Source organism: Antechinus flavipes, chromosome 1 (genome assembly GCF_016432865.1).
Source record: "Antechinus flavipes isolate AdamAnt ecotype Samford, QLD, Australia chromosome 1, AdamAnt_v2, whole genome shotgun sequence".
Classification (NCBI taxonomy): domain Eukaryota; kingdom Metazoa; phylum Chordata; class Mammalia; order Dasyuromorphia; family Dasyuridae; genus Antechinus; species Antechinus flavipes.
Genome location: NC_067398.1, coordinates 722,305,570 through 722,439,549, shown reverse-complemented (window position 1 = coordinate 722,439,549; position 133,980 = coordinate 722,305,570). Strand labels below are relative to the sequence as shown.

Genomic DNA, 133,980 nt, shown 5'->3' with positions numbered 1-133,980 from the left:
CCCCTCAGGAGGCCGCTGCTGCGGGGAGACGGGCGGAGGCCGGCGGCCCGCAGCCTTGCCCCGCCTCCCCCTCAGGAGGCCGCTGCTGCGGGGAGACGGGCGGAGGCCGGCGGCCCGCAGCCTTGCCCCGCCTCCCCCCTCAGGAGGCCGCTGCTGCGGGGAGGCGGAGACGGCGCGGAGGCCGGCCGGCCCGCAGCCTTGCCCCGCCTCCCCCCTAGGAAGGCCGCACTTGCTGCGGGGGGGAGACGGGCGGAGGCCGGCGGCCCGCAGCCTTGCCCCGCCTCCCCCTCAGGAGGCCGCTGCTGCGGGGAGACGGGCGGAGGCCGGCGGCCCGCAGCCTTGCCCCGCCTCCCCCTGCAGGAGGCGGCGGCCGCAGCTGCCCCGCTGCGCTGCGGGGGAGACGGGCGGAGGCCGGCGGCCCGCAGCCTTGCCCCGCCTCCCCCCTCAGGCCGGCCGCTGCTGCGGGGAGACGGGCGGAGGCCGGCGGCCCGCAGCCTTGCCCCGCCTCCCCCTCAGGAGGCCGCTGCTGCGGGGGAGACGGGCGGGGGCCGGCGGCCCGCAGCCTTGCCCCGCCCCCCTCAGGAGGCCGCTGCTGCGGGGAGACGGGCGGAGGCCGGCGGCCCGCAGCCTTGCCCCGCTTCAGACTCGTGGCTTTCAATCTTCCGAAATGACTTCTGGCTCTAGCTCAGCTCCCACTCATGGCTTCTTCTGAACTGACTCCTCCACTCTGAATCTTTCCAACTGACTCTGCTGATTGAGTTCAGCTGCTTTTATGTTCTCTCAAAGGTTGACTCTTCCTCTGAGAGTAGGATTATGGGAATCCTCCTCCGAGAGTGGGATTGTGGGTTTCTGACTTGTGAATGTCCCAAAAGTGTGAACTCCATTGAGTACATTAGTGAGCTAGAGAATTTGCTAAGTACCATGCTAAATTAGGCAACTGACTTATCACTTTGTAAGGATTCTAACAGACCAAGGCTTTCATAGTTGATCATCATGCATTCTGACTTACTGTGTACAATGTACTTCTAGTTCTGCTTGTTTGGCTCAGCCTCAGGTTATGTAACTCCAGGCCTTTGCAAAACCAGCTCGTTCATCATTTTTACAGAACAATAACATTCCATTGCCTTCATGTACCACAAGTTGTTCGGTCATTCCCCAACTGATAGACATCTACTTATTTTCCAGTTCTTTGTGACCACACAAAGAGCTTCCGCATTTTGTCCCATGTGGGTCTGGGATGATTTTTTTGCTAATCAAGGGGCAGGGCAATGCAGTTGGTTCCAAATCTTACATGTGACTGGGTAATAACCCTTCTTTTCCTCTTGAATATGTTTATGCTTTTTCCATATGTTATGAATATGTTTTGATCATGCAAAAACAATGTATGAGAAAGAACAAATCTTTACTTGTACAGAACTTCCTATGGATGATACTTCCAGGAATGGCATCGTCCTGGCTGGCAGCAATTGCAGATGTCCTAGAATTGAATCTGGGTAGTTAAAAGTGGAGAAGATAATCATTCCTTGACATGAAGGGATTTGTACCAGGTGCTTTCCTTGTGGATTATTGTATTTAATGAGAGCAGTGCACTTTTTGAGTTAGGATCAGAGTTTTTCTTCAATGGAAAGTGACTGAGAGTAAACCTGAACTTTTGCATTTAACTGAGAGGAACACTGACCTTCTTCTAGGATACCAGGGTAGTTTTTCTCTATGACTTTTTCAAGGATGATGTGCAAGCAGTTTTTTTGGATGATGGTTTTTTGTCACTCCACTGATTCGCAAATTATCTTGCTTGGATTCCTTTTCCATATTCCTTGTTTTTCCAAGGAGGGATGTGTGTGTGTGTTTGTGTGTTGATTCTTGCCGTCTCATTGAATTATAAGCTTCCACTAGTCTAATTCAAATTTTTAATGAATTATTTTTTCAGGTAGCTTTTTAACCTCCTTTTTCATTTGGCCAACTCTATTTATAAAGCTCTTTTCTTCAGTGAATTTCTTTTTCTATTTTAAATAGCTTTTTATTTTCAAAATGCATGCAAAGATAGTTGTCAACATTCACCCTTGCAAAATCTTTTGTTACAAATTTTTCTCCCTCACTTGCCCCACTCTCCTCCCCTAGACAGCAAATAATCCTTTATAAGTTAAAGTGTGCAATTCTTATATCCACATTAACACATTATCATGTTGCTCAAGAAAGATCAGATCAAAAATGAAAAAAAAAAAAACCTGAGAAAGGGAAAAAGCAAGTAAACAACAACAAAAGATGTCAGTGCTATGTTGTGATGTAAATTAGGTCCCCAGAGGCCTTTCTTTGGGTGTAGCTGCCTCTCTCCTTCACAAGTCTATTGAAACAGGCCTGAATCACCTCATTGTTGAAAAAAAAAGTCATGTCCATCACAGCTGATTGTCCCACAATCTTGTTTTTGCAGTCTGTACCTTTCTCTGGGTGTAGCTGCCTCTCTCCTTCACAAGTCTATTGAAACAGGCCTGAATCACCTCATTGTTGAAAAAAAAAGTCATGTCCATCACAGCTGATTGTCCCACAATCTTGTTTTTGCAGTCTGTACCTTTCTTTGGGTGTAGCTGCCTCTCTCCTTCACAAGTCTATTGAAACAGGCCTGAATCACCTCATTGTTGAAAAAAAAAGTCATGTCCATCACAGCTGATTGTCCCACAATCTTGTTTTTGCCGTCTGTACCTTTCTCTGGGTTCTACTCTTCACTTAGCATCAGTTCATGTAAGTTTCTCCAGGCCTCTCTGACAGTAGCCTTCTGACCATTTCTCATAGAACAATATTCCATTACTTTCATATACTACAACTTATTACCCATAGAGAGGTTTTATAAGTAAAAAGCTTTAATCAAATAAAAAAATAAAAACATAATCATAGTAATATTTCCTTATTTTCTCCTTCTGATCAAAAGGTTGGAATGACCCTGAAGATTGATGAGGAACCTTGATTTGAGACAGGATTTGGATTTTATGTAACATAAGTGAGTTGTAAAGTGAATGCCAAGGAAGATGGCAAGCCAAATAAAGAAGAGAAACATCAAACCAGGGAGGTCAGAATGGAGAATACGGCCAATGTTTTCAGGCAACTGGAAAGAAGGTAAGGGGGAGACATTGTGACAAAGAAACACCATGTCTCTCCAGTGATGATACATCATCTCCCTCTCTCACCTGTGAGGGTGTCCAGCACCCTCTGGTTTTGCACTACCATGAGATGGAGTGAATAAACCTGCATTTGGTGGTTTGTGACAAACTTCCCTGGCTGTTTCAGGCCCTGGCTAGTTCTATCAAGATGCTTCTGACAGAGGGGTACAGTGAGGTAAAAGTGGCTATGGTCTGGATCAGGGATCCAAGAGAAGCCAACAGGGTTGCAATAGTCAGAAAAGTCAGCCTCCATTGCTCATGGAGGAACAGCTTTAAACAGAGAGGAACTTCAGCTGAGGGATTTCCTGGGACAACTTGGGCATGGTGTAGACAAAATGAGAGAGATCCTCTCAAAAGGGAGGAAGGCAGTGATATAGGGTAGAAAAACATAAGAAGGACTGTCCTGGTCAAGGAGGCAATTCTACAGCCAAGATATGGAAAATAGAGGGTGAATCCCAGACAGAGTAAGTGCACCTCCCAGCTTGTAGCACCTCCAGGTATGGGTGTTTCTCTGTGCCACTGCTATGGAACAAGAAAGGCTTTGGGGGATTTCTACATCAACCCAGACATCGAATAGATGCCTTTGCCATTGCCGTTATTGTACACAGAGGTTAGACGTCGGATGATTGATTTTTTTGGGACAGGCAACTGCATTGATTATTTTTAAGGTGGCTTTTCCAGCACTATAGACTTGTATTCAGGCACATCTGTGTCTGAAGGAGCTGGTCAGAAGAACTGATTGAGACATTTAGGAAAACAAACCATATAGAATTGAAATAAAAGTGAAATTCTGTTCATAAGATTTGGTCATCCAAGGTAAGGGCACATATTGCTGGTTATGCTCTGGATACAGAGTGAAACTTGAATTTCTTGAGAGACACCCGAGTGTCATGGACCCTCCAAGAAAGGATCTGGAATGGTAGGGACTATAAAACCTGCTACTAAGACAATTAGTTCCGGTTTAACGTGCGCCTTTTTCACATGGATAATTTTTCTTCTAAAGATTACTTTGGGAGTGTGAGGAGAAGGGGGATGGAAATAATGATAGGGGACACTGGCTGCTTCTTTTACATAAGCTACTGCTCTATGAAACAGACCAGGACAGCTGACTTCTCAATGTGGAGAGGTTCAGGACTTTGTGATGCCCAGGTCTGTGTGAATCCTGGATGAGTTGGAACTGTTCAGCAAAACCCAGGATCTTCTGTGAGGCTGGGACACTCTTTGGCCAAAGCCTGGAGTTCTGCACACTGCTGGGGCTTGAAAACAAAGAGCACGAAAGCTGCTGATTGAGGCATTTTTCCTGGGCACCTTTTGTCTTGCACCTTGCAAGGGAACAGAAGAGCTGGGGAGCTGCTGGAGTCTGTTTAGGTAATTGGACAGGTTACATCATTAAGGTTTGTATTCATTATAAATTTTCTGAGCACAGGATGAGCTGATTCCTGGCAGAGAGTTTCTAACATTGAGTCAATGGGTGGCTTGTACCCAGAGTGACTATTCTGCTAAGACGCATTGTACTTCATTTCAATGCCTTTCCTCATCCAGAGGAATAAGATTCCTGTATCTGCCATGAATTATGTGCTGGTAAAGAAGGACTGTCTTGGTCCGGAAGGCGATGATTCCCTTCTTAAGGTTTCTCTCCAGTTTCAAATCAGTTTAATAAAACCAACCTTCCAGTAACAAACTTTCACACTGGTTGCATTTAAAAGGTTTCTCTCCAGTGTGGATTCTCTGATGTCGAGTAAGAGCTCCCATTCTCCAACTCTTTCAACACTGATTGCATGCATAAGGTTTCTGTCCTGTGTGCGTTCTCTGAGGTTGAACAAGAGCAATCTTCTGGGTCAAAGTCTTTCCACAATGATTACATTCATAAGTGTTCTCAGCAGGGTGCTTTTTTCTTAAGTTGGATAAAACCACTGGCCCTTTTACAAGTCTTTCCACATTTGTTACATTCATAAGGTTTCTCTCCCATGTGAATTTTGTTATGTTCTGCATGTTTTGCATTAGATCTGAAAGCTTTTTCACATTGAGAGCTTTTACAAGGTTTTTCTCCAGTATAAATTTTTTGATGTGTAGTAGGAGGAGCTCTCTCTGTAAAAGCCTTTCCCCATTATTTTCAGTCATAATGCTTATCCCAAGTTGGGATTTTCTTATGTGTAGGACAAATTTATCTCCAAGTGAAATCACTGGAACCATCATCACTCATGAATCATTGTTGGGTGAATTTCTGCTAGAGAAAGTCTTAGCTTTGCAGTGCTTTCTTTCTTTTCAAGTCTGATTTCTCCTTCTAGAAAACAAATAAACAAAGAATAACACAAATACTGACACTATAGACACACACACACACACACACACACACACACACACACACACACATTTATATACCCCTCGCTCAACAGTCGAACACAAACTCAGTTATTTTCTATTTTCCGAGGTGGAGAGAAAAATACTGGGCAGACCCAATCACTTTTAAATCCCATTGGCTCCCACATCTCAAAGATGATTTCATTTATAACGAGCTTCATGCATAATTATACTGGAGGTTCACAATAAACCTGCTCCAACACAGGAAATGCCTTCATTCTTGTTGAGTGCATGAGTAAGGCCATGAGTTCAGAATAGCTGAGTGACTTGCCCCAAATTCCAGCAGCTGAAACTAGAATTCATCCCCTGTGAATGGGCATGCTCTATCCACAGTACTTAACAAATTATCTCCACTTTCTATCTTTCCATTTCGTTGCCTGCAATTTCATCCCTTTCTTCATGGATACAAGGCATGTGCTGCACACAAACTAAATTCAATTTATTTCATTTTCTATCCCATCTGTAAGCATAACAAATTTCTCTGATGCTCACTTTCAATTTTCCTGTTATATTATCTAATATCTTATTAGGAATATCAACACTTTATTTAAAAATTTTTATCTTTATATGGTCTTGTTCTCTAAAGTAAAGGGAACATCCTTGTGACAAACATAATTTAAAAATGCATGAAATGATCCATGTTTGAAAATATGTCTCTCATACAGAGATTTGAGTTCAACATCTTGTGGCATGGACAGGAAAAGCATGTTTTACTATTGGTCTCCTTATATCTTTTTTCCCTAATTTGAGGTAGTGATCCAGGAATTTGATCCTGACCTTTGTCAGAGGCACCTTAAGTGGTGAACAATTGTCCAAAGTTATTTATCCTCTTGTAAGACAAATATGTGCATATTCCCACCTCATCTGTTGTAGTCCTTTGGTGATTCTAAACTGTCATGATCAGGAGCACCCTGCTTTTGGGGATTGTGCAGTGATTATATCAGAGTCTGACTGCTTCTAAGTTCAGACTAGTTTTTCAGAAACTTAATTTGACATCAAATTTTCCCCACAACTCCAGGAAGGTTGGACATTCAAATGCAAATGGCCACAGGTATGCATAGACCCGTTTTAAGATCCATTTATTCTTATATGCTCAAGTGTTTTTAATGGGAATACATGTTGGATTTTATCAAATACTTTTTTCTGCATCTATAGAGATGATCATGTTTTTTGTTGTTGTTGTTAATTTGGTTATTGATATAGTATATGCTAATAATTTTCCTAATATTGAACCAGTCCTGCATTCCTGGTATAAATCCTACTTGGTCGTGGTGTATTATCCTGGGGATGATTTTTTATAATCTTTTTGCTAATATTTTATTTAAGATTTTAGCATCAATATTCATTAGGGAGATGGGTCTATAATTTTCTTTCTCAGTTTTCAACCTATCTGGTTTAGTTATGAGTACCATGCCATAAAAGAAATTTGGTAGGAATCCTTCATTCCCTATTTTTTCAAATAGTTTATATAACATTGTAGTTCATTGTTCTTTAAATATTTGGTACAATTCACATGTAAATCCATCTGGTGTTGGGGATTTTTTCTTAGGAAGTTGATTATAGCTTGTTTTATTTCTTTTTCTGAAATGGGACTATTTAAGCAACTTACTTCCGCCTCTGTTAATCTGAGAAGCTTATATTTTTTAAGGTAGTCTTCTATTTCACTTAAGTTATCAAATTTATTGGCATAAAGTTGGGCAAAGTAACTCCTAATTATTGCTCTAATTTCCTCTTCATTGGTGGAATGTTCTCCCTTTTCATTTTTAAGACTAACAATTTGATTTTCCTCTTTCCTTTTTCTAATCAGATTTACCAAAGGTTTATCTATTTTGTTGTTTTTTTTTCCATAATACTTAGTTTTATTTATTAATTCAGTAGGGTTTTTTTACTTTCAATTTTATAAATTTCTCCTTTTAATTTTAGAATTTCAAGTTTAGCATGTTATTTGGCATTTTCAATTTCCTCTTTTTCTATCTTTTTAAGTTGCAAGGCCAATTTATTGACTTTCTCTTTCTCTATTTTATTCAAGTAAGCCTCTAAAAATAAAAAAAATTTTCCCTTCTTACAGCTTTGGCTGTATCCCACAGATCTGGGTATATTATCTAATATCTTATTAGGAATATCAACACTTTTATTTTAAAATTTTTATCTTTATATGGTCTCGTTCTCTAAAGTAAAGGGAACATCCTCGTGACAAACATAATTTAAAAATGCATGAAATGATCCATGTTTGAAAATATGTCTCTCATACAGAGATTTGAGTTCAACATCTTGTGGCATGGACAGGAAAAGCATGTTTTACTATTGGTCTCCTTATATCTTTTTTCCCTAATTTGAGGCAGTGATCCAGGAACTTGATCCTGACCTTTGTCAGAGGCACCTTAAGTGGTGAACAATTGTCCAAAGTTATTTATCCTCTTGTAAGACAAATATGTGCGTATTCCCACCTCATCTGTTGTGGTCCTTCAGTGTTTCTAAACTGTCTTGATCAGGAGCACCCTGCTTTTGGGGATTGTGCAGTGATTATATCAGAGTCTGACTGCTTCTAAGTGCAGACTAGTTTTTCAGAAACTTAATTTGACATCAAATTTTCCCCACAACTCCAGGAAGGTTGGACATTCAAATGCAAATGGCCACAGGTATGCATAGACCCGTTTTAAGATCCATTTATTCTTATATGCTCAAGTGTTTTTAATAGGAATGCATGTTGGATTTTATCAAATGCTTTTTCTGTATCTATAGAGATGATCATTTTTTTTTTGTTAATTTGGTTACTGATATAGTATATGCTAATAATTTTCCTAATATTGAACCAGTCCTGCATTCCTGGTATAAATCCTACTTGGTCGTGGTGTATTATCCTGGGGATGATTTTTTATAATCTTTTTGCTAATATTTTATTTAAGATTTTAGCATCAATATTCATTAGGGAGATGGGTCTATAATTTTCTTTCTCAGTTTTCAACCTATCTGGTTTAGTTATGAGTACCATGCCATAAAAGAAATTTGGTAGGAATCCTTCATTCCCTATTTTTTCAAATAGTTTATATAACATTGTAGTTCATTGTTCTTTAAATTTTATAAATTTCTCCTTTTAATTTTAGAATTTCAAGTTTAGCATGTTATTTGGCATTTTCAATTTCCTCTTTTTCTATCTTTTTAAGTTGCAAGACCAATTTATTGACCTTCTCTTTATTTTATTCAAGTAAGCCTCTAAAAATAAAAAAAAATTTCCCTTCTTACAGCTTTGGCTGTATCCCACAGATCTGGGTATGTTGTCTCATTGTTGTCATGCTTTTGGATGAAATTATTAATTGTGCAATGACTTATATTCTTATAAATTTGACAACAATCTTTATGTATTTTTGAAATGAGATCTTTAACAGAAACACTGACAGTACAGATTTTTACTCACCCTTGCATTTCCCTTTTAATTTTGTTTCTGTTAGATTTGTTTGTGCAACAACTTTTTAGTTGACTGTTATCAAAGGTGTCCATTTTAGCTTTCAGAATTTTCTCTAGTTCTTCTTTGATCATAAATTGCTGATTGAGGATTTGGCAAATAACTCAGGGATGTTGATCCCAAAGGAGAGAAGGCAAGTGTTTTGCATTCTGTTTGTGGGAGAGGAAAAATGAACTCCGACAACATTAATCAATTAAAATGGGCTGGGGACTTTAAGTGCTAAGAAGAAAAAGAAAAGCAAAAGAGTTCCTGAGCTCAACAAGTTTTCAATCTAAGATAAAAGACAATACTTAAATAAATATACAAGTTTTCTACAGAATTACTGGAGGCCTGAAGAGTTGCTCAGCTTGGTCCTGGACTATAGACCTTGGGAACAAGAAAATACATTTTAGAGGGACAGAGAAGAGAGATTCTTGAGTCTCATTAGTGGTATTACACAAAGGTTACAAAGACCAAGAATTTGCAGAGGAGCAATTAAGAAATGAGACATTGCTAGTAACTCAGCAAATATACTACACAAGATATATGAACTATAGATTATTTCTGAGCAACTCTATCATGCTGTAGGAGTTATTGATTGAAATACTAAGAAGTACAGAACTAGATACTTGATCTCTACTAAACTTGTGATCTAAATCTATTTCAATGGTAAAACCTAAGGCAAATGAAAGAAAAAAACAATAAAGTTTTAATGGCAAATAAACATAGAAAAGCAATCACCTTCAAGTAAATAGAAACAATTTATAACAAAGGATTTCTACCCAGATAGTTCAGACGGCTAAAGCAGAATGGGAATAGGCTCACGATTCAATCTTTTCATAAGCCAGACCACTGTCATTGACCACGGCCAGCATCCTTATAAAATGCAGGAATTTGGTCACCAGGAAGGCGCAGCACCAACTAATGGGTTGACCACTGCAGGTCTCTCCCCACTATTAGAACACACGTCAAATGGAATGTGGGATTGATGTGTCAGGATCATCTTCACATAGGAAGGAGAACAAGGTCAAGAGAATGCATTCTCAGTCCCATTCCCTTTTTAATAGTCCCCCTTGATTCCCTGCTGCAGGAACACATCTTGAAGATTCTATCTGCTTTTGTCCGTCTGTCTGTCTCAGAGAGTCCCTCAAATTAACAAAGCCTTGTATCTCATACAATCTCTTCTGACAAATCTCAATTTTTTTTAAAAAAGAGAACAAATAAAGCATTTCTCCTAGCTTTTTTTTTTTCCCTTTAATATATTTGTAGGGGAATTGTCCAGAACAGCAAAAATTAAATGAGTATCTCCCTCCAGTTTCTATAATATGTTACAACAGCTAAGTTAAATTGGAAAAATATACATTTTATTATTTCATGGAAAAATTAATTACAATTTCTCTCTCTTTCTCTCCTCATCCTCTCTTCTTCCCTCCATGCCACCCCTCTGACTCTCTCTGCATTTGTTTCTTTGTTGTTGTTGTTGTTGTTATTTTTTTAAAACTTTTTCTCGATCTCCTTTTCACCCTCTGCCTTGCTTTATTTTTCTCTTTTTTTTCCTCTTTCTCTGTCTTTCTGTCTCTTTCTGACTTTTTTCACTATTTCTCAGTCTTTTTTTTTTTTTACTCTCTAGCTCTTTCTGGCTTACTTTACTCTCTCTCTTTCTCTCTCTCTTTGTCTCTCTCCCTCTCTCCCTCTCTCCCTCTCTCCTTCCCTCCCTCCCTCCCCTCAAATTTTTCTCCCTCCCTTTTCCCTACTTCCCTTTCCTAGAGAGAACGTAATCCAATTAAAACATGTGAAATCCTTCTAAACTCTTTTCACATTTATCATGCTGCATAATAGACATCAGATAAAAAGAGAAGAGAGAAAGAAAAGCAAACAAGAGGAAGGGGAGAAATCCTGGCTTCTGATCTACATTCAGTCCCCATAATTTCTCTGGATGCAGATGGCTCTCTCTGTCACAAGCCTATTGGAGGTCTTTAATTTACTTTTCAGAGGGAGCCAGCCTATGTATCACAACTCCTACAGATGTGCAAAAGGGGACAGTCTGGGTTTAGTGTTCATCAATGATGGTATTTCCTTTTAAACAAATCATAGAGCCATTTCTAGGTTTCAGGCAGGGAAGAGAATAGAAGGGAAAAAAAAAAAACCAAAAAAACCTCTTTCTCCATTTTCAGCCTAAGAACCACTCCTTGCAGTGATTCTTCTTGGCTGCTGAGGAATAGAAAGTCTAGTTGGCTAATTAGCAAAAGCTTTCCAATTAACCAGGAGAGACCATGTTAGTCGGCAGTGCTCTGAATCATGGGCTCTTGTTAAGCAGGCAATATTTTTCATTAGAAACTATTAGAAGTTTGTAGAGAGAACTTTCTTGCCACACACTTCCCTCCCCCCTCCCGATTCTCCTGTCCTTCTCTGTGTGTCTGTCTGTCTCTTTCTTGCTGATTCAAGGTCTGTATCTCAAGGAAATCATGAAGGAGAGAAAAGGAGCCACATGTGGAAAGTGAGTGGATGCCCATCAGTTAGGGAATGGGTAAATTTAGGGTTTATGAAAGTAATGGAATATTATCAAATGACAATCAAATGCTGAACAAGCTGACTGTAGAAAGGTCTGGAAAGATTTACACCAACTGATGCTGACAGGAACAAGCAGGACCACGAATAAATTGTACAAAAGAATATTCATGGGAAAAAAAGCTGGGTTTTTCTCAGTAGTTCAGTGATCCAAGGCAATTCCAATAAATTTTGTATAAAAAAAGACACCTGCATCCAGAAAGAGAAACTATGAAGAGAGAATGAAAAGCACCACATGCAATGTTCACTTTTTTCTGTTTTTTTTTCTTTTTCCTCTGATTTGTCTCTTTCAATATGATTCATAAAGAATTGTGTTAATATTAACTTAATATACATGAATATACAGAAAAACTTGATACACGCAGTTTCACAAGGACGAATGTGGAAAATTAACTTTGCATATATTCAGAAAAATAAAAAAAAGATTATTAAAAAAATTAAAATAGCATATGGGATGTTCACCTTTTTTGCCACCCCTTGGAGTTGGTTTGCTACCCTTTTTATTATTAAGCTTGCTTGTTGTTCTGACTTTGGACAGCAGATGTCAGACAAAGACCATGCTATATTTTAAAATGGCAATTCAAGAAAGGATCGATTTGGTTGGTGCCTGTGATTTGCCAGGCTCTTCATTGACCTCTAGAAACACAGGGACAAAAATAAAACCATCGCTGTTTTCCGGGATTTGATATATAAATGCATATTATCTGTAGTTATTTCTGTGTTTGTCCTTCTGTCCGTGTGTGACTCTTGTTTCTCTGTCTCTCTCTCTCTTTTTCTCTCTGTATGTCTCTCCCCCCCCCATCTTTCTGTCTCTCTGTCTCTGTCTTTCACTCTCTCTGTCTCTCTCTCTTCCTTGGTTTCTCCCTGACTATCTCTGTCTCTTTGTGTCTATCTCTGTCTCCTGTCTCTCTCTTTCTTTGTCTCTCCCTATTGCCTTCTTTGTATATCTATATGTCTGTGTCTCTCTCTGTCTCTGTCTCCATCTCCATCTGTCTATGTCTGTGTCTCTCTCTGTTTGTCTGCTTTCTCTGTGTTTGAGTTTCTCTGTCTCCAGTCTCTGTGGTTTTGTGTCTTTGTCTCCTCTCTCTCTCTTCCTCCCTTCCTCCCTCCCTCCCTCCGCCTCCTCTCTGTCCATCCCTATCTCTCCTTTGTTTCATTCTCTGTCTCCCTCATTCACTCACTCTCTGTCTCTCTCTCCCCTTTCTTTTCTGCCTCTATTTCTCTCTGTCTCCTCTCCTCCCCCTCCCTCGCTCTCCCTTTCCCTCTCTTTCTCCCTCCCTTCTTCTCTCTCCTTTTCTGTAGAGGGAGGAGGAAATTTTGAGGACAACCAGGTTTTTTAGGACATTGTATAATCACAGATTTTAAGATGAGAGGGACGCTGGAAGTGATCTGATAGCACCTCCTATTTTTTTTTCAAAATAATAAATGAAGAAATTGAGGTCTAGAAAAAATAAAAGGTCGGCTCAAGTCATTTGGAAGTAGATAGTAGAGCCAGGATTCAAATGCATGTGTTCTAATTCCTCATCCAAATCCCATTAGGAGTGGAAGTCACACTGTGTGAAGATTGGTTTCTTACATTTATCTATTTCATTAGTTTCTGATTAGTTACCAATTAATCATACTAATTTATCAATCAATTATCAATCTATCAGTTAAATTCACCATCAAGCCAAAATATCTTTCACTTATTTATGAATTAATTAATTTTCTTAATCCATTAATTTTATTAGCTAATACTTGATTGAATTGATCTCTCAATTTATTATTAATTTTATCAGTAACTAATTAATTTTATGATTGATTTTTATTAATGTTTGGCTAATTTATTTTGTATTTTTTGTTTATTTAACACACATTGCTTTATGAATTATATTGAGAGAAAAAAATCAGTACAAAAAGGAAAAAAACATGGGAGAGATTCATTAATGTATTAATGATATTAATTAATAATAAATTCTGTTTGATTTCATTAGTTTTGGATAATTAATCTCAAATTAATTTTATCCATTACCATTTATTTTACTAATCTATCTCTCAATTTATCAATCAATGAATCACTCAATTACATTCCCCATCAATCCAAAATAAATTTCATCTATTTATTAATTAAATTCATTAATCAGTTAACTTTATTAACTAGCAAGTAATTTAATATATTTATCAGTTTCTCAATGGTTACTTTTATCGGTATTGAATTAATATTATGATTAGTTTTTATTTATTTTTGTTTATTCATTTTTATTTTTTATTTTTTATTTTTTATTTTTTGGTTTATTTTAAGAAACATTCTTTTTATGACTGATATTGGGAGAGAAAAAGCAGAGCAAAAGGGAAAAACCATGGGAGAGATAAAATCACAGAAAAAGGAAGTAAACAGAGAATATGGTGATTTCCATTCAGTCTCCTTAGTTCTTATTTTGGATGCAGATGGCATTTTCTGTCCAAAGTCTTTTGGGATTGCTTTGGATCACTGAACCCGTGAGAGGAACCGAGTCTTTCATAGTTGATCATCGCACATTCTTACTGTTACTGGATACAATGTATGCCTGGTTTTGCTTGTTGTGCTCAGCATCAGTTCCTATCATCCTTTCCAGGCCTAAGATCGGCTTGTTCATCACTTTTAATAGAACAATCATAACTTACATATACCACAATGGGACACTGATGCATTGTTGATGGAGTTGTGAACAAATCCAACCATTCTGGAGAGCAATCTGGAATTATGCACACCCATACACAAAGCTCGTTGACTGAATGGGTCCAATGCTCCGGTCACTCTTCCCCGGCTACCATAGGGGTTTAATCAATGTTTTCTGAGTGATTCCTTGATTACCCAGCTTCCCCTTCAAGATCCCTAGTGAGAGGCAGCCTATCATCTCATGAAAGCCCACTGAACTTTGATGTTGTCTGTCTCACTGAAAGGAAGTTTTCCCCTGCCACTGAACCTCAGTTTGCATCTTTATCACTTCCCCCCATTGCCACTCAGGACAAGTCTACATTTGACCCTTTAGCAGCTTTTGGCAGCTACCACACCTTGCTCCTTTACCCTCTGACCCCCTCCATAAGACTTCATATATTTGAAGAACCTAGCTGCTGAGGGGTCAAATGAAATGAGAACTGAAGAAAAATCACCACCTTCAGCAGTGAAGAAAGAACTCGGGGACAGCAGATTTAGTCAAGTGCCAGAGGACGAAGCCAGAATGCAAGGGGTTGAGGAGGAAACAAGAGGTAAGGAAATAAAGGCGTATATAGTCACCCTTTCCTTTTAAAAAAAATTCTTTTTTTCCTGGTTATAACTGTACATTCGTTTTAAACACGTTTTATAGTCACCCTTTTCAAGGAGATTGGCTATGAAAGGGAAAAGACAGTCAGAAGGGGCAGCAAAGGCAAACAGTGTTTGCCGTTGTTTTGTTTTTGTAAGAACGGAAGAGATCAGCGAAGGTCAGTACAGCAGACAATAAAAGCAGTAGTAACAATAACACCTGACATTGACCATTTTTCATGTCTACTACTTGAAAGATTTGGAAAGATTGTGTTTTGCCTTATGTGTCTCCAGTGCTTAGCCGAGTTCATGGAGCATTCAGTTATTCCTTCCATATCGTGACTTTCCCCATCATGGGTTTGACCCACTGAAGGTCAACAGAAGAAATTAAATGGGAATTTGGGAGGAGTTTTGCAGGCGCTGCAGATGGCAGGCAAAGGCTAGAAATAGCATGAGGATCTACATATTGCCTATGACCAAAAGTTAACTCAAATTTTATAATAAGGTACTGTAAATGCCCCCTAAAAGAAAAAGAAAAGAAATTCAGATTTCTCCTGTTAAAGAGAAGGCCAATAAATGTTACATGGATTTTCCAGATCACAGGAGTGCTGGGTCCCTAAGCCCTGAAATGTGGAAGGGATAACTACAGAATCCATTTAATAAATGCTTGTTGTGCAAACAGCTAGAGGGCGCTATAATGGATTGAACACTAGCTCTGGAGTCAGGAGCACAGAATTCAAGTGTGACCTCAGACATTTGAACACTATCTGTATGACTTTACCTCAATTACTTCTCAAAATAAATACACTGATTGAAAACCACACTCCAAACATTCTCTTCAATGAAGAAAGAGTGTTGAAGAAACAAGGAGAGAAGATTAAAGAAGAGAGAGGGAAGGTAGTGGGACTAAGGGACTCAGGTGAAGGACTAGTCTGGGTAAGAAGGTCATTAGAAGACATCCCCAAGGATCAGGGCCCGGCTGTGTAGTTATCCTCCAGTCATTCTTCAGTCGTGTCTGATTCTTCATGACCCCATTTGGGGTTTTCTTGGCAAAACTACTGGAGTGGTTTCTCGTTCCCTTCTCTAGCTCATTTTACAGAGGAGAAAAATGAGGCAAATAGGATTTCGTGATTTACCCAAGATCACACAGTAAGTGTCCAGATCCAAGTTCCTAATTCCAGCCTGGTACTCTATCCACTGTGTCACCTATCTGCCCATAATTTAATAGTTTTTTTTAATGACTAATAAATAAATGTATTTATTCTTTTAAGAAAGGCTTGTTGGGGAAGCTATGGTGGTGCAGTGGATTGAGCAGCAGCCCTGAAGTCAGGAGGACCCAAGATCAAATCTGGTCTCAGACACTTAACACTTTCTAGCTGTGTGACCCTGGGCTATATCCTATAACTTTACCCTAATTGCCTAAGGAAATGAAAGGAAAAAGGAAAGGGAAGATGGAAGGGAAGAAGGAAAGGAAGGAAGAAAGGAAGGAGGGAAGAAAAAGAAATTTTATAGAGGAGATGGAACCTGAGATGAGTCTCACATGAAAAGAGCTCTGGGAGATAGATGTGAGAAGTGAAACATTCTAATTGGAAGTGGAAGAGGAAAGTTCTGTCCAAATGCATGAGGCAAGATATGGAACAGCAAATTTAGTAAAGTTATCCAGTATGGCTGGAACATAATGCAGAAGAAGGGGAAGTTTGGGAAGTAGATCTAGAATGGACTTGAAGGCCTTTGAGGAGGGACCTGTGCCTTCGGAAGATAAGTTATTTGACAGATATGTTAGAGTGAAAAGGAAAGGGACTAGAAATAGGGAGTCCCATTAGTAAATCATTTCAGCAGTCATCACTTCTATATGGTAAGTGATAGAGATGGCCTCCAAGGTTGTGACTAGAAAACTTGTGATACGGGAGCCACCCGGCACTGGATGCTGGAGATCTAACTCAGACCTCTAGAATGGATCTCTTCCTGTGAGAGGATGATGATTGTAGAGGGCTGAAGCTCTGAAAAAGGTGTGCTTGAATCAAACAAGAGAGCACTGAAGACTAATTAGGTAATTCAATGAGAGAAAATGGCTCTATAAGCATATGTTTGGATAAATGACTCTCCTCATGCTTGGGGCTTGCTGAATGCTTGGTGGTGAGGTAATGGTAAGCAAGGATTGGAGGGCTGAGGGAGAGAAGTCAGGGACAAGGAGGAGAGAGGCTGGAGACTCCGGACTCCAGAATCCAGGAGACATCTTTGGCAAGCCATGTGGCAGCTTGCCTGCCTCCTTCACTTCTACCTCTAAAGACCAAGGACTTTGATTTATCCTGACTCTGGCTGATCCTGAAGCCCTCCAGGAGGAGCTAGACCATACTTTACAGATGATGATACAAGGAGACTGAGAGGCAGTTACTGTTCTCTAACCTCCCTCCTCTTGATTATTATTATTATTAGATTATTATTTATTATTTTATTTATTATAAAATAAAATAAAATGTAAAAAAAATAAAAGAAAAAGAAAAAAAAGAAAAGGGGAGTAAGAGAGGCAGGCCTAAGTGGCATCTTGCTCATTCCCCAAGGTCAGAGACAAACAACAGCGACTCTTTTGACTGGGCCACACATATAGTCTCATCCCCATCAATGAATGCATGTCAGCTGAAGTGGTGGAAATGGACGTGCACTTGGGGGGCAGAGAGAAAGAGGCTGAAAACCATGATAGTTAAAAGGAAGTCACATCCCACAGAACTCTACCTCCCTCTCCGGCAGGAGCAGTATGAATCTCTGCTAACATCTGTCATTAACAGTTAATAAAAGCCACAAGAAGGAACAACTTTCAAAGTAGGGCAAGATTATCCATCACGGATACAATTTTGAGCCCAGGCCTCCTCTGCTGGTTCAGTCAGGATCTCAGGAAGATCGACAGCCCCTTGTGTCCTGAATGGTTTTGCACAAAGGTTCCATCAAGTTCCATCAATAGCCAAGGCCTTAGTCCTGGAGAGAACTAAACCTTGAAGGTAGCGCCAATAACTTCTAAGCAAAAACTGGCTTAAGCTGCCTGCGATAATCTTAGTATATTGTGCTCCCCACAAGCCCACATCATTCTCATAGACATTGGCACCCATCTGATTCCTTCTCGATTTGTGGAGATACAAGCAAACCCTCTCCCGCAAGCAGTTAACATATCTGGTCCCTTCCATTCACATTTTTTAATTGCTCTATGGTTTGTTCTTTCACCCGTTTGTTACTTATTAAGCCTCCGTTTAAGTCTACATTTTTTGCTCATATTTTAAATTAGGTACAATTTTTAATTGTGTAATGATCTAATATGTTCTGAGACAAATAAGGATAGAGAGACAACCTTAAAATTAAGATCTGTATTCAAGTCCTACATCCAACACACACTAGATGAATGACTCTGAGCCAATGTTAAACTCTGCTGCCTCAAGGCAACTAAGATGCCCAATTACATTAGGGGAGGGAATTTATACTCTAAGGAATTCTCGGCATTGAGGAAATCATGAGTCCAAGTAAAAAGGATCTAGGAATTTATTTCCATTTTTTACTGAATTCTTTATGTTCTAGAACATGAACATTCTTTGTCATAACAGAAATGATGATTGAGACTCCTCTTCTTTACAATTCATTTGAGACAAAATAGATTTCCCTTAAACATTATGTGTATGTATAAATCCCTATTTTAGTTGTTGCTTTTAGGCAATATAGTGTAGTTTTCTTATATATTCTACAATTTGCTTCATTTTTCAGATCGAATTCAGACCATTACCATTCAATTTCAATGGGTTGTTTTTCATCCATAAAATCCTATTGCATTACTATTGGGTAAATCAACACAACACTAACAGTCTACACTGCCAGCAATAATTCAATTTTAATCTCTGTGAACGAACCCAAGGACATATGAGGATTCAACTTTTAACTGATAACTTAAAAAAAATATTCTTTTTGGTGCAGGGGACAGAGAACTAGCCTTGGAAGACATGGATTCAACTCTTGCCTCTCGCATTTTGGTTGGTAAATATGGGCAAGACAGTTATACATTCAGCACCCCAGGCAATTCTCTAAGATCATATCTTACAGAAGCACAGCCAATGCATCAACAAGAGTTTCACTAGGAATTTCCAACACCTCCGAAGTAAAAAACTGGAAAGTGATAGGTGAACCTCTGAGATTTGTTCCTCCGTTATCATGGAGGTTAAGGAACAATGTAGATGAATAAGTACATGAATGGTCCACTTAGTTCCATCTAGCAGCAATGAGGAATAAGCTTGCAATCTAAGAAAAGCATAAAATTTCTTCCTTTAGAATATAGAGTATTCACAGGGAGGACTGGCAAGACTTACATGAACTGATGCTAAGTGAAACGAGCAGAACCAGGAGATCATTATATATTCTGAGGATGTATTCTGATGGAAGTGGAACTCTTCGATAAACAGAGCTTTAATTGATCAAAGATGGACAGAAGCAGCTACACCCAAAGAAAGAACACTGGGAAATGAATATAAACTGCTTGCATTTTTGTTTTCCTTCCTGAGTTATTTCTACCTTCTGAATTCAATTCTCCCTGTGCAACAAGAAAACTGTTCGGTTCTGCACACATATATTGTATCTAGGATATACTGTAACCTATTCAACATGTAAAGGACTGCTTGCCATCTAGGGGAGGGGGTGGATGGAGGGAGGGGAAAAAGCGGAACAGAAGTGAATGCAAGGGATAATGCTGTAAAAAATTACCCTGGCATGCGTTCTATCAATAAAAAGTTATTTAAAAAAATAGAATATAGAGTATTCAGTAGAGTATTCCCTACCATTGTGTCCACAAATGTGGCTCCCCCCTCACACCTTCCTAATGTAGCTCAATGGTCCAGGATGTCCTGCATCCACCGTTTCTCATCACTAGACTATCCCTGGTTTATGTTTGCATAATCTGGGATTTGCCCGTTCTACTTTCTGGTCACTAGCACTATACTTGTGTATACTTTCCTCTGTTCAGGCAAAGATCATCCTAACTGCTCCCTACTTTTGTAGCCAGTTGGACTTCTGGGAGATAGAACACTTCCTGTAAATAATGACTTAGTCTGATCTGAAGCTTCACTTCAAAGCCTAACAATGTCATCTGTATTTCCTGAGAAAACATACTTTTGATAGATTTTAAAATGGCAAAACTTGGAGAAAACAACAAAACACACCCACTTTCTTCCCCTTAGATGACAGGTGGAGAGAGCTTGCAGGTGAAGGACGTTGAATATACTGTCAGAAGCATTCATTTTTAGCACAGCATTTTTGCTAAGAGGGTTCACTGTGTAGCATTTTGAGAAATATCTAGTGCAAAAAAAGGGCATCAATAGTAAGTGTGCACACACATGTGCACGTGTCTGAAGTTGGAAAGGTTTGGGATACAACTAAGACATCATCCAGCTGTTCCCGGAGTCCTTTTTCTTGATTTCTTCCTCAATTCTGGCTCCTTGTGCAGGTTTTGCATTAATATCTAAAGTTACCTTCATGGGGGGAAGTCTCAACAGAAAGTATGGAATAGTTGAGAGCCAGATGTCAGACCTTGGGGAATTTTTACCTGGAGGAAATAAGGGAAATGAATGAATGAAAAAGCATTTATTAAACATCAAATGTATGCCAAAACCTTTACTAAACACTGGGGATAGATATATATAGAAAACAAAAGAAACCCTTCCCTTAATAGGTTTACATTCCAATGGGAATATTGAAATAAAACATAGTGGAGGAGGAGCCACAGTGGTGCACTTTGGTTACAGAGGAGTAAATGGGGGCAGAATGGAGCAGACTGACCTCTACACCAGAGCAATGGCAGAGTTGATTTAACTGATCATGGTTCCAGGAGTGACAGAGGATTCATAATGGGAGCAGGAGGGAGGAGGAATCTGGGCAGGTGTGAAGCAGAGGAAAAGAAAATAAGGAAAATGAGAAACATCTCTACTCAACTCAGAGGAGAGGAGCAATAGCTACGTGTGCTCATTGACCTTGCAAGTAAACAAGGAAAAAGGGAAGTTATCAGGTTCTTGCTTCCTGGAGAAGGGAGAAGAAATGAAGACCAACTGGTAAACTAGAGCAGCCCCACCTCCTGCTTTTGGTCAAACTGTCACATGCTTCTAATCACCTAAGACCCAAAGCGGTAACCCAATCCCATGCCTTCCCCCACCTCGCCTCCCCTCCCCCCCCCCCCCCAGTCTCCTGTTACCTCCCGTCACCAGCTTGCCAGTAGGAATTCCAGATAAAACCTCGAGACTGACAAGAGAAGTCAAACTCTGTTGCTCCTGCCACACACATCCCAAATATTCCTCTGCTGCCAGGAGATACATGGGGGAGCAATGAGTTTTTCTACTGCTTCCTCCCATTCAAAAAGCTAGAAATAATCATTTGTTAGCCAAGGAAGGCAGAGCTAGGTCATCCTGTAACAAGACAAAAACATGTCTATATGCAGCTGGTAAGGAGCCAGTGGAGAAAGACTGAAAACGCATGAGACAGGGAATAGGGCTAGAATAAGGGCTATAGCACAAGGGAGAAATTTAATAAAGGCACAGGCAGAGAATGAAGACTTACCAAAGAGAAGGGACTGGATGGCACCGTGGAAAGGCCAGACTGTCAGAGGACCTGGGGTTGAACTCTGACTCATCACTTATTGTGTAACCTTGGAAAAGTCGCTGTAAAAACCATCTACCTCAAAGATTCATCAAACTATTCTTTAACTGGCATAACTATCAAGGGATGGGCCTCAAATCTCCTTTGCCCTCAGGTTCCATTCTCAGATTTCTGCCATACTAGAGGGAAAGGGGACCAGCCATGTCTGCTCACTGGGATGCTGGCTTAGGGCTACTTGGATACTTTCAGTCATGGGACAATGACACCGCTTGTCGAGAGACTTTTTAGAAAGTTGTGATAATGGCTTCCAAGACTCTGTGAAGCTTTTGACTATTGGTTTTAAAATGTTCTTTTGAATAAATGACACTTATACTGCCTTAAAAAAATTGGGGCAGTTATGTGGTATAGTAGATAGATCACCAACCATGGAGTCAGGAGGACATGAGTTCAAATTCACCTTCAGACACTTGACACTTCCTAGTTGTGTGACCGACCATAGGCAAGACACTTAACCCTGATTGCCTTGCAACACACACAAACACACACAAGAATTTCAACCATCATTCTATAATGCCATGAATTTTTTTTGTTGTTCTTGAAAATAGTAGACATAAGCTTTTGGCCCTATGTCCTCAATCTTAAAAAGATAGTGACTCCTGAGATCCCTTCCTACCTTGATTTACTGTTAAAACATCTTCCTATATGATAAAAAGGGGAAAGAGAACAGATGGTGATTCTGAACTTATAGAGAAATTGAGGAAGCTCTTTCAGGATTCACCAAAATTTTTGAAGCACTTGGGGATTTCTCAAGATTGTTAAGAGAATAACTTGCCACCTGAAATAAGCATGCAAAGTAGGGAAGAGAGGTGCTTGAGGACTTGAGTAAACAAAAGCACTATAGAGTAACCACTATAGAAAATTTGGGATTTGCTTCTGATTTTTCATTTTACTGTGAGTTTTACTAATTTTAGCTAAGTGTATGCAATGCTTAAAACCCTCCTGAAATTCATGATCTTCAGAAGATTTTATTAGTATTAGAAGATGTCAAATGCCGACATTCATTACACATTCAAAAGATTTCTCTCCAATATGAACATTTTAGTATAAACATAAAAACTATACTCCTAAGGGAAAGCTTTCCTCACCCTATTATTTGTAAAACTATTGCATGAACTTTCTGGTGTTTGGTAAAATGTGGGCTCCTGTGAAGTGACTTTTCACATTTATAAATAAAGCTCTTCTCCATTGTGAACTCTCTGTATTAAGATGGGTCCTTCTAATGGAGGATTTCCCCAATTCATGTTTTTCTCTCATGTGAACTCTTTGATGTACAATTTGAGAGCTGTGTTCAAGCAGAAAGCCTTTCCACATTCACTAAACTGAGGTTTCTCTCCAGTATGATGTTTGATGTACAAGAAGATGCATTTTTCAGAGGAAGGACGTTCTACATTCTACCTATATATAAGGATTTTCTCCACTATGCATCCATTAGTGTTGCATAAGTTTTCTGTTTGTTTGTTTTCTCAAATAAGGCCTTCCCACAATCTGTGTGCATGCATAAGGTTTCTCTCAGTGTAAATTCTCTGGGATCAAACAAGTTCCTTCATTTGAAAGGTTTTCCTATACTGTGTTCATTGTTCAGGTTTATTGTAATAACCGTGTTAGCACCCTTAGAATCAGCCAGAGTCAGGATAAGCAAAAGTCCTTAGTCTTTATTCTTGCTCTTTAGGGGTAGAAGTGAAGGGGTTGGAAGCAGGATCTCTGCAACCTTCCTTTTTCCTTGTCTACAGCCAAAGTGACTCTTGCTCGTCTTACTCCATCCCCAGTCCCTCCTACAATTCTCTGTATACACCAATCATCGAGCCAGCACAGAAGAGTGCTAAGGACCATTTTCCAACCATATACCCATAGAGTATTGTCCAATTGGTACTTAGCCTCAAGTGCTTGGGTGTCCTGACCTCAGTGCATTGACTCAAGAGTTTCAGCCCTCTACATCTCCTGCTTTCTTTTGTTTTAGAACACAGGTAGTCTTGCCATCCCTGACTTCTCAGGGAGGTGAGAACCCCAAAATGAGGTGATCACACCCTCCCTGACTTCTCAGGAAAGGAAGTAAAAACACCAAAAAAGAGGTGATCACTCATCCCGACTTCTCAGGAAGGGAGGTGAAAGTACTGAAAAGGAGATGATCATGCCCTCCCTGACATCTCAGGGAGATGAAAAACACCAAAGGAAAGTGGGGATTGCGAACAGGTTTCTGGGCTGAAGGGTTTTATTAGAAACAGGTATGCACAAACCCATCAGCATGGGAGGTATTACACAAGCACATATCAATATTGCACAGGCTAGTAGTGATGACTCTCCGCACAACCACTGCAGGCTCAAGGTGGTACAACAAACATCAATTGTACATGCAAGTAGTGATATAACAAACAATATGAATCACCATAGTGTTGTAAAAGAGTTCCACAAGTTCTAAAAGAAGGGTATGTAAACAACAGTCACACATACGCCTTCTTCAGCAGCCAAGAGATAGTCCAAAATCAATCTATTGTGCATTGCTTCACATGTCATGGGATCCAATGATTCCCACAAGTTTTTGAAGTCCTGCAACAGTCTTTTCATATCTCAGAGAATCCAGTGATTCCTGAGAGTTTTGCAGTTCTACAATTGTTGATGTCCACAAGTCAAACGCCATAACTGCCGTGCTCATTCAGTGGTGAGCACAGACAGCAATGGAACCACCATTGTTTCTTGGGTCTTCTTCCTTTCAAGGTGTGCTCCACCTCTCTCTGATGGACAAGGTGAATACGGCTCATTGGCACCCATCTGATTCCTTCTCCATTTGTGGAGATAACAACAAACCCTCTCCCCCAAGCAGTTAACATATTGGGTCCCTTCCATTCACCACTTTCTGAGCCTCTCCACATCACCTGGCGATTAAAGATAATGGAGAGGCTCGCACTGGACACTGCCCTTCCGGTGGGTTATAAAACCTGCCTGCCAGAGCCAATGCACCTTGTCAAACATCAAGAAATAGTATAAAGAGCTAGATTTACAAGTTCTCTAGGGTTTTCTGTGGCTCCCCCTTACTTTTGTTTTCAGAGGAGCATCTTAATGTCTCTGTTTCTCTTCTCTACTATTGCCTGTACTTGAGGATTAAAAGGTATGCTAGTGGTGTGTAAAATCTTACACTGTGCACAAAAGTGTGCAAAATGTTTAGAAGTATATGCAGGTCCATTGTCTGTTTTCCTTGCTTGTGGCGCACCCATAATTGCAAATGCTTGTATAAGGAATTCAGTGACCACTCAGGCTGTCTCTTTTGCTGCTGGTATTGTAAAAGTGAATCCTGAAAAGGTGTCTACCACAACATGGAAAAAAGACATACGACCAAAAGATTTATAATGGGTCAAATCCATTTGCCACATTTCAATGGGTCTCAAACCACAAGGGTTCTTCTCTGGAGGCAGTGTAGGAGCGTGGAAAGCAGGCAAGCTGTACAGGTTTTTACTATGCTCCTAGCTTCCTCTCTTGTTATTCCAAATTGTAAGCGTAAACCTCGAGCAGCCTGATGATATTTAGAATGAGATTCTTGGTCTGCCTTTCAAGGTGTGCTCCATCTCTTTCTGATGGACAAGGTGAATACAGCTCATTGGCACCCATCTGATTCCTTCTCCATTTGTGGAGATAAGAGCAAACCCTCTCCCCCAAGCACTTTATCTATCCGGTCCCTTCCATTCACCACTTTCTGAGCCTCTCCACATCACCTGGCGATTAAAGATAATGGAGAGGCTCGCACTGGACACTGCCCTTCCGGTGGGTTATAAAACCTGCCTGCCACAGCCAATGCACCTTGTCAAACATCAAGAAATAGTATAAAGAGCTAGATTTACAAGTTCTCTAGGGTTGTCTGTGGCTCCCCCTTTCTTTTGTTTTCAGAGGAGCATCTTAATGTCTCTCTTTCTCTTCTCTACTATTGCCTGTACTTGAGGATTAAAAGGTATGCTAGTGGTGTGTAAAATCTTACACTGTGCACAAAAGTGTGCAAAATGTTCAGAAGTATATGCAGGTCCATTGTCTGTTTTCCTTGCTTGTGGCGCACCCATAATTGCAAATGCTTGTATAAGGAATTCAGTGATCACTCAGGCTGTCTCTTTTGCTGCTGGTATTGTAAAAGTGAATCCTGAAAAGGTGTCTACCACAACATGGAAAAAAGACAGAGGACCAAAAGATTTATAATGGGTCAAATCCATTTGCCACATTTCAATGGGTCTCAAACCACAAGGGTTCTTCTCTGGAGGCAGTGTAGGAGCGTGGAAGGGCAGGCAAGGTGTACAGGTTTTTACTATGTTCCTACCTTCCTCTCTTGTTATTCCAAATTGTAAGCATAAAGCTCGAGCAGCCTGATATTTAGAATGAGATTCTTGGGCTGCCTTTCAAAGTGTGCTCCATCTCTTTCTGATGGACAAGGTGAATATGGCTTGTTGGCACTCATCTGATTCCTTCTCCATTTGTGGAGATAAGAGCAAACCCTCTCTCCAAAGCAGTTTATCTATCCGGTCCCTTCCATTCACCACTTTCTGAGCCTCTCCACATCACCTGGCGATTAAAGATAATGGAGAGGCTCGCACTGGACACTGCCCTTCCGGTGGGTTATAAAACCTGCCTGCCAGAGCCAATGCACCTTGTCAAGCATCAAGAAATAGTATAAAGAGCTAGATTTACAAGTTCTCTAGGGTTGTCTGTGGCTCCCCCTTACTTTTGTTTTCAGAGGAGCATCTTAATGTCTCTCTTTCTCTTCTCTACTATTGCCTGTACTTGAGGATTAAAAGGTATGCTAGTGGTGTGTAAAATCTTACACTGTGCACAAAAGTGTGCCAAATGTTCAGAAGTATATGCAGGTCCATTGTCTGTTTTCCTTGCTTGTGGCGCACCCATAATTGCAAATGCTTGTATAAGGAATTCAGTGATCACTCAGGCTGTCTCTTTTGCTGCTGATATTGTAAAAGTGAATCCTGAAAAGGTGTCTACCACAACATGGAAAAAAGACATACGACCAAAAGATTTATAATGGGTCAAATCCATTTGCCACATTTCAATGGGTCTCAAACCACAAGGGTTCTTCTCTGGAGGCAGTGTAGGAGCGTGGAAGGGCAGGCAAGGTGTACAGGTTTTTACTATGCTCCTACCCTCCTCTCTTGTTATTCCAAATTATAAGAGTAAAGCTCGAGCAGCCTGATGATATTTAGAATGAGATTCTTGGGCTGCCTTTCAAAGTGTGCTCCATCTCTTTCTGGTGGACAAGGTGAATATGGCTCATTGGCACCCATCTGATTCCTTCTCCATTTGTGGAGATACAAACAAACCCTCTCCCCCAAGCAGTTAACATATCGGGTCCCTTCCATTCACCACTTTCTGGGCCTCTCCACATCACCTGGCGATTAAAGATAATGGAGAGGCTTGCACTGGACACTGCCCTTCCGGTGGGTTATAAAACCTGCCTGCCACAGCCAATGCACCTTGTCAAACATCGAGAAATAGTATAAAGAGCTAGATTTACAAGTTCTCTAGGGTTGTCTATGGCTCCCCCTTTCTTTTGTTTTCAGAGGAGCATCTTAATGTCTCTCTTTCTCTTCTCTACTATTGCCTGTACTTGAGGATTAAAAGGTATGCTAGTGGTGTGTAAAATCTTACACTGCGCACAAAAGTGTGCAAAATGTTCAGAAGTATATGCAGGTCCATTGTCTGTTTTCCTTGCTTGTGGCGCACCCATAATTGCAAATGCTTGTATAAGGAATTCAGTGATCACTCAGGCTGTCTCTTTTGCTGCTGGTATTGTAAAAGTGAATCCTGAAAAGGTGTCTACCACAACATGGAAAAAAGACAGAGGACCAAAAGATTTATAATGGATCAAATCCATTTGCCACATTTCAATGGGTCTCAAACCACAAGGGTTCTTCTCTGGAGGCAGTGTAGGAGCGTGGAAGGGAAGGCAAGGTGTACAGGTTTTTACTATGCTCCTACCTTCCTGTCTTGTTATTCCAAATTATAAGCGTAAAGCTCGAGCAGCCTGATGATATTTAGAATGAGATTCTTGGGCTGCCTTTCAAAGTGTGCTCCATCTCTTTCTGGTGGACAAGGTGAATATGGCTCATTGGCACCCATCTGATTCCTTCTCCATTTGTGGAGATACAAACAAACCCTCTCCCCCAAGCAGTTAACATATCGGGTCCCTTCCATTCACCACTTTCTGGGCCTCTCCACATCACCTGGCGATTAAAGATAATGGAGAGGCTCGCACTGGACACTGCCCTTCTGGTGGGTTATAAAACCTGCCTGCCACAGCCAATGCACATTGTCAAACATCAAGAAGTAGTATAAAGAGCTAGATTTACAAGTTCTCTAGGGTTGCCTGTCCACTGTGTGAGTGGACCTGCAAGATATCAATCTTACCTGGATGCTTTCTCACTTGCTCTTGAAGTTCCTAAAAGGGCTGATATATATTAGAGGTTACAAATTTTATTTGGGCTATGGCAATTTTTTGTACCACACCTACTGAACAAGCTAAATCAGATACTCTATTTATCCCTCCTGGATAATAAATAAGAGTTAGAATGATCGCATACAATTCATTCTGCTGAGTGGACTGAAAAGGAATTCTGAGTACTCTCTTTACAGTTAAGTCACAAGAGTATACAGCACAAATATTCCGTTTGGATGCATCTGTAAAGAGAGTTGGTCCTTTAAGAGGACCTTTAAAAACCTTTTCTTCAAGAATCCACTGTCAATTATGTAATAGTCTGGTTCTCTTTAATGGAGTCCCGTGTGTAAAATTTGGAGCCATAGCTAATAAAATTTGCCACTCTGGGACGGTTTCACAGCATACATTAATTTGTGCATTAGTATAAAAGGTGTATATCTTATCCCAGTTAACTGTACTGCTCGCTCAATGGCTTTTAATAAAATTCTAGCCATAGGCACTGGGTAAAGATTAAGAGTTTGTTCTGGTTGTGTTGGGAGGTTCACCCACTCTATCACACACTGTCTGCTTGATGAAGGACTGCTGTGGGTGCCTCTTGTGTAGCAAAAACGGATATTTCCAAGGGTTTTTGAATGACATTCAACCACATTGGATAAAGTCAGTTCAAGTTCTCTGAAAGACTTGTGAGCTTTTTTTGTAAGCTGGCGTGGTGAGTTTAAAACAGTGTCTCTCCTTAAAGTGTCATTTAATGGTTGTAATTGATAGGTAGTCAATCCTAACCCTCGACACATCCCTTAGATAAGAGCTGTAGTCAGGCAGAAAGTCTTCCCATAGTCATTACGTTCTTAAGATCTTTCACAGTATGGATAATCTGATGTCAAATGAGGTCTATCTTCCAACTGTCTGGAATTGTCTGTTTGATTTCAGACCTCCTGTCCCAACCTGAAAGAGATAAAAATGTAAATATTCCATTTCCTGCTGCATTACACTTAATCATATCTCCTATCGCCTCAATCAATAAAGATGATCAAATAATAAAATATACAACATAGGACACATTAGCTTTGTGTACTATAATGAGCTTTTACACTTTAAAATAAGCTTCTATACCAACACTACAAGAAAGTCTAAGATAGAAAAGAAACTCTCACATTCATCAAATCATTCATATCAGCACTTATCTGATTAAAAAAATCAACAGGTTCTATTGGGGAATGTCTAAGATACATTCCTCTAACACAATATTACCTCACTTTAAAAAATGACAAATATGAAGAGTTCAGCGAAGCAAGGAAAGACTTAGGTGAACTATCACAGGGAAATAAGAAGAGTAAACAAAATATACAATGACAACAAAAATACAACATAATATGTAATTATAAGGACAAAGGATGGTCCCAGAGTAGAGCTGAGAACATGTACCTCCCTCCCTTCATGGCAGAAGTGGAAGATTCCCAGTATGGAACAATGTATACGTATATTAAATAAAGAGGTGACAATTTGTTAGTTTTCAATTCGTTTCTTTTTTTTTTTTTTTATTTTTTAACCTTATAAGGAAAAGCTTGTTTAATAGGGGAGTAGGAAGAGGTATATTTAGAAATAATTGTGAAGTAAAAATAAAATAGATTGATAATAATAACGGTTTAAATGGTGCAAGATTCCTTGAAGGATATAATGCAAGTCTTTTTTTAATTAGAAAACTAGTAAATATGTATTTATTCAGAAAATATTATTAGAGAAATGGCTACTTGTCAGGCATGTTAAGGTGAGGTCTCCTCTCTCGTATGCATTAGCATAGATGTTTGCCGAGGTCCCTTCCAATTCTGAAATTAAGTATCAGGGCAGGGCAGGCAGAAGAGGTAAACTAATGCTTATTAAATGGGTTTGTTACTCTTGTGGCAGCAAAGAACAAGTTGGGAGGTTCCATAAACAGTGAAATGCTCCAGACATTCATTTTTCCACATATGTTCATGTCTTCAAGTCCTAGAACACTGGAGGAACTCTTGGATGAGAATCTGAATCACTTAAAAGAGTCTGGCCTAGATCCACGCAGGGAAGAACGTGTAGATAAAAAATGCCTATTATCCACACCCTAACATGCAGCTAGATGGGCAACATTCAGAATTCATCCCACAGTGCAATTTTAAAGCTTAGAACTACAGTTTTTGTTTAACTATGTATACATATCTTGGATTTAACATATACTTTAACATATTTGACATGTATGGGACTACCTGCCATATAGGGGAGGGAGTGGGAGGAAGGAGAGGAAAAGGTGGAACAGAAGGTTTTGCAAGGGTCAAAGTTGAACAATTACCCATTCATATGTTTTGTAAATAAAAAGCTAAAATAAAAAAAAATAAATTTTAAACTAGTTTTTGGGACCTTTTATATTTATTCATATCTTAGAAGGATGGACACTGCAAAAGGGTAATAAGTTGTTCTAATAACTGAAAAGGAGAAAAGGCTGAAATGCCTTTGGGAAATCAAACGTCCCCTTAATGTCCCCAGACTTCTCCCTGACACAAAGATTCATATCTTACATACAAATATTCTCACACGGGTGTTGATGACACATATAAGAAGAATTTCAAGTATTACATATGTAAAGTAACTCTATCAAAGGCCTTTGATTTCATTAAGTGTGAAAACTACTTTCCTCCACCAATACTGGCTGCAACTCATCTAGAATTTTAGAGTTTTACTTACCGAAGGTTGAGAAAGAATCACTGATAAGGCTCATACTCACATAGTTACCATCAGAGGTAAGGCATAGAGCATTACTAAATTCACAAGGAAAGATTAAAAATTTGTCAGAGAAACTGTCTGCCTATAACGGATAAATGGTCCAAGAATATAAAGAGAAAAATCCAAATGGGAAAAGAAAGACAAATTTAAAAGTCAAATGAAAAATCACTGAAACCTTAATAATCAATCAACTGACCATGAATTGGAACAATTGCCCCCAAATGCGGTTTAACAACATGACGTGATTCCAGCGCAGGAAGAAAAGCGGCCTTTGTCACTCGGGCCGCCAGGGTCCTCCCGGATCCAGCCGCTTTTCTGACCCCGAGGCCCTGCGGGATTATACAAAGAGGGGTCAGTCCGCCAGGGCCGGGCTCGGTGCTAAGCGTGAACTACACGCACACACGCGCACACACAGGCCCGCATAGATGGGAGACAGAGGGAAGGGGGAGGAATAATTAGCAGCGGGAAGGTCCGGAATAAGGGGGATGGGAAAGGAGTCCCGCAGAAGATGGAGTCCCGCGGAAGCTTTTCTGCGGTGGCTGCCCCGAAAAAGGAGTCCCGCGGAAGCTTTTCTGCGGTAGCTGCCCCGAAAAAGGAGTCCCGCGGAAGCTTTTCTGCAGTAGCTGCCCCGAAAAAGGAGTCCCGCGGGAGGAGACGGACTGGCGGGGGTGGGGGGGGGAACAAGGGAGAAAATGGCAGGAACAGAGATGGGAGTTTAAATGAATGTTCCGCCCCCGAGGAAAGCCAGACCCCTGCACCTTTCCGTGACTCCCCACAGGGACCCCTCCCCTTTGGGCCCCGCATGCAGGGCGGGCAGGGTGTTGGCTGACGCGCCGCTGACTGGCGGGACTGGGCGCCAGATCCCAAGGTCGTTGGTCCCAAAAGAGCCCCGGCCCCAGGACCTCTGAAGGGGGAGCCCCCACTTACCGAGGAAGAGTCAGGGGGGACGGAGCCTGGCGGCCATTTCTCCTCCTCGGAGCCTCACCTGGAGAGGGAGCGATAAAGGGGCAGGAAGGAGGTTCTCATCCCTGTGACTGCCCCGACACCGAGCCCGGAGGGGCCTGGGAGGAGAGGGGTCACTCGGGCTCCGGAGGGAGCGGCTCCTCTGTGGCGACTCTCTGGGGCGATGGCAGGATTACAGGCAGGAGGAGAGCGCTAGAGCCCCAACTTCCGTTTCCGGGAAAGCACGTGAAGAGAACCACGTGGGATGCCAAGTTCTGCCCCCTGCGGCAACGCGGCCTTTTGGGAAGTGAAGTTTGGACTCCAGGAGTGACTTGTGCGCATGCTCCGCAGCGACCTGCAGGTCCCATAGGTTAGAAAAAGAAGTCACCTGTATCCTGGTGGTTTCAGCATCAAAAATAATAATTGTTAATTAATTGAAATAAATTTACATTCCTTTGGGCAAAGCAGGGAAGGGCATGGAAAGGAAGGGCAGGGCGGGGAGGGGCGGGGAGCCGTGGGGCGCCGCCAGTTCCGCCTGGGTCCCCCTAGTGGCCGCTCCCGCTCACACTCGCAGCTGTTGCTGTTCCGGTTTGTCCCTCCAAGGGGACCCTGACTTTAGGGAGCCGGGGTCATGACCCGCAGCTGCGCAGAGCCCCCAGCCTCCCTCCCCTCGCCTCCCTCTGGATCCAGGGGCCGCGGGGGGATCAAGTCCAAAAATAAATAAACAATCCGGGAGGGGAAGAGCCTCGGTTTGGGCACAAAGAAACCTTGGCTGTTGTTCGGGGCCTGGTTGGCTTGGAGCCAGACGGTTGTTTCTGTTTGGGCCCGAGGTTCCGGCCTCCCCGGGGGGTTTTTTAACCAGGTAAAGCCGGCTCTTCTCGGCCCCTGTGCTTGCGGAGCCGGGATTCCCGAATGGGCGTTGGCTCGGGCAAACTCAGGCCGGGAAAGAGCTTGGCTCAAAAGGGCAAAGTCTCCCCCACCCGCATCTCGCCCCTGGGACCCAGACGGCCGGGAGGAGGGACTGAGGCCGTGACCTTGCCTGAGGCTGTGACCTTGCCTGAGGCCGTGACCTTGCCTGAGGCCGTGACCTTGCCTGAGCCCGTGACCTTGCCTGAGCCCGTGACCTTGTCTGAGACCGTGACCTTGCCTGAGGCCGTGACCTTGCCTGAGGCCGTGACCTTGCCTGAGGCTGTGACCTTGCCTGAGGCCGTGACCTTGCCTGAGGCTGTGACCTTGCCTGAGGCTGTGACCTTGCCTGAGGCCGGGGTCCTCTACAAGAAGGGGAGAAGAAGGACTCGGAGAGAAGAGGACAGATTGACCCCAGGGGCTCTGTGGGGTCCTAGGCCAGGCTGGGCAGGCCCCCCACAACCCACCTCGGACTTCTGAAGTTTCCCGGCTCCTGGGCCCATTGGCCAGAGGGTGGGGGCCGGGCTAGGTCTGGGGCCCAATCAGAGGCTGCCGTCCCGCCTCCTCTCCCCGCTTTCTGTTCCAGTCTCCTCTTCCCCTCCGGGGCTCACAGTGACCTCTGGCAGGGGCGCGGTCTGATCCCGGGGCTTCTGCCCCCAGGCCCCCTCCCCATTCCGTTCATTTCCAGCAGCTGGAGCTGGGGACGGGAGGAATAGGAAGATCCTGCCCAGAGGGGGCTCCCCTTCTCCTGGGAGGGAAAGGGTGGGGCCGGGTCGGTGTGAGGCAGACCCCGCTCCCTGGGAGCGCCAGGACCCGAGCCCGCGAGTCGCCCTCATGAGGTCAGGGAACCAAATGCTGAGGTCTCGTGGCAGGTTCGGGTTCAGGGAAGCAGACGGAGAGGTGGGGCTCCCCTGCACCCCCTGGGGACCTGGCGCATGGGGAGGGAGTGTGGGGAGCCCCCTTCTGGCGGCGCATCATCCATCATGAACCTGGACCGGTAACAAGAAGCTTATTCTGGGCCTCGGGGAGTCAGCCTTTGTTCCGCAGGAATAGAATTCCTCTGGGGCAAAGTCCCGGCAGGGAAGGGAAGGTTCTGGGAGAGATCCCGGCAGAGCCATCAAGGCTTCTTGGGGAAATCGGGGAGGATGGAGGAGAACATCCCCCCCGCCAGAGGCTCGCGGTGCCGGGAAGACACATCCCTCCGCATCTTAGGTCCTCTGCAAGGGGAGGGTGTCAAACTGGCCCTTTTCTGAGCCTTTGGCTCCAAGCCGGCCCTGCTGGGAGGGGGGAGGGGGGAAGGTTGTCAGCTTGAGCTGGAATTGAATAGAAAATCTTCCGTTGAATGGGGGTTTCTCCCGCGCCCCGAGATTGGCGTCTCCAGCTCAGCCGCCCCCCCTGCTCACAGAACGAAGCTGTTTGTCCTGGGCAGGGCCTTTGCGGGGCGGGATCCCGGGAGAATTTGTCCTTCTAGGAGCTGTAGAGTTTCGGGTCCCTTCCAGCCCAGCTGAGGCCCCAGGGTAACAAAGGAGGAAGTAGAGGCCATCGGGCAGGCCCTCAGTTGGACCCGAAGCAGCCCCTGCAGGCCTGTTTCCAGGCCCTCTTCACCCTGGGGGGGGGGGGGTCCTGGGGCCATTTCCTGGACAGCCAGACCTTAGGATCATCCGCCCTAACTAAGTGTAAACTGCCCTCCTGCCCAGGCCCAGTGTAGTCAGTCGGAGCCTTCCTTGTAGCCGGGGAGATACTGAAGGAGGCGAGTCAGGAGCCTGAGGTCCGGCAGAGGCTGGCGAGGTTCTGGGAGCGATCAGCGGCCCCGCGGGAGTGGGACTCCATGCTTCCGTGTGGCAGACATGCCAGCTGCGGGGCCGGGGCGAGAGGGGCCGCCGGAGGATGGAGGGGAGCCCGCGGGGCTAGCCGTGGTCCACCGCCGGAGACGGGGCGTCTTTAGACCAGGCTGCTGGGTGGGTCCCACTCTGTGACCATGTCGGGCTATGTCGGCTCGGAGAAATGCCGGGAGCCGGAGGCTGCAGGGGCCCTCGAGGATGGTCTGGCTCTGGCATCCGCCAGCTGCCCCGGCCGGCCCGGCTAGGAAGCCCATGGTTTGTGGCGCGCTGGAGCCTTCGGCTCTGTGGCCCGCTCTGACTGCCTGGCGGTGCTTTGGGCCCATTCGGCCGATGAGGGGCCCTGGGCACGTGTGCCTGAGAACGGCCCGAATTTCAGAATGCCAGTCCCTCAGCCAGCTTCCCCAGAGCTGATGGATTCCCCTGACTTTGTAAATGTACTGCAGGCGGGCTCCGGGCCCTTCGACCTTCACCTGCTCCTCCTGCTCCTATTGCCAGCCCAAAGCCAGTCCTACCAGTGCCCCCTAGTGGCTGAAAGTTCCTAGTTCCTCCCAGCCTTGTAAGCAAAGCTCAGGGGTCTCTTCTGTTGCTCACCAATCCCACAAGGGGGCATCTGTGCCCAGGAGAAAATGGTGGATTGGTGCAGGGAAGGGCCGCCTGGGGGCGTCACAGTGAGTTTGTAACAGTCATTGTAAAGCTTGGGTCATTTTCAGTTTGCTTCGATGACTTCTGCTCCATTACTCTCCAGTCACATGTCCTCCCGTGAGGACATCTAGTGGTCTGGAAGAAGCACAATCACTTTTGACACATTGTGTTCCCAGGTTGGAGAACAGACCTGAGACCTCAAAGGGACTTTGGATGTGGCCGCGTCCAGGCCCTTCTGCCTCCCCGGGCCTGTATCCCCCTCACTGGGACGTGTGAGCCCCCCATCACTTGCATTTTATTTTCTTTCTATTTTTTTTCTTTTTGATCTGATTTTTCTTGTGCAGCAAGATAATTGCATAAATATGTATACCTATATTGGATTTTAAAAATATATATTTTAACATGTTTAATATACATTAAATTACTTGCCATCTAAGGGAGGGAGGCAAGGAAATTTGTAACACAAGGTTTTGTAAGCATCCATGTTGAAAATTATCCTTGCACATATTTTGAAAATAAAAAGCGTTAATAAAAAAAGGAAAACCCCAGGGACATTTGTACATGGGATCACATAGAGTCACACGTGACTGAACAGCAAGAACAGAAAAAAAAAAGTCTGCATCTCTTTAAATTTCACTTGTACTTTACTCTTGAAGGAGTTAAATAATGCCTTCTAAGAGAGGGATGAACTATCCTTCTAATAAACTCCATAGATTTTCCATTTCTTCCTTAGTTGCTTCTGAATTTCTCCATCATTTTTTGGTCAAACCATCCTTGATACTTTTGAATGTTTTGGTTCAGATGTGAAAATGCAGTGTTGTACACAGTTTCTGAAAACTGGCCACTCCTTTTCTGCTGCATTGTTGCCAACTCTGTTGGCTCAGCTTTGTCTCCAAGTTAGCAATATACTGTTCAATGGAGAAGTGCTCTAATATGTTGACATTAAGTCTTTGCTTGTTGTCTTGCCTTCAGGTTATAGTTTTGCTGATTGTAAATGTTCAGTTTGGAAATCCTAAGTCTGTGATCAGTCCAGCAATCTGAGACACACATGGCTTTCTGTCAGTCTCACATCCTGTCCATCTCTTCTTACAATCTCAGAGTCTATTAAATGTGAATGTTTGTCGAAAGGGGCATCCATGATGATTTGTTGTCTTAAGATAAAAGGAAGAGAGTGTTGGTGAGGAGCAGGTCATAAGATGCACAGGTAGGTATTCAGTAATAAGTGACCATTGCAGTTGCAGTTTGTATCTCCCTTAATCCCAAAGGATTCCTGCAATGTCTAATAGTCTGTGCCTATTCTCCTGTTAAACTCAATTACTGAAGTAGAAACTTTCAGCTTGTTGATGATGGATGATGAAGATCCCCAAGTCTTATAACACTTTTGATACATACTTAGTGATGATCATGGCATGGTAATTCTCTGCAAGTTGCGATCACATCATGAACCAGTCATTCTCTCCTTTTGGGAAACATCGAAGCTTGTTATAGATTGGTTTTGATTGCAAAACATATGCCATATGTCATAGTACACACACACACACACATACACGCACACACACGCATATACACACCATCACTGAAATGAATAAGAAAACTCAGCCTTTCGAATGGGATAACTTCAACACATTGTGACTGCAAGAGAGGGAATCTAGAACTGAATTAGGCTGAATGCAACAATGGACTAAATCATTTGAAAAATTACTCCTCAGTGGCTCCAAACCTGTCCAGTCAACTACACAATACCCACCTGTAAAAAAGAGTCTGCCAGCTCCCCAGTGTCTGTGTTCCCTTTAAGATGTGAGCCAAAATCCTCCTGGGAGATATTCCTGAATAGAGTGATTTGATTACAACCTATGACTTGAAGCCCTGATAGCATAAAGTACTCCATATTACTGCCAAGGAATAATCCAACCACAGGGAAGATCCCAAAAACTTTGCCTTGTATTCATATACACAGAAGTTGCTTTGGTCAGGAAAGGAGACACTAAGGACTAGTGTCTAAAAGCTGCCTGGAAGAAGCAGGAGGAAATTTTAAAATACATTGAACGTAAAAAAGAGCATATTAAGGAGGCAGAGATCTAAGAATCATAGAGATAATGATAATCTAATCCATTGGAGCCAATGAGATCTTTGCACAACTCTACCATGTAAAATCAAGAGCCTGCACCAAGCTGCCTAATGGATGCAGAAGGCAGAGTTGTGTAATGGGCTGAGGCTTGAGTTGATGCACTGAGGTCCCAAGCACATGACCATAGTAATTGGACCATACTCTCCTTGGCTCTGAGAGCTTGAGCTCCAGCCTCCAGTCCTCTGTCTTCTCTGAGTCTGTTCCAGTCTCCCTCTAGGTCTGACTCTAGCCTCTTAAATACTCTATTACAATTAAATCCATTTATCATCCTGAGTATAAGTCAATCATTACATCACTAGGGAACCATTTTTTTGTTGTAAGATTAATTCAATCATACTGAACTAGAGAACTATTAATCACCATGCTAAACTAGATAACCATTGTATTATTGATTCCATTGAGTTAACACCTTGTAAGAATCCTTATTTCAGAGTTCTGGCCCATTACAGTGTACAATGATCTCCTGGTTCTGCCCATTTCATTTAGCATCAGTTCATGTAAGTCACTCCAGGCCTCTCTGAAATCATCCTGCTGATCATTTCTTACAGAAAAATAATATTCCATAAGATTCATATATCATAATTTATTCAGCCATTCTGCAACTGATGGGTATCTACTCAGTTTCCAGTTTCTTGCCACTATGATAAGGGCTGCCACAAACATTTTTGGACATATGAGTCACTTTCCTTCCTTTAAGATCTCTTTGGGATATAGGGATAATAGAAACTGATAACTTTTTGAGCATAGTTCCAAATTGCTCTCCAAAATGGCTGTATCAGTTCACAACTCCACCACTTCTCTGATCAATAGTGATTTAGAGCTTTTTCTCATATGATTAGAAATCGTTTTAATTTCCTCATCTGAAAATTGGTCCTATCTTTTGACCATTTATTAATTGGAGAATGGCTTGAATTCTTATAAATTTGAGTCAATTCCCTATCTATTTTAGAAATAAGGCCTTTTCAGAACCCTTAAATCTAAAAATGATTTCCCAATTTATTGCTTCTCTTCTGATCTCTTCTGCATTAGTTTTTTGTTTTTTTTTTTAACAAAAACTTTTTAACTTAATATAATCAAAATTATCTATATGGTGTTCAATTGTGAGTTCCCATTCTTCTTTAGACACAAATTCCTTCCTTCTTCACAGATCTGAGAGGTAAACGATCCTACCTTTCTCTAATTTGTTTATAATATCACTCCTTATGTCTAAATCATGAACCCATTTAGATCTTATCTTGGTATGCTGTGTAAGGTGTGGGTTAAGCCCTAATTTCTTCCATACTAGATTCCAAATTTCCCAGCAGTTTTTGACAAAAAGTGAGTTCTTAACCCAAAAGCTGGGGTCTTTGCATTTGTCAGACACTAGATTGCAATAGTTATTATTTTATCCTGTGATCCTAACTTATTTCACTGATCAATTCCTCTAATTTCTTAGCCGGTACCAAATGCTTTGATTATGGTTGCTTCATAATATAATTTTAAATCTGGCACAGATAGGCCACCTTCATTAGCATTATTTTTCATTAATTCCCTTGAAATTCTTGACCTTTTGTTCTTCCAGATGAATTTTGTTATTTTTTTCTAGGTCAGTAAAATGATTTCTTGAGAGTTTGATTGGCATGGCACTAAATAAGTAGATTAATTTAGGTAGTATTGTCATTTTTATTCTATTCACTTGGCCTACCTATGAACATGTGATATGTTTCCAACTGATTAGATCTGACTTTATTTGTGTGGAATTGGGTTTGTAGCTATGTTCGTACAATTCCTGACTTTTCCTTTGGCAGATAGATTCCAAAATATATTATTTTATTATCAACAATTATTTTGAATGGAATTTCTTTTTGTATCTTTTGTTGGGGGACTTTGTTGGTAATATATAAAAATGATGAATGCTTTATGTGGATTTCTTTTGTATTCTGCAACTTTGCTAAAGTTGTGAATTGTTTCTAGTAATTTTTTACTTGATTCTCTAGATTCTCTAAATATACCGTCACATCATCTGCAAAGAGTGATAATTTGGTTTCCTTATGACCTACTCTAATTCCTTTCATCTCTTTTTCTTCTCTTATTGCCAAAACCAATATTTCTAATACAATATTGAATAATAATGGGTGATAGTGGGCAGCCTTGTTTCACTCTTGATCTTATTGGGAATTAGTTTAGTCTTATTATATATGATCTTGCTGATGGTTTTAAATAGATGCTACTGATCATTTTAAAGAAAAGTCTATTTATTCCCATACTGTCTAGTATTTTTAATAAGAATGGGTGTTGGATTTTATCAAATACTTTTTCTTCATTTATTGAAATAATCATATGTATTTGTTAGTTTGCTTATTGATATAGTTGATTATGCTAATAGTTTTCCTAATATTGAATCAGCCCTTCATTCCTGGTATAAATCCTATTTGGTCATCGTGATTTTCTGTAATCTTGTTGCTGTTATTTCATTTAAGATTTTTTCATTAATACTCATTAGGGAAATTAGTCTATAATTTTTGTTTTCTGTTTTCATTCTACTTGGTTTAGTTATTAGCACCATATCTGTGTCATATCTGTGCCATATCTGGCTTGGAATTTTCAAAATCGTGGGTAAGACAATTTGACCAAGCTTCCCAGCTCCAACAAACTGGAAGTTACCTACGTGATGGGAAAACCAATTAATGAATCTGTCTACAGACATAGTGTTCATTGTATCCAAACGCATGTACAACATTTCAATTGCCTGTGCAAGGACTTGGGGTAAAGAGCCAGGTTGAAGCTTGCACAGTTCAATGAGAAGAGTTGTGTACATAACATCAATGTGAGGGGATACAGGAAGCTGACATAGCTCTGCAAAGATCACCTCAACAATATGATAATTCAAGGCGATCTGGTTCTTTCCTGGATAGCTCTCACTAGCTGCGAGGGACAAGTACTCCTTTCTTTCCAGTAGGATTTAATGAGGAAGTGAAGATGCTCTTCTATGACAAATCTCTCCACCGAATGTCTGTCTGCCTGGTATAACAGGCGCCTCAGGGGTCTCCGTGCAATCAAACATCCTAAAGATGACCCTGGGCATTGGGTAGACCGAGTCTCCCGTGTGAAGCGGTGGCGTAAAAGGAGCAGGTTGTGCTGTAAGGCTTCACGGAGGATGCTGTCGAAGGCAAGGTAGGGTCTCGGGATGGGCCATTCCTGCCAGCCAGCTTTTTACATTTCTGAATCTGGGCCCAAAGGCAGTCTAAATACTCTTCCCATGGGTGCCGTTTGTCAGCGGTCCACACTTGTAACAATGGAACGTGTGAATTTTGAGACGTCTTTTAAGATAGCTTTCAACAGTGGGAAAAATGCGATCTATCTCTGTTTCTTCTTTTTCATATAGCTCCTTTCCAAGCCAGGGCCAATATGACAGAAATGCAAACACGTACCAATCCCGCGTGCCTGAGATACACCTTCTTCCCGAGTTACACGTACAAAATTTTCAAACAGAGCTGCCATTGGTGGAGCAGCCATTGCATGACAATTCACAAGATCACATTAAAAACGGACCAAAATCACAGCTTCCTCATAGTTGTTTGCGAGCAAAGATTCTTGAAGCTGCCGGAACACGGCTTCCATGGCTCCCACAGCTTCCCCGCCGAAGTTGCGATTTCAGGCATTAAGCAGTGCGAGGTTGTATACAGCGTCAATTTCAAAGGCAGCAGACGAGCAACGGTACAAAGGATTCTTAGAATCTCGCTCTCGGGGTCGGGAAGATCAGCTTCCAAAGCACCAGCTGAGCCCTCCAGTTGCTCTGCAAGGAGAAAGTACCCTTTTCTCCTACTCTGAATGTTAGAGATTCTACCCGATCTTGGATTTCTGGAGATAACAAGGTCCTCTTCCTTTTTGGGGGATTATTCGTTGTTCTCATCACTACGCGCTGCCACCGTGACAAGCTGTCTGCTGCCGGTGACCCGCATCCTCGGCTCCCGGCCCCAGTCTCTGTGGCTGCCGCCGATGCCGGAAAATCCGCACTATTCACTTCACAACGTCTGGAAAAATCGGAACACGAGGTTCTGCAAAGGTGACTGTAGAGAAATGCAGGATGACAGGCCACCACCACAGGGAAGGGAGATGGGGTGAATGTCTCCCCCAAACTGGGGCTTCTCCCGTCCTCTGTCTTCTGCGAGTCTAAACCAGTCTCTCCCAAAGTGTAGGAAGGAGGAGAAACAGCAGGAGCCTGATCAAAGATGGAACGCCTATCTCCCAGCCCTTGCTGGCTATTACATGCTCTATTCATTACATCATCGTAGGTAGGTAGAATAGGTGTCAATCTTGTAGAACTAAGCACATGTACTGAACTAGAGAACCCACATGCTAAACCAGACAGCCACTGTCTCATCAATTCCGCTGACCGAGTTAACACCTTGTTTAAATCAATCATCCTGCCCCTTACAGGTATATACATGGTAACTGGAACAGGGACCACTTAATGCTAAGGACCACGGACACAAGGAAAGGCTTCCCCTTTGGGGCAGCACATAGGCTAATAAACACTGATTAAGTGCCTACGATGTCCCAGAGACTGTGCTCAGTGCAAGGAAACAGAAAGAAGCAAGACAGTTCTGGTCCTCAAGGAGCTGCAGTCTAATAGTCTGAGACTCAGGGTTTGTCCTGTTCCGAGACCTCGAGGCAGTGAGGTCTTAATGTATTCCCAATCCTGGCTGTATTTAAAGAGCTGTAACCTTCCGGGGCCTCCCATTATCTCCAAAGAGCTGCAGGCAGAGGTGAGCAACAGGGAACCAGAGGCGAGCTCCCTCAGACCTGAGACGCTCCCAAACTCCAGGCAATCAAGTCAATGAACCTTTATTAATCACCTGTAATGTACCAGCGTAATGCTGAAGAAACTGAGCAAGACAAGGGATTAGAGACCAATAGTTTATTAAGTGGAGAGAAATACTGGGACCAATGGATCCATGGTTGATCCCAGGGCTAGACCAGACTATCATCTCAAAGAGTCCAGCCCCGAGTATTGGGACAGCAAGCTTTTTATAGGATAACAAGAACAATGACATGGTGGGGGAGGCACCTAGATGGGGATAACCTAATGGGGGGGGAGGTTACTGATGTTCTAATGACATCTAGAATGGATAAACCTTTATCTTGTCAACCATTAAGAAGGAATGTCTATAAAACCTTTATCTCAAACATTAAGAGGGGAAGGTTATAACCTGAGGCAGAAAAACCACATCGGACAATTGGAGAAACTGGGTCAGGACATTAAAAGGGGACTTTGGCACAAGAGCAGGTGAAGGTGAAAGAGAATACGCGAGGTGGCTTCAAGCTCACCATTAAAGAAACCCAACAGCCGGGACCTTGGCAAGCGGAGGGAGGAGAAACGGAAGCCGCGTCGGCTTTTATTTCCTCGGTTCCCGGATCACTGCGGGCAGAGACGGCGGCCGCGACATTTAAGGAGGAAAGCCGGGGGGATCGGGGCAGCGTCCTAGAAAGCAGAGACGGGGTCTTTCCCACAAGCGTATGATCGAAGCGAAGGTTCCCCAGTAGTGAGAGCGAGCGCGGACGTTGGAGGACAATGGCGGAGAGCTGAGGGCTGGATGTGGGGCTGAAGAAAACCTTCAAAATCCCCGGGACTGAGCCACCCTTGCGGTTTGCGTCACTGCGCACGCGTGGCCTCGGCTCCCGCTGTCAGCCTCGCTCAGAAGGAGGGGCCCCCGGCTTCAGTCGTGACAGTGCGCAGGCGCAACTCCGGCTCCGGCTGTAGCAGCGGTAGCAGAGTGAGGGCAGGTCTCAGAGCTGACAGTGCGCACGCGCGTGGGCACTGCTGAGCCCTGGCCCTTGACCCTGTGTGTGGCCACGATTTCTCTCCCGCGCGTGTGCGCACAGTGCATGTGGATAAGCTCCTGAGTCTGTGCCAGTAACAAGCGTTTGTTAGGTGCCCGTGCGTGTGTGTTGCCCCCCCCCCCATGTCCCGCAGCCTCCCCTCCCCCCTCGGGTCTGGCCAGCGCCCCTTTCAGCAGCCCCTCCCCCATTGCGGCGGGACCCACGCTGCCTCCTCTCCCTGCCCTCTCTCCCCTCCCCCACGGGGCGTCCTGTTGTTGCTGCGGCTTTCCTCTCCTGCCCGGGGTCCCCGCCCCCAATCCTTCCCTGGTCACTTCTGCCCCCTCTGTACAGCCCGGAAGCCCTCTCCTGGCCGCGCCCAGCCCGTCTCTCCTCCCTCCAAGAAGCCTCTTCTAGGGTCATTGCTGGGCTTGGTGAAAAGGGGGAGACCGCGCGCCTCGGGGTCCCGGCAGAAGGAAGGGCCGGAGGCCAGGGTGACGTCAGCCCCTTAGGGGAAGGAGCTGAGCCCCGCTGTGGGACTCCCGGCTGTCCTGCGGCTGCCCCCTCCCCCCAGGCCGCTCCCTGCCCCGCCGGGGGAGGTTTGGGCTGCAAGGAGCCCGGGGCCCTGGGGATGCGGCTCCTCCTGGGCTCCGAGGCCCCGGTGGGAGGTCAGGTGGTTGGCAGTTGCTGCAGCCCTGGCCGTGCTTTGAGACCCCCCTCCCCAAGGGACACTGGGGGGATGACTTGTGGCCGGGCTCAGGCAGGGGTTTGACTTGCCGGCCCCCTGGGAGCTGGTTGTTAGTGATCATTGGGAAAGAGAAGGATCTGTTCCCTCAGAACACTTGGGGTCTTCCAACTTGACTTAGCCCAGGTGGATGTTCCAAGCGCGAGAGCCAGCCCGAAGCTGGAGGCCACCAGACATTTCTCCTACTTGTGTCTGTGGCCATTGGTAGGGGGCCTCAGGGAGCGGGGGACTCTGGGGAAGCCAGAGGGAAGCTGCTGACAAGGTCTGCTTTGGCTCCCCACCTCCCTCTGGTGTTGTCACCTTTCCTGAGAAGGCAAGGAGGGCGGGACCACCTGTGTTCTATTTGCACATCAACAGCAGGGGCTTATACTTCCCCTAGGGGCTAACTCAGGGGGCTGTGGGATGCTCCATAGTTAGCATTTGCCCAGTGTGCTGGGGTGATATAATCATGCTGAGGTATTTAAGGGCTGGGAAGACTGGAAAGAGTCACTTCATCTTGGACCATCCTGGTGGCTTTCCTGCCTCCTTCTCTCCTCCACTAATACCAAGGCTGGGCCCGAGATCCTCCAGAGAGCTAGTCCGGACACCACCTTTTGGAACCCGACGTGGGCCTCTACATAGTATATTTTGTCTCCCCAATTTGGGGCTCAAGGAAGCACACTGTGTTTGGCGCCCAAGTGAGGCCTTAGACGTGGGGTTCTGGACATTAAGCCCTATTCTCAGCAGCTCAACTGACAGGAGTGTCAAGTTCAGTGGAGAAGTCCCCAAGACCTGTGAAGACTCTGATCATCCCCAGGCAGCAGATGGAGCCCATGGAGGGTGTGACGTCTGGCTTTCCCATGGCCCCCATTCAGGAACCAGTGACCTTCCAGGATGTGGCCGTGGACTTCAGCTGGGAGGAGTGGAGGATCCTGGAGCCTACCCAGAGGGCCCTGCACAGGAACGTGATGCTGGAGAACTACCAGAACCTGGTCTCTGTGGGGATTCCTGTTTCCAGACTGGATCTGATCTCTGTGTTGGAGAAGCAAGAAGGAGCCTCGAGTCCCAAGAGCAGAAACACCAGTGGGTCTCATCAAGATGTACTTACTGATCATCAGAGAACTCACCCTGGAGAGAAACCCTTTGTGTGTAAGGAATGTGGGAAAGGTTTTAGGCACAGGAACTATCTTACTATTCATCAGAGAATTCATACGGGAGAAAAACCCTTTGAATGTGAGGAATGTGGAAAAACCTTCAGCCAGAAACAATACCTTACTGATCATCAGAGAACTCACACTGGAGAGAGACCATATGGTTGTAAGAAATGTGGAAAAGCCTTCACCCAGAGAGGATACCTTACTGTACATCAGAGAACTCACACTGGAGAGAAACCATTTGTATGTAAGCAATGTGGAAAAACCTTCAGCCATCCAGAATGCCTTCCTGTACATCAGAGAACTCACACTGGAGAGAAACCATTTGTATGTAAGGAATGTGGAAAAGCCTTCAGCCAGGGACAAAACCTAATTCGTCATCAAAGAATTCACACTAGAGAGAAACCATTTGTTTGTAAGGAATGTGGAAAAGAGTTTAGTCAGAGGAACAATCTCACTGTTCATCAGAGAGTTCATACTGAAGACAAACCCTTTGTATGTGAGCAATGTGGGAAAAGTTATACGCAGAGGAACAATCTCACTATTCATCAGAGAGTTCATACTGGAGAGAAACCCTTTGTATGTAATGAGTGTGGGAAAGGCTTTAGTAGGAACTCTAGCCTTATTACTCATCAGAAAATTCATACTGGAGAGAAACAGAATTTGTTGAAATAGAGAGATTTCAGAGAGGAACTACCCTTCACTGTCACCAGAGAATTTATATGATTCTGGCAACTCAGTAGGAGAAAATTCTATTCTTCCTAAAATAATTCATTGTGGCTCTTTTTGCTTAACATGCACTTCTCAACTTGGGCCTTTTTCATACCTCCAAATCCAACACATGAAAAAACTGACATTGTCTGAGTTGTTTCACATTGGGTTAAACATACTTGTAAAGAAGAGTGGATGGAGTACCAATTTGATTTTGTTTTTATAACTTCATTAGTCTGATTTCTAACATATTGTATTTCACAAATGTAATTGATGTATTGAATGTATTGATGTATCGAATGTATTAATGTATTTAATAAATGATATTCTATTCTTTTTTACATGTTATTAGTATATGACTTTTGAGCAATAATTTATCCTTTTGGTGCCTGCTTTAGCTGTATGCCAGAAATTTTGGAATATTGACTCACTTTTACTATTGTCTTTGAAGCTGTTCCTGTTTCTACAGTCTGTCCCTTGACTGACATATTTAACATTTCACTATTTCAGTTTCCATTTAAAACTAATTTTTGCAGTGCTGTCTGAATTGATTACTATTTAACTTATATTGTCATCTGTGAAGGAAGGATTTAGCATTTATCATATATATATAATTTCCTTTAAAAAAAAAAAAGTAAATTCCTTGGACAGCAAGGAGATCAGTCAATTCAGATTTAACCAAATGGAAAAAGATTAAATGCTCTTGGATACGGCAAACAAATATAATAAAGATGACAATACTACCTAAAGTAATCTATTTATTTAGCCCTATACCAATCAGACTCCCAAAAACCTATTTTAATCACCTAGAAAAAATAACAACAAAGTTCATATGGAAAAACAAAAGGGCAAGAATTTCAAGGGAATTAATGAAAAAAAAATGAAATGAAATGCAGGTGTCCTAGCTGTACCAGATCTAAAATTATATTATAAAGCAGTGGTTACCAAAACCATTTGGTATTGCTTAAGACTTAGACTAGTTGATCAGTGGAATAGGTTAGGTTCAAAGGCCATCACCTTTCATTACAAAAGTTAGTCGCTGGCCACAAGGACCATACATACTTCTGGGAGAAGATAGCCTTCACCCTTGAATATTCCTTGATATCCTTGGGGGTTTCAGTTTTCTAATTTGTTTCATTTCTTCTATTTAATTCTCATCATTGTGGAAAACAAATGTTCATTGATTTTTCACAATCCCCCCCCCCTTTTTTTTTTCTTTTCAATAATTTGGTTTCCACATCTTTTTCAAACCTCTCAGATTTGGCTAATTTTTACATCCCACCTCATAAAAGTCTTTTAATCTCTGCACAGATTTCTTTACACAGGATGGATAATCCATGATTTCTCTGCTATTTCTTCTAATGGAGCTATACAAGGAGTGAAATTACTTCCAATTATAACATGTGTTCCTCCTCTTCTTGCCGACAACCGATCCAAAGTCAGGCTGTTTTCCCAAGCCATTTTGCTTAGTGGCATCTGACTATTCTGTTATTCACTTCACTGCCTCTCTGCTGTAGATTCACCCAATAATATTTACTCACCAAAGTAGGAATGACCTAAATCCAGAGCTAGGTTTCTAGCCTTGAAGTCCCCAGTTACTGTACTGCACTTAGTTCTTCCTGATTCATCTACCTCAGCTACATGCTCCTTACCTCCCTTATCTTCTGTTTCCTCTGATTCTTGCTCTCCTTGATTATTATTTAACTTGTATTATCATCTGTGAAGTAAGGGATTAGCATTTCTTCTGACATATATATGTGTGTGTGTGTATCTCTCTCTCTCTCTCTCTCTCTCTCTCTCTCTCTCTCTCTCTCTCTCTCTCTTTCTATATATATATATATATATATATATGTAAATTTCCTTAAAAAAAAAAAAAAGGAAATTCCTTGGACAGCATGGAGATCAAATTAGTCAATTCTTGAATAAATACATCAAATAACCTGTTGGAAGGACAAAAACTGAAATTGAATCTCATATATTTTACCTAATGAAAATTTATTTCCCCAATAAACCTTCTGTTCTTCAGGCTACTGGACACATTTCAACATATCCATGTTGTAGGTATTGACCCACCCTTAAAACCATGTACCAAGATAAAGTCAAAATGAGTTTGTGATCTAGGCATAAAGAATAATATTCTAAATAAATTAGAAGAACATAGGATAGTTTACCTCTCAGACTTGTGGAGGAGGAAGGAATTGGTAACCAAAGAACTACAGATCATTCTTGATCACAAAATAGATAATTCTGATTATATTAAGCTTTTGTAGAAACAAAACTAATGCAGTCAAGATTTTACAAAGGAAGCAATAAATTGGGAGAACATTTTTACATTCCAAGTTCTGATAAGACCTCATTTGCAAAATATATATAGAATTAACTCAAATTTATAAGAAATCAAGCCATTCTGCAACTGATAAATGGTCAAGGATATGAACAGACAATTTTCAGATTAAGAAATTGAAACTATTTCTTGTATTATGAAAAGGTGCTCCAAATCACTATTGATCAGAGAAATACCAACTAAGACAATTCTGAGAGACCACTAGACATTTGTCAGATTGGCTAAGATGACAGGAAAAGAAAATGACAAATGTTGGAGGGGATGTGGGAAAACTGGGACTCTGATACATTGTTGGTAGAACTGTGAACAGATCCAACCATTCTGGAGAGCAATTTGGAACTGTGCTCAAAAAGTTATCAAATTGTGCATACCTTTTGACCCAGCAGTATTAGTACTGAGTTTATATCCCAAAGAGATCTTGAAGGAAAGGGACTACATTTGCAAAAAAATATTTGTGGAGCTCTTTTCATAGTGGCAAGAAACTGGAAACCGAATGGATGCCCATCTATTGGAGAATGGATGAACAAATTTTGGTATCTGAATGTTATGGAATATTATTGTTCTGTAATATTGGTTAAGGCCTGGAGAGAGTTACATGAACTGATGCTGAGTGAAATGAACAGAACCAGGAGATCATTATACACTTCAACAACAATACTATATGAGGATGCTTTCTGATGGAAATAGATATCTTCAACAAAGAGAAGATCTAATTCAGTTCCAATTGATCAATGATGAAAAGAATCAGCTACACCCAGAGAAGGAACACTGGGAAATGAGTGTAAACTGTTTGCATTTTTGTTTTTCTTCACAGGTTATTTCAACTTCTGAATCCAATTCTGTCTGTGCAACAAGAGAACTGTTTGGTTCTGCACACATATATTGTATCTAGGATATACTGTAACATATTTTACATGTATAAGACTGCTTGCCATCTAAGGGAAGGGGTGGAGGGAGGGGAGGGAAAAGCCAGAACAGAAATGAGTGCAAGGGATAATGTTGTAAAAAATTACCCATGAATATGTATCATCAACAAAAAGCTATTTTAAAAAAGAGAGAAGGATCTGTTCCCTCAAAACACTTGGGGTCTTCAAAGTTGATTTGCCCCAGGTGGATGGTTCCAAGTGCTGGCGTCTGCCCTAAGCTAGATGCCAACAGACATTTCATCTACTTATATTTGTGTTGATTTGTAGAGGGCCTCAGATAGTGGGGGAACTCTGGGTAAGGTATGAGACCCTTCAACCCAAAGAAACCTGTTGACTATGTCTGATTTGGCTCCTCGCCTCTCTTTAGTGTTGTCACCTTTCCAGAGAAGTCAAGGAGGGTGTGACCACCTGTGTTCTATTTACATATCAACAACAGGATGCTTATACTTACCATAGGTGTTAACACAGTGTGCTGTGGGATGTACTGCTACCATAGTTAACACTTGCCCAGTGTAGTAATCATACTGAGGTATTTAAAGGCTGAGAAGACTAGAAAGAGACACTTCATCTTTGACCATCCTGGTGGCTCTCCTGCCTCCTACACTCCTTCACTAAGACCAAGGCTGGTCCAAAGATCTTTCAGAGAGCTAATCCCGATATTACATTTTGGCACCCAACATAGGCCTCTACATAGTATATTTTGTCTCCCCAATTTGGGGCACAAGGAAGCACACTGTGTTTGCTGCCCAAGTGAGGCCCTAGAAGTGAGGCTCTGAACATTAAGACCTATTCTCAGTAGCTCAACTGACAGAATTGTTGAGCTCAGTGGAGACGTCCCCGAGACCTGTGAAGACTCTGATCATCCCCAGGCAGCAGATGGAGCCCAAGGAGGGTGTGACTTCTGGCTTTCCCATGGCCCCCATTCAGGAACCAGTGACCTTCCAGGATGTGACCGTGGACTTCACCTGGGAGGAGTGGAGGATCCTGGAGCCTGCCCAGAGGGCCCTGCACAGGAGCGTGATGCTGGAGAACTACCAGAACCTGGTCTCTGTGGGGATTCCTGTTTCCAGACTGGATCTGATCTCTGTGTTGGAGAAGCAAGAAGCAGCCTCGAGTCTCAGGAGCAGAGACTCCAGTGGGTCTCTTCAAGATTTATTTACTGTACATCAGAGAACTCACCCTGGAGAGAAACCATTTGTGTGTAAGGAATGTGGGAAACGTTTTAGTAGGAGGAACAATCTCACTAGTCATCAGAGAATTCATACGGGAGAAAAACCCTTTGAATGTGAGGAATGTGGAAAAGCCTTCAGCCAGAAACGATACCTTACTGATCATCAGAGAACTCACCCTGGAGAGAAACCATTTGTGTGTAAGGAATGTGGGAAACGTTTTAGTCGGAGGAACAATCTCACTATTCATCAGAGAATTCATACGGGAGAAAAACCCTTTGAATGTGAGGAATGTGGAAAAGCCTTCAGCCAGAAACGATATCTTACTGATCATCAGAGAACTCACACTGGAGAGAAACCATTTGGTTGTAAGAAATGTGGAAAAGCCTTCAGCCAGAGAGGATTCCTTACTGTACATCAGAGAACTCACACTGGAGAGAAACCATTTGTATGTAAGCAATGTGGGAAAGGTTTTAGTCATAGGAACAGTCTCACTATTCATCAGAGAGTTCATACAGGAGACAAACCCTTTGTATGTAATGAATGTGGAAAAGCCTTCAGCCAGAGACAACACCTTATTCGTCATCAAAAAATTCATACTGGAGAGAAACCATTTGTATGTAAGCAATGTGGAAAAGCCTTCAGCCATCGAGACTGCCTTATTTTACATCAGAGGACTCACAATGGAGAGAAACCCTTTGTATGTAAGGAATGTGGAAAAGCCTTCAGCCAGAGACAACAACTCATTCGTCATCAAAGAATTCACACTGGAGAGAAACCATTTGTATGTAAGGAATGTGGGAAAGATTTTAGTCAGAGGAACAACCTCACTATTCATCAGAGAGTTCATACTGAAGACAAACCCTTTGTATGTAAGCAATGTGGGAAAAGTTATAGGCAGAGGAACAATCTCACTATTCATCAAAGAGTTCATACTGGAGAGAAACCCTTTGTATGTAATGAGTGTCAGAAAGCCTTCAGCCATCAAGAATTCCTTACTATACATCAGAGAACTCACACTGGAGAGAAACTCTTTGTATGTAATGAGTGTGGGAAAGGCTTTAGTAGGAGGTCTAGCCTTATTACTCATCAGAAAATTCATACTAAAGAGAAACAGAATTTGTTGAAATAGAAAGATTTCAGAGAGGAACCACCCCTTCACTGTCACCAGAAAATTCATATAATGCTGGCAACTCAGTAGGAGAAACATCTATTCTTCCTAAAATAATTCATTGCGGCTCTTTTTGGTTAACATGCCACCTGTACTTCTCAACCTGGGCCTATTTCATCCCCTCCCAATCCAACACATGAAAAAACTGACATTGTGTTGTTTCACATTGAGTTCAACATACTTGTAAAGAAGCGTGGATGGAGTGCCAATTTGATTTGGCTTTTATAACTTCTTTAATCTGATTTCTAATGTATTTTTGTATTTCACAAATGTAATTGATGAATCGAATGTATTGATGTATTTAATAAATGATATTCTATTCTTTTTTACATGTTATTAGTATATAGTTTTTGAGCAATAATTTATTCTTTTGGTGCCTGCTTTAGCTGTATGCCAGAAATTTTGGAATATTGACTCACTTTTACAATTGTCTTTGAAGCTGTTCCTGTTTCTACAATCCCTTGACTGACATATTTAACATTTCACTATTTCAGTTTCCATTTAAAAATAATTTTGGGCTGTAAACAGCTGCTTCCTAATGTGCTTCTCCCATGGGGTTTGGAGGCTTATTATTGCCACCCCAGGAAAAGGTCTTCTCTGGGTTGTTCTACTGTCTCCAAGTTCCCTACATTTTGGAGGTAGAGGGGACACACCAGGACCCTGTGGGTGTTTTGGATCCATTGGATCAAAGAGGAAAAGACCTTGAGTGAATTTTCAATGGGATTTCCTTGGAGACAGTTGACAAAAACAGAAAGAGCCCTTGGAAGTCTCCCAAAACACTGCTAGGCTAAGGAGCTCTCCAGAGTACTGAAATCTTCCCTAGTCACTGATCTCCCCTGCTATCAGGGGAAAGTGACTCTTCCCCTCCCAAGCCTCTCTACCTTGTGAATCTTTTGTTAAGGTGAGGGAAGGAAGCACAGCCTCTTCTTACGTGTTGATCAGTAAGGTGAAGAAAACTCCTTAACACTTTGAGATATCCCCAAATTGTACAGCTGCTGAGAAAGGTGGCAAACTCCTTGTTCCATAAGATCTCACAGCTAAATCAATATGGCTACTTACCAGGGGTATCATAGAAGCTTTTGATGTTGTTCAGGGTTTGACGTAATATACGAGGTTCAATTTATTTCTCAGACTCAATAAATCAGTATAATGTATCAAGGGACCTGCATCTCAAGAGACCAGAAAAGACCCTATTGGACAATCCCATATTCCTCAAAGGCTGACCTGGGTAATAATGACAATATTTGGCTTAGTGATCTACAAAGTACTTTCTTACCATCTCATTTGATCCTCACATAGTCACCCCATGGAGTATGAGCTATTTTTGGTTCCACTTAGCTCAAAAGAAATGCAAGATGCTCAAAGTTAGAGAATCCACCCCAAATATTCCTGTGGATTATTTGTGCCCAATCTGTAGTGCAGCATTCAGAATTCATAAAGGTCTGATCACTGTGTCATAGTAGGACACAGTGTAAGATTTCATTTATTTCCAATTTAAAGTGTGAGTTGGAAACAGACCAGTATTAGAAAGTGAAATACTGCTGTTTTACATCTGATACTATTAGGCCACCACCTTTTGTATTTTTTTATTAAAACCCTTTATATTCTTTTTTAAGACCAGGCTAACTCCTTGGAGGCCTCAGGATCAGCCAGAATCAGGATTACTAAAAGTCCTTGGTCTTTAGGGGGAGAAGCAGGCAAAGTACCAGGATTTTTGCCAAAAATCTCTCCTCAATTCTATAGTCCAGAATCTCCATCTCTCTCCTCCTCCTCCTGCCACCAAGTGAGTTCTGCCCTGTCTCATCCTACTCTCAAACCCTTGCCTTTGATTATCTGTATACACCAAACATTGAGTCAGCACCAAAAGTGAGAAGAGCCATTTTTCAAACATATGCTAATAGAGTCGTTGTCTTATACTGAATAGGTAATGAGCCTTAAGTGCTTAGTTGTCTGACTCAAGCACAGCTTTTCATAGTTCCAGCCCTTTGCAATTATTGACATTTTTTTCTTCCAAACAAATTCTATTATTATTCTGTGTAAAATTATTTTTTACCAGTTTGATTGATATAGCATTTGCCAAATGGATGAATTTAGATAGATATGCCATTTTTATTACATTAGCTCGGCCAATGCATGAGCAATTGACATTCTTCCAGTTTTTACATCTGACTTTGTTGGTGGGAGAAGAATTTCATAATTGTGTTCATGTATTTCCTGGATAGTCCTGCTACGTACATTTCTTAATATCTCATACATCTACAGTTGCTTTATTTTTTTTATAACTTTATAGAAAGAACATATACCTGGGTAATTTTTTACAACATTATCCCTTGCACTCATTACTGTTCCGACTTTTCCCTTCCCTCCCTCCACCCCCTCCCTTAGATGTCAATCAGTCTTATACATGTAAAATATGTTACAGTATATTCTAGATACAATATATGTGTGCAGAACCAAACAGTTCTCTTGTTGCACAGACAGAATTGGATTCAGAAGGTAAAAATAACCTGGGAAGAAAAACAAAAATGCAAATAGTTCACACTCATTTCCCAGTGTTCCTTCTCTGGGTGTAGCTGCTTCTGTCTATCATTGATCAATTGCAACTGAGTTAGATCTCTCTTTCGAAGATATCCACTTCCATCAGAATATATCCTCATACAGTATCGTTGTTGAAGTGTATAATGATCTCCTGGTTCTGCTCATTTCACTTAGCTTCAGTTCGTGTAAGTCTCTCCAAACCTTTCTATATTCATTCTGCTGTCTACAGTTACTTTAAATGAGATTTCTCTATCTCTTGTTGATGGACTTTACAGTAATATATAAAATGTTGATGATTTCTGTAAGTTTATTTTATATCCTGCACTTTTCTAAAGCTGTTAATTGTTTAAAGTAGGTTTTGGGATGATTTTCTAAGATTTCCTAAGTATGTCATCATATTATCTACAAAGAGCGATAATTTTATCTCCTCATTAGCTATTTTAATTCTGTTAAGGGGCAGGTCAATTCTCTGAGAGCTTCCACAGCTGTGGATCATAGCATCTGAAGGAGTTGCAAGGTAGCCTTTGCATACACAGTTGTTGCAGACTGGGAATGAGATAAATTGGAGGCAGAGGGAAGAGGAAAGAGGTCAGAAAACACAGGCCTCTTAGTCAGAGAGGTCAGAGGACAAAAACTGCCTTTCAGTCTCCTTGTATCATCCTCTAACATGAGGAGATCCATTCTGTGGGTCTGGGTTGGCTCTCCAGCAGCCGCTGTCAAGTGGTTCCTATGTATTCCAATATAATTCCTTTCATTCCATCAAGCTTCTATGATATCTCTGGTAAATAGCCATATTAATTTATCTTGGAGATCTTATGGAACAAGGAGCTTGCCACCTTTCTTGGCAGCTGTACAATTTGGGGATGTCTCAAAGTGTTGAGGAGTCTTTTCTTCACCTTACTGCTCAACATGTAAGAAGAGGCTGTGCTTCCTTCCCCCTTAACAAAAGATTCACAAGGTAAAGAGGCTTGGGAGGAGAAGAGTCACTTTCTCCTGATATCAATGGAGATCAGTGACTAGGGAAGATTTCAGTACTCTGGAGAGCTCCTTAGCCTAGCAGTGTTTGGGGAGACTTCCAAGGACTCTTTCTGTTTTTGTCAACTGTCTCCAAGGAAATCCCATTGAAAATTCACTCAAGGTCTTTTCCTCTTTGATCCAATGGATCCAAAACACCCACAGGGTCCTGGTGTGTCCCCTCTACCTCCAAAATGTAGGGAACTTGGAGACAGTAGAACAACCCAGAGAAGACCTTTTCCTGGGGTGGCAATAATGTCGGCAACAACAAGCCTCCAAACCCCATGGGAGAAGCACATTAGGAAGCAGGTGCTTACAGCCCAAAGTGCAGAAGACTTCTTAACTTCTTATCTGCCTTTAGAAAGGCAATCTGGGCCATATGAAGAGTATCCAGAGAGAACAAGCAGGTCAACATTTTTAGAGAGCCAGTGGGAGATAGCACGTGGATCTTACTTGAACTGAAGGCATCTCTAGAATCTGAGTGTGGATGCCCCATCCCAGTACCCAAACATGGGCTCCTGCTAGGCCAGTCTTAATATTGGCCCCAGTATCCTGCTACTCCTCTTTGCTCTGACCCCATCTGTCTTCTTCTGTCTGTCCCTTGAGAAGGAAAGACAGGGTCTCCTGGGGAAGGAGCGCTCAGGGCTAAAAGCCTCCCAGGCTGAGGAGCTCTGGGACCCCAAAACAGGAGGGAATCAGTAAAAGGCCAGTCCTGAACTTGGAAGCAAGGGACTTGAGTAAGGGATTGCCAGGAATGTATGAAAGCCTATGACTTTGATCATCTATGGACAACAGGGAAGAAACATGTGATATTTCTGGGAAGAAACAGAATATAATGGATAAAAACCAAGGGCTGGCATAAGATACAAAGAAAGAACAGTGTTTATGTAACTGTCAAGAGAAATCAGGGAGCACAAGAGAGGAAGATATGGTTCAGGAGAATAGATGGGGGAGATAGAGAGAGCTAGTATTCTGTCCCATGGAAAGACAGTGAATATGGGTTTTGGTGAAAACATCTGGGTTGGGGTAAAGAGGAGACAGAAAATTCAGCAAGAAGAGAATGAGACATAGAGAGACAAGATTGGGGAGAGAAGATGAAGAGGAAAGAGAGATAGTAGGGAAGAAAGCAATAAAAACAAAAAATCAGGCATGGATCAGGCTGAACTGGAAAAGGAGAGTAAAGAAAGAGAGGGGAGACTAGAAGATGCAGGGGGGAAATGAGAAGAGAGGGAGAGAGAATAAGGAACAGAACAAAAATGAGAAAGGGGTTGCTTTGGGAGAGATTTGGTAGCCAGGAAAAAGGAAGGAAAAACCAGTTTCTTCTCTACCTTTTTCAAATCCCATGTGGAGTATGGTGATCAGTTCTGAGCTCTATAATGTGTAATAGTCTCTTCTCTATAATATAAAGTTCTCTGTGAGCAGGTTTCTTGGGGGGGGGGAGGAGGAGAGAGGGGTCAGTTCAGTGTAATAATCACCTCAAATGCAGCCAGGAGTTAAAGTCCAGTCCTTTATTGTCTCCTTAAAAATAGCTTTCTTAGAGGCCTATCTCTCTCCTTGGTTTCAAGAGCTCTTGTTAGTCCTTTAGTTCTTCGAGCTTCTGCCTCTAGCTCAACTCTGAATTCAAAGGTTCCAGGCAGCAGAAAGATAGAATATGGAATGAATCTGACTCCTCCTCCAAAAGAGGGATTGTGGGAGCTGTAACTTATGAATCTTCTCCACTGAATCCTGACTTGTGAATCTCCAAAAAGTCTCTAGTGCTTGTTCTTTTATATGCTCTTTTAGAGGTGTGAACTCTTAAAGGTGGGAAAGGTGTGAACTCTGAACTAGAGATCTGTTAAGTACCATGCTAAAATGAGACAACTGACTTAACATCTTGTGAGAATCCGAACATTTCCCACTTTCTTTTGATTTTAGAACATAGGTGGTCATGACCTCCCTGACTTCTCAAGGAGGTGAGAACCCCCCAAAATGTGATCACATCTTCCCTGATTGCTCAAAAAAGGAGCGAAAACACCATAAAAAGAAGGTGGTCACACCCTCCCTGACTTCTCAGGAAGGGAGATGAAAACACCAAAGGAAATGGGAAATCAAATCAGATTAGTGGGTTCCTGAAGGGGCTCACTTGAAACAGGTATATATAAATACATCAATATGTGAGGTATTATACATAATTACATAAATTACATAAGCACATAGCAATATAACACAGGCTAGAAGTGATGTAACATATAACAGGAATCAACATGAGGAATTATACATGTCCATAAGTCCTAGAAATAGTCCAAAAGGAATCTATTGTCCATTAGTTCATGTGCCAGGAATCCAATAATTCCTGCAAGCTTTGAAGTCCTGCAATAATCTCATCTTGAGTTAGGGAATTCAATGATTCCTGCTGGTTTTCAAGTCCTGCAACAGTCTATATCAATAATTTTTCATCTCAAGGAATCCAATGATTCCTGCTGATTTTCAAGTCTTGAAACAGTTTCATCTTGTATTAGGGAATCCAATGATTCCTGCAGATTTTGTTCTTAGGTCTTCTCCTTTGTTTCCAGATTTTTTTCTTTTTCTGTCTCTCTCCAGGTGCTTTTTGCCATCCATCTGTCTGTAGGAATACAAGCAAACCCTCTCTCCCAGGCAGTTAACCTATTTAATTCCCTTCTATTTCCACTTTCTAAATCTCTCCTCATCATGCAGCAATTACATTGGAGCTGTTTGCACTGGACACTGTCCTGTTGGTTTAAAAAGCGTGTATTCTCCCCAATTATAATCCCTTTCTGCTATCTGATTGCTTTTTGGCTGACTGATCATGTAATCCCTTTCTGCCATGTGATTTTAGGCTGATTGATCACATCAGAGTCCTGACCTTCTAAAGATTCTCTGGATATAAACTCAGCTGCCATCATGCCCCACCTGGCTTTTATATGATATCTTGGGGCTGGACCTTGCTTCTCATTTCCCTGGCTCAATCTACATTCTGAGGCCCAGTGGAAGCCTCGGTTGCATTTTGGACATGGGATTTTAGATCTTCTCTCACCCTGTCTCTCACTCCACCTCCATATCTACACTGAGCTCTAAGATGTCCTACTTTTCCACACTGAAAACATCAATGATTTTCTCTAGAAGTCCCCTGCCAAGAGGGACCTTTTCTTCCCATATTCATCATAGTCTGGGTATAATAAGCATTTGTGCCCACTGTGGCACAGCGTCTTGTGATCTGGGTTTCTCTCCAGGGTGAGTTCTCTGATGTACAGTAAGTAAATCTTGATGAGACCCACTGGAGTCTCTGCTCCTGAGACTCGAGGCTGCTTCTTGCTTCTCCAACACAGAGATCAAATCCAGTCTGGAAACGGGAATCCCTACAGAGACCAGGTTCTGGTAGTTCTCCAGCATCATGCTCCTGTGCAGGGCCCTCTGAGCAGGCTCCAGGACCCTCCACTCCTCCTAGGTGAAGTCCACAGCCACATCCTGGAAGAACACTGGTTCCTGAATGGGGGCCATGGGAAAGCCAGAAATCACACTCTCCTTAGGCTCCATCTGCTGCCTGGGGATGATCAGAGTTTTCACAGATCTCGAGGACTTCTCCACTGAACTTGACACTCCTGTCAGTTGAGCTGCTGAGAATAGGTCTTAATGTCCAGAGCCTCACTTCTAGGGCCTCACTTGGGCACCAAATATAGTATGCTTTCTAGAGCCCCCAAATTGGGTTGATAAAATATACTATGCCTTATAGAGGCCCACGTTGGGTGCCAAAAAGTAGTAGTGGGATTAGCTCTCTGAAGGATCTCAGGTCCAGCCTTGGTCTTAGTGGAGGAGTGAAGGAGGCAGGAGAGCTGCCCAGGATGGTCCAAGATAAAGTGGCTCTTTCTAGTCTTCCCAGCCCTTAAATACCTCAGCATGAGTACATCACCACAGCACACTGGACAAGTGTTAACTATGGTAGCAGTACATCCCACAGCCCACTGTGTTAACACATATGTTAAGTATAAGGACCCAGCTATTGATATGTAAATAGAACACAGATGGTCACTCCCTCCTTCCCTTCTCAGGAAAAGTGAGAACACCAAAGGAAGTGGTCACGCCCTCTTTGACTTCTCAGGAAAGGTGCCTACACCAAAAAGAGATGAGGAGCCAAATCAGACATAGCAGGTTTCCTCTGGGTTGAAGGGTCTCATACCTTACCCAGAGTTCCCCCATTACCTGAGACCCTCTACAAATCCACACAAATATAAGTAGATGAAATGTCTATTGGCATCTAGCTTAGGGCTGACTCCACCACTTGGAATCATCCACCTGGGGTAAATCAAGTTTGAAGACCCCAAATGTTTTAAGGGAACAGACACTTCTCTCCTTTTTAAAATAACTTTTTGTTCACAATACATATTCATGGGTAATTTTTTACAACATTATCCCTTGCACTCACTTCTGTTCTGGCTTTTCCCTTCCCTCCCTCCACCCCCTCCCCTAGATGGAAATCTCATACATATGAAATATGTTATAATATATCCTAGATACAATATATGTGCTCAGAACCAAACAGTTCTGGTGTTGCACAGGAAGAATTGGATTCAGAAGGTAAAAATAACCTGGGAAGAAAAAAAAAATGCAAACAGTTTACACTCATTTTCCAGTGTTCAAATTTATAAGAAATCAAGCCATTCTCCAATTGATAAATGGTCAAAGGATATGAACAGACAATTTTCAGATTAAGAAATTGAAACTATTTCTGGTCTTATGAAAAGGTGCTCCAAATCACTATTGATCAGAGAAATGCAAACTAAGACAATTCTGAGAGAGCACTAGACACCTGTCAGATTGGCTAAGATGACAGGAAAAGAAAATGACAAATGTTGGAGGGGATGCGGGAAAACTGGGACACTGATACATTGTTGGTGGAACTGTGAACAGATCCAACCATTCTGGAGAGCAATTTGGAACTGTACGCCAAAAGTTATCAAATTGTGCACACCTTTTCACCCACAGTGTTACTACTGGGCTTATATCCCAAAGAGCTCTTAAAAGAAGGAAAGGGACTACATTTGCAAAAATATTTGTGGAGCTCTTTTCATAGTGGCAAGAAACTGGAAACTGAATGGATGCCCATTTATTGGAGGATGGATGAACAAATTTTGGTATCTGAATGTTATGGAATATTATTGTTCTGTAATATGTGTTAAGGCCTGGAGAGACTTAAATGAACTGATGCTAAATGAAATGAAAAGAACCAGGAGATCATATACATATAACAACAGTGTATGAGGATATACTCTGATAGAAGTGGATTTCTTCGACAAAGAGATCTAATTCAGTTCCAGTTGATCAATGATGGACAGAATCAGCTACACCCAGAGAAGGAACACTGGGAAATGAGTGTAAATTGTTTGATTTTTGTTTTTCTTCCCAGGTTATTTTTACCTTCTGTATCCAATTCTTCCTGTACAACAAGAGAACTGTTCGGTCCTGCACAAATATATTGTATCTAGGATATATTATAATATATTTAACATGTATAAGACTGCCATCTAGGAGAGAGGGTGGAGGAAGGGAAGGGAAAACTCAGAACAGAAGTGAGTGCAAGGGATACTGTTGTAAAAAATTACCCATGCATATGTTGTCAATAAAAAGTTATTTTAAAAAAAGAGAGAAGGATCTGTTCCCTCAAAACACTTGGGGTCTTCAAACTTGATTTACCCCAGGTGGATGGTTCCAAGTGCTGGCGTCCACCCTAAGCTAGATGCCAACAGACATTTCATCTACTTATATTTGTGTTGATTTGTAGAGGCCCTCTACAGATAGTGGGAGAACTCTGGGTGAGGTATGAGACCCTTCAACCCAGAAGGAACCTGCTATGTTTGATTTGGCTCCTCACCTCTCTTTGGTATTGTCACCTTTCTTGAGAAGTCAAGGAAGGAGTGACCACCTGTTTTCTATTTACACATCTATAGCTGGGTGCTTATACTTAACATATGTGTTAACACAGTGTGCTGTAGGATGTACTGTTACCATAGTTAACACTTGCCCAGTGTGCTGGGTGATGTAATCATGCTGAGGTATTTAAGGACTGGGAAGACTGGAAAGAGTCACTTTGTCTTTGACCATCCTGGTGGCTCTCCTGCCTCATTCACTCCTCCACTAAGACCAAGGCTGGTCCAAAGATCTTTCAGATAGGTAATCTCGATATTACATTTTGGCACCCAACATAGGCCTCTACAGAGTATATTTTGTCACCCCAATTTGGGGGCTCTAGAAAGCACACTCTATTTGGTGCCCAAGTGAGGCCCTAGAAGTGAGGCTGTGGACATTAAGCCCTATTCTCAGCAGCTCAACTGACAGGAGTGTCAAATTCAGTGGAGAAGTCCCCAAGACCTGTGAAGACTCTGATCATCCCCAGGCAGCGGATGGAGCCCATGGAGGGTGTGACTTCTGGCTTTCCCATGGCCCCCATTCAGGAACCAGTGACCTTCCAGGACGTGGCCGTGAACTTCACTTGTGAGGAGTGGAGGGTCCTGGAGCCTGCTCAGAGGGCTCTGCACAGGAGCGTGATGCTGGAGAACTACCAGAACCTGGTCTCTGTGGGGATTCCTGTTTCCAGACTGGATCTGATCTCTGTGTTGGAGAAGCAAGAAGCAGCTTCGAGTCCCAAGAGCAGAGACTCCAGTAGGTCTCTTCAAGATTTATTTACTGGAAAGCCTGGAGAGAAACCATTTGTGTGTAAGGAATGTGGGAAACATTTTAGTCGGAGGAACAGTCTCACTAGTCATCAGAGAATTCATACGGGAGAAAAACCCTTTGAATGTGAGGAATGTGGAAAAGCCTTCAGCCAAAAACGATACCTTACTGATCATCAGAGAACTCACACTGGAGAGAAACCATTTGGTTGTAAGAAATGTGGAAAAGCCTTCAGCCAGAGAGGATTCCTTGCTATACATCAGAGAACTCACACTGGAGAGAAACCATTTGTGTGTAAGGAATGTGGGAAAGGTTTTATTCATAGGAACAATCTCACTATTCATCAGAGAGTTCATACTGGAGACAAACCCTTTGTATGTAATGAATGCAGAAAAGCCTTCAGCCAGAGACAACACCTCATCCGTCATCAAAAAATTCATACTGGAGAGAAACCCTTTGTATGTAAGGAATGTGGAAAAGCTTTCAGCCATCGAGACTGCCTTATTGTACATCAGAGAACTCACACTGGAGAGAAACCATTTGTGTGTAAGGAATGTGGAAGAGCCTTCAGCCATCGAGACTGCCTTATTGTACATCAGAGAACTCACACTGGAGAGAAACCATTTGTGTGTAAGGAATGTGGAAGAGCCTTCAGCCAGAAAAAACACCTCATTTGTCATCAAAGAATTCACACTGGAGAGAAACCCTTTGTATGTAATGAGTGTGGGAAAGGCTTTAGTACTAGGTCTAGCCTTATTACTCATCAGAAAATTCATACTGGAGAGAAACAGAATTTGTTGAAATAGAGAGATTTCAGAGATTTCACCCTTCACTATCACCAGAGAATTCATATGATTCTGGCAACTCAGTAGGAGAAAAATCTATTCTTCCTAAAATAATTCATTGTGACTCTTTTTGGTTAACATGCCACCTGCACTTCTCAAGCTGGGTCTTTTTCATCCCTCCAAATCTAACACATGAAAAAAACTGACATTATCAATTTCACATTGAGTCCAACATACTTGTAAGGAAGCGTGGATGGAGTACCAATTTGATTTGGTTTTTATAACTTCTTTAGTCTGATTTCTAATGTATTGTTGTATTTCAAAAATGTAATTGATATATCAAATGTATTGATGTATTTAATAAATGATATCCTATTCTTTTTTACATGTTATTAGTATATGGTTTTTGAGCAATAATTTATCCTTTTGGTGCCTGCTTTAGCTGTATTTGGGAAATTTTGGAATATTGACTCACTTTTACCATTGTCTTTGAAGCTGTTCCTGTACAGTCTGTCCCTTGACTGACATATTTAACATTTCACTATTTCAGTTTCCATTGAAAACTAACTTTTGCAGTGCTGTCTGAATTGATTATTATTTAACTTATATTATCATCTATGAAGGAAGGGATTAGCATTCATCACATATATAATTTCCTTTAAAAAAAAAAAAAGGAAATTCCTTGGATTGCAAGGAGATCAAATCAGTCAATTCAGATCTAACCAATTGGAAAAATATTAAATGCTCTTGGATACGGCAAGCAAATATAATAAAGATGACAATAATACCCAAACTAATCTATTTATTTAGCGCTATACCAATCAGACCCCCCAAAAAACTGTTTTAATCACCTACAAAAAATAACAAAAAAGTTCATATGGAAAAACAAAAGGCAAGAATTTCAAGGCAATTAATTTTTTAAAAAAATCAAATGAAGGTGGCCTAGCTGTACCAGATCTAAAATTATATTATAAAGCAGCAGTTACCAAAACCATTTGGTATTGGCTAAGACATAGACTAGTTGATCAGTGGAATAGGTTAGGTTCAAAGGCCATCACCTTTCATAACAAAAGTTAGTCCCTGGCCACAAGGACCATCCATACTTCTGGGAGAAGATAGCCTCCACCCTTGAATATTCCTTGATATCCTTGGAGGTTTCAGTTTTCTAATTTGTTTTCATTTCTTCTATTTAATTCTCATCATTGTGGAAAACAAATGTTCATTGATTTTTCAAATTCCTCCCCCCCCCTTTTTTCTTTTCAATAATTTGGTTTCCACATCTTTTTCAAACCTCTCAGATTTGGCTAATTTTTACATCCCACCACATAAAAGTCTTTTAATCTCTGCACAGATTTCTTTACACAGGATGATTAATCCATGACTTCTCTGCTATTTCTTCTAATAGGGCTATACGAGGAGTGAAACTTCCAATTATAACATATGTTCCTCCTCTTCTTGCCGACAACCATTCTAAACTCAGGCTGTTTTCCCAAGCCATTCTGCTTAGTGACATCTGACTATTCTATCACTCCCTTCACTGCCTCTCTGCTGTAATTCACCCAATAATATTTGCTCATTAGAGTAGGAATGACCCAGATCCAGAGCTAAGTTTCTAGCCTTGAATTCCTCAGTTACTGTACTGCACTTAGTTCTCCTGATTCAGTCTTACTTTCTTCAATCTTTCATGCTACCATGAGAAGTAAGCTGACTGATTTCCAGAGATAAAGGACTCCTATAAAGCATTGCAAGTCTCCCCAGGAAGGTTCCTTTGGTAATAGGAATAATTCACTCTCATATTCTTCAATAAACAGAGGTAATGAATTGTCAAATTATGGGGCAACCCCATATGAATGGGATTGATTGGATGGAGTTTTCTCAGTTTGAGACCAAGTCACATGATCCCTATTCCCAGCACCAAAAGATCAGGTCTTGAAGCCTGAGATGCAGGAAGTCATATGAAGTTAGTGAAGTTACAGGAAGTGATATGACCCACAGGAACCAGACACTATCCAGTGAAAAGGCTTAGGTCTTTTCCTGTTTAACTGGCTGTTCTACTTCCTGCTTGTCGGGTTGAGCACATGGAGGGGGCTGGGATGTCTCCTAGGTGTGCTGGGTGTGTCCTTACAAGGACTCAATGAATTCTTTCTCTTTGTACCTGAAGATGTCTCTAGATTACTTAATTTGAGGAAGGGGAGTCTACCACTCATCCCCCACACATAGACACAGAAATTGCTCTTTGTTCAAACTCTTTAAAGCATACTTTACCAGTTCTACTCAGGCAGTGGTGTCTATCACTTGTCTTAAGTCCTTAACTTCTTTCCAAACCATCCTAAGCTATCTAAACCTATTTCATGTAAAGCCAAACTTACTCTTTGTTCTGTATTTTATAAATGGCTAGCCCTTGTCCCAAACCAAACATTATTCCAAAATGGACAGCAGTTCCTAAAGATTATTTTTCATTGCCTAGTGGGATAGAATTTGCCATGTCTGAGGACTTATTTCTGAATATTCCTCTGGTCTTCATCACTATCATACAATCTAATATTGAGATTGTGGTTTTTCTGGGTTTTTACATAATGGTACAAGAACAACCTTTTTGTGATTTTCTCTATCAGTGGTCATGAGAAGAGAGTTCCCTGCAGAAATTCATCCATCTGACTGGAAATCTCCCCTTCTGGGCATGGGGAACAGTTGAAGCAACAGGGAGCCTTCCCCTCCAAAGGGAACTTCCTGAATCCAGCCTGACAACTGTCACTGCAGACTGCAGAGGGAACCAAAGATAGTGACAAGAGAGTAAAATACAGGAGTTTTAAATGAAAACTCCTAACATTTATAGAAGAAAAAGGAAGCTTATTGCCTATGCAAGCCTTGCTTCTACAGTTACTCTCACAGACAAATAAGTAGGAGTCTAGATAGAATTCTGAGCTTGAGTCAGGAAGACCTGAATTAAAAACTAGCAATTCATAATAGCTATGTGGCCCTACATAACTCACTTTTTTTCTGTATGCCTCAGTTTACTAAATTTTAAAATGGGAATGATTATAATGGTTTCCAGAAAAAAAGTACTTACCAATTTGGAGGGTCCAATCTGGAGAATAATATATTTATAAACCACCTTTGGTGTTTAATAAATACCTCCTATATACTGTACACAAGTAATAGCAATGTTCTGTGATGACCCGCTGTAAATGATTTTTCTGTTTTCAACAGTACAATGATCCATCACTACCTTCAAGAACTTATGATGAAAAATCCTATTCACACCTACAAAAAGAAGTGATTATGTCTGAATACAGATTGAATCCTACTCTGCCTTTTTTCTTCCTTCCCTCCTTACTTTCTCCTTCCTTCTCTCCCCCTCTTATCATTAAGGCAATTAGAAGAAGTATATGTAGATGTGTGTTGAATAAGAAGTTTCAACATTTACAAAACAAAATTAAGATGAGAGATGAAAATACTGGGAGAAAGGAAAAGGCAGAAATAACAGAAATTGTCTGCTATAAAATAAGCAAAGAAAAAGATATTTCATTGGAGTAAATGAGGAGGAGACCAGAGGGAATGAGTGAACCTTTCTCCCATCAGAACTGCCTCAATGAGGAAATAACATACATATTCAATTGGGTGTCAAATCTATAATACCATGTAGGAAAGTAGGAGGGGATGGTGATAGGAGAAGAGGGGAGAATAAGAGAAAGAAGAGCTGAGTCGGAAAGTAGGTAATCAGAAGCAAGGACAGGGTAAAAGGAAAGAGAGAATAAAATAATTAGGAAGAAATACAGCTAGTAATTGTATAAAGAGAAGCAAGCTTCTCAGATTCAGGCCTCCTTTCTCAATTGTATAGAGAACTGAGTCAAATTTATTTAAAAAAATAGAGCCATGGCCCAATTGATAAATCATCACACGATATGAAATTTTCATAAGAAGTAATGAGGCCATTTATAGCCATATGGAAAACCCACACAAACACACACATTCTGACTCATTATTGATTGAGGAAATGCAAATTAAGACAATCATGAGGTACAACCCTATTAAATTGGCTAATGTTCCAAAAAGGAAATAGGATAGATGTTGGAGGAAAGATGGAAAAATGAGACATTAATGCATTGTTGATCCAATTATAAACAGGTTCAACCATTCTGTAAAACAATCAGGAATTATGTTCAAAGCTCTATATAGTCACCATACTTTTAACTTTACAATAATAGTACTCCACAATATCCCCATTTTTTTTAAAGGAAAATGAATCTAAATAATTTCAAATTAAAGAAATGTCCATAAATTGGGAAGTGGCTGAATGAATTGTGTCATGTCATTATGACAGAATATTATTTGTCTATGAGAATGATGAGACGATGTTTTCAGAAACTTGGAAAGATATTCATTAGATCATATAAAATGAAATGTACTTTGTATCAAATAACAGCAATATTTGGTGAATCAGATGTCATTGACTGTTCTCAGCAGAATATTCTGAAGTACTTATGTGGGGAAAAAAAATACCTTCCATATCTAGAGAAAAAAACTGTGTCTAAATCAAAATTGAAATATTAGATTACAAGATAGTCTACACTGGTTGACTTTTATTTTTCAATTTTTCGATTTTTTTGTGGGGGTGGAGAAGGAATATCCTTGTTTTCTTTTGCAAAATGACAGCTGCTGGTGTTTTTCTTCTTTATAATATAATATAATGGTTCTCTCTGGGAGCAGGTTTCTCGGGGAGGTTTTCTGGAGGCTGCCTTAGTTTCAGTTGAAAGTAATAATCACCTAAAATGCAGCCAGCTGGTAAAAAATGCAAACGTTTATTTTCTCCTTCCAAAATAGCATGGTTAGTTCAGGCCTATCTCTTGCTTGGTTCTAAGAGCTCTTGCAGTTTGTCCTTTGTCTCTGCTTTTTTCTGCCTCTAGCCAACATAAAGATAGAATGAATCTCTTGTCTCCTTCATTTGGGGCTGGGCAGCTTTCTGGCGAGTCTTTCAGACCAGCTTGGTCTCAGTGTGGGAAGTGAAGGAGCCCAGCCACCACAGTGGTGTGAGATGAAGATGAATCTGGTTACACTTCTGAGAGAGGGCTTCTCCTCAATTGAACTGATGCTCCCTTCTCAATCTTCAACTGAACTCTCCTCTCAATCTAAATTCAGCTGAACTTCTAACTGAGTCTGCTTTTTATATATCATCTCCCAAAGGTTTACCCCTCCCCTCCAAGGGAGGGATTAAGGGAGGTGTGAATTCAGATATCTCATACTAAACCTTGAAATCTCTCCTTGACTACAGGTGTGAACACAAGCATTGCATCAATTGGTTCTACTAAGTACCTTGTTTCAGGTTCTGGCCCAAAACATCTCCTTGTAAGATCACATCAGTGATACTGAACCATGCTAAATTAGATAATTATTGCCTCTATCAACTCTAATGACTTAACACTTTATAAAGATTCTAACAGTTAGCAATAGTAATTGTAAAAAGAATTTTGAAGCAAGCTTTTCAGATGTAGGCCTCATTTCTCAAATGTATAGGGAACTGAGTCAATTTTATTTTAAAAAAATGTAGAGCCTTGCCCCAATTGATAAATGATCATAAGATATGAAGTTTTCATATGAAGTAGAGGCCATTTATACCATAGGAAAAAAAATACACATACACTCTCTGACTCACTATTGATTGAGGGAATGCAAATTAAAACAATTATGAGGTACAACCCCATGCCTATTAAATTGGCTAATGTTGCAGAAAAGAAATAGGATAGCTAAGGGAGGAAAGGTTGGAAAAATGAGACTTTAATGCATTGATCCTTGAATTGTAAACAGATTCAACCCTTCTGCAAAACAATTAGGATTTATCCCCAAAGGTCTATATACTCACTCAAACCTTTAACCTTACAATAACATTACTCCACACATCCCAAAATTGTTGGGGTTTTTTTATTTAAGAAAATGAATCTAAATGATTACAAATTAAAGAGATGCCCATAAATTGGGGAATGGCTGAATGAATTGTGTTGTGTCATTATGACAGAATATTATTTTGCTATAAGAATGATGAGCATGATGTTTCCAGAAACTTGGAAAGGTATTCATTAGCTCATGTAAAGTGAAATGTACTTTGCATAGAATAATAGCGATAATTGGTAAATCAGATGTCAGTGACTGTTCTCAGCAGAGTAACCTGGAGCACTTATGTGGGAAAAATACCATCCATACGTAGAGAAATAAACTGTGTCTAACTACAGGTTGAAGCATTAGATAATAAGATAGTCTACACTGGTTGACTTTTTAATTTTTGGATTTTTAAAAATTTTGTTGTTTTTTTTGGGGGTGGAGAACAAACAAAATTTTTTTTAAAGATAAAGGGATTTGTGTTTAAGGTAGGAATATATCTAACATAGGGTTGGTCAAAGTAAATTTGTCTTGCTATGTAGAGACTAAAAAAAACAATGACAACCAACAACTGTGAGCTGAAATAAAAGAGATACATTAGAGATAAAATTGTCAGTATATAGTTAATATGACAGAAAGCTTAAAATAAAAAATAATTATATTGAAAAATATTTTTATCCTAAGAGAAAGGCATAGTTATGGTCTTTCATTGTCTAAATGGAGGCCATACAGAAGAATATTTACATTGTATCTACCTGACCCAGAAAGCAAAACTAAGAGCAAAGCTCAAAAGTTGACAAAAAGATATTGCTGGGTATCAGAGTACAAGTCTATGGTCATTGTTGTTTGGGAGACATTTAGGTCATTGAGTTCAGAGCTTCTGAGCTGAAGCAGAGTTAAATTGGACTGGGGATGTGAGTTAATTCTACCAACTATACGATGAATTTTTTTTTTGAAAGTTAGTTTCAAGAACTTTATTTTTTTTATAATTATAACTTTTTATTGACAGAACCCATGCCAGTGTAATTTTTTTACAACATTATCCCTTGCACTCACTTCTGTTCTGATTTTTCCCCTCCCTCCCGCCAACCCCTCCCCCAGATGGCAAGTAATCCTGTACATGTTAATATATGTTAAATATGTCACAGTATATTCTAGATACAATATATGTGTGTCGAACTGAACAGTTCTCTTGTTGCACAGGAAGAATTGGATTCAGAAGGTAAAAATAACCAGGGAAGAAAAAAACAAACATGCAAACAGTTTACATTCATTTCCCAGTGTTCTTTCTTTGGGTATAGTTGCTTCTGTCCATCATTGATCAATTGAAACTGAATTAGATCTTCTCTTTGTCAAAGAAATCCACTTCCATCAGAATACATCCGCATACAGTATATGTTGAAATATATTATGATCTCTTGGTTCTGCTCATTTCACTTATCATCAGTTCATGTAATTCTCTCCAAGCCTGTCTGTATTCATCCTGCTGGTCATTTCTTACAGAACAATAATATTCCATAACATTCATATACCACAATTTATCCAACCATTCTCCAATTGATGGGCATCCATTTATTTTCCACTTTCTAGCCACTACAAACAAGGCTGCCACAAACATTTTGGCACATACAGGTCCCTTTCCCTTCTTTATTATCTCTTTGGGGTATAAGCCCAGTAGTAATACTGCTGGATCAAAGGGTATGCACAGTTTGACAACTTTTTGGGCATAATTCCAGATTGCTCTCTAGAATGGTTGTATTCGTTCTCAACTCCACCAACAATGCATCAGTGTCCCAGTTTTCCCGCATCCCCTCCAACATTTATCATTTTTTTTTCCTGTCATCTTAGCCAATCTGACAGGTGTGTAGTGGTACCTCAGAGTTGTCTTAATTTACATTTCTCTGATCAATAGTGATTTGGAACACTCTTTCATAAGTGGAAATGGTTTCAATTTCATCATCTGAAAATTGTCTGTTCGTATCCTTTGACTATCAATTAGAGAATGGCTTGATTTCTTACAAATTAGAGTCAATTCTCTACATATTTGGGAAATGAGGCCTTTATCAGATATATGATGAATTCATAAGAGCAGAAGATCACTAGGCTACCTAAGGCCATGCAGCCCAGATCAGAGAAAGAGAGTGGCTTACACCTTCCTGTTTAGATAAAATATTGGGATCAAACCTATGAGGGACCATTTCATGTTTAACCCCTGGTTCTACAAAGAAATATTTTTCAGGAATAAAATAAAAAACAAAAAGAGAATCTAGTTTTTCTGTCTACAAAGATAAAGCCCTATCTTCTATAACCATTTTCCTAATATAAGGAAACTGTTACTGTCTTTTAAAGGGGAATAGAATTAGGAAGGAATATGTTTAGGTGGGAGAAATTCTGTGAGGCACAAAAAGGATTGAGAGATGTTTCCTGAGAGACCAAGCAACTTCCCTCTTCCCCTTTTAAATAAAATTCAAAAGAGTATTTAGAAAGAACTGAATTTGCATCAGCCAGTGAAGTTATCCTGAGGGGAATTTGTGAGAGACTGATATATGGAGAGAACAGACTCATGGGAATATTTGTTTCTGTACCTGGGGGGAAAAAATCAACAGCTCCCATCAATGACTAAAGGTGATTTAATCTAGAATCTTTATCCTTAAAGATAAATTACACAAATATTTCTTTGTATAATTTCTTACTTTTTTTTTTTTTTTTTTTTTTTTTTTTTGCTAAGGGAATTGGAATTAAGTGACTTGCCCAGGCGCACAGAGCTAGAGAATGTTATATGTCTGAGGCCAGATATAAACTCAGGTCCTACTGAATTCAGGGCTGGTGCTCTGTCCACTGCACCAAATTTGCTACATTCTTAATAATATGTATGGTCAATAGAATTCATGTTTCTCTAAGCTGATGATTTCAGGAACCAGTGAAAGAATCCATTAAAAACTTATAGGAAATGTATTGTTTCTCATTATTAGCTTATTAGCAGGGATGAGGGATCAGAATTAATTGAGAAACTGTGCATGACTAACAATTTATGAGGAAATTGCCTAAAATACCATTAAGTGAGTCTATATAATATACTTCTGATTTCTTAGGAACACTGCATAAGAATTACTGAGAAAATTACTCATTACTATGTAGAGAGTCTGTGAGAACTGGACATTGGACTGGTTGTCAACCAAAGTAGACTACCTTGTAATCTAATCAGCCCTACCTAAACCAATGCAGAGGATATTTTCCCATAATTATAACTGCAACAAAATGGAATAAGGTTATTTTGGAGGAGACAAGCAATTTCATGGCTGCAGGTAGGTTAATAAAGTTGGTTCTTGTCCAGATATCTCAATAGCATCTGAGATCCTTTACAACACTAAGAATCTGTGAAAGCAACAGCACTCAGAAGGGTGATAAAAGACTGAGCTTGCTCAGGACGGAGAAACCTGCATATCATCTGTTTGATGGGGGGTGGGAAGGGAAAAGGAGAGGAGAGAGGCTTTCTTTCTTCAACTCTGAAAATTTATCAGATATGGAGGAAACTGAGAAGAATATAAAATTATAAAGAGACAAGAAAAGGGGAGAGCATTATCATCTCATACTGTATGGTCCTGCCCTTTTGCTAAACTATGAGCCCAGGCAGACAGATAGACACTTACTAAAAATCTTCATAGGCTTCATGAGGAGGACTTTGAAACTGCTCTGCTCCTGTTATTCTGTTCATTTCAGATGAGTACATAGGCAAAACACACCAAAGTTTAGGTCCTTTTTGAAGGTAATTAGGGGATTGAAATCCTTAAAGCAGATGTGCCCAGTACCTGGAAGTTGCACCAGCAGAGATATAATAAGGGAAGGAAGGAGTTGAGACATGCTTTTCATAATATAGGGCTACATCTCCCTCAACATTAACCAAAGTTCTAATTCTGAGGAAAGCAATTTCTCTCTCTCTCTCTCTCTCTCTCTCTCTCTCTCTCTCTCTCTCTCTCTCTTTCTCTCTCTCTCTCTCTCTCTCTCTCTCTCTCTCTCTCTTTCTCTCTCTCTCTCTCTCTCTCTCTCTCTCTCTCTTTTTCTTTCTCTCTTTCTCTCATGCTATAGGAAAATCATGTGCTTGAATCAGGGACTGAGTAGGACATTTCCAGCATCAGACTCGACCTGCCCTTTTGTTGAAACCCACACTCTGATCTAGAAGTCACACCTGAGGAAACACCAGGAGACTATAATCAGGCCATGTCTAAGACAAGGACAATGTTGCAAGATGAATGGATATTTTATAGTTTCACTAGTTTTCAGACTGCAATCTAATCCCAGAACATTTATTTTTAGATACTCATGGGAAACACTTCTCCTACCCCATATTCTACAGAGAAGTCTTAATCTAAGAAGAACTCTGGGGACCAGAATGCCTGGGGCATCTCTAGCTGAGACTCTGCTTTCAAGGGAGAAACAACAGTGCAAGATTATTTTTTGACCTCACTTTTCTTTGTTCCTAAAATACAGAAGTGCCTTTTTAGAAAATTAGTTTCTGTGTTGTGGCTTCCTGTGATGACTTAGTCTCATGAAAATTTCCTTTGTAGGTCACCAGACTTAACACTTCAGAGCTAGAACTTTGCCTGAAAACCTGTAAAGTTGCTGGTCTTGATATTCATCCACTTTCTTATACCAGAGCATAGGTAAGCCAGTATCCTGCTCAGGATTCAAGGTAATGCATTCTGAAGAACGATTTTAGTATGGACAATGTTTACAGATGTCATTTCCTTTCCTATTTTTCCCTCACTCCTTACACAATATTATAACATCCTAGTCTTAGAGATGAAAGGGACCTCATGGGTGACTTAGTTCAGTAAGTTTATGACAGTTTTCTTACTCTCCAATGACTCGATTAAAGACACATGCAGAATCACACTCCCTAAAGGCTAAAATGGCAAGATCTGCAGATAAACATTCATCCCTTGGATGTTGAAAGTAAAGAATTCTGAGCTCCCAGAGACATGGGAGGTAATCTCTTATTAAATCATTACTTTACAGATGAGGAAATGAAGCCCAGGAAATCATAATGACTTGCCTACGTTTACACAATAAGAAGCAGTTAAATTCTGGGTTTTTGACTCCAAAACAGATTTACTTCCTACTATACATTACTGTCCCCTAGGGAAGTGCACAAGTATAATCCACATATTCGAACATTGTTTGTTTTTTTTTTTTTTTTTTCATCATTTATTTATTTATTTATTGCTGAAGCAATTGGGGTTAAGTTGTCCAACATTGATATGGGCCAGAACTTGAAACAAGGTGCTAAGTAAGTGGAACTGAGGAGACAGTGGTTAAATCTAGTTTAGCATTGATTTAATCCTACAACAAATAATAGTGATATAATGATTGGTGTATACTCAGTGTGGGACATATAAGGAGAAGCTGTCAGGGCCAGAGAGGACAAGCCCACTAGAAGCTCTCAGAGCCTCAGCCAGGATTCAGTAGAGTAGATTCAGAAGCTAGAGAAGGCAGGCGGAAGCTCAAGCCCACCAAACCAAGGACAGAGATAATCCTCCAGAAAAACTAGCTGAGCCCCAAGTGAAGGAGACAAGACTTTGAAGGAGACAATAAAGAATTTGGACTTCAATTCCTGGCTGCATTTGGGGTGATTACACAGAATTGAGAGGAAGGCTGTCCTCAGAAGCCTCCCAGGAAACCTGCTCCCAGAAAATATTACATTTTTAGAGAACATTACACAGGACCACACAGCTAGAAAATGTTAAGTGTCAGAGATCAGATTTTAACTCAAGACCTCCTGACTTCAGGGCTAGTGCTCTATTTACTGAGCCACCTAGCTGTCCTTCCCTCTGAAATTATTAAGCAGAAGATTTCAGAGATGTAACTGGGCATTGTAGCATGTGGATTAAATTTAACAGGGGAAGAAAATGTATACAAATTTAGGGATAGACTCAAATCATTGGTTGGTAAACCATCCTATCTCAATATAGCTATTGATCTTGGGCATTCCATGTGGCCTCAGTGAATAATAGCAGACATAGTTGTATGAATGAATGAAATGATTGAATAGCTGAATGAATGTGTCAAAATCATTACTGTACTCATTCAGTTACATATTAATGACATGAATTCCAAAAAAATAATAGTTTTTGCTCCTAAGAGGTTTGCTTCTCAGAGGAATAGAAAACAGGTATAGAGCAGTGGTTCTCATGGAAATATAATTTTTAAAAATAACAGCTTTTTATTTCCAAAATACAAGCAAAGATAATGTCAACATTCACCCTTGCAAAACATTGTTTTCCAAATTTGTTTCTCCCTTCCTCCCAACCCTCTCTTTTAACCAGGATAAATCCAATATATATTAAACATGAGCATTTCTTCTATATGTATTTCCACAATTATAATACTACACAAGAAAAATCAGATCAAAAAGGGAAAAAATGAAAAAGAAAACAAAAAGCAAGCAAACAACAACAACAACTACAACAACAAAGAATTGAAAATATTATATTGATCTACACTCAATCCCCACAGGCCTCTCTCTAGGTATAGATGGCTTTCTCCATCCCAAGTCCAATGGAACTGGCCTGAATCACCTTGCTGTTGAAAAATACCATGTCCATTGGACATCACATAAACTTGTTGTTGTTGTGTACAGTGTTATCTTAGTTCTACTTGGTTTAAATCAGGAGTGAAACAAGGATGCCCCTTTTCACCATTATTATTCAGTATTGTGCTAGAAATCATGGATTTAGAAAAAAGAAAAGAAAAAGAAATAAAAGGAATTATGTTGGAATACATAGGAACCACTTGACAGTGGCTGCTGGAGATCCAACCCAGACCTACAGAATAGATCTCCTCATGTGAGAGGATGATACAAGGAAACTGAAAGGCAGTTTCTGTCCTCTGACCTCTCTGACTAAGAGGCCTGTGTTTTCTGACCTCTCTCCTCTTCCCTCTGCCTCCAATTTATCTCATTCCCAGTCTGCAACAACTGTGTATGCAAAGGCTGCCCTGCAACTCCTTCAGATGCTATGATCCACAGCTGTGGAGGCTCTTGGAGAATTGACCTACTCCTTAACAAAATTAGAATACGTAATGAGGAGACAAAATTATCGCTCTTTGTAGATAATATGATGACATACTTAGGAAATCCTAGAAAACCTACTTTAAACAATTAATAGCTTTAGAAAAGTGCAGGATATAAAAAGAACTCACAGAAATCATCAACATTTTATATATTACTGCAAAGCCCATCAACAAGAGATAGAGAAATCTCATTGAAAGTAACTGTAGACAGCAGGATGAAATCAGAGAGGTTTGGAGAGACTTTTGTCAAATGGTAAATTCTTATCCCAAAAGGTGGGGCCTTTGGGTTTGTCAAGTACTAGATTGTTATAGTCATTGGTTATATTGTTCTGTTAACCTAACCTATTCCGCTGATTAACTAGTCTATTTCTCAGCTAATACCAAATGGTTTTTGATGACTGTTGCTTTATAATATAGTTTTAGATCTGGTACAGCTAGGCCACCTTCATTTGCTTTTCTCTTCATTAATTCCTTTGAAATTCTTGACCTTTTGTTCTTCCAGATGAATTTTGTTGTTATTTTTTCTAGTTCAGTAAGATAGTTTCTTAGCAGTCTGATTGGTATAGCACTAAATAAATAGATTAGTTTAGGTAGCATTGTCATCTTTATTATATTTGCTCCACCTCTCCATGAGTACTTGATATTTTGACACTTGCTTAGATCTGACTTTGTGTGGAAAGTGTTTTGTAGTTTTGCTTATCTAGTTCCTGACTTTCCCATGGCAGATACATTCCCAAATACTTTATACTATTGGCAGTTATTTTAAATGGAATTTCTCTTTATATCTCTTGCTGTTGGATTTTGTTAGTGATGTATAAAAATGCTGATGATTTAAGTGGATTTATTTTGTATCCTGCAACTTTGCTGAGATTCAGGATTAGCTTTTTAGTTGATTCTCTGGGGTTCTCTAAGTATACCATTATATTATCTGCAAAGAGTGATTTTTGGTTTCTTCATTATCTACTCTAATTCCTTTAATCTCTTTTTCTTCTCTTATTTCCAAAGCTAGCATTTCTAATACAATATTGAATAGTAAGGTGATATCGGGCAACCTATTTCACCCTGATCTTATAGAGAATGATTCTAGTTTATCCCATTATATCTGATTACATACTAAATAGATGCTACTGATTATTTTAAGGAAAAGTCCATTTATTCTTATACTCTCTAGTGTTTTTAATAGGATTGGGTGTTGGATTTTATCAAAGGCTTTTTCCTCATCTATTGAGATAATCATATGGTTTTTGTTAATTTGATTATTGGTATAGTCAATTATACTAATAGTTTTCCTAATATTGAACCAGTCCTGCATTCCTGGTATAAATCCTACTTGGTTGTGGTGTATTATCCTGGATGATTATCTGTAATCTGTTTGCTAATATTTCATTTAAGATTTTTGCATCAATATTCATTAGGGAAATGGGTACATAATTTTCTTTGATTTTTTTTTCTGTTTTTTAAGTTTCAGTTCCATGTCTGCATCATAAAAAGAATTTGGTAGGAGTTCTCCATTCCCTATTTTTTCAAATAGTTTATATAGTATTGGAGTTAATTGTTATGTAAATATTTGGTAGTCACATGTAAATCCATCTGGTTCTAGGGATTTTTTTCTTAGGGGGGTTGATTAATAGCTTGTTGCTAAGATTCTTATAAGGTACTAAGACAGTGGAATTGATAGAGACAATAATTATCTAACTTAGTATGGTTCAGTATGATTGATCTGATCCTACAAGGAGATGTTATAGGCCAGAACCTGAAACAAGATACTAAGTGGAATTGAGGAGACAATGTTTAAATCTAGTTTAGAATTGATTTAATCCTACAACAAATAATGGTTTCCCAGTGATATAATGATTGGTGTGTACTCAGTGTACAGCATATAAGCAAGAAGCTCAGGGCCAGACACACAAGCCCACACTTGGAGGCAGAGACAGATTCATTCCATTTTTCACCCCTGTGCTGGCTGGAGATATTCAGAGGGAGCTAGAGGAAGAAGCTGGAAGAGAAGAACTAGCAGCAAGACCTCTCAGAACCAAGGAGAGAGATAGGCCTTTAAGAAAGCTAACTGGGCAATTTTGCAGGAGACAATAAAGGATTTGGACTTTAACTCCTAGCTATATTTGGGGTGATTACACTGAATTGAAATGTAAGTTGCCTTCAGAAGCCCCCCAAGAAACCTGCTCCCAGAGAACATTATATTTTAGAGGAGAACATTACAGCTGTTCTATTTCTTTTTCTAAAATGGGACTATTTAAGTAATTTATTTCATTTTTTGTTAATCTGGGCAATCTATATTTTTGTAGGTATTCCTCCATTTCCCTTATGTTATCAAATTTATTGGCATAAAGTTGGACAAAGTAACTCCTGGTAATTGCTCTAGTTTCCTCTTTATTGGTGGATAGTTGTCCCTTTTCATTTTTGAGACTAACAATTTGATTTTTCTTTTCTTTTTCTAATCAAATTAACTAATGGGTTATCTATTTTGTTGTTTTTTCATAAAACCAACTCTTAATTTTATTTACTAATTCAATAATTTTTTAGTTTCAATTTTATTGATCTCTCCTTTTATTTTTAGAATTTCAAGTTTGGTATTTGATTGGGGGTTTTTAATTTGTTCATTTATTAGCTTTTAGTTGCAAGCCCAATTTATTGATCTTCACGCTCTCTATTTTGTGCAAGTAAGCTTCTAGAGATATGAAATTTCCCCTTATTACTGCTTTGGCTGTATCCCACAAATTTTGGTATGTTGTCTCATTGTTATTTTCTTGGATGAAATTATTGATTGTGTGTATGATTTGCTGATTCACCCATTCATTCTTTAGGATAAGATTATTTAGTTTTTAATTTCTTTTTGGTCTATTTTCCCCTGGCCCTTTATTGAATGTAATTTTTAATGCATCATGATCTGAGAAAAATGCATTTACTATTTCTGCCTTTCTGCATTTGATGTTGAGGTCTTTATGTTCTAATATATGGTCAATTTTTGTATAGCTTTCATGAATTGCAGAGAAGAAAGTGTAGTCCTTTCTGTTTCCATTCAATTTTCTCCGATGATCTATCATATCATATCTAATATTCTATTTACCTCTTTAACTTCTTTCTTATTTATTTTTGCCTTTTGATTTGTCAAGTGCTGAGAGTGCAAGGTTGAGATCTCCCACTATTATAGTTTTGCTGTCTATTTCTTCTCACAACTCTCTTAACTTCTCCTTTAGGAATTTAGATGCTACACCACTTGGTGCATATATGATAAATATTGATATTTGTTCATTATCTATGGTACCCTTTATCAAGATATAGTTTCTTTCCTTATCTCTTTTAATTGGATCAACTTTTGCTTTTGCTTGATCTGAGATCAGGATGACTACTCCTGCTTTTTTAATTTCACCTGAAGCATAATATTTTCTGCTTCAATCCTTGACCTTTACTCTGTATGTATTGCTCTGGCTCTAAATGTGTTTCTTGTAAACAACATATTGTAGGATTCTGACTTTTAATCCAGTATGCTATCTGCTTACATTTTATGGGAGAATTCACCATATTCACATTTACATTTAAAAGTATTAATTCTGTATTTTCTGCTTATTAACCCCAACTTATATTTTTCTCTTTTCTTTTCCCTTTTCCTTCCTGCCCAGGATTTTACTTATGTGCACTACTTGCCTCAAGCAGTCCTTCCCCTTTAGAGTACCTTCCCCTTTCTTATACCTTTCCCCTACTATTTCTCTTTTTCCTTCTATCTAGCCTACCCCTTACCTTTTCCTCTTTCTCCTCCCATTTTTCTATAGGATGAGAGAAATTTCTTGGTGAAACCAAATATATCTAATAGTTTTTCTTTGGACCAAATCGGAGTAGAGTAAGATTCACACAATATTTATCACACCCCCTTCTTTCCCTCACTTGTGTTTTCTTTGCCATTTACTGAGATGTAATTTCCCTGGTTTTACCTCCACATCCCCCTTTTTTTCTATTACAATCCCCTTTCCATCTCTAGTTTCTTTTTTATATGGCTATATAAAAATACATTAGACCTGACTTCGGGCATTAAGCAGTGCGAGGTTGTATACAGCGTCAATTTCAAAGGAAGCAGACGAGCAACAGTACGAAGAATTCTTAGAATCTCACTCTCGGGGTCGGGAAGATCAGCTTCCAAAGCACCAGCTGAGCCCTCCAGTTGCTCTGCAAGGAGAAAGTACCCTTTTCTCCTACTCTGAATGTTAGAGATTCTACCCGATCTTGGATTTCAGTCGATAACAAGGTCCGCTTCCTTTTGAGGGTTGTTCGTTGTTCTCATCACTACGCCGCCGCCGCCGCGAGGGCAGGGGCTGTCTGCTGCCGGCGCCCCCGCATCCTCGGCTCCCCGCTCCAGTCTCTGCAGCTGCCGCCGATGCTGGAAAATCCGCACTATTCACTTCACAACGTCTGGAAAAATCGGAACACGAGGTTCTGCAAAAGTGACTGTAGAGAAATGCAGGCTGACAGGCCAACCACCACAGGGAAGGGAGATGGGGTGAATGTCTCCCCCAAACTGGGGCTTCTCCCGTCCTCTGTCTTCTCCGAGTCTAAACCAGTCTCTCTCAAAGTGTAGGAAGGAGGAGAAACACCAGGATTCTGAGCAAAGATGGAACGCCTCTCTCCCAGCCCTTGCTGGCTATTACATGCTCTATTCATTACAACATCGTAGGTAGGAAACCTGTAGAATAGCTGTCAATCTTGTAGAACTAAGCACATGTATTGAACTAGAGAACCCACAGGCTAAACCAGACAGCCACTGTCTCATCAATTCCGCCGAGTTAACACCTTGTTTAAATCAATCATCCCGCTCCTTACAGGTATACACATGGTAACTGGAACAGGGACCACTTAATGCTAGGACCATGGACATAAGGAAAGGCTTCCCCTTTGGGGCAGCACATAGGCTAATAAACACTGATTAAGTGCCTACGATGTCCCAGAGACTGTACTCAGTGCAAGGAAACAGAAAGAAGCAAGACAGTTCTGGTCCTCAAGGAGCTCCAGTCTAATAGTCGGAGACTCAGAGCTTGTCCTGTTCCGAGACCGCAAGGCAGTGAGGTTTTTAATGTATTCCCAATCCTGGCCGGATTTAAAGAGCAGCACAAGCTATAATGAGCACCTTCCAGGGCCTCCCATTATCTCCAAAGAACTGCAGGCAGAGGTGAGCAACAGGGAGCCAGAGGCGAGCTCTGTCAGACCTGAGACGCTCCCAAGCTCCAGGCAATCAAGTCAATGAACCTTTATTAAAACACCTATTATGTACCAGTGTAATGCTGAAGAAACTGAGCAAGACAAGAGATTAGAGACCAATAGTTTATTAAATGGAGAGAAATACTGGGACCAATGGATCCATGGTTGATCCCAGGGCTAGACCAGACTATCATCTCAAAGAGTCCAGCCCCGAGTATTGGGACAGCAAGCTTTTTATAGGATAACAAGAACAATGACATGGTGGGGGAGGCACCTAGATGGGGATAACCTAATGGTGGGGGAGGTTACTGATGTTCTAATGACATCTAAAACGGCTAAACCTTTATCTTGTCAACCATTAAGAAGGAATGTCTATAAAACCTTTATCTCAAACATTAAGAGGGGAAGGTTATAACCTGAGGCAGAAAAACCACATCGGACAATTGGAGAAACTGGGTCACGACATTAAAAGGGGACTTTGGCACAAGAGCAGGTGAAGGTGAAAGAGAATGTACGCGGTGGCTTCAAGCTCACCATTAAAGAAACCCAACAGCCGGGACCTTGGCAAGCGGAGGGAGGAGAAACGGAAGCCGCGTCGGCTTTTATTTCCTCGGTTCCGGATCACTGCGGGCAGAGACGGCGGCCGCGACATTTAAGGAGGAAAGCCGGGGGGATCGGGGCAGCGTCCTAGAAAGCAGAGACGGGGTCTTTCCCACCAGCGTATGATCGAAGCGAAGGTTCCCCAGTAGTGAGAGCGAGCGCGGACGTTGGAGGACAATGGCGGAGAGCTGAGGGCTGGATGTGGGGCTGAAGAAAACCTTCAAAATCCCCGGGACTGAGCCACCCTTGCGGTTTGTGTCACTGCGCACGCGTGGCCTCGGCTCCCGCTGTCAGACTCGGTCAGAAGGAGGGACCCCCTCTCCCCCCCCCCCCCTGCCTCCTCCTCTCTCCCCCCCACCCCCTCCCCCGCTTCAGTCGTGACAGTGCGCAGGCGCAACTCCGGCTCCGGCTGTAGCAGCGGTAGCAAAGGGCAGGTAAGTCTCAGAGCTGACAGTGCGCACGCGCGTGGGCACTGCTGAGCCCTGGCCCTTGACTCTGTCTGTGGCCACGGTTTCTCTAGTGCGGGAGCCAGCCCGAAGCTGGAGGCCACCAGACATTTCTCCTACTTGTGTCTGTGGCCATTGGTAGGGGGCCTCAGGGAGCGGGGGACTCTGGGAAGCCAGAGGGAAGCTGCTGACAAGGTCTGCTTTGGCTCCCCACCTCCCTCTGGTGTTGTCACCTTTCCTGAGAAGGCAAGGAGGGCGGGACCACCTGTGTTCTATTTGCACATCAACAGCAGGGGCTTATACTTCCCCTAGGGGCTAACACAGGGGGCTGTGGGATGGACCATAGTTAGCACTTGCCCAGTGTGCTGGGGGGATGTAGTCATGCTGAGGTATTTAAGGGCTGGGAAGACTTCATCTTTGACCGTCCTGGTGGCTCTCCTGCCTCCTTCTCTCCTCCACTAAGACCGAGGCTGGTCCTGAGATCCTCCAGAGAGCTAGTCCAGACACCACCTTTTGGCACCCGACGTGGGCCTCTGGAAAGCGTAGAATATTTTGTCTCCCCAGTTTGGGGGCTCTAGAAAGCACACTCTATTTAGCGCCCAAGTGAGGCCTTAGACGTGGGGTTCTGGAAAGCGTAGAATATTTTGTCTCCCCAGTTTGGGGCTCAAGGAAGCACACTGTGTTTAGCGCCCAAGTGAGGCCTTAGACGTGGGGTTCTGGACGTTAAGCCCTATTCTCAGCAGCTCAACTGACAGGAGTGTCAATTTCAGTGGAGAAGTCCCCAAGATCTGTGAAGACTCTGATCATCCCCAGGCAGCAGATGGAGCCCATGGAGGGTGTGACTTCTGGCTTTCCCATGGCCCCCAGTCAGGAACCAGTGACCTTCCAGGATGTGGCCGTGGACTTCACCTGTGAGGAGTGGATGGTCCTGGAGCCTGCCCAGAGGGTCCTGCACAGGAATGTGATGCTGGAGAACTACCAGAACCTGGTCTCTGTGGGGATTCCTGTTTCCAGCCTGGATCTGATTTCTGTGTTGGAGAAGCAAGAAGCAGCCTCGAGTCCCAAGAGCAGAGACTCCAGTGGGTCTCATCAAGATTTATTTACTGATCATCAGAGAACTCAGCCCGGAGAGGAGCCATTTATGTGTAAGGCATGTGGGAAAGGTTTTAGTCGGAGGAACAATCTCACTAGTCATCAGAGAATTCATACGGGAGAAAAACCCTTTGAATGTGAGGAATGTGGAAAAGCCTTCAGCCAAAAACGATACCTTACTGATCATCAGAGAACTCACACTGGAGAGAAACCATTTGGTTGTAAGAAATGTGGGAAATCCTTCAGTGATCGAGGATACCTTACTGTACATCAGCGAACTCACACTGGAGAGAAACCATTTGTATGTAAGCAATGTGGGAAAGGTTTTATTCATAGGAACAGTCTCACTATTCATCAGAGAGTTCATACAGGAGACAAACCCTTTGTATGTAATGAATGTGGAAAAGCCTATAGCCAGAGAAAACAACTCATTCATCATCAAAAAATTCATACTGGAGAGAAACCCTTTGTATGTACGGAATGTGGAAAAGCTTTCAGCCATCGAGGATGCCTTACTGTACATCAGAGAACTCACACTGGAGAGAAACCATTTGTATGTAGAGAATGTGGAAAAGCCTTCAGCCAAAAACGATACCTTACTGATCATCAGAGAACTCACACTGGAGAGAAACCCTTTGAATGTAAGGAATGTGGAAATGCCTTCAGCCAAAGACAGCACCTCCTTCGGCATCAAAAAATTCATACCGGAGAAAAATCTTTTGTATGTAATGAGTGTGGGAAAGGCTTTAGTAGGAGGTCTAGCCTTATTAGGCATCAGAAAATTCATACTAAAGAGAAATAGAATTTGTTGAAATAGAGAGATTTCAGACAGGAACTACCCCTTTACTGTTACCAGAGAATTTATATAATTCTAACAACTCAGTAGAAGAAAAATCTATTCTTCCTAAAATAATTAATGTGGCTCTTTTTGGTTAACATGTCACCTGCACTTCTTAAGCTGGGCCTTTTTCATCCCTCCAAATCCAACATATGAAAAAACTGACATTGTATGTATTGTTTCACACTGAGTCCACCATACTTGTAAAGAAGAGGGGATGGCGTAACATTGTCTTCCCTCAGAATTTGATTTGGTTTTTATAACTTCTTTAGTCTGATTTCTAATATATTGATGTATTTAATAAATGATATTCTATTCATTTTGTATTTTACTAGTATATGGCTTTTGAGCAATAATTTATCTTCTTGGTGCCTGCTTTATCTGTATGCCAGAAATTTTGGAATATTGACTCACTTTTACTACTGTCTTTGAAGTTGTTCCTGTTTCTACAGTCTGTCCCTTGACTGACATATTTAAGATTTCACTGTTTCAGTTTTCCTTTAAAACTAACTTTTGCAGTGCTGTCTGAATTGATTATTATTTAACTTATGTTATCATCTGTGAAGGAAAGGATTAGTGTTTGTGATATATATATATATATATATTTCCTTAAAAAAAAAAAAAAGGAAATTCCTTAGATGCGAAGGAGATCAAATCAGTCAATTCTTGAATAAATAGAATCCTCCTTGGAAGGACAAAAACTGAAATTGAATCATATATTTTGGCCAATGAAAAGAAGAATTCATGGAAAAAGAACTGATACTGGGAGAAATTGAAGGGAAAAGGAGATTAGGAAAGGCAGAAGAGAAGATGGACATTTAGTGTCACAGAAGCAACAAATATGAGTTTCTATAGTCTTCGAAAAGTGATCAAGGCTAGAAGGACCTGGTGTGTTACAATCCGTGCACTCATCAAGAATGGTACATGATTGAACAAACAAGCATTTCAGGTATTGTACTAAGCACCAGGGATACAAGTGGAGTGGAGTCAAAACAAGGGAAAAGACAACATCTGCCCTCAAGGAACTTACAATCTAATTAGGAAAGACAACATGCAAACAAATATAGACAAAGCAAGCTAACTCCAGGATAAATAAGAAAAAAAAATTATCAGAAAAAAGATATTAGAATTAAAAGAGTTGGAGAAGGCTTTCTATAGATTTTAGTAAAAACCTAAAGGATTCCAAGGTAGCCAGTAGACAGAGATGAGGAGGCAGAGCATTTCAGGTATGGGGGGTCATGAGAAAGAATATTTGGATTTGAGAGATGAAGTGTTTTGTTCATGAAAGAGGAGGCTAGTACCACTGGACTGAAGAGTAAATTTTGGGGAGTGAAATATAAAAAGACTGGAAGGGCTTTGAAGGGCTTTGAAAAACTAACAGGATTTTGCATTTGATCCTCAAAGCAATAGGGAGTCATTGGGATATGTTGAGTGAGAGATGAGAAGTTGTTTGACATGATTGGATTGGACATGAGGATGGATTGGAGGAGGGAAAGACCCATCAGCAAGCTATTGCAGTAATCTAGATATGAAGTGAGCATGATGGTCAGAGGAGAGAAGAGGATTTATTGGGGAAATGTTACAAAGACAAAATCAAGAGATTATAACAGATTTGTTGTGGGGGAACAGGTGCTTCTAGAATAATAGATGATGTTAGTTCAGTTTTGGACATGATGAATTTAAAATGTCTATTGCACATCCAGTTCCAACCCCTATATATTCCTTAAAGAGCCTTTCTTCCCCACATGAAGACCCATGTCTGCTTCCTAGATCAACCACCTGTGAATAAAGGAATAAAACTTCCTTTTGACACCAAAAAGAAGGAATAAATTAATAAAACTTACTTTTGTCACAAACAGATTTTGGATCCATGAATTCTTTCATGTTGGATCTGTGCCAAGACCAGAGGGGATTCTCACATCAATTCTCACACCTCAATTCTCTCCCACCAGAACTGCATCAGTATCTTCTAAATGGGGCAACAGAGGAATGTGCATATTTCTTTGTCATATATGGAATTTCTACACAAATTAACTACTGAGACACAGAAATATGGCCCAGAAATATAAGAAAGTAGAAATAATTCATACATCCTTTCATTCACTAATGAAATAAGGATGGAAATTGGCCCTCGTTCAGGAATCACCAACAAAAAATATAAATCTAAATGGAGATTTATCAGTAACATTTTTTTTGTTTGTTTTTTTTTGTTTTTTTTTGAGTAATATGTTAAATAATGACTGAGTCACAGAACAAATTTCAAAAGTGCTACATTTTTAAAAGAAAATGGGTATGATTAAACAACATCCTTAATTTTCTGGGATTCAGCTAAAGTGGGGAGTGGACATAGACTTAAAGTCTCACATTGAGCATTTAAAAAGAGAAGATTAAATCTGCATTCTTAAAAGGTAGAAAAATAAATTAATAAAGCAAAAATCAGTATACATATCAAAATATTTAAATTAGAAGGGAACTACATAAATTGTAAATAAAAAAATTATAATGGAAAATGGCTTCTTTGAAATGATTAATAATAATCAATCTGATCAAAAAGAGCAGAAAAAAGTCAACAAAATAATGATGTTAGTTTTGTGTTTTTTTTTTTTCACTTTAAAAGTGACAAAGCTGTCCCAAAATCAAATTTATATAATGAGAAAGGCTCCATGTGTTTCCCTGCAAGCCATATTATGAGGGTCTCTGGACAAATGAGTGGGGTTGCCTGGCAATCTAAAGGCCCAAAAGGCTACTCCTATCAGGGTCCATCAGATATGAGATTTCCCAAGATGGTACATTGCCACACCCAGCTCTACTGAGCAGATGAACTTCCATGTGAAACCAAGGTCAGTCTTGTCTACTTAAGCTTAAGAACACTAACATCTTTACTAAATGCCCTGTTAATGCTATAATTAAATAAATCTCCTTTTACTTATGGAAATCCCTAGGAATATCTAATTTTTACTTGACATTTAAACTGAATATTGGCTTGAGTCATTTCCATCCATTAGATTCTTCTAAGTAAAGCTAAAAACAGGCTATCACCCCTGTTTTTCAATTTTCTTCCCTCTCTTTAGTTTGCTTCTTTAAATCTTCCTTGGAGCTCCTTCCAGTAACTCTTCCTGAGCCACAGACTCATCCACATTTAATATGGGTTTTTCATGTAGCCAACTTTGACAAAAAGATAAAGTGGAAGAAGATTTTATTTAACCATTCTCCAAGTAATGGGCATCCACTCAATTTCCAGTTTCTTGCCATAAATAGTTTTGTACATGTGGGTCCCTTTCTTTCCTTTAAGCTCTCTTTTAAATCCCAGTAGAAACACTGCTGAGTCAAGGGGCGTGCACAATTTGATAACCTTTTGAGCACAGTTCCAAATAGCTCTCCAGAATGGTTGTATATATAGGACTGAAACGCTTGAGTCAAGCACTTGAGACTAACTACTGATTGGACAATACTCTATGGGCATGTGCTTGGAAAATGGCCCTTCCCACTATCCTGTGCTGGCTCAATAATTGGTGTATATAGAGGAGTGTAGGAGAGACTAGAGGGTGGAGTAAGACTAGCCAGAGTCACTTTGATGAAGGCAGTTGCAGAGATTCTACTTCTATCCCCTTCGCTTCTATCCTTAAAGACCAAGAATAAAGACTAAGGACTTTTGCTTATCCTGACTCCGGCTGATTCTAAGATATCCTGGGTGTTAGCGTGGTGGTTATAGTTGTATCCATTCACAATTCCACCAACAATGTATTAGTTCCAGTTTTCCCATATTCTAGAGGAGCAAGGATGATAGCCAATAAAATATCTATTTTTCAACATGACTGAAGTGAGAATTTCTTTTGGTTGAATTTGCATATTTGTTTTTCTTTTTCCAATGAGTGAGAAGTGTAAGGGAGAGACTACAAATGCTTGTCAATTGAAAAAAAATGATAAAAATTATATATATATATATATATATATATATATATATATATATATATATATATATATATATATATATATAAAAGGATAATTTACATTTGTAAAGCTTCACACAAGCTTACAAAAAAACAACTCCACAAATGTATTCCTAGGTAGGAAATTGTTCTGAAAGAAAAATTTGGAGGTTTCAATGGATTGACCACAAGCTTAGCATGAATAATCACTGGCATACAGTAGTCAAACAGTTTATTGCCATCTTGGACTGCATGAAGAAAGGCAGGGACAGGCAGGGGATGATCTCACTGTGTTCTTGTCAGATATCATCTGAATTGCTGAATTCAATTCTTGGTGCCAGGGTTTAAGAAGGCCTCCCTAAGTTTTAAGGTATACAGAGATGCATTTCCAGAAGTGTGAAGAACCTTGAACTCAAGATACATGAGAACTTTTCTCCCGCTCAGCCTCAGAAGGTAGAGCTGGCAGCCATGAGTGGAAGGTACAAAGAGGGTAATCTAGGCCTGATGTCAGGAAAGGTTATAACAATAAAAGTGGACCCAAAGTGAAATGGGCTATCCTGAGACATAGTGGGTCCCCCTCTGTTTGAGGCTTTCAAGTACTATCAATGAGAAGCAAAGAAAAGAGAGATGAAGCTCATGGGTCATCACAATGGTGAGACCATTAATTGCATTTGTGATGGCAAAATGGGTAATAAACTGGATAATAATAATAATAGTATTTGCTATTTTGCTAATGAGAAAGAGTTAGTGAACTACCTGGTATATTTCTGAAATTGAATTTGAACTCAGTTCTTTGTAACTCCAAGGTCAGAACTGTATCTTCTGTGTTTCCTCGATGAACTTGAGTAGTTCATTTTCCAATTGTTGACTTCATGTTCCTGGCAGAACACTGAAGTAGGAATGTCTAACAGATTGTTGGATTGAGGGAAGGGAGCTCAGTGAAAAGGGGCGGGGGGGGGGGGAGGGTTTAGAAATCTAGGTTTTAGAATGAGCCTTCAAAGCTGAGAATGAGTTAATTCTGTTAGGGAGAGGAGACATTAAGAGAAGCACACTTAGAATCGACCCAATGGATATTGAAATAAAGTAGAGAAGGCATCAATGAGCTGTCAAGAGATATAGGCAAGGGAGAGCAATTGTAAGTGGAGCTGAGAATCCCAGCCAGCATCAGAGGATGCTGAAAGGGCCTTCAGGAAGCCACCTCAAATGGAGGAAGCCTAGTTGGGCACATTTCTTCAACCAGCTCTTATTAGCTAACACCAAGCCTTTAGATAGGAGGATATTGGTCTCCTTAGCCAAGAAAGAGAGGAAGATATAAGACTTTCCCAGCCATGGGCTTATTTCTTGAGCTGTTATAGTTTTACTAGAGAGAAAGAAACTATGAAGTGCTGAAATGGAGCCACCCTGTGTCTAAGCAATGAAGGGAATATTTGGTGTTCTTCTTCTTTAATATAATGGTTCTCTGGGAGCAGGTTTCTCAGGGAGGTTTTCTGGAGGCAGCCTTAGTGTCAGTTCAGAGTAATAATCACTCCAAATGAAGCCAGGTGTTAAAAGTTCAGACCTTTTATTGCTTCCTCCAAAGTAGCCCGGTTAATTTTCTCAGTGGCCCGTCTCTCTGCTTGGTTCCAAGAGCTCCCTCTGAATGTCTCCAAATCCAAAGGTTTGTCCTTCAGCCTCCAGCCAGCACAAAAATGGAAAATGGAATGAATCTCTTGTCTCCTTACCTGGGGCTGGGCAGCTTTCTGGAGAGCCTTTCAAACCAGCCTTGGTCTCAGTGGGGGAAGTGCAGGAGGCCAGCCATCATGGTGGTGTAGGATGAAGTGAATGAATCTGACTCCACCTCCAAGAGTGGGCTTGTGGGCTTCCTCCCAGAGTCCTCCTGTGTCTGTCCCAGAGTGCTTCTGTGTCTGTCCCAGAGTGCCTCTGTGTCTGTTCCAGTGTGCTCTATGTCTGTCCCAGAGTGCCTCTGTATCTGTCCCAACTCTGACTCATGGCTTTCAATCTTCCAAAGTGACTTCTTCCGACTGAGCCTCTGTCAGCTTCTTATATATGATGTCCCAAAGGTTGACTCCTCCTCTGAGAGAGTGGGATTATGGGATCTGACAGTGGGATTATGGGTTTCTGACTTATGAATCTCATACTGAATACTAATTTGTAAATCTCCCAAAAGTGTGAACTCCAATGAGTACTTAAATACATTAGTGTGCTAGAGGATTTGCTAAGCCATGCTAAATTAGGCAACTGACTTATCACTTTATAAAGATTCCAACAGGAATAACATTTATCTTTGATGAGTCATCCTCTGACAACCCTAAACACTTCAATAGCTTTCAAAAATGGAGTGCTCCTGATAGGTAAGAATCAACTCAGATTAGTGAATAATTAATGAGGGAGTGGATATGTAAGTATTAGGATAATTGTGAAATTTGACCTTGTAGAGGTAGGATAAAGTTGAAGACAAAATATGCTTAATTTCAGAAGGATGATCTATTTAGAAATGTTAGAATAAGAAATAAAAATCTCTGCTACACTGGTCGCTGAATCAATCAGTCTAGTGCAGTAATTGACAGTGATTTTTTTATGGACAGTGATTTTTTATGTCACATGATTTGGTTGTAATCTTAGCTTTTTAGCTCTACAGAACATCATATTCCAAACTTTCTGACCTTTTGATGCCAAAGCTGCTAAATCTTATAACATCCTGGCTCTTGCTCCATGACACTTGATCTATTTCTTTCTGGCTGCTTGGATATTTTCTCCTTGACCTGGCAGCTCTGGAACTGGGCCATAATATTCCTGGGAGTATCAATTTTGGAATTTCTTTTAAAAAGTGATTATTGGATTCTTTCAATTTTTATTTTATCCTCTGGTTCAGAGTAGTTTTCTTGAAAAATGCTAGAAGATGGTGACAAGGCTCTTTTTTTGGACCCTAACTTTCATGTAGTACCATAATTTTAAAATGCTTTCTCTGGGATTTATTTTCCACATCATTCATTTTCCCAGTGAGATACATCATATTGTTTTCTATTTTTTCATTGTTCTGGTTTTATTTGATTATCTCAACTTCTCATAAAGTCTTTAGCTTCCATTTGCTCAATTCTAATTTTAAATAAATTATTTTGTTCAATGAGCCTTGATACTTCATTTTCCATGTGTCCAATTCTACTTTTCACGCACTTGGATTCAACAGATTTTGTTGTTATTGTTTCCATTTAGCCATATCTATTTTTCCATGCATTTTTCTCTTCACTGGCTTTTTATACTTCCTTTACCATTTGGTCTAGTATGTTTTTTAAAGGTGCCTCTTTTTGGGGGGGGGAGGGGCAGGGGAGAGGGGAGTGGTTCCTTTATCCCATCTCCAGCACTTGTGGTGGGAAGTCATTTACAGGAAGCAGCTTCATTACTCAGGCAATGGAGGTGGCTATAGTAGTAGTAGTAGTAGTAGTAGTAGCAGCAGCAGCAGCAATAGAAGTAGTTATGCCAGCCACAGTACACTTTTCAGTAACCTTGGAGACTAGAACTGCAGCAGGAATAATGGTTATAGAATTAGTGCAGAAGGATTCTCTGATGGAAAAAGATTGACTTTGGTCTAAAAGCTTTACCATATTGATCACATGTTGTATCTGATAGCCTTTCCATATTGATTACAATGATAAGGTTTCCTTCCAGTGTGGATTCTCTGATATGCAATAAAACTAACCTTCCATGTAAAAACCTTTCCACATTGATAACATTCATAATGTTTCTCCAAAGTGTGGATTCTCTGATATAGAGTAAGACTCTTTTTATATTTTAAAGTCTTTCCAAATCCAAATTTTTTATCAGGTTTCTGTATAATGTGTATAGGTAGCACAGAATTCTCTACAAGTAATGTCAGAATCTATCACACCATGAATCTTTATGAGTTTCTGCCACAGAAAGGTATAACTCTGAAGTCATTTTCTTCATTTCAAATCTGATCTCTTTCTGAAAAAACAAACAATAAACAAATACAGATATTTACACTTGCCCTACCTATTTTTATATCCTTCTATCCATCAGTAGAACAGAAACTCTTTTACTTTTTATTTCTCCAGGAAAAGAGAAAATTCTTAAGGGATCAAAACCAATCTTTTAAAATTCCCATTAGCTCACACCTCAAAAATAATTTAATTTATAATGTGGGCATTTGCCTTGGATCCTTCCAACACACCTGAAATATGAAGGGTTGGGGAGAGGGAAGACATAATTCTCATCATATATAATATTCAAGCATTGAGCTCAAAAATATATGACTTGACCCAAATCCTCCTAGTTGAGATTACGTTAAATAAAGAAACTTCATAGCCCTGGGTGAGAGGGATAAACATCCTCAGCTGCCACATCTGGCCCACGGGCCGTAGTTTGAGGACCCCTGACCTGTGAACGGGCACACTATGTCTACAGTATTATCTCCAATATCAATTTTTCTATTTCCTTTTCATTGTCTATACTTTTAATCCTTTCCTCACAAATAAAAGACCATTTGGTGGATAGTATTCAAATTATTTCACGATCTGTCCTACTTCTAAATGTAAAATCAGCCAGAGTCAGGAATTTAGGTTAAGGAAAAATCTTTGATCTTTATTCTTTGTGGAGGTGAAGGGGGATGGAGATAGGAATGTGAGCAGCCACAACATGAACCTAGCCAACAGTCTCTCTCTGCCTCTCTGTCCACCCACCAAAATCGTCCCTACGTCATTTCCTACATAATACATCAGGACTTGCACAAAGAGTGGGCGGGGCCATTCTTTCTCCAAGCATATATATTAATAGAGTATGGTCCAATTACTATTTAGCCTCACGTGCTTGGGACCTCAGTGCATCAACTCGAGCTTCAGCCCATTACATCTAAACATATCAAATTTCTCTGGTCATCAGTTTCAAATTACAGGCTATATAAAAGCTAGTTATCACTTATATTTTATCTTCACTATTTCCCTCCAATTTTACTCTTCTTAAACCATTACTATCTTCATTAATTAGTGATTTAGTGAGGCACTAAATTTACTTTTAATTCATCCAGTCCATAGTGGGTTTCTATATATGTGTTGGTTCTCCAGTCTGTGACCTCCATGAGAGCAGGGGAGGTCCCTCCCATCGCTTTCTGTTCCTGGAGCCTAGCCCAAGGCCTGGCATGTAGCAGGCACTTGAATGTTTCTTGATTTGAAGAAGTTCTAAGTCTTGGCATTAGATTGACCACTCATCTGCTAAATGCCAAAATTAGTACCCTCCCTACTGAGTTTATCAGCTTTGGTGAAAGAGCCACCATCCCTTGGAGTTCTGTCCTTCTCCTGACACATGGTTAGGTCAGTTTTGTTTTCTTCCCTGGAAGATGACAAAGTTGGCTACAGAACCAGACTTACACAGTGGCTAAAGGATCCACGTGCCCCTCTCTGAAGAGTATTCTGAGGGGCTCTGGACAAGCTAGCATGTCTGCCTGGCAAGCTAAAAGGCTAAGAAGTCTACCCCTGTGAAAGCAGATTCCTTCAGGTGGAACAGAATTCCCAAGATGGCCCATACCTTTGATGTACTGAGCAGAAGAGCTCTCCTATGAGAGGAAGAGAAGTCTGGTGTACTCAACCTAAGGAACTCTAGTGACCTTACAAAAGGTCCTTTTTAGGCTATACTTAAGGAAACCTCCTTTTATGTGTGAAATAACCCAGGGGTGTCATTATTGCTTAATATCTAACCTGAATATTGACTTGAGGAGTTTCCATCATCATATGTTTGCCTAGGCTCTGCTGCAGCCTATAGCAGTCACAATTTCTAGGAAACTATCTGAAGCATGATGGCACACTAAGGTGATGGTCAATCCTCCCTTTATTCCCTGTTGGTCTCAAGTTCCTTGCCAGATAATGGCACTCTGCACAGACCAAAGGAAATGAATATGGGAGAATGTTCAGGCTACTTAGTGTACCTTCCAAGGTTACAGGTAGGAGTCCTTTCCAACTTTCCAGCTTGACATTAAAATTAAACAGTACCTAGGAGTAACAATCTGCTTGTCTAACAAACTTGTGTAGCACACTGTTGTAACAAACTGCTTATGGTAACAGTCACAAAGCGGGGCAGTTAGCAGTAACAATCACTTTCTCTAAAAGAGTTGTAACAAACTGCTTATAGTAAAAAAAAGTCACAAATTGGGGCAGTTAGCAGGAACAATCTGCTTCTCTAACAGAGTTGTAACAAACTACTTGTGGTAACAGTTACAAATGGGGGCAATTAGCAGTAACAATGGGCTTCTGGAGTCATAAATAGCATATTTCATTATGCATTGTCCACTAAGATACCTTAAATTTATCTCAAGCTTGTCTCTCATCCCTGTCAGGGAAGGTGCTCAGTTAATTCTTTGAACTTTGAGCTTTTACAGAAAGCAGATCTCAAATAAGACCTGGACCGGACTCTTTCTTTCCATTGACTTACTTAGTACTGGCCCTCTACAGTTTACTGATGGGCCCAGTTTTCTTGACAACAGGAGAAGATAGGCAGGTAATTCTGGTGAGTCTCAATGGCACCCAGAAACTAAGCCATGGGTCCCATTCCACCCCACCCACCCCCCATGGACCTTTGCCCAGAGACCTGAACTCATTGCACTCACCAGGGCTTTAAAATTATTGAAAGGAATTAGAGTGAACACTTAATTGATTGACTTCAAATATGCCTTTAATGTTTTGCATGCTCATGGAGCTATATGGAAAGAAAAGGATCTTTTGACAGCCAAACATCTCCCATTAAGTATACAGGGGGAATTCTACAATTACTCTGGGGGCGGGGAGGGGGGGGAGAATGAAAGAGAGAGAGACAGAGAGACAGAGAGGGAGACAGAGAGAGAGACACAGAGAGAAGAGGGCCAAGAGGTAAGATTTCATTTTAGGTTTTGATACTTAAAGCATCTTGGCTCACCAACTTCCCTTTTCTGTGTACAATAACAGAATCATACTTATTATTATATTGACAAGAAACTCAGCTATATAATGGATCAAACTCTTACCTTTGATCTTACGACAGGAAAAAACAGCCCACAATGAAGACTAAAGGCATTTGGGAGAAAGGTACATGAAGATATTGGTATGATAATTTTACTCTGTCATGTATCTCAACTGTTTACATCTCTGTCCAAGTGGACAAGATCTGGGCTTAATCATTTGTATCTCAGTAGATTGTGCTTGTTAGACAAGATATAGGAATATCAAAGAGTGTATTTTGTATCAAGCCTATAAGCATTGGAAGTATATATATTTGTCTCTTTAATCTTATATCAAATTCTCTATGCTTGGCCCCTGCAATAACACACCCTTATTTCACTACTGGAGGTGGACTTCAACAAGCGAGTTGGGGGGGAAGGGGGAAGCAGAGAAAGGAAGGGAGAGGGAAAGAGAAAGAGTTCTCTTTTCTCTTTCTTATGGCCAAGCTCTCCCTTATAGCAACTGAAGAGGCAGGAAAATCCTTCATATTCTAGGTTTGTCTTGACAGGTCTGAGGGCAGACCTCTGAAGACTTCCCCAGCTCTTTTTTTTTTTTTTCCCCAGTGCTTTCACCCAAGCAGAAATTGTCCTGGTGCTGTTCAGGTCACACGAATCTTCCCAGATCTTTCTGAAACTCTCCCCTTTACCATTTCTGGGTCAAGTCAACAACCGTGTAAACAGGGCCTAGTAGCCAGCCAAGGAGTTCTAAGACTTAAGAGGTCTGGGCCATCCTGCTGCTATGGTGCTTCCAAGACCTGCCTAGTACAGAGATTGATCTCTACTATGTAAAGGAGGCTATTGGGATTCTATCACATGCCATGTTGTAATGTTCTGGTTAGCTTTCTGGAGGTTTGGACCAGCCTTCGTTTCAACTGAGTAATCATCACGAGAATAGCCAGATATAAAGTCCAAAAGTCTTTATTGTCTCCTTCACAGTCTGTCTCCTTGCCTAGGACTTGGCTAGCTTTCTGGAGATCCTTCAGACAGGTCTTGGTCTCAGTGGGGAAAGCAGGAGGACAGGCTAGCCACCACCAGGCTAATAAAGAGGGAATTGTCTCTCTGAGTTCGAGAGCTTCCAGCCTTCTGTCTTTTCTGAGTCTGTCTCTGGCTGAGTTTGTCCCAGTTTATATGAGGTATTACAATTACATCATCATTTTATCATTAGGGAACATTATTTCTTGTAAGATTAAATCAATCATACTGAACTAGAGAGCTTACATGCTAAACTAGATAACCATTGTAATGAATCCTACTGAGTTAACAACTTGTTGTAAGAATCCTTGTTTCAAGTACATTTCTCCAGAATTCTGGCCCATTGCACCATGTTACTATACAAACTGGCTTCCTGGTGGTATAATTTGGACCATGCAGAATGCCATGTACTAGTAGAGGTCATGGGAGCAACAGGGAGAAAAGGAAGCCTTGACAGGACCAGGTTAGTGTGCCATGGGACTTCAGAATAAACCATCTACTTAGATATGAAAGATAAGCTGTGAACTCTCTGGGACAAATCTCTTACTGTTATCAATATAAGGTCATGGTAAATACCTGTTTAGGATTCATTTGAAGCTTTGGTTAATGAGATTTGTTATTGGAGGTAAAATTTCTTAGGCTTGTAGCTAATAATATGTGGGAATTTTAAAACTCCAGCACCTGAAAGTTACTGGAACAATTACCTGAAGTAAAACTGAGTTAAGGCTATTTTATCCTGTGACATGTATGTGCTGAAGAATCAGTTTTTATGGATCATATTATGTTATAGTCATGTCCCTGCTTTTTCCTCCTATGGCTGATTTCTATGATCAGAGCAAACAGTCAATAGAAACCATTAATATGGGCAGGTAGGTGGCAAACTGAATAGAGCACCAGTCCTGAACTCAGAAGGACCTGAGTTCAAATCTGACCTCAGATACTTAACACTTCCTAGCTATGTGTCTCTGGACAAGTCACTTAAGCCCAATTGCCTCAGGGGAAAAAAAGAAACCATTATTACAATTCAATTATGTCATACCTTGCTCTTTCCAATCTGACCATATATAATCACTATATCCTAAATACTTAGACAAATGAACATTTAGCCTAGTCATCTATCAGTTACTAAATATTTGTGTCTGTAGGTATTTAGGTCTTTAAAAGTTTCTTTAAAAAATTTGAGAGGACAATTGACACAGTTGTCTGTGAGACCTACCTGCTGTTTTGTTTATTGGGACAATAATGTTTGACTGTCCTGTGAGACAAACCTGTGTCCTTACATCGGAAGCTGCTGGCCAAACTCTATTGGTCTCTCCATATTTTGTAGCAATCCTTGTAAACCAGTCTTTCTATCTCAGACTGTTTTAACCTTTATTTGTTAGATTTGTTTTCTCTTCTAGATTTTGGTCAAGTTACAGCTGTACTGACCTGCTTCTGGGACCTGCGTCATCCCATTGGAGGCTTTCAGCACACCACACCACACACCTCTCCCTGCAATAGGATTCAGCTCTTCACTCATTCTCAGCAGGAAACAGTTTTTTTTTTTTTTTAATAGCTTTTTATTGACTGAACATATGCATGGGTAATATGCAAGGGTAATTGATCCTTGCAAATACTTCTGTTCCAACTTTTCCCTTCCCTCCATCCCCTCCCCTAGATGGCATGCAGTCTCATACATGTTAAATATGTTAAAGTATATCTTAAATACAATATATGTGTTCATATTTATGCGTTCTCTTGTTGCACAAGAAAAATCAGATTTAGAAAGGTAAAAATAACCTGGGAAGAAAAACAAAAATGCTGGAAGTCCACACTCATTTCCCAGTGTTCTTTCACTGGGTGTAGCTGGTTCTGTTCATCACTGATCAATTGGAACTGAATTGGATCCTCTCATTGCGGAAGATATCCACTTCTATCAGAATATAGTATTGTTGTCAAAGTACACAATGATCTCCTGATTCTGCTCATTTCACTTAGCATCAGTAAATGTAAGTCTCTCCAAGACTCTTTGTATTCATCCTGCTGTCATTTCTTATAGAATGATAATATTCCATAAGATTCATTTATCACAATTTACTCAACCAATCTCCGGGCATCCACTCAATTTCCAGTTTCTAGCCACTATAAAAAGGGCTGCCACAAACATCTTTGCACATGTGGGTACTTTTTCTTTTTTTTAGTATCTCTTTGGGATATAAGCCCAGTAGCAACACTGCTGGATCAAAGGGTATGGACAGTTTGATAACTTTTTGAGCATAGTTTTAAATTGCTCTCAAGAATGGGTGGATCTGTTCACAACTCCACCAACAATGCATCAGTGTTCCAATTGTCCCAAATGCCCTCCAACATTTGTCATTATCTTTTCTTGTGCTCTTAGCCAGTCTGACAGGTGTGTAGTGGTATCTCAGAGTTGTCTTAATTTACATTTCTCTGATCTATAATGATTTGGAACACCTTTTCATATGGCTAGAAATAGTTTCAATTTTATCATCTGAAAATTGTCTGTTCATATCTTTGACCACTTATCAATTGAAGAATGACTTGATTTCTTATAAATTAGAGTTAATTCTCTATATTTGGAAATGAGGCCTTTATCAGAACCTTTGTATGTAAAAATGTTAAGTTTATTGCTTCCCTTCTAATCTTGTCTGCATTAATTTTGTTTTTACAGAAGCCTTTTAACTTGATATAATCAAAATTTTCTATTTTGTGATCAAAAATGATCTCTAGTTTTTCTTTGATCACCAATTCCTTCCTCCCCCACAAGTCTGAGAGGTAAACTATCCTATGTTCTTCTAATTTATTTATAATCTCATTCTTAATGCCTAAATCATTGAGCCATTTTGATCTTATCTTGGTGTACAGTGTTAATTAAGTATGGGTCAATGCCTAGTTTCTGCCGTACTAATTTCCAATTTTCCCAGCACTTTTTGTCAAATAGTGAATTCTTATCCCAAAAGCTGGGGTCTTTGGGTGTGTCAAATACTAGGTTGCTATAGTTATTGACTATTTTGTTCTGTGAACCTAACCTATTTCACTGATCAACTAGGCTATTTCTTAGCCAATATCAAATGGTTTTTGTGACCATTTCTTTATAATATAAAAAATTCTTTATAACAATTATAATATAATATAATATAATAATAAAATAATACTTTTAGGTCAGGTATAGTAGGCCATCTTCATTTGATTTTTTTTTTCATTAGTTCCTTGAAATTCTTGACCTTTTGTTTTTCCATATGAATTTTGTTGTTACTTTTTCTAGGTTATTAAAAGAGTTTTTTGGGAGTATGATTGGTGTAGTACTAAATAAACACATTAATTTAGGTAGTATTGGATCGTTATTATATTCGCTCGGCCTATCCAAGAGCACTTAATATTTTTTCTAATTGTTTAGATCTGACTTTATTTGTGTGGAAAGTGTTTTGTATTTTTGTTCACATAGTTCCTGACTTTCCTTTGGCAGATAGATTCTTAAATATTTTATACTATTGGCAGTTATTTTAAATGAAATTTCTCTTTGTATCTCTTGCTGTTGGATTTTATTAGTGATATATAAAAATGCTGGTGATTTATGTGGATTTATTTCATATCCTGCAACTTTGCTAAAGTTGTGGATTTTTTGTAGTACCTTTTTAGTAGAATCTCTGGGGTTCTTTAAGTATACCATCATATCATCTGCAAATAGTGATAATTTGGTTTCCTCATTACCTACTCTAATTTCTTTAATCCATTTTTCATCTCATTGCTATAGCTAGCATTTCTAATATAGTATTGAATAGTAATGGTGACAGTGAGCAACTTTGTTTCACTCCCGATTTTATTGGGAATATTTCCAGTTTATCACCATTACATATGATGCTTATAGATTGTTTTAAATAGATGCTACTGACTGTTTTAAAGGAAAATACATTTATCCCTATAGTCTCTAGTGTTTTTAATAGGATTGGGTGTTGGATTTTATCAAATACTTTTTCTGCATATATTAAGATAATGATATAGTTCTTGAACCAGCCCTGCATTCCTGCTATAAATCTTATTTGGTCACAGACAAGATTACAAGGGAAGCAATAAACTGGAAAAACATTTTTACAGTCAAAGGTTCTGATAAAGGCCTCATCTCCAAAATATATAGAGAATTGACTCTAATTTATAAGAAATCAAGCCACTCTCCAATTGATAAATGGTCAAAGGATATGAACACACAATTCTCACATGAAGAAATTGAAACTATGTCTACAGTATTATCTCCAATATCAATTTTTCTATTTCCTTTTCATTGTCTATACTTTTAATCCTTTCCTCACAAATAAAAGACCATTTGGTGGATAGTATTCAAATTATTTCACGATCTGTCCTACTTCTAAATGTAAAATCAGCCAGAGTCAGGAATTTAGGTTAAGGAAAAATCTTTGATCTTTATTCTTTGTGGAGGTGAAGGGGGATGGAGATAGGAATGTGAGCAGCCACAACATGAACCTAGCCAACAGTCTCTCTCTGCCTCTCTGTCCACCCACCAAAATCGTCCCTACGTCATTTCCTACATAATACATCAGGACTTGCACAAAGAGTGGGCGGGGCCATTCTTTCTCCAAGCATATATATTAATAGAGTATGGTCCAATTACTATTTAGCCTCACGTGCTTGGGACCTCAGTGCATCAACTCGAGCTTCAGCCCATTACATCTAAACATATCAAATTTCTCTGGTCATCAGTTTCAAATTACAGGCTATATAAAAGCTAGTTATCACTTATATTTTATCTTCACTATTTCCCTCCAATTTTACTCTTCTTAAACCATTACTATCTTCATTAATTAGTGATTTAGTGAGGCACTAAATTTACTTTTAATTCATCCAGTCCATAGTGGGTTTCTATATATGTGTTGGTTCTCCAGTCTGTGACCTCCATGAGAGCAGGGGAGGTCCCTCCCATCGCTTTCTGTTCCTGGAGCCTAGCCCAAGGCCTGGCATGTAGCAGGCACTTGAATGTTTCTTGATTTGAAGAAGTTCTAAGTCTTGGCATTAGATTGACCACTCATCTGCTAAATGCCAAAATTAGTACCCTCCCTACTGAGTTTATCAGCTTTGGTGAAAGAGCCACCATCCCTTGGAGTTCTGTCCTTCTCCTGACACATGGTTAGGTCAGTTTTGTTTTCTTCCCTGGAAGATGACAAAGTTGGCTACAGAACCAGACTTACACAGTGGCTAAAGGATCCACGTGCCCCTCTCTGAAGAGTATTCTGAGGGGCTCTGGACAAGCTAGCATGTCTGCCTGGCAAGCTAAAAGGCTAAGAAGTCTACCCCTGTGAAAGCAGATTCCTTCAGGTGGAACAGAATTCCCAAGATGGCCCATACCTTTGATGTACTGAGCAGAAGAGCTCTCCTATGAGAGGAAGAGAAGTCTGGTGTACTCAACCTAAGGAACTCTAGTGACCTTACAAAAGGTCCTTTTTAGGCTATACTTAAGGAAACCTCCTTTTATGTGTGAAATAACCCAGGGGTGTCATTATTGCTTAATATCTAACCTGAATATTGACTTGAGGAGTTTCCATCATCATATGTTTGCCTAGGCTCTGCTGCAGCCTATAGCAGTCACAATTTCTAGGAAACTATCTGAAGCATGATGGCACACTAAGGTGATGGTCAATCCTCCCTTTATTCCCTGTTGGTCTCAAGTTCCTTGCCAGATAATGGCACTCTGCACAGACCAAAGGAAATGAATATGGGAGAATGTTCAGGCTACTTAGTGTACCTTCCAAGGTTACAGGTAGGAGTCCTTTCCAACTTTCCAGCTTGACATTAAAATTAAACAGTACCTAGGAGTAACAATCTGCTTGTCTAACAAACTTGTGTAGCACACTGTTGTAACAAACTGCTTATGGTAACAGTCACAAAGCGGGGCAGTTAGCAGTAACAATCACTTTCTCTAAAAGAGTTGTAACAAACTGCTTATAGTAAAAAAAAGTCACAAATTGGGGCAGTTAGCAGGAACAATCTGCTTCTCTAACAGAGTTGTAACAAACTACTTGTGGTAACAGTTACAAATGGGGGCAATTAGCAGTAACAATGGGCTTCTGGAGTCATAAATAGCATATTTCATTATGCATTGTCCACTAAGATACCTTAAATTTATCTCAAGCTTGTCTCTCATCCCTGTCAGGGAAGGTGCTCAGTTAATTCTTTGAACTTTGAGCTTTTACAGAAAGCAGATCTCAAATAAGACCTGGACCGGACTCTTTCTTTCCATTGACTTACTTAGTACTGGCCCTCTACAGTTTACTGATGGGCCCAGTTTTCTTGACAACAGGAGAAGATAGGCAGGTAATTCTGGTGAGTCTCAATGGCACCCAGAAACTAAGCCATGGGTCCCATTCCACCCCACCCACCCCCCATGGACCTTTGCCCAGAGACCTGAACTCATTGCACTCACCAGGGCTTTAAAATTATTGAAAGGAATTAGAGTGAACACTTAATTGATTGACTTCAAATATGCCTTTAATGTTTTGCATGCTCATGGAGCTATATGGAAAGAAAAGGATCTTTTGACAGCCAAACATCTCCCATTAAGTATACAGGGGGAATTCTACAATTACTCTGGGGGCGGGGAGGGGGGGGAGAATGAAAGAGAGAGAGACAGAGAGACAGAGAGGGAGACAGAGAGAGAGACACAGAGAGAAGAGGGCCAAGAGGTAAGATTTCATTTTAGGTTTTGATACTTAAAGCATCTTGGCTCACCAACTTCCCTTTTCTGTGTACAATAACAGAATCATACTTATTATTATATTGACAAGAAACTCAGCTATATAATGGATCAAACTCTTACCTTTGATCTTACGACAGGAAAAAACAGCCCACAATGAAGACTAAAGGCATTTGGGAGAAAGGTACATGAAGATATTGGTATGATAATTTTACTCTGTCATGTATCTCAACTGTTTACATCTCTGTCCAAGTGGACAAGATCTGGGCTTAATCATTTGTATCTCAGTAGATTGTGCTTGTTAGACAAGATATAGGAATATCAAAGAGTGTATTTTGTATCAAGCCTATAAGCATTGGAAGTATATATATTTGTCTCTTTAATCTTATATCAAATTCTCTATGCTTGGCCCCTGCAATAACACACCCTTATTTCACTACTGGAGGTGGACTTCAACAAGCGAGTTGGGGGGGAAGGGGGAAGCAGAGAAAGGAAGGGAGAGGGAAAGAGAAAGAGTTCTCTTTTCTCTTTCTTATGGCCAAGCTCTCCCTTATAGCAACTGAAGAGGCAGGAAAATCCTTCATATTCTAGGTTTGTCTTGACAGGTCTGAGGGCAGACCTCTGAAGACTTCCCCAGCTCTTTTTTTTTTTTTTTCCCCAGTGCTTTCACCCAAGCAGAAATTGTCCTGGTGCTGTTCAGGTCACACGAATCTTCCCAGATCTTTCTGAAACTCTCCCCTTTACCATTTCTGGGTCAAGTCAACAACCGTGTAAACAGGGCCTAGTAGCCAGCCAAGGAGTTCTAAGACTTAAGAGGTCTGGGCCATCCTGCTGCTATGGTGCTTCCAAGACCTGCCTAGTACAGAGATTGATCTCTACTATGTAAAGGAGGCTATTGGGATTCTATCACATGCCATGTTGTAATGTTCTGGTTAGCTTTCTGGAGGTTTGGACCAGCCTTCGTTTCAACTGAGTAATCATCACGAGAATAGCCAGATATAAAGTCCAAAAGTCTTTATTGTCTCCTTCACAGTCTGTCTCCTTGCCTAGGACTTGGCTAGCTTTCTGGAGATCCTTCAGACAGGTCTTGGTCTCAGTGGGGAAAGCAGGAGGACAGGCTAGCCACCACCAGGCTAATAAAGAGGGAATTGTCTCTCTGAGTTCGAGAGCTTCCAGCCTTCTGTCTTTTCTGAGTCTGTCTCTGGCTGAGTTTGTCCCAGTTTATATGAGGTATTACAATTACATCATCATTTTATCATTAGGGAACATTATTTCTTGTAAGATTAAATCAATCATACTGAACTAGAGAGCTTACATGCTAAACTAGATAACCATTGTAATGAATCCTACTGAGTTAACAACTTGTTGTAAGAATCCTTGTTTCAAGTACATTTCTCCAGAATTCTGGCCCATTGCACCATGTTACTATACAAACTGGCTTCCTGGTGGTATAATTTGGACCATGCAGAATGCCATGTACTAGTAGAGGTCATGGGAGCAACAGGGAGAAAAGGAAGCCTTGACAGGACCAGGTTAGTGTGCCATGGGACTTCAGAATAAACCATCTACTTAGATATGAAAGATAAGCTGTGAACTCTCTGGGACAAATCTCTTACTGTTATCAATATAAGGTCATGGTAAATACCTGTTTAGGATTCATTTGAAGCTTTGGTTAATGAGATTTGTTATTGGAGGTAAAATTTCTTAGGCTTGTAGCTAATAATATGTGGGAATTTTAAAACTCCAGCACCTGAAAGTTACTGGAACAATTACCTGAAGTAAAACTGAGTTAAGGCTATTTTATCCTGTGACATGTATGTGCTGAAGAATCAGTTTTTATGGATCATATTATGTTATAGTCATGTCCCTGCTTTTTCCTCCTATGGCTGATTTCTATGATCAGAGCAAACAGTCAATAGAAACCATTAATATGGGCAGGTAGGTGGCAAACTGAATAGAGCACCAGTCCTGAACTCAGAAGGACCTGAGTTCAAATCTGACCTCAGATACTTAACACTTCCTAGCTATGTGTCTCTGGACAAGTCACTTAAGCCCAATTGCCTCAGGGGAAAAAAAGAAACCATTATTACAATTCAATTATGTCATACCTTGCTCTTTCCAATCTGACCATATATAATCACTATATCCTAAATACTTAGACAAATGAACATTTAGCCTAGTCATCTATCAGTTACTAAATATTTGTGTCTGTAGGTATTTAGGTCTTTAAAAGTTTCTTTAAAAAATTTGAGAGGACAATTGACACAGTTGTCTGTGAGACCTACCTGCTGTTTTGTTTATTGGGACAATAATGTTTGACTGTCCTGTGAGACAAACCTGTGTCCTTACATCGGAAGCTGCTGGCCAAACTCTATTGGTCTCTCCATATTTTGTAGCAATCCTTGTAAACCAGTCTTTCTATCTCAGACTGTTTTAACCTTTATTTGTTAGATTTGTTTTCTCTTCTAGATTTTGGTCAAGTTACAGCTGTACTGACCTGCTTCTGGGACCTGCGTCATCCCATTGGAGGCTTTCAGCACACCACACCACACACCTCTCCCTGCAATAGGATTCAGCTCTTCACTCATTCTCAGCAGGAAACAGTTTTTTTTTTTTTTTAATAGCTTTTTATTGACTGAACATATGCATGGGTAATATGCAAGGGTAATTGATCCTTGCAAATACTTCTGTTCCAACTTTTCCCTTCCCTCCATCCCCTCCCCTAGATGGCATGCAGTCTCATACATGTTAAATATGTTAAAGTATATCTTAAATACAATATATGTGTTCATATTTATGCGTTCTCTTGTTGCACAAGAAAAATCAGATTTAGAAAGGTAAAAATAACCTGGGAAGAAAAACAAAAATGCTGGAAGTCCACACTCATTTCCCAGTGTTCTTTCACTGGGTGTAGCTGGTTCTGTTCATCACTGATCAATTGGAACTGAATTGGATCCTCTCATTGCGGAAGATATCCACTTCTATCAGAATATAGTATTGTTGTCAAAGTACACAATGATCTCCTGATTCTGCTCATTTCACTTAGCATCAGTAAATGTAAGTCTCTCCAAGACTCTTTGTATTCATCCTGCTGTCATTTCTTATAGAATGATAATATTCCATAAGATTCATTTATCACAATTTACTCAACCAATCTCCGGGCATCCACTCAATTTCCAGTTTCTAGCCACTATAAAAAGGGCTGCCACAAACATCTTTGCACATGTGGGTACTTTTTCTTTTTTTTAGTATCTCTTTGGGATATAAGCCCAGTAGCAACACTGCTGGATCAAAGGGTATGGACAGTTTGATAACTTTTTGAGCATAGTTTTAAATTGCTCTCAAGAATGGGTGGATCTGTTCACAACTCCACCAACAATGCATCAGTGTTCCAATTGTCCCAAATGCCCTCCAACATTTGTCATTATCTTTTCTTGTGCTCTTAGCCAGTCTGACAGGTGTGTAGTGGTATCTCAGAGTTGTCTTAATTTACATTTCTCTGATCTATAATGATTTGGAACACCTTTTCATATGGCTAGAAATAGTTTCAATTTTATCATCTGAAAATTGTCTGTTCATATCTTTGACCACTTATCAATTGAAGAATGACTTGATTTCTTATAAATTAGAGTTAATTCTCTATATTTGGAAATGAGGCCTTTATCAGAACCTTTGTATGTAAAAATGTTAAGTTTATTGCTTCCCTTCTAATCTTGTCTGCATTAATTTTGTTTTTACAGAAGCCTTTTAACTTGATATAATCAAAATTTTCTATTTTGTGATCAAAAATGATCTCTAGTTTTTCTTTGATCACCAATTCCTTCCTCCCCCACAAGTCTGAGAGGTAAACTATCCTATGTTCTTCTAATTTATTTATAATCTCATTCTTAATGCCTAAATCATTGAGCCATTTTGATCTTATCTTGGTGTACAGTGTTAATTAAGTATGGGTCAATGCCTAGTTTCTGCCGTACTAATTTCCAATTTTCCCAGCACTTTTTGTCAAATAGTGAATTCTTATCCCAAAAGCTGGGGTCTTTGGGTGTGTCAAATACTAGGTTGCTATAGTTATTGACTATTTTGTTCTGTGAACCTAACCTATTTCACTGATCAACTAGGCTATTTCTTAGCCAATATCAAATGGTTTTTGTGACCATTTCTTTATAATATAAAAAATTCTTTATAACAATTATAATATAATATAATATAATAATAAAATAATACTTTTAGGTCAGGTATAGTAGGCCATCTTCATTTGATTTTTTTTTTCATTAGTTCCTTGAAATTCTTGACCTTTTGTTTTTCCATATGAATTTTGTTGTTACTTTTTCTAGGTTATTAAAAGAGTTTTTTGGGAGTATGATTGGTGTAGTACTAAATAAACACATTAATTTAGGTAGTATTGGATCGTTATTATATTCGCTCGGCCTATCCAAGAGCACTTAATATTTTTTCTAATTGTTTAGATCTGACTTTATTTGTGTGGAAAGTGTTTTGTATTTTTGTTCACATAGTTCCTGACTTTCCTTTGGCAGATAGATTCTTAAATATTTTATACTATTGGCAGTTATTTTAAATGAAATTTCTCTTTGTATCTCTTGCTGTTGGATTTTATTAGTGATATATAAAAATGCTGGTGATTTATGTGGATTTATTTCATATCCTGCAACTTTGCTAAAGTTGTGGATTTTTTGTAGTACCTTTTTAGTAGAATCTCTGGGGTTCTTTAAGTATACCATCATATCATCTGCAAATAGTGATAATTTGGTTTCCTCATTACCTACTCTAATTTCTTTAATCCATTTTTCATCTCATTGCTATAGCTAGCATTTCTAATATAGTATTGAATAGTAATGGTGACAGTGAGCAACTTTGTTTCACTCCCGATTTTATTGGGAATATTTCCAGTTTATCACCATTACATATGATGCTTATAGATTGTTTTAAATAGATGCTACTGACTGTTTTAAAGGAAAATACATTTATCCCTATAGTCTCTAGTGTTTTTAATAGGATTGGGTGTTGGATTTTATCAAATACTTTTTCTGCATATATTAAGATAATGATATAGTTCTTGAACCAGCCCTGCATTCCTGCTATAAATCTTATTTGGTCACAGACAAGATTACAAGGGAAGCAATAAACTGGAAAAACATTTTTACAGTCAAAGGTTCTGATAAAGGCCTCATCTCCAAAATATATAGAGAATTGACTCTAATTTATAAGAAATCAAGCCACTCTCCAATTGATAAATGGTCAAAGGATATGAACACACAATTCTCACATGAAGAAATTGAAACTATTTCTACCCATATGAAAAGATGCTCCAAGTCATTATTAATCAGAGAAATGCCAATTAAGACAACTCTGAGATACCACTAAACACCTGTCAGATTGGCTAGAATGACAGGGAAAGATAATGCGGAATGTTGGAGGGGATGTGGGAAAACAGGGACACTAATACATTGTTGGTGGAATTATGAATACATCCAGCCATTCTGGACAGCAATTTGGAATTATGCTCAAAAAGTTATCCAATTGTGCATACCCTTTGATCCAGCAGTGTTACTACTGGGCTTATATCCCAAAGAAATCTTAAAGAAGGGAAAGGGACCTGTATGTGCACAATGTTTGTGATAGGTCTCTTTGTACTGGCCAGAAACTGGAAACTGAGTGGATGCCCATCAACTGGAGAATGGCTGAATAAATTGTGGTATATGAATATTATGGAACATTATTGTTAGGTAAGAAATGACCAGCAGGATGATTTCAGAAAGGCCTGGAGAGACTTACATGAACTGATGCTGAGTGAAATGAGCAGGACCAGAAGATCCTTATTAACTTCAACAATAATACTATATGATGATCAATTCTAATGGACATGACCCTCTTCAACAATGAGATAAACCAAATCAGTTCCAATAGAGCAGTAATGAACCAAACCAACTACACCCAGCAAAAGAACTTTGGGAGATGACTAAGAACTACTCCATAGAATTCCCAATCCCTCTATTTTTGTCCACCTGCATTTTTGATTTCCATCACAGGCTATACTAAGACATGTATACTTATAGTGTATTTAATTTATACTTTAACATATTTAACATGTATTGGTCAACCTGCCATTGGGGGAAGGGAATGGGAGGAATGAGGGGAAAAAGTGGAACAAAAGGTTTGGCAATTGTCAATGCTGCAAAATTACCCATGCTTATAACTTGTAAATAAAAAGCTATTAAAAAAATAATAAGAAACCCCACCAGGTAGATCCAATAAATAAATAAATAAATCCTATTTGGTCATGGTGTGTTATCCTGGGCATGATTTTCTGTAATCTTTTTGCTAGTATTTTATTTAAGTAATATTTTTGCATCAATGTTCATTAGGAAAATTGATCTATAATTTTCTTTCTCTGTTGTTGTTCTGTCTGGTTTAGGTATCAGTATCATATATGTGTAATAAAAGGAATTTGGTAGGAAGAAGCAGTTTTAGAAGATGAGACCTTTGCTCCTGACCCTATTGGACTTTGAGTCTCACTGATTTGGGGGTGGGGACTGAAAGTTGTTGATGAATAATTACAAATTCTGACTGGATCCCTTATTACAATGTGTTTAGGATTTAGGATGAAAAATTTTGGGTAACTTGTTGAAAAACATGCTTATAATATGTATCTGCATTATCTAGTTGATCACAATGTTCCCTTCAGAACATGTAATTGTTTGAGGGAATTTTAAATAAAGTCCTGAGTGGAAAACCCCTACTGTACTAGTCTGTTATGTGTAAGAACTTTAATTCACTTTTAGGACTTATATATGGGACAGCTACTTGACAACTGGAGCCCATTACTTCCTCCTGGATGATTTCTTCCATAAAACAAAAAGGGATAAGGGACCAGGAAGCTGGCAGATTTTTCCCAAAAGTACTTGAAAGAATGGGTACCTCTAGTGCCATTAATTCCTGTTCACTTTGCCCTAGGCACATCTGCTCCCCTCTTAACCCACCAGTCCTTTTTTGATTTTACTCCCTGCTTTGTTTATTATTTGTAAACCCAGCTGAACTGTGATTGCTGGTTTTGTGTTAACTTTGAGCCCCTTATTCTTTTGGAATTGCCCTGACAGACTCAGTTTCTGGGACCATTTTCTGTTTATCTGTTCTTGGGAACAACCAGAAGTCACCCTAGGAAATCTCCAAGGTACTGGCACCTGTCTTGTGACTGAGTCTCTCTGATCCACTTCTCCAGTCTTGTAACCCCAGTTCCTTAATAAGTATTTCAAGATCGAAGGATGTTACAATTTGGTATCAAGCCTCTGAATGTTCATGGTTTGCCTGCCTTGATGGTCTGACTAAAGTGTGCATATTCCCACACTCTGCTCAGTAATCTGGATCCTTTCTATATCCTAATAGCAGTGCCTGCCTCTTCTGGGTGGGAACAGATGGAGTCATTTCAGGTCTCGCCATTTCCCCCTTGGAGTGTCTGACAGACATGCAGTGTCCCTCTTAGGTCTAGCACAACTGCCTTGAGCACTACTGCTCCCTTTACAAGGAGATGCCAAGTTGTGTAAAAATGACTGCAGCCCTTACTCAAGGACAGTAAGTCCTTATCAAACTGGATTCCCTGGCTGAGATGGTGCTCTAGAACTGCAGAGGGCCTGACATGCTTAAACCAGGGAGGCCTCTGAGCCGCCTAAACAAGGAATGCTGTTTAACTCTGGGGTTATCAGGGAGAGACTTGCCCTCGCCATGGGGCAATAATTTTTTCCTAATTTTAGATTTATCCGCTCCAGGTAGAGTTGGTCAAAATCATAGTGCTGAGACCCTCCAAGATAATGCGATAATTTGAATATTCAGGAGAGAGTATGGAAGTTATGCCTCAGTTTTCCTGATTTGTAATACCTCAGTTTCCCTGAATTGTTCTGCCTCAGTTTCCCTGGTGGCAACCCCCCTTCCTGACCATTAGGACTGAGATAATTAGGGTTGCAGTGTTCTGGCCACTCTCACATTCCAAAGAACCATAAAACTCCAGATGGATTATTTCAAACTTCTGGTTGTCTTCTGCCTCATACTTCTGCTTTTGACTCCCAACCTGTCAAAATTAAAAAGGTATGGTCCTTCCTGTAATTTCCACTCACCAGTGCTCTGGCCAACCCCCTTGCTTTTGTTTCCCTGTTTGCTGGAGCCCTATAAAAGTCTCTGGAATTACTTTCTCATTGCTGAATGCTTTGAGACCAGAGTCCAAAGCCAGCTGGCTACTTATCGCCATTTCAACTTCTGCACTATTAAAATATTAAAAACTTCTAACCTCTCTCTTGCTTCAGTTTCTCTGATATTACAGCAGGAAAGAGCTTTGAAACTGGGTGCAAGAGGATACAGGGAGGGCAGGGATGAGGGACTCATGGATCTCAAAAGGGGACCAGGTCTGAAAGCAGGATATGGAGATGGGACCCCTGGGGTACTGATAGGAAGGCTGGAATCAAGACTCCTATATCTTATGGGCAGACTCTGAACTCTGGCAAAGTATGACCCAAAAGTAAATCTGGAGATGACTCAGGAAGTGTGACTAGTCCGGGAAATTGGAAAGATTTAGAGGTGGGGAGCTCATCCAATACCTAGTCTATAATCACAAAAAGGGGTGCTCCAGGCAAACCTATGGGACACTCACCACAAAAGTAAATCTGGAGAAGACTCACGAAGTGTGACTAGTCTGGGAAATTGGAAAGATTTAGAGGTGGTGAGCTCATCCAATACTTAGTCTATAATCACAAAAAGGGGTGCTCCAGGCAAACCTATGGGACACTCACTACAAGGGCAGCTATGAATGAGAGTCAATGACTAAAGAAGGCAGTAGAAGCCTGGAAATGTGGGGGGCTCTGATGCAGACCTACTGGGACCTCTATGAACAGAATTGCTTGTAGCAGACCAAGGGATCCCAGCTCCAAAGGAAGACAAAGGAATCTCAGTGTCAACTGAAGAGATTTAAATTTTAAGGCATACAAAGGAGCCTACTTCCTTCCTCCAGCCAGCCCACTCTGGGAGGGTTTTCCTGTTCCACAAAGCACCCCTCTCCCCAGCCCCAGAGGGCACCAGGATGGTTGAGCCTTTTCCTCCAATTACTCCCAAGGCTAGGACTTAAGGAATCCCACTGCCTTCCTCCCCCAAGTCCTGATCCCATCCCCAAAGATCCCCAATTCTGCCCTATTCTCCTCAATGGCCTCCAAATCCCACATCAGGCTCATCTTCTACCTGGACTAATAGTAAATAGGATAAATGACTTTCCCATGGAGCTAAAGACTGGAGGATGAAAAGATACCCTGGTCCCCATTTTAAGGTTAGTACAAAAAAATGCACGTTGGTGTGCAGGAAAAAACAATATAAATGCTTATAGGACTGAGACCATTCTTGGGACAGAGATACCATGCTTGGTTAAAAATCTGAAAGGGAGCTGCTCCTCCTTTCATTGTGGATAATTTTCATTTGGATCTTCAGAAATAACTGACACAGAGCAAACTTTCTCTAATTGTACAAAATACCTAGAGAAAATATCTGCAAGAGTGTCATCATCTTGGCTAATACAGAGAGCAAGAGATGTTCTAGAGCTGAATCTCAAGAGTTAAAGGTACATGAAATGATTTACAGGGGGTTATGAGAGAACAATTGTTTTTGAATTTGAGTGTTTTATTAAATCACTGCACTCTTAACTTAGCTCAGAGTTTTTCCTCGATTAAGTGACTGATGGGAAAACTGAACATTTGCCTTTACCTGAAAGCAACACTGAACTTTGGAAATCATGAGCGTCTTCCTGTGAAGCTTGTTGTTGGGCCTTTGTTCTCAAAGAGTACCAATATCATCAGTGGGTCAGGTCTTGATTTACAAATGACTTGGATTTCAGGTCAAGAGATCTGTGCAAGATCATCAACTTCACTCTGTCCTTCAGAGTCACTTGAGTCCAGTGGGACAGACCAAGAAAACTGGTGATGGCCCCCATTTCTGCCTAATGTATAACCCTTTAGAAAAGGACAGATTGGAGGGCCCCAGAGTTGTGTTTTCCCTTTGTCAGCACAAAGAGATCGTAATATTAATAGATTTTGCAAGCTAATTTATTGTCTACTTGGAATCCTCTTTGGCAATTGCCTCTCCATTTGTCATATGTTGACTGATGAAAACATTATCTAAAATTTTTTGGTGTCCTCTGCTGGGATAATTGATGTTGCTCAAACTTCACATCAAAGAATTGTAGAACAAGAAGATGATTTGGGCTCATAGTAAGGAAGAGCGCTGATGAGTGGACAGCCAGAACAAGTGCCCTTCAGATAATAGGAGAAAGTGAGGAATGACTCCATCATATTGGATGAATCCTCTGTGAATTGTGTGAATTACACAGGATGGATACAAACATTCATCTGCATTGTTGGACGAAATTTCAAATTGAAGAGATTACTGGTCAGGTTTTCTGAGTATTTGAGAATCACTGTATATATAGTTTCCATTTTGCTCACTTCAATCCATCTCCACTCATTTCGATATCCTGATTATTCACTGAATTCTTCCTCCTCGTAGTTTTTCAAGTCATATTATTCTAATATGTCCATCACTACAATTTGTGTAGACATTCTCCAATAACTTCTATTTTGTTTCTTTTTCACACCTACTTTTTTTTTTTACTACCAAAAGAACTAAAACAAAAAAGGCCACTGCAACTAACATGTTAGTACATTGAAAACCTTTCTTTCCTGCACTTCCATTCTGCCCAGTTCCACTTATGCCTTGCAGCAGGTACTCTGTCACTAAATATGGGCATTTGATCCCTTTTAATAAATCCTAAGTCTACATGGCTTTTCAGAAAAGTTGCACCAATTCATAGCTATATGCAATATAAATTTGTTGTCCTCTAATTCTATAGTGCCCCCAACACTTTCCATTACTGTCAATTGTGTGGGTATAACCTGAAATGTCAGAATTAAAATCTTTTATTCTTAAATGCATCTTAAAATATTTTCTGTCTGAACAAATATGACAAGAAATCTATTTCACTAGCTGCACAGAATTATTCATTTAGGAATGATGTGCAAGCTTCCTAATTCAACTAGTTTTAGAATATTCCATATCTTGCTGAATCTCCAAACTGTTAGTCATATCCAGAAGACTTAGTCATCTAACTTATTAGTCCTATCTGAAGCTGAGGGCCCAGAAGTAAGTGACATTGAAAGCTAGGGTTTCTCTTCAAGTTCTTCTTGGGCTTCTCAAAGGATTATGGGCTGGAAGAGACCTGAATCCTAATCAGAATGCAAAAACCCCCAGCTAAATTAATTACTTTCCTAAAACCACAGAGGTACAAAACCAGAATTTCAACCCATGTCCTCTTGACTCCAAATGTAGTGATCTTTCCATTCTCCCAGGAAGCTTTTTATGTAGAAGACCAGGTGGAAAGGAAGGATCCAATATTCCTTAGAAGCTATCTTAAATCTCTAGGCAATATTTATTTTCCCTTCCTATAGGGTTATAGCAAGAGAAGGCTAAGTGTGGAAGGCATCAGCAGCACATCAAATGTTCTCTCCCTAATTAATTCTCCTCCTGATTGTAATGCCTTTGCATTTCATCACAGATCTGACAATAACCAGATTTTCATGAAAAACCTTTTCCATCTTGGTTATATTCATAAGATTTCTCTCTAATGTGGATTCTCAGATGTCCAGTAAGAGCTCCATTTTGTTTGAAAGCCTTTCCACATTGGTTACATTTATAAGGTCTCTCTCCAGTGTGAATTCTCTGATGTTTAATAAGGCTTTCCTTTTGTGTAAAAGCCTTTCCACACTGGTTACATTCATAAGGTTTCTCTCCAGTATGGATTCTCTGATGTCCAGTAAGACCTCCCTTTTGTGTGAAAGCCTTTCCACATTGGTTACATGTATAAGGTTTCTCTCCAGTGTGGATTCTCTGATGATTCTTAAGATTTCCACTATTTGTAAAAGCCTTTCCACATTGGTTACATTCATAAGGTTTCTCTCCATTATGTACTCTCTGATGTCCATTAAGTGCTCCAATTTGTCTATAATTCTTTCCACAGAGGTTACATTTATAAGGCTTCTCTCCAGTGTGGATTCTCTGATGTATAATAAGAGCTCCCCTTTCTATAAAAGCCTTTCCACAGAGGTTACATTTATAAGGTTTCTCCCCAGTGTGGATTTTCTGATGTCTAGTAAGATCCTTCTTATGATTAAAGGCCTTTCCACATTGGTTACATTCATAAGGTTTCTCTCCAGTGTGGATTCTCTGATGTACACTAAGAGTTCCATTTAGGCTAAAAGTCTTTCCACTTTGGCTATGTTTATAAGGTTTCTCTGCACTATGGATTTTCTGATGGACAATAAGAACCCCCTTTTTTGTGAAAGCATTTCCTCTTGGATTATGCTCATAAGATTTCTCTCCAATATGGATTTTCTCATTGACACAGATATTTTCTGAGGTGAAGTTAACAGGATCATCAATGATGGATCTTGGCTTGTGAGTTTCTACCACATAAAGGCTTTGCTCTGTAGTACTTTCCTTCATTTCAAATCTGATCTCTCTTTCTTTAAAAAAAAAAAAAACAGCAATAAATTTAATAGACATAAACACAGTCACACACACACATATATTTATTTTCCCTTCTCTCCAAAAGTAAAACAGAAACAGTTATTTTTGATTTTCCCAGGCAAAGAGAAAACTCTTAAATGGGCAGAAGCAACTTAAAAATCCCATTAGCTCACATACCAAGGATGATTTAATAACCAATGAGCTTCATTCACAATTACACTGGACCCTCACTGTAAACCTGCAGCAACATAGAAAGTACCTTCAGTCTCACTGTGTGCACAGCTCAGGCCATCAACTAAGAATGGTTGAGGGACTTGGCCCAAATCCCAGTGGCTGAGACTGGAATCCATACCCTGTGAATGGGCATGCATAGGTTGGTCATTCAGTAAAATTTCAGCGATGGTGTTGTCACTTTACCAGAGGCAGCAAAAACAAAGTAATACATAAAGAAATCCTATCATTTTAAAAGTTATTTTGTATATTAAACATTATTTAAAAAAAAAGACCCAAGCTAAAGCATTATTTATAATCGACCTTTGAATATATTTGCCATTTAATGCAATAAATCTTTTAAATAATAACTAACAAAAATTTTTGACTGATTAGTGCCCTTTTGGCACTTTCAGGAGGATTCTTGGCCTCAAATTCCAAACAATGACTTTTCATAGGATGATAACTGATCATTTACAAGATCACGGAGTACAACTCACTCATTTTATAGATGGGAAACTAAAATTCTGTGACTAGCCCAGGAAGCAAAAAAAAAAAAAAAAAAAATCTGAAGAATTCCATGGCTTGTCTTTCTCACTGAGACCTAATATTTATTTCATAGTAATTCCTAAAAGCATCTTGTAACCACAACTCTCATATCCCTGCTTTCACCACACTCACCTAGAGAGCTGTTCCTCAGACCTTCCTGGTTCAGCATCCATGGGGCTTCCTCAAAAAAAGAGATCACATCTTCTCTGGGAACTGGAAGTCCTGGGCATCGAAATCAGTTAGGGATTAAGGATAGAAGCTTGAAATTTAGTTCTCTTTAGGCAATAGACTAAGGATTCAAAGCTGTTCCATTTTGCGATTCACCCCATTACATTCAAACATATGAGTCTATGGTCACCTATTAGGGCTTTACTCCTAGTAACCAATGGTGGGGTTTGCTATATCATCCTGTTGTACAACTTGTTCTGAGAAAGAAACAAGTGCTCTTCCCCACATCTCCTATCTTGTTAGGTTCCATTGTGGCAGAAATTTCTAACCCCAAACTCGAGTAAAAAGGGTTACTGAGCCTAAGAAGCCTCAAGTCAGATCAAGGGGGACCTTAGTTTTGATACCCCTTCTATACAGAAACTCATTCCATAGTTTCCAATATCAAGAAATTAAAGGGAGCCAGTAGTGCAGTGGAGAGAGTCATGGCCATGGAGTGCTGTGTACCCCTTGGTACATAAATTAAACTCTGTTTGCCTCAATTTGCTCAACTCTCAATGGGGGATAACTGTCACCTAATTTGGAAGGTTAATATGTGAAACAATATTTTGTTTTAGCTTTACCCAGATGCAAATGGCATTTTTCTTCATTTGTCCCCTATTTTTAATGTGAGTACATATACTAGTGAAAATAATGTAATTTCTGAGTTCTTCTTCAAGAACATGGCATACCTCCTGGCAAAGAGAAGATGAAAAGGAATGCTCATTCCTTCCCATTCCTTTCCCATTCCAAATTGCACTGCTGGAATTTGAGAACAATAGGAAGGAAGATTAAGGACAAACTTCTTGTACTGGGGACAACTAGGTGCTTGGGGCTACAAACTGATGGTTGTAAAAAGAAGAATATTCTAAATACTAGAACCATCCCAAAGAGCAACAGGTTGTAAGGAAAAGCTACCTGAGCAATTTTCAGAGCTTTGGCAGACAAATCCATGTCCAGGTAGAGGTCAGACAAAGTAACTTCTAAGATTAGTTCCATGTTTTGAGATATTTCCATGCTGATTTGATCATTGACTTAAAGTTACTTAGACTTGGTAAAAGACAGATGCAGGAGCAACAAAGGACACCCTCGAGTTTGTATCAAACGATGCAAAAACATGCAGGAGTTTCCTGTTGCATGGACACAGCAGATGAGTACTTTCCCCTTTCTAACTGACACTTCTGCCAATCCCTGCACCCTAGGAAAGGAAGATAGTTGATCATAGATTCAGAGTTGCCAGGAGAAATGTTCTTACCCAGGGAGAGCAGGTTCCAGGCATTCTCCAACATGACCTTCTTGTACAAGTCCTTCTGAGGAGGTTCTAAGAGGCCCCACTCCTCCTGAGTAAAGTCCACAGCCACATCCTTGAATGTCAACAACACCTAAAGCACCAAATGTCATGAGATATAGAGCAGAAAGACACTTGAAAATTAAAAATTCCAATTTTCTACAATCTAGAGCAGGAAACTGAAACACATGGAAGAGATTTGCTCAAAGGTTATACCATTTTAAGTGTCAGAGTTCACTCCTGAAACCATGGTAAATAAGAGTCTTATTGAATTTTGAGAAAAGCTTTTTATAGGATCAGTTAGGATAAAGGATGAAAATAAATTCCATTATTATGGTATGCATCTCGATGTAGAATCAGGAAGAATGTTTGTGCTTTATCTGTGATGTCAATGGATCTGTGGAGAACAAAAGAGTGATGAAATTTCCTCCTTAGCAGAATTGATTGAAGCGAAATATGCTACAGAGAATTCTGCAAAGTTTGTGAGAAGCTGGCAAGCACAGCACACTCTGGGAGAGAAAGTTTTATGCTATCATTTAAATGAGACCAAAGTTAAAGAAAAGGTGTATTTTTCTTTTCAAAAAGCTGGAATAAAGTCTTATCTGATGAAAACATGAAGAGGATCCTGAAGAGATATTCATCAGACTGTGGACTGCACTAAGTGGTGGGAGACAATTTCCAGTCAAGTCAAGTAGAATTATCTGCTGTTATAGCTAAGGCCTGAGATCACTCTGGGATGATGTTATCCATAGCTCAAGCCTTTATTTAAAATTGCTATCCTGTCAGTATCACAGTCTATAAATAACCCACCTTTCACCTTTCCTTTTCTTTATTCTGTTTTTTCACTTCTGAATAATTGAGGTTACATTGTGGCAGAAATGTATTGCTCTTTTACACTTTTTGAGATTCCCAGTGATGGCTCCAAAATTCCTTTTCTTTAGGGTCCTTTGAATCCCTTCTTCATCCATAATACGGGTTCTCATTAAAGGAAGACAGCCCTTTTATAGATGGATAACTGACCTCTGATTACTTACTTCCCCTTCCCCCAAGAGAAGCTACTAAACCTCTTTCCTTCATAAGCATCCCACAGCCCCCCTTTACCAATATGAGGTGGGGCTAATAAACCCCAACCTTCTTTGAAGAAGAAAGCTCAACTACCTCCTCATTACTTACTGGCTCTGCTTCTTTGGGACTTTTCTGACTGAACTCTGCACTCTGTTTTTGAATTGAGATCCTCCTTCCCACCAGACCCCTTTCCAACTTTCTGGGATCTGTGATCTTCTTTTGTGAATTGTCAAGTTAAAGGGATAGAAAATTAAAACTCTTCCCAAAGAAAACAAAAGAACAAGCAGGGAAGGAAAATGCACAAAAATGAAGGACAGTCTAGGGGAACTGAAGTAAACAAAAATTAATATTTAAAGAAAATCTGCCCCTTGCTGAAAGAAAGTGTACTGAAGGAAAGGGCAGCATGCACATCGCCCTTGATCCTAATGATGAAAGGTTTCCCAAAAAAACACAACCCAATCATGAAGGAAATTCTGGAGAGAAAAAATGAAATTTTAATGGAAAGAATCCACAGATCACACACAGGAAAAGCAAACCCAGAAACCAAAAACAAAACTCAGGATACAAACTGCCAGGTGGACAGTGGTCACTTGTAACAATTCAATTCAGAAGGAAAAAGTCCTATAAACTTCTCATACAATGGAACTGACTGAGTTTGGAACAGAGGAAGACTAATGCAAAACAAGTAGTTAAGGGGAAGGGATAAAAGAATGGGTCCCAGAGAGCACTGGAACATAGAATGCAATCCAGCATGATCTATCCTGCAGATGGGAGCTGAAGAATAAGGGATAACAAGTGAATATTCCATAATAAAGGGCAGTCTAACACTAATAAAGGAGACAGAGAAGAAGGGTCAGATAAGAGAGAGTCATGTCCTAAAAACGTAGAGAACAGAGAATCCCGGAGGAGAGAGTCATTAATAGTGTGAAAGGCTGGAGCATAGGCAAGAAAAATGGGGATTGAGGAGATGAGCTCCATGGACTTGGAACGAGAAGAGCACTGGGGGAGTGAGGGAGGAAGGTGGAAAGGCTGAAAAGGTGCAGAAAGGAAGGAGGCCTGATTTTGGAGGTGGGAAGGGGTTCTACTGATGAATGTTCTTAGAAAAGATAAGAGACTTCACCTCAGGCTTAGGGGTTTTCTGCCTGAAAAGCCAGAAATTTCTAGGAGAATGTGGAAACGAGGTAAAGGAAGAACATGAGAGGGTAAATATCAGGTGTCAATGTTCCCAGCTATGGAGCCATGTTTTCCTGACACCTGCTGTGATACACAGTATTCTGAAAGGAAGGAACCATGGGAAAGAGGAATCTGTGGGGTTGGTCTAGAGCCAGTGGCAGAAAGCATCTATAGGGCAGAGCTCAGAACGTATACCTTCGAGGCTTCTGGTTGTATGAAGTGTACAGGGAAAAGAGAAAGACCAGAGGAATAGAAGGGCTATGAATCAGAGAATGAGAAACTAGGCAAAACATAAAGGGAACTTGGACAGTAAGGGGAAGGAGTGAAATCCTCCTTGGAAAGGGGAAGAAAAATGGATGAAATTAAAATTCTAGTAAACAGAATTTTAGTTGAAAGGCAAGAGAAGAAGGGAAGTCACAAGAGAACTGAAAGGGAAACGGGAGATGAAAAATGTAGAATGAGATGAAAGCAGAAGCAATGAAATAATGTTGAAAGAAACTTCTAAATGGGACAACAGAGAAATTTGTATATTTCTTTGCCACATATGGAAGTTCTACAAAAATTAACCACTAAGATACAGAGATTCTCAACTGTAAAAAGGTAGAAATAATTCATATGTCTCTTCATTCCCTAATGAAATAAGAATGGAAATTGATTCTGGTTCAGGGATCACCAACAAAAGATACAAATCTAAATGGAGATTTATCAGTGATTTGTTAAATAATGACTGAGTCAGAGAAGAGCTCTCAAAAGTGCTAAATTTGTGAAAGAAAATGAGGTTAATTAAACAAATATCCCAAAATTCTGGCATTCAGCGAAAATAGTCGCAGGGAAGAGCATAAACTTGAAGTCTCACATTAAGTATTTACAAAAAAGGATTAATTAAATCTCTATTCAAAAAAATTATAAAAGTAAATGAATAAACCAAAAATATGTATGACAAGATATTAAAATTAGAAGGTAAATAGATAAATTGGAAATAAAAATTGTACTTATAAATGCCTTCTTTGAAATGACAAATAAAGTTAGGAAAACTCGTAGCTAATCTGGTCAAAAAGAGCAGGAAAAACACTCAATAAAATAGGTTAGTCTTGTTTTTCTTTTTTTGCCCTTGAAAGGTGACAAAACTGTCCCAGGACCTGACTTAGATAATGGGACAAGCTCCAACTGCTTCCCTACAAACTGTATTCTGAGGGCCTCTAGGCAAATTAGTGGAGCTTCCTGGGAATCTAAAGGCCAAAAGGCTACCCTTGTGAAATCAGGGTCCATCAGATACGATAAATTTCCCAAGATGGTCCATCGCCACACCCAGCTGAGCTTCTACATGGAAGCAAGGTCAGCCTTGTCTACTCAAGCTTAAGAACACTGACATCTTTACTGAATGCCCTGATGCTGTAATTAAATAAATCCCCTTTAATTTGTGGAATTCCCTAGGAATATCTGATTTTTGCTTAGCATCTAAACTGAATTTTGTCTCGAGTCATTTGCATCCATTATATTCTTCTAGGTAAAGCCAGAACCTTCTCCAGCTCCCAGCAGGATCACATATTGAAGAAACTGTCTGAAGTCCATGGCACACCACCCTGACTCGGCCAAGGCTTCCTTTTCTCCCTGTTGCTCTCATGGTCTCCGGAGGGTGGAGCCCAAATGACACCACCAGGAAGCCAGTTTGTATAGTAACATGGTAGAATCCCAATAGCCGAGAGAGATCACTCTCTGTGCCAGGCCGGGCTTAGAAGCACCAGAGCAGCAGAATGGCCTTGGTCCTAGACCTCCTTGGCCGGCTTCTGGGGCCTGTCTAAATGCTTATTGACACGACCCAAGAAAAGTGAAGGGGAGAGTTTCAGAGAGACCTGGGAAGGCTTGGGTGACCTGAGCAGCACCAGGAGGACAGTTCCTGCTCTGGTGACAGCGCTGCAAAAGCCAAGAGCTGGGGAAGCCTTCAGGGGTCTGCTCCCCCACTTGTCCAGACAAGCCTAGAATGTGATGGGTTTGCCCGGCTCTTGAATTGCTATAAGGGAGAGCTTGGCCACAAGAAAGAGAAACTGTGTGTGTGTGTGTGTGTGTGTGTACACCACTGAGACACCAAAGACATGAGCCCTAGGTAATTAAGAGTAATGAGGGAAGTGGTAATTCTTGTCTGTCAGCTGTAAGGACATGGAACTTAAAAACAAATAGGGAGGGGACAATTTGGGCTGGGGAGGGGGGAGGGTCCTTACTGCTCAAGATACTGAGGGCCTAATGAGTCTGTTTAAAACACAGGAGAGCAGAGAAGTTTTGTTCCTACTCTGTTACACCACATGCCCATTTTGGTAAAGAATCGATCCATACATAAGACACTGCCGGCTTCACAGCCCAACCTCCATGTCCATGGCAATGGCTGTGACTGCTGATGGTCAGGTCTGGGGACGGACTGCCCGGACTGCACTCACCTGAGGAAAATGTCTGAGGCTCCCAGGGCCCATTCCCTCTAGCTCCAGCTTCCCTGTGAAGGTAGCAAAGTAACCAAAATGACTCCATTTAGCCATGTTCCTCCTGGTCCAGAAATTAATCTATGTCAGGATTGGGCTTCCTCCCCACATCCCCTTTCTGGCCCACAAATGAAGCAACAGCCAAGTACAGCCAAGCAGTGTTCACAGCTGCCATGGGAGACTTTCATTCTAAGCCTTTCTCATACCCAAGAGAAAGTCCTAGAGCTCCCAGAACAGTCCCTTCCTTCTTCGCCTCTACCTTCCCCTTGCCACAATCTTCACCCCAGGCTGATTGCCTTTGTGCTCCTCATCCTCGGGGCGATTGCTATTCGGGACCAGCAAGATAAAACCAGTCTAATTTCTCTTCAAATTTCGAGTCTACATGTGACCCGATACTTGCTTGGGCCAGGCCTGGTTCTCCAGAAGACTGAGAGGGAAACATCCCAGAAGGGAAGGGGGTTTCCATAGGCAGGAAGCAAGCTTAAGGAGGCATGGGGGGGAGGGGTAAGATATCGACAGGGAGTTTCAAAGCCCTGGTCCTGCCGTCAGGGCAAAGACTCCACTCCTACAGAAGGATGCAGGCAGCAGGGAGAGTCAAGACTGGAAATGAAGGTGGTCTGAACAGGAAAACCCATCCCCAGTCTCTTGCTCCTCTTCTCTCTCCTCTCCCCATCCTCCTACACAGAACCCAGAGGAACAAGGGGCTTGGGACCCCAGGTAGGAGACAATGAGAGCTTCTGAGTCCGAGTCCTCCTTTCATTTGGTTCTCTCTCCCCAACTAACACACTTACTTCTATACAATAGACTGCTTGATTTAGGGGGAGGGAAGCCAGGGGAGGTGGAGGATGGGGGGGTGGGGCTCTGCCTGGGATACACCAGGAATGACAAAAGGAAACCTAAAGAGAAGACAAAACGAGGTTCAGGAATTGAGCCCTGAAAGAAAAGGGGCTGGGAAAGAGGAGTGGGGAACGGGCGTAGAGTCTTGGAGGAAAGAGAACAATGTAGGTCATGGCAGGAAGGTCAGGAATACTGAAGTGACAGAAGTGCTCCGGCTATACAGCTGAACCTGGTACAGGAGGAAGTCTGCGACCTGCGGTCTGGCCAGGGGCTGGGGAGGGGAGCTCGGGTAGATTTCACTGAAGGGAAAGTGGAGACAGGGAGTCACAAGCCTGGGACCTGATGGGAACGAACACAAGGGCCACAGGTTGTGTTGAGGGAAAGCAGGGAAGAACTTTGGTAACTGGGTCCAAATTGGGGTCCTGGGGGTAGGAAGGCAGAACTCGAAGATCCTTAAGGGGATTAGGTCTGAAGGAGAATCTGAATCTCTTAGCAAGAGGTGGGAACAGGGAGAGCGGACCCTGGGTCCTGATCAGAAGGCTGAAATCAGGACTCACAGAAGGGCAGTCTGAAGTCTGGGAGGTAAATCTGGACAGGGAAGCCAGGAAGTTTGGGAAGTGCCTATGAGCCTGCAAAAGGAGTAGGGGGGGCAAGTCATCCAAGAGGAAGGCTTGGTAGAAGGGGATGATTTTGCTCCACCTGGAGGTCACTCACCACAAGGTCAGAGGAGAAGGAGGGGACTCAATGGCCAGGGCAGCCAAGAGAAGCCAGGAAATATGGAAGATGTTGGCTCAAACCTACTTGGGAGCTGTAAGCACAGTTCTGTCCTCCAGAAGACAAACCGATTGTAGCTCTGAGGGAAAAACAGGAGATAGATCTGAGCTACACAAAATACACATGGAGTTAAGCTTAATCTTCCTGCTCCCCTCCAACCCAGTCTAGGAGGTTCTTCCCAGTCCCAAGAGCCCCTCCCCATGTATCCCACAGGATGGTTAAGCTCTTTCCTCCAATCACAACCAGGGCCATCACTTAAGGACTCACTGCTCCTCCCACATAAATCCTGCCTCCCCCTCCCATCACACAAAGAAACCATCTTTGGCCTTAAACTCCTCCTAGGCCTTCAGACTCTACCCCAGGCTCACCCTCCACCTGGGCCCATCCCCCCAGGCTGATCCTCCTCTGAGAGGATGCAATGGAGTACAGCTGCATTGACTTCAGATTAGCATAAAGACCGTGATTCCTAAGGAATAATGATCACAAAACATGCTGCCGGCCTCTTAAAGAAGACTCTGGCGCAGAATGAGAAAGATTTTCCAGGACAAAGGCACGGGGGATTTTTGGCTGCTCAGACTGACTATTCATTGTGCACAAATGGGTTTTGTTTGACTTGTGTCCTCAGAGGGGGTTGTGGGAGCAGGTGAAAGCGTGAGAAGGTAGCTCTTACTTGATACAGATACATGTATACATATGTGTATACTTGCATAGCAACTCTGAGCAATGCAATGAGGACTCATGACATATTGTCTACCTCCTCATAGACATGATACTCAAGAGTACAGAGAGAAAATATTCTTTCCATATGACCAATAAGAAATTTTATTTAGTTTGCATACATTCTTGTGATAGGGGGCTAGTTTTCTTGCTTAATGAGGTAGCATGGCAGAAAGGGAACGGAGAGAAATTTACTTTTTCTTGGAACCAATAACAAAATTTCAAATTTTAAAAATGAAGTAAACCAGTATCTTCTGCTCCAGATCTTCCTGATTATATAAGCAAGAATAAGATGGGGACAATGACACTAGACTTTGCTCTAAGGAACAGGGAAGGTATTGACAAGGTGCTTAATTCAGTCTTGTCATTAGATTGACCACTTATCTGCTGACTGCCAAAGGTAGCACCCTCCCCATTCAGTTTATCAGCTTTGGTGAAAGAGCCACCATCCCTTGGAGTTCTGTCCCTCCCCTGCCACATGGTTGGGTCAGTTTTGTTTTCTTTCCTGGAAGGTGGCAAAACTGGTCACAGAATCAGACTTACATAATGGGCAAAGGCACCACGTTCCTCTGTCTGAGCAGTATCCTGAGGGGCTCTAGACAAGCTAGCATGTCTGCCTGGCAAGCCAAAAGAGTAAGAAGTCTACCTCTGTGAAATCAGGATCCTTCGGGTCAGACAGATTTCCCAAGATGGCACATTCCTTTGTATACTGAGCAGAAGAGCTCTTCCATGAGAGAATTCTAGTGACCTTACACAAGGTCCTTTTTAGGCTATACTTCAGTAAACCTCCTTTTACTTGTGGAACAACCCAGGAGTGTCATTATTGCTTAATACCTAGCCTGAATATTGGGTTAAGGAGGTTCCATCATTATCCCTTTTTTCAATCTCCTTTTTTCCCTGTTGCTTTCATGGTCTATGACAGTGCATGACACTCTGCACAGGATAAACTGAATAAAACCACCAAGAAGCTAATATGTATGATTACACAGTATGTAGTGAAGCAAGTCCTGGTGTCCAGCAACAGCAGAGGCAAGGATGAGAATCCTGGCCTCCTCTTTTTTTTTTTTTAATTGAAGCTTTTTATTTTCAAAACTAATACATGGATAATTTTTCACCACTGACCTTGTAAAACCTTGTGTTCCAATTTCCTTCCCTTTCTCCCCTCCTTACTCTCCCCTAGATGCCAAGCAATCCAATATATGTTAAAAGCAGTAAAAAATATGTGTAAGTCCAAGATAGGCATACATATTGATACAAGTATCATACTGTGCAAGAAAAATCAGATCAAAAAGGGAAAAAAAAGAGAAAGAAAACAAAATTCAAGGAAACAATAAGAAAAAAAGTAAAAATACTATGTTGTGATCCACACTCAGTTCCTACTGTCCTTTCTCTGGTTGCAGATGGCTCTCATCATCACAAGATCACTGGACATGACTTCAATCAACTTATTATTATTTTTTAATTATAGCTTTTTATTTACAAGATATATGCATGGGTAATTTTTCAGCATTGACAATTGCCAAATATTTTGTTCCAATTTTTCCCCTCCTTCCCCCCACCTCTTCCCCCAGATGGCAGGTTGACCAATACATGTTAATATGTTAAAGTATAAGTTAAATACAATATATGTATACATGTCCAAATAATTAATTTGCCATGAAAAAGAGTCAGACTTTAAAATAGTGTACAATTAGCCTATAAAGGAAATCAAAAATGCAGGTGGACAAAAATAGAGGGATTGGGAATCCTATGTAGTGGTTCATAGTCATCTCCCAGAATTCTTTCCCTGGGTGTAGTTGGTTCAGTTCATTAGTGCTCTATTGGAACTGATTTGGTTCATCTTCACTGTTGAAGAGGGCCACAGTCATGAGAACTGATCATCATATAGTATTGTTGTTGAAGTATATAATGATCTTCTGGTCCTGCTCATTTCACTAAGCATCACTTCATATACTGATATGATATATCAGTCTCTCTAGGCCTTTGTGAAATCATTCTGCTGTTCATTTCTTACTGAACAATAATATTCCATAATATTCATATATCACAATTTATTCAGCCATTCTCCAATTGATGAGCATCCTTCTTAATGTTTGAGATAAAGGTTTTATAGACATTCCTTCTTAATGGTTGACAAGATAAAGGTTTAGCCGTTTTAGATGTCATTAGAACATCAGTAACCTCCCCCCCCATTAGGTTATCCCCATCTAGGTGCCTCCCCCACTATGTCATTGTTCTTGTTATCCTATAAAAAGCTTGCTGTCCCAATACTCGGGGCTAGACTCTTTGAGATGATAGTCTGGTCTAGCCCTGGGATCAACCATGGATCCATTGGTCCCAGTATTTCTCTCCATTTAATAAACTATTGAATTGGTCTCTAATCTCTTGTCTTGCTCAGTTTCTTCAGCATTACGCTGGTACATTACAGGTGATTAATAAAGGTTCATTGACTTGATTGCCTGGAGTTTGGGAGCGTCTCAGGTCTGACGGAGCTTGCCTCTGGCTCCCTGTTGCTCACCTCTGCCTGCAGCTCTTTGGAGATAATGGGAGGCCCCGGAAGGTGCTCATTACAGCTTGTGCTGCTCTTTAAATACGGCCAGGATTGGGAATATGTTAAGACCTGACTGCCTTGCGGTCTCGGAACAGGACAAACCCTGAGTCTCCGACTATTAGACTGCAGCTCCTTGAGGACCAGAACTGTCTTGCTTCTTTCTGTTTCCTTGCACTGAACACAGTCTCTGGGACATCGTAGGCACTTAATCAGTGTTTATTAGCCTATGTGCTGCCCCAAAGGGAAAGCCTTTCCTTATGTCCTCGGTCCTTAGCATTAAGTGGTCCCTTTTCCAGTTGCCATGTGTATACCTGTAAGGGGCGGGATGATTGATTTAAACAAGGTGTTAACTCAGCGGAATTGATGAGACAGTGGCTGTCTGGTTCAACATCAAAGGGACAGCCTTCAAGGAATTTCCATTGCAACAGAAGAGGAAATAGTTTTCTCAGCATGTGTGTCAAAAATATGTCTAAAATGGTATGAATGGATTGTGAAAAGGTGTAAACTCGGAGCTGGACAGAATCGGAAAGGATTAATGCAGGCAAATTTCCAACTAGAGCTGTAGCACAACACAAAACAAAAAAGTAATGTTGACATTTGATACTAAAGGACTCCAGTGTGTAATCTTTCTATACTCAATGATAACAGTAAGAGCAAATAAAATGAAATAAATTAGATTAAGAGCGAGGAAAGGAAAGGAAAGACAGTGAATCCACAGGATTCAAGCCCAAGCAGCAACAAAGGGCAAGAACAGAATTGGTCTAGTCTTGTAAGCCATGTTACTTACCAGTGACTGTGTCTCTTGGTAAAGAAGGAATAGAATTTGGTATCTTATGGAGGTGGAAAAAATGGTTGCAGCTCTCATAATTTTTCCTACTCTGGGAATTAGGATAATTATTGTGATCTCCACCTTAAACCTGTATAGATGCAGAGCAGTGTAAGATATACCCAAAGGATGAATTTCCAAATGAGCAGAGAGGTCACCGCCTCCTCAAGACTGTGACTTTCTTGGATGTGAAAGAAACTTGGGGGACAAGTTACCTCAGCTACCTGCTCCTCACCTCCCTTTCCTCCTGCTTCCTCTGCTCCTTGCTCTTCATGGGCCGCCCCACCACTGCTTCCTCCCTTCTCCGACAACAGTATTTGCAGTTGTGTTCACGGTGGCTGTTTCCTCCATTTTGGCCAAAACCATCCTAGTGGTTCTGGCTTTCAGGGTGACAAGGCCAGGGAGCAGGATGCGGATATTGCTTCATCCTAGAGTTCCCTACTATGTGGTTTTCATCTACTCCCGAATTCAAGTGCTTTTCTGTGGCATCTGGGGACCCATCCCCCCTTTCCAGAAGCAGACACAAGCTCTGAATCCAGGCACATCATCCTCACATGTAACAAGGGCTCTGCCTTTGCATTTTACTGTGTCCTGGGCTACATGGGCTTTCTGGCCCTGGGCAGCTTCACCATAGCCTTCCTGGCCAGGAACCTGCTCGATGCCTTCAACGAGGCCAAGTTCATCACTTTCAGCATGTTGGTGTTTTGCAGCGTCTGGGTCTCTTTCCTCCCCACGTATCAGAGCTCCAAAGGGAAAGCTGTGATGATTGTGGAGATCTTCTCCATCTTGGCCTCCAGCACTGGGTTACTGGGCTGCATTTTTATTCCCAAATGCTATGTGATCCTCCTGACATCACAGAAAAATATCCCAAATCATATCAACACTCAAAGGGGTTCAAGAAGCAGGAAGTTTTCTTTCTTTCTTTTTTTAATTTAATATGTTTATTTTCCCCAGTTACATGTAAACAAATTTTTTTTTTAACATTTGTTTTTACACTTTAAGTTCTAGAGGATATTAGGCAGAGGCAGGTGCATTATCCGTGTCCCTTAGTCTCAGGAAGCAACCTCAGGCCCTTAATGAAATCATGCTCTGTAATGCTCTCTTTCTAAAATGTAATTTCCTCTGGGAGCAGAGGCAACCTTCCTTTCAGTTCAGAGTAATAATCACCTCAAATGCAGCTAGCTATCAAAGTCCAAATCCTTTATTTTCTCCTTCAAAGTCTTGAATCTTTTCCTGGGGCCCAGTTAGCTTTAATAGAGGCCTATTTCTCTCCTGGGTTCCAAGAGCTCCCTCCTAGTGACTCCAGCTAGCACACAGGTCGAATATGGAATGAATCTGTCTTGCCTCTGACAGTGGGCTTCTGGGTGTCTGTGGGCTTGGAGGAGCTCCTTGCTTATATTGTGTACACTGAGTATACTCCAATCATTACATCACTAGGAAACCATTATTCGTTATAGGATTAAATCAATGCTAAATTAGATTTAACCATTGTCTCCTCAATTCCTCTCAGTACCTTGTTTCAAGTTCTGGCCCATAACATCTCCTTGTAGGATCAGATCAATTCCACTGTCTTAGTACCTTGTAAGAATCATAACAATACTCTAGTCTCCTCATGCCTCCTGTACCCATCAAGGACTGTGGGCTACTCTCCCTTTCTCCCTTCTTGGAAGAGAACTGCAGCTGCCTTTGAATCTCTGCAGCCAAAAGGATTTGCCCAAGGTTGATGGGATGAGTCCTCCACAGAGCACCAGAGCCCAAGCTCAGGGAGAAGCAAGCTAGTTAGTATCTCCACCAGGCTTTACCAGGCAGGCTTTGGAACACAAAGGGAATTGTGGTTCTCTAAGCTCAGGCAGAAGAGGGCAGCCATGAGGAGGTCTTTCAGACACCCTTATAGTATCTTGCAAGCCTACACTCCAAGAAGTAAGCTATGTCTGCTGGGCACTTTGTCAGGGGAGCTCACATGAAATCTGTCTCTGGAGAGCAAGGTACTGCAGGGAGCCCCTGAATATTTACCAAATGGAGTTTTCTTTGCCTTCAAGAGCAAATGTTCATCAAAACTACAAAACATTTTCCACACAAACAAAGTCAGATCTAATCACCTGGAAAAACATCAAATGCTCTTGGATAGGGTGAGCAAATATAATAAATTTGACAATACTACCTAAACCAATCTATTTATTTAGCACCATACTTATCAGACTGCCAAAAAAACTATTTTAATGACCTAGAAAAATAACAGCAAAGTTCATATGGAAAAACAAAACGTCAAGAATTTCAAGGGAATTAATGAAAAAAAAAATCAAATGAAGGTGGCCTAGCTGTACCAGATCTAAAATTATATTATAAAGCAGCAGTCACCAAAACCATTTGGTATTGGCTAAGGAATCGATTAGTTGATCAATGGAATAGGTTAGGTTCAAAGGACAAAAAAGTCAATAACTATAGCATTCTAGTGTTTGACAAACCCAGAGACCCCAGCTTTTGGGATAAGAACTCACTGTTTGACAAAAATTGCTGGGAAAATTGGAAATTAGTATGACAGAAACTAGGCATTGACCCACACTTAACACCGTACACCAAGATAAGGTCAAAATGGGTTCATGACCTGGGCATAAAGAATGAGATTATAAATAAATTAGAAGAACATTGGATAGTTGACCTCTCAGACCTGTGGAAGAGGAAGGAATTTATGACCAAAGAAGAACTAGAGATCATTATTGATCACAAAATAGAAAATTTGATTATATCAAATTGAAAAGTTTTTGTACAAACAAAACTAATACAGACAAGATTAGAAGGGAAGGGATAAACTTGGAAAACATTTTCACAGTCAAAGGTTCTGATAAAGGCTTCATTTCTAAAATATATAGAAAATTGACTCTAATTTATAAGAAATCAAGCCATTCTTGAATTGATAAATGGTCAAAAGATATGAACAGACAATTCTCAGAAAAAAAAATTGAAACTATTTCTAGCCATGTGAAAAGATGCTCCAACATTCTCCAATTGATAAATGGTCAAAGGATATGAACAGACAATTCTCAGACGAAGAAATTGAAACTATTTATAGACATATGAAAATATACTCCAAATCATTATTAATCAGGGAAATGCAAATTGAGACAACTCTGAGATACTACTACATACCTGTCATATTGGCTAAAATGACAGGGAAAGATAATAAGGAATATTGAAGAGGATGTGGGAAAACAGGGACACTGATACATTGTTGGTGGAATTGGGAACACATCCAGCCATTCTGGAGAGCAATTTGGAACTATGCTCAAAAAGTTATCAAATTGTGCATCCCCTTTGATCCAGCAGTGTTTCTACTGGGCTTATACCCCAAAGAGATACTAAAGAAAGGAAAGGGACCTGTATGTGCCAAAATGTTTGTGGCAGCCCTGTTTGTAGTGGCCAGAAGCTGGAAAATGAAAGGATGTCCATCAATTGGAGAATGGTTGAGTAAATTGTGGTATATGAATGTTATGGAATATTATTGCTCTGTAAGAAATAACCAACAGGATGTTTTCAGAAAGGCCTGGAGAGACTTACACGAACTGATGCTGAGTGAAATGAGCAGGACCAGGAGATCAGTATGTACTTCAACAACAATATTATATGATGATCAATTCTGATGGATGTGGCCCTCTTCAACAATGAGATGAACCAAATAAGTTTGAATGGAGCAGTAATGAACTGAACCAGCTACACGCAGGGAAAGAACTCTGGGAGATGACTATGAACCACTACATAGAATTCCCAATCCCTCTATTTTTGTCCTCCTGCATTTTTGATTTCCTTCACAAGCTAATTGTACACTATTTCAATGTCCGATTCTTTTTGTACAGCAAAATAACTATCGACATGTATACATATATTGTATTTGACTGATACTTTAACATATTTAACATGTATTAGTCAACCTGCCATCTGGAGAAGAGGGTGGGGGGAAGAGGGGAAAAGTTGGAACAAAAGGTTTTGCAACTGTCAATGCTGAAAAATTACCCAAGCATATATCTTGTAAATTAGGAGCTATATAATTTAAAAAAAAAAAAAAGGGAAAAAAAAAAAAAAGAGCAAATGCTCACTTTGACATTCAGAGCCCTTTATAACCTGGGCTTCTTTTCCCTTTCCAGTCTTCTTACACTTTATTTCTCAACACGTTTTCTTTGATCCAGTAACTTGAGCAAACTGGCTCATTCATGGCCAGGACCTTCTATCTCTCAATTCTGAGAGTCTTCTCGAACTGTCCTCCAGCCTGGAATTCTCTCCTCAACTCTTTATTCATTTAATTATTTATTTTATAACAGCTTTTTATTTTTCAAAATGCATGAAAAGATAATTTCAACATTCACCGCTGCAAAACTTTGTGTTCCATATTCTTTTCCCTTGCTCTCTAGCGCCTTCCTCCCCTACACAGTAAGTATAGGTTATATATGTGCAATTATTCTTAACATATATCTGCATTTATCATCCTGCACAAGAAAAACCAGATCAAAAAGTAAAAATAATGAGAGAGAAAAAATGAGGAAGCAAACAATAATAATAACAACGGTGAAAATACTATCATGTGATCCACATTCAACTCCTACCGGCCTTACTCTGGATGCAGAAGATTTTCTCCATCCCAAGTCTATGAGAATTAAAAAGAGCCAAGTCCATTATAGTTGATCATCACATAATCTTGTTGTTGCTGTGTATAGTGTTCTCTTGGTTCTACTCATTCATTTTGCAGTAGTCTATGTAAGAATTCCCTGGAGGTTCTGAAATGGTTCTGCTTCATATTTCTTAGAGCACAATGGTTTTCCATTAAAATCCATTAGCACACCTTATTTAGCCATTTTGATTTCCAGTTCCTACCCTCAAAAAAAGAACAGGTATAAATATTTTTGAACAAGTTGTTCCTTGACCCTTTTTGGGGATGTTTCTGGGATACAAATCCTGAAGTGATATTGTTGGATTAAAAAATACACATAGATTTATAGGCCTTTGGGCATAGTTCAAATCGCTCTCCAGAATGGTGGATCACTTCACAACTCCCCCCAAAGTGGCTTAGTTTCTCCATTTTCCCACATCCCTCCAATAGCCAACATTTTCTGGTTTTGTCAGATTAGCCACTCCATGTGTGGGTGAGAGTGGTACCTCAGAGTTGTTTTAATTTTAATTTATCTGCTCTATAGTCATTTAAAGCATTTTTCCCAAAGGAATATAGGTAGCTTTGATTTATTTTTCCTGAAAACTGCCTGTTACATCCTTTGTCCATTTGTAAATTGGAGAATAACTACTTGTCTTTTTTATTTAAACAAATTTAACTCAGTGTTCTCAGTACACATGACATGGAGCCTAGAAAGATTCATAGGAAAAATTGAACCCCAGGAGTTTGACACCATAAGTTGGCTTTCTGATTGAATACAGTAAGATGGGGTTTCTCAAGAGCTCCATGTATATGGGTCAGAAAGACTGACATGATCCCTTTCAGTGCCCTTCTCTTCTTGTCACAGGATGTATTAGAATTTTATCAATACTTCAGGTTACCTGATAGTTTTTTGTGACACTGAAATTTGTGTAAATAGTTAAGGATGATGCTTGTTACTTTGGACTCTAACTCAGTAAAGAAAATTAGTGTCTAAAGACAAGCTTGAGGCACATCCATTTCTGTGTTTGTGTATTCCCCCTACACAGTAAGGTTGACTGTTTAAATCCACACAAATGGTACTCTTGAAGGAACTGAATATAGAAAGTGTGAGAAAAACTAAAACTGAACATATTATGAGCATTTCCTTACATATAAATGTATAAGTAATTTTCCATAAGATTTCTATGGAAATTTTATCCCTCAGTGACATTCTTTTCTAATCAATACGTCAATAATTCTCATTATAAAATGCTTTAAAAGTTGCCACTTATTCTCTGCCTGAATCAATCAATCAATTAGTGTCTTTCTGACTATATTTGGGGTTTTCTTGGCATGAGTGTACCTCAATCTGAGCAGAATTAACTCAAAGAGGAAATAACATGCACACTCAGTTGGGTATAGATATCTCTCCCTTTTTCCCTGCAGGAAAGTAGGAGGGTTTTGTTTTATGACCAGAGGGAAGGGTGATTGAAGAAAGTGCATTGTAGGCCAGAAGGTAGTTAGAAGCAAACACTTTTGAGGAGGGACAGGATGAAACAAGAATGCAAAAAACTGGGGAAGACTTAGATACAATGATTCAAAGGGAAGTGAATAGAACTTGGGAAACATGTACACCTGAAGAGCAATACTGTACAATGAGGGATGTAGCGATTCTCAGAAATATAATGATCTATAACATTCTGCAAGGACTAATGATGAAAGAGTTCATACACATCTTTCCAGGTTTCTCAGAAATTGTTTCCTTCATCATTTCTCATATTACAATATTATTGTATCACATTCATGTATCCTAACTTGTCCAGACATTCCCCCGTTGATAGTGGTGCTACAATTTAGAAAGGACATGGATATGTCAGAATGTGTCCAGCAGCCTGAAGAAGAGAAAATTTATTGGGAGAGGAGAGGTAGCTCTCTAACTATTTGAAGAGGCAGCACGTGGAAGCGAATTACAATTGTTTTATTTATCCATGGAGATAAGATCCACAACCTATGGATGGAAATTGCTGAGAGGACCCTCATAATGTAAAACTTCCTAATAATAAAAACAAATCTGAAAGTGGAATGAATTATGTCAGGAAGAAATGCCATGGCACAAGAATGAATTGGAACAATGTCACAATTAGTTTGATGGACAATTTTTTTTCTATTCTCCTTTTCCCTTCAGTCTCTCCCATTATCAGTTCTTTTCTTTTCTTTTCTTTTCTTTTTTTTTTTTATGAGCCCATTCTTTTTATTGGCCAAAATATATGAGATTCAATTTTAGTTTTTCTCCTTCCAATGAGTGTATTTATTTAATGTATTTTGATGTATTTATTCA

At 40.5% G+C, this 133,980-nt stretch overlaps 3 protein-coding genes, 2 long non-coding RNA genes and 1 pseudogene across 6 annotated transcripts; 2 read left to right on the top strand and 4 right to left on the bottom strand.

The window, feature by feature from the left end:
• Positions 1-18,295: 18,295 nt before the first annotated feature.
• On the bottom strand, positions 18,296-20,927 carry LOC127545907 (uncharacterized). The gene is made up of 2 exons (XR_007949868.1): positions 20,591-20,927; positions 18,296-20,357 (listed from the first exon to the last, which is right to left on the bottom strand). It is a non-coding gene; the product is annotated as an uncharacterized LOC127545907 (long non-coding RNA).
• Positions 20,928-23,651: 2,724 nt separating this feature from the next.
• On the bottom strand, positions 23,652-31,807 carry LOC127545243 (uncharacterized). Of its 2 annotated transcripts, XR_007949620.1 has the most exons (5): positions 31,554-31,807; positions 30,823-30,955; positions 27,752-28,820; positions 26,587-26,916; positions 23,652-24,919 (listed from the first exon to the last, which is right to left on the bottom strand). It is a non-coding gene; the product is annotated as an uncharacterized LOC127545243 (long non-coding RNA). The 2 variants fall into 2 exon arrangements; XR_007949626.1 differs by lacking the exon at positions 30,823-30,955 and having other exon boundaries at positions 31,554-31,806.
• A 7,830-nt stretch (positions 31,808-39,637) lies between these two features.
• LOC127548889 (nuclear cap-binding protein subunit 1-like) lies at positions 39,638-81,390 on the bottom strand (annotated as a pseudogene).
• LOC127563371 (gastrula zinc finger protein XlCGF7.1-like) lies at positions 44,226-45,657 on the top strand. The gene has a single exon (XM_052000081.1). It carries the CDS (start codon positions 44,433-44,435, stop codon positions 45,435-45,437), a length of 1,005 nt encoding a protein of 334 aa, XP_051856041.1. The 5' UTR covers positions 44,226-44,432; the 3' UTR covers positions 45,438-45,657.
• On the top strand, positions 81,283-87,019 carry LOC127561163 (gastrula zinc finger protein XlCGF8.2DB-like). The gene has a single exon (XM_051996713.1). The coding sequence runs from the start codon at positions 82,100-82,102 to the stop codon at positions 83,171-83,173; it is 1,074 nt and encodes a 357-aa protein (XP_051852673.1). The 5' UTR covers positions 81,283-82,099; the 3' UTR covers positions 83,174-87,019.
• A 24,421-nt stretch (positions 87,020-111,440) lies between these two features.
• On the bottom strand, positions 111,441-115,715 carry LOC127537782 (zinc finger protein 239-like). The gene has a single exon (XM_051961444.1). It carries the CDS (start codon positions 114,393-114,395, stop codon positions 113,409-113,411), a length of 987 nt encoding a protein of 328 aa, XP_051817404.1. The 5' UTR covers positions 114,396-115,715; the 3' UTR covers positions 111,441-113,408.
• Between the last annotated feature and the right edge of the window lie 18,265 nt (positions 115,716-133,980).

Bases quoted from the DNA above. Each gene is read 5' to 3' on its own strand.
- LOC127537782 (XM_051961444.1), bottom strand. From the start codon at position 114,395: ATGTCTATTAAATTTATTGCTGTTTTTTTTTTTTTTAAAGAAAGAGAG.
- LOC127561163 (XM_051996713.1), top strand. From the start codon at position 82,100: ATGGAGCCCATGGAGGGTGTGACTTCTGGCTTTCCCATGGCCCCCAGT.
- LOC127563371 (XM_052000081.1), top strand. From the start codon at position 44,433: ATGGAGCCCATGGAGGGTGTGACGTCTGGCTTTCCCATGGCCCCCATT.